Raw genomic sequence first — 144,179 nt, forward strand, 5'->3', positions numbered from 1 at the left:
TTCACTGTATCCAATAATCACTTCTGTATTCAATAATCCAAAGGTGGAGAAAAAGTTAGATAAATTACATAAGTATATACTGGTCTCTGCTGATAAAGCAGCGAACAACATTGTCCTCCTTTGTAAGGCTTATAAAATGAATTGTTTTTAGACTAATATATTTGATTCTACATGTGGTAATCCAACTTATACTCATAGTTCCTTTTCTAAGGAAGAAATTCTTCAAAATCATATGTCAGTTTTAAAGATGTATTTTAATTACATATCTCTATTGTATTCAGAAATATAAATATCCTTACAAACAAAGATACATAACGGATTCAAGAGAATGTTCAACCAAGCCTCTTTCTCTACTCCTCACTTAGATTTTAACAGTAGTGAAGGAAAAAATATTAAGAGTACTGTGCAACAACATTTTCGAGTAGTGCTGTAAATCAGATGTTAATACTTTTGAAAAATTAAAGATCTCGAGATTTTACAAAAATCAACAGCTTAAAAACTTATGACTTTTGAACTTTATACACAACCATTCCCCACGATAAATTAAAGTCCATGTTTTCTTATGTCATTGACAGCTGCTTTTTCAAAAAAACTTGTTAATTTACTTACCTTGCCATTGGTCATTTGCAAAATTATTTCGTTAAAAAAAATCTGATTGTACACACAAGTACTCGTACATGTAAGTTGAAATCAATGTTTATATTTTAGTTTATTTAACTTCAAGGTTATTCTTTCGGAGACCTTGACAATGTTTTATTTTATACATAGTAGTTAAACGATATTAGCGAGATCTGATTTAAGAAATTCCACACTTGTTATCAAAATCAATAAGAAAACACATGAAGAAACGGAAACTCATTATTCTGATAAAGGCATGGACGTTGAGAGAGGCATCTTATTTTGATACCATTACTACATGTATTCCGTCAGCTACCGACAAAGAGCCTAAACACACAAAGAGTATGATCTGTTCATTTCATGAATTTTATTATCTCTGATTACATGTCCATAAAAAACATTGAAAGAAATAACGGAAATTACTCATTGAAATTTAATTAGCTAAATCTATCAATTATATATAGCATTTACTTTTCAATGTAAATAATAGGGTTTTTATGCCTACTCTTGTACATATTGATGTTCACTTTTTCTTTTATTTAAACGTTTTTCCAAGATATTTCCAATAATAGATTACTCCTTTGAAAGTATTTTAAGAATATGCTAGATGATGGGAAAAGGATTAGCTTAAAGGATATGGAGAAAACGAACGGTATTCAAGGTCAAAAATCCATCAAACAAAACAAAATTGGAGCAAAGCAAACACGATCCTCTAAAAAATCGTAGGTGCCATGGAGGAGCGAGCATTCTCTGCCGACCGGTCACGCCTGCCGTGTGCTTTTTGTAATGAACTTGAAATAATGGAAAATCCACCGTCAATTCAGTGTTTAAATAATGGACTATCTATTAGTATGAAAAAAGTCAGTCAGTATTTGACTCAATGATAATTTGTATTTGCTGACAAGGACGTCATTGTATCGACCATATAACTAAGAAATGAGAAATGATGACTTTAAACGAGACAGCTGGAAATTCTGGTTTCAACAACTTGTTTATCAAAAATTTACCTCGTTTAAGAAATTGTTCAGACTTTGACTATGCTCTTGCGTATCAAATCAACTGAGCTATATAAACTTCGTATGCAGGCGATGAAGGTATATTACTGCAGAAGTAGGTGAAGTTGATGGTAGAAGGGTGCAGATTCATAAAGGTTATCCAAGAGCTTGGTTGTTAGATAATCACTGACGTCTCCATGGTATCTTTTATCTCATGCTCACCAAGGTACATTGAATAGTCATAAGAATGGAAATAACCAGTGTAAATTGACAATATGTCGTCGATATATCTGAATGTCGAGGTAAAGTGAGTGTTTTCGTTTTTTCATCTGTAGATTTTGGACAAATTCTGCTTCATATGAATACAAAAATATGACTGCTTATAAGGGGTTTTAGATGAGTTTTCCCATTTTCAACCGTTGCTAGAAAAATAAAAAGTAATTATATACATGTAAAAAATGAGTGGAAAGTTGATCAATCATTTATATTAAATTATATCATTTGTAAGCCCTAGTATGTTGATGCATGCATGTTAAGTAAACTACAAAGTATAAATTATATAATTGTCCAAATTAAAATAAGCAGGAAATAAATAATGTGGGTTTTTGGACATCTTTTTGACCCAAATCTTAACCAGTTAATAGGTTGAACATTCTAGTTCAAACATCTAATGTAGATAACCTTATTTTTTGCTTTTTTCTATTCGTTGATTAAAATGGTATTTATCTATAATCAATGATAAATGTACTCCGAGCACGAATAGTTTTGGTTGGTAAAAAATTATTTATCAAAGGGTTCACAGTACTTTTAATTTGCAGAGACACTTGTTATTGACACAAACATCCACATGCCTAATTTGTTTATGAAGAGTTATCAGATATAAATTGGTCCTATAAATTGATAAAATATTTTTTAATTGATAGCTACTTCCCTGTTCATAATATGAACAACTCTTTTTTAAATGCATATCTGAATGTACATATACTGTAGAAAACTAATTTAATCTTCATTTGCGAAAGTAATTTTTCAGAACTGTTGCTACTGTTCAATATAATTTTGGTGAAAACTAATATACGAGAAAATGATATTTTTGCAAGCACTCTGTCTTGCGTAATAGCACAAAAAATTGCAAATAAAAAGTGATTTAAAATAAAGTGATGATAAGAATCAGTCATCGATATATATAAAAAATAGATAATGCAACTTTGAGAAATGGGAAAAATAAACGAGCCTCTGAGATGGATTCAGGTGCTTAGGAGGGGAACATATTCCCTGTTGACCCTCCACACCAACCACGAGCCTAATGTATTGCTCACAAAGACAACTTCAGCTGTTAATTCAGCTAAAAAATAAAGGCCTAGTAACATATTTGAAAAAAGGCAGCAAAATTATGATCCAATAATTCATCATAAGGACCACAAAATTTTCCAAATGCCGACTTTAAAATTTAAAGTCTATGATATCCTTGTAACATGTATCAGTGCTAGCCTTCCTTTGCTTGCTTATTACAAGTGATCGTAATAAGAGAAAACTCTAAAGTAGCTAATTAGTTAGAGGGCATAAACACTAAGGTGGATTTATTGAAGCAAGCCCAAATGTTAGATAACATAAAGAGGCAAAATGTCATTTCTCTCCCTTTTGACATTTTGCTTGAACTTGCGAAGGGACACAACTTTTGCAATGTGTGGATGCGACTTACGTGGTTACGTAATTTAGTATTGAATTGACTTTTTTTCCAGAAGTATTTCAAAACTAAATAAAAAAAAAATATTTTACAGATAAGTAAGCATAGATATTAGATGCATCATTACTTATTCAAAAGTATTCTGTGCGACTCGTTGACGATTTTATATCATATTGAATTATCATTAATTAATGCTGAATCTCAGTTACATGTAATTGTGTCAAAAAGGGAACATGTGAATGCAGTAACATTCGATCAGTCTTTATAAATTCTCTGGCTTGTATGCTGGATAAATTCTATGTAAATTTAAGCAATAAATACAGATTTTGCATTATTTAGACTGTTTTGCACATCATATTACGTACAAAAATCACAAATCTTTCACAGTTTCAACATGGTGAAATATAGGGTTGTTTTTTAAGGCAAATCGAATCTTATGTAACAAGCCTAATGAAGTAAGGAGGATTTATGCCAATGATGATTTTTCCCTTAGGAATTTAAGATCGAAACTCCAATTATACCTAAATATATATGTTAAATATACTTATCAACTATATCTTTCTGATAACATCAATGGACTTGATAAAATATTTAAAATCAGACATACGTGTTTAATAACAGAAGTACATACATTTAGATACCCATCTAGGTCAAAAAGACCGTGGCATTTCAGTCTATTTCAGAAAGGTAATTTTTAAAAAATATTTTTGTCATGGTTTTAACAAGAAAAGATCAATTTAAAGATTATCGAAAGAGATGTATAAAATGTTCTTACCATTTTGTTTAATATCTACATGTATAATTATTAGTTTTTTGATATTTAAAAAAAAATATCGTTGTAAATTTGAGAGGGGAACAAGATAAATCCCTTACTGCCTCAGGTTATATTTTGCCAGGTCTAATAACATTATTTTGTGCATAATAAATGTAATGAATTATTTGAAACAAAAATATAGAACAACATTGGAATTTAGTCTAAAATCAGTAAAATAATGCTCATCCATTTTCTTGTAATAATTTACCTGACGAAGACAAAAAGGTCATTTCAAAAGATTTACTTACAAAAATCAATATAAATGATATCATCATATGCTATATTGAACCCCAAGAGAGCCAGGAAAATTTCACATACCGGTAACTGAATTTGATCAAATTTTGAACTTCATCTAACAGAGGATGAAAAACTTACAATGAAAACTTGAATTAAAAAAAAAATAGCAGACAGGCTATTCAACAATTTTAGGGAAAAAAAATATTTTTTTCACTATGAAAATAAAGGAAAAGAGGGGATTACCCCCCCCCCCCCCCTTGAAAAAAACAAATCCTTTGTACAGGTTTATAGAGTGTTATATTATGCACGTTAAATAGAATTTGATTGATTTTGAGGGACCGACTTGGGTTTCCATTGCGCAATACTTCGCACATCATAGTAAAATGAAGCGCATTTTCTGTTTAAAGTAACTTTTTTCACTAAATTGTCAATATAAAACAACATTAAGAAATTTCATATCTAAACAAGAGGCCCATGGGCCACATCGCTCAAATGAGTGACCATTCTGTCAATTAACAGATTCCCCCCTTTGTAATACCTATCTTGACCTCGACAATCCTATTCCCTATTGCGGCTCCGCCATTCCCCCGGGGTTCATGATTTGAACAATTTAAAATCTACACTACCCCAAGATGCTTCCACATAAGTTTTAGTTTTTCTAGCCCTGTGGTTCTTGAAAAGATTTTTAAAGTTTTTTTCCTTTACATTTCTTTGTAAAAATTGGATTCCCTATTGTGGCCCCGCCACATCCCCGTGGGTTATTATTTGAACAATTTAGAATCTACACTACCTCAGGATGATTCCACAGAAGTTTCAGCTTTTCTGGCCTTGTGGTTCATGAGAAGATTTTGAAAGTTTTTTTCCTACACTGTATATATTTCTAAGTAAAATTCGGATTCCCTTTCCCTTTCCGGATTTTAAACTGATAGGTAGATTGACTTCGTAATAGTGTGTTATTGAAGATTGATAAACGTAATCTCTTTAAGAAGGGGTAATAAAAATGTTATAAAATAAAAAGTATTTTCTTGAAATTTGAAATATAGAAATTTGAAAATCTCTTGATCATTTGTATTTATTTAAGAATTTACTATACTCACCGTCAATAGAAACGCAACACCCTAATTTTAGGAGTGAAAATTATATACGGGATATAACTATGTACCAAAAAAGTTAGGCCATCTTTTACTTTGCCAAATCAGTTATTTAACGGTTGAATGATTTTCATTCCATTACCGGAAGTTGATTTTTAGCCCCCTGAACAGAAATCAAAAATTAGCATTTTAAATAAAATTATTGACAATATTTTGGGTTTTCAAGGTTTTGTACCTGTTAATTATAAGTCTTGTACTAAAAGTCCGGAAAAAATATCCTTCTTTCACTTCCGGATGTGATGCCTGTATTTCCTCAAAGTAACTGAAAGCACGCATTTTCATTGCTTATGTTGGAAATTTTCAAAATAAAGAAAAAGGAGAGCTACAGATGCAAATATACACTACATAACGACTTTTCGGGCTCATTTGTTTCAAAAGCATGAATGACAGTTCCTTGACCGGAAGTCCAAGGGTTACTACACTACGCCAAGTTAGAGAAAATTCGACCTCAGTATCTGAAAAACAGGCATTAAAAAAAGGACAAGAATATTTATTTCGCTCAGATTAAGACATTGATAAACTTAATGCATGGTAGAATTCGGGCTACTTATGTTGTACATGGCGGACTAGCACGTTTTAATTGAATGGTCGGAAGGGGGGATGTTTTAGAGTTATGTGTTACTTTATAAGGTTTAAAGATAAGATTAAGAATGAATACATCAATGTAAAAAGTAAATTTACAAAACAATGATACTTCATTTAAACTTTAAATGTTATCTTTAGACCTTATAAAGTAACACATAACTTTAAAAACATCCCCCCTTCCAACCATTCAATTAAAACGTGCTAGTCCGCCAGGTACAACATAAGTAGCCCGAATTCTACCATGCATTAAGTTTATCAATGTCTTAATCTGAGCGAAATAAATATTCTTGTCCTTTTTTTAATGCCTGTTTTTCAGATACTGAGGTCGAATTTTCTCTAACTTGGCGTAGTGTAGTAACCCTTGGACTTCCGGTCAAGGAACTGTCATTCATGCTTTTGAAACACATGAGCCCGAAAAGTCGTTATGTAGTGTATATTTGCATCTGTAGCTCTCCCTTTTCTTTATTTTGAAAATTTCCAACATAAGCAATGAAAATGCGTGCTTTCAGTTACTTTGAGGAAATACAGGCATCACATCCGGAAGTGAAAGAAGGATATTTTTTCCGGACTTTTAGTACAAGACTTATAATTAACAGGTACAAAACCTTGAAAACCCAAAATATTGTCAATAATTTTATTTAAAATGCTAATTTTTTATTTCTGTTCAGGGGGCTAAAAATCAACTTCCGGTAATGGAATGAAAATCATTCAACCGTTAAATAACTGATTTGGCAAAGTAAAAGATGGCCTAACTTTTTTGGTACATAGTTATATCCCGTATATAATTTTCACTCCTAAAATTAGGGTGTTGCGTTTCTATTGACGGTGAGTATATTTGTAGCCGTCATATTTTGACGTACTCCATAAGAACAGGAAAAATCGTTAATTTTCCGCATTTTGAGATGTCCCCTCTGGAAACCAGAAAGTAGAATTTTGTTATTCTAACATTATAATGTACAATATTGTAATACTCATCATATGACATAAGTTGAGCAAAACATCTATTGTAGTATGCGTATACTTTGCTTTAAAGTATGAAACATTGGTACTTTCTTATATACATGTAATCCTATTGTAAATGTACTTGTATTTTGAGACAATCCCTTAACAATTTCTGGACGGTAGATTTCCCCCCAAACTCGACATGTAAAATGAAGCAAATGTACTAAGTAACATATGTTATTAACTTTAAGAGTTTCTCTATCATAGTTTTTGCACAATGAAACCCCAGTTGGCTTCATTAAATGTAGTCGGAAATCGAAATTTAGCGTTCGTGGTCCTATATGTCGTTATGCTAAATTACTAAGTAATGTTTTTCATGCCAGATATTGGGATATTACTTTCAAAATAAATTATTTACAGATTTTCCTTTTCTACTAATCATGACAAGAAGCACAACCGGGATTCTCTTTCGCTATATTGTTTATTACTTCATGTTACCTTTCCCAAACTTTTGTGCTTTAAGGGGTACTTCCGTGTTTCCTTTGTATTGCTTTATGGATCTTTGAGCTTCCTTTCTTGTTATATCAATAACCCATTCAGCTCTTTCTTATAATTATTATGCTCTAATTTCAAAGTCTGCTTGTTTTTATTATTTTTATTATTTTATTGCATTTGTCAATATTAACAATATTTAAATCAGGTTCTTTTTTATGCTTTGCTTTGGTGAACAAAAAATATTAAACAGAAAAATAGAATCATAAAAAAATAACTACTTGAAAATAAATATTTTTCCTTTGCTATGTTTAGGGATCAACTATTTTGAGTTTTAAGATCGAACCTGACTAACATAAATAAACATGAAGAATGTTCCAAAAAACAGTTTCACAGTTGCTGATTGGGTTGTGTTTTCTGGGATGCTCATCATCCCGGCATGCATCGGAATTTATTATGCTTTGGCTGGAGGAAAGCAGAAAACTACTAAGGAGTTTCTTATGGGAAATCGCAGTCTAAAAATGGTTCCTGTGGCCATTTCTATTCTTGTTTCTTTTCTGTCGGCAATTCTGATTTTGGGAGCGCCTGCAGAGATGTATACAAAAGGAACCCAGTATTACTTATATGTGTTTGGACAAATGGCGGCCGCAGCACTGGCTGCTTTCTTGTTTGTGCCGCTATTTTACCCGCTGAAATTAACGAGTATGTACGAGGTTAGTATAAAATTTTAAAGAAAGTTCAAATTTGCATATTTATTTACATTGGAAAAAAGGTTGGACAAATTAACCTCCCTGTTTAAAAGTTATTTAACAAATCTCTGAGTGCTCCAATTTTGATCATTTTTTGCTTCTGTCATTTTCATAATATTGCATATACATGTATTATTTGAAACTATTATCCCTTAAAACTGAATCCTGTTTGGAAAACATTCAGTTTTTAATCATGTTAGGACTCACTTGGACTTTTTTTCATTAAACTTCAAGTACAAATTTGTTAGCAGAAGGCACTTGTTACTTTTTAATATGTAAAGAATGACAAGAAGTGAGGTCGACGGACTAAAGGTGAGGTCTGGCGTCCCTTTTACTCCACTTATTCAAATGGATGACAATACCTACCAATATTAACCTCTTTTACTGTGATATTGTTCGAGTTATAACGACTGAGATAGGAAATTATGGATTACTTAAAGGCAGAGATTTTTAACCGTACGGTTTTCTCAGGTAAGGGGAGGGACTTAATTTTACACGCGTGGCATCCCGAGGCATTGTCGGTCGCTCCATATGTTTAATTATAGAGAATATGTTACCAGCTATTTCTTGTTATTTTGAACAAGTTTGCTATAATTCAGGTAATGTCTACAGATTTCAAGTTATTGAATTATCGAAAAGAAACTTTCAGTCCCTGTTTTATAATTCTCGACTAGGTAAAGGAAGATATGAATTCACATTCATGGTGCTATTTCTGAGAACTTGTAATGATATCAAAATCCGTAAAAGCGACCAAAATTAGTTATATCACATGGTGATGTGACAATAATAAAGTGCATTTTTTATTTCATCAATTATTCATCAAATCCAGTTTTAGATCTAATTTGTTAAATTAATAAAAAGAAAAGGTATTATATAATTATTATCATTTATTCTTATTTTTCTAGAAAATAAAGGATATCTCTAATACGATAAGCATATTCGTAATGTATGTCAAGGGGTGTAGAATTTGAAAAGTGCCGGGAGCTATTTTGGACTGCATAGTGTTTTGCTTTTAATTAAAGCAGAATTAAAGCAAAAACGATTTTTTTTAGATTTTATACAAATTTGAGTGAAAAATTATCAATGTTTCCTCAGCAGCACAAACTTCATTCCAGCACCTTTCTCATAAATTTTATGAGCCTTTCTTAAAATCAGGTTTTTTCTGTTCAAAATCTCACGTATGCCACGCCTGATGCATGAGATTATCAGAAAATGAATACAGCACATTATTTACATTACGTATTTAAAAAAATATTTGGGGGGTAGTAATATCTAGGCATTTTCAGAGTCGGTCCTTAACATAAATGAGTTCCTTTGTGAGCCAGAACTTTTTTGTAGATATCATCTAAGACTTTATTTTACATAAATTTTGTTCTTTATGTTTTCACATACTATGCAAGTAAAATATAAAGCACAATATTTCCATTTCTAATTTTTTTTCTCTGTGATAACTGTTTGAAAGTTGGGGGAATTTATTTCTTGATAATTCTGCCGGAATGTAAATTAGGCAGGTCGATAGGTCAGCAGCTAAGGAGGTCTAATACGCATGCAAATCTCGTGCGCATCTGTCTCTGTGTCTGATGCTAAGGAGGCCAAATATGCATGTAAATCTCGTGCGGCTGCCTTTGTGTTTGACGTCAGTGTGCGAGGACTATTGAAATTGGCATGGAAGTCCTCGTGTAATTTAAATCTATTAGTCTACATTTTTAATGTCTAAGTCTACAATTTTATTTCACAATGAAATGGAAATATAAGGAATCACTATCTAATTTTGAGAGTATGCCAGGGACATCAACAATAGTGGGAAACATGGGATAATTTTAGCATAACGGGCTTGGCCCGTTATGCAAATTATCCCATGTTTCCCACTATTGTTGATGCCCTGGCATACTCTCAAAAATAGACAGTGATTCCTTAAATAAAAACTTCCCTCTAGAAATGCTTTATTTGCAGGGCCTTGACCTTTAACTAAATGTTGTACTAAATTTCAAAGTTTAATGCATCTATTCTGCATGCGCCGTTATAAGTAAATTTGGAAACAAACATTTCCTTATAAAGAAATATTTTTTGACTATAAATTTGGACCATCAAAACGTATAAAAACACATAAGGTTCAAAATATGTAACAAGAAAAGATTGATCGAAGTGCATGAAGTCGCTTTATATAAAAATTGCAGGTACAAAATCGGTCAAAAAAGATTATATTAATTATAATAAAGGTGACGAGAAATGTACGAATAACAAGGAGGTATCTCGTAGAAGAAATAAAGAGATGCTTTCAAAAATCGTTTAAATAAGTTGAGAATTGTTTTCTTTTTTTCTGAACAGTATATTGAACTAAGATTCAAGTCCAGAGCAGCAAGATTAACAGCAACAGTTATAAATATACTGTCATCGGTGAGTATAATTTACTTTCATGCATATTAAAGGTACATGTAAATCGGCGAAAGAACTCTGTACATTATGTATAACAAGGCGGCCCTGTAAAATCGGCAAAAATTAAACGCACGATAATTTTTTTTAACTTTCTTTATTTCTTGTTTAGGTTCCCCTTTGTGAAAAATTGCTATCAATTTTCCGCAACTCGCGTGACCTTTTGTGTATATAACGTTCAAAACCGGTTTAATATTCCGGGATTCACCTATTTTGGACGTTTTCTTCCTCTTCAAGTCTAGATTTTGTTATGGCCGCATCCGAGTACGTATGCGAAACTTCGCAAAAAGAACAAGTATACTTTGGTTACTAATATGCAAGAGAAAAAATAACTGTACAAAAGTGCGGCCACGTCCGTTTTTACGAAAAATTGCAGTTGAAAATATTTCGTTTTTGGATAGATGTGACTTTTCCTCCATCATAAAATCTATACTTTTAAGGAAATTTATTGTTTAAGTTTGAATCTAGAAGTTTTATTACCTGATCTATACTTTTACAGAAATTTATTGTTTACATCTGTATCTGAATGTTATGAAAACCACATAAACTTTTCTCCGTAAAATTTATCAAGGGACATTACATGCAATTTAATGACGCAATACATTGAAAAACATGACGTTATAATGAGCCATCATAGCTATATTGAACAACCAAATTCTTCAGTCTTCCATAATAAAATAATAAGTATGAAACATTTTCAATCCATATATACAGTGAAAAACAGTAATAGCGACATAAGTTTGTATGGTTCAATGGATTAATTTACATTTATACATGTACCTCTAATATCAAAATGAGCGTCTCCTTCATAATGGACGTGATATTGACTTTACTGTTCAAGAAAAAACCCTTTTATAACGTTGTATTGAAAATTATCATGCACCTTTCTTAAGTATGAATTAGGTTATACATGTGTACATTTATCATGCTGATCAGAATGTTGACATCAGTGTTTTCAAGACAGGTTTAAATCATAAACATGCAATTCAAAGGCCACGGATCCAGGGCCAGTTCGCCGGGCGTCCCCCTACCCCCGTTTGATTTTTTAAGATGTTTGTATTTTGTAAAACAAGCATTTAACTTCAGTTTTGTACAGTTTAGTATACATGTTGAAAAAGAAATAATTACATCTAAGTCCTTTAATCATTTTTTGTCACTTGCATTAAACACAAACATGTAGATCTAGGAATAACATAAAATTGCAGATCAATAAACAAACTACCTAATGTACAATTAAATTGCCCTTTGCTGTCTTTGTTCATTCTGAGATGGGAGACTACATGTATGGTACGAGATATTCCGAAATATTCATTTACCGCCATACATGTACCTATGTATTCTAAAATTCCTGCAAGGTCACGATTGGTTTTCTAAAATATAGGGGGATACAACAAATTATACAAGGTATTCGTTCCCGGACCTTACCAAGAATGTGTACTCAACGCCTGCGGGGTTTCATCGCAGCTCCAGACACCCTGCTTTCAATACCACCCCTCCCCCGGTATTAAATTCCTGGATCCGCAACTGTAGTTTACAAGGACTTTAAATAATGAAATAATATTATTTTGACAAAATTTGTAAGGCTGCACTTTTGAGCGTTTTCGGCAATTACTACGAAATAAAGATTAACTGTTCTCATTTGTAATTAGCTTTTTTCTTTATAAAGAAAAGTGATATTTTTAAAACATTATATTTAGGAGGTATTGTAAAGCAAAGTAATTGTCTATGCTTTTTCAGATTTTGTCTAAGTATAGTCCTATAGTCACGTAATACATGTCATCTGTTACGTATACTAGTATTTTAAAAGAATTTTTTATTAAATCAACTTTTAAAAAAAACTTATCTAGTTAGAAACACAATCTCGCCTTAAATGGTAATCCGGGAATGGCAAATCTAACTCTGTAAAAATAAAAAAAGGCAGGCCATAGTGACGGTGCCCACAAGTCACAAATAACATCAGTTTTCGTATATTAATAACAGAACTGCAAAGGTGTCTCAATACGTAGCTTATAAAAAGGTTAATAAAAATAGGGATGTGAAGTGAATTTTGATATTTTTTAAATGTAAGTGTTTTGTAATTCTGCATTACGGTTATTTGCGTTTTGTCTTCATTTAAATAAGTAAATATATAGAAGTGGGGGGGCTTACTGATTATCAGCATGTATTTTAATGACTACAAATGAACAAGTTTTATCAGAAATTTGATTTCAAACTAGCGACAGTCCTTTTTCTGTTGATCTCCACTCGACTCTGATCGTTGATCGATCGTTTACAGCCAAAATCAATGCTTTGAAAACAAAACACACAGACTTCCATAGCTTAAATTACGTTGATAAACCATCTAAATCATACACTAAAGTTACATAATATTTCAATGTAGCATATTCATTTCTACAAGTTTTAATGAAAATTATGCCCATTAGACAGTACTACTAAATTTTGGGATCCATTCCCGAAAATTCGTGATTTTTTTTTGTCTTTATGCCCCCGCTTGAAAATCAGGAAGGGTATATAGTAATCGTTATGTCTGTCCGTCCGTCTACAGCTGAACGTGTGTCTGTCTGTTACGCTTTGGGGTACTCATCTCTTATCTTTAACTCCTCACATACCACTGAGTGAAATTCAATGAAACTTTCACTATCCTACTAACATATTGCCATTGTGCACCTTCTATTTAACTTTTTGATCCGACACATATTTTGGGTTTCCAAAGGCAAAACACAAAAGAGAGGCACCCCAAAGCGTAACAGACGGACGGACACACCGATCACTATATACCCTCCCACTTTTCAAGAAAATTGAAAAAAGGCATATCATATAACCCCGAAATAGGAAGTAATTAATATGTTTTAAAAAAAGACCCAACATTTACAGCGCCGCCATTTTTTGGAATGGAAAGGGGGGAGTTCTGTTGATAGCTTTTTCATTGCCAAAAAAAAAAAAAAAAAAAAGAAAATCTAACTTCATAAATAATACATTCAATTTTAAAAGTTCTCACCTCATTTCATCTTGATGAATCAAGTTTCGTAGCTTGTCTGGTACAATAGTTTGTTAAAAAATTATATATTTTTGAAAATTTTTAAACTATTTCTAACTATCAACGATATATATTATGGATTGAAAGAAAGTTCAAAATGGTTTACTGGAATATTAGCAGTAACGTTAAAATCAGTTACGTCGTGATGACGTCGTTACGTCAAAGGTTGTAACTATTGAAGAAAATGAACCATTTTTCTAAACCTCTGGCGAAAAAAACGGTATGAGATAATTCTAAAAAATAAAATGATTTTGAAAAAACACATTGTTGGCATGTTTGTAAAAATCTTCAACCAAATTTAAAGACAGGGCCGCCTCGTTATATATACCGTACTCAGTTCTTTGGCTAACTTTGTTTAAGTTTGTTTTATTTTTATATTAAAAACTGTAGTTATAAATGTCTTTGCATAAAATTAATCTTAGATATATCAAATGTCATTATTTTTTTGGTATTTCCTTTTCATTAGGACATAATCTCAATATACTAGTTATAGCTGGTTAAAAAAAAAGATATATAACACCAGTGCAAACTATCAATTATAAACGCTATTATGACAAAAAGTTGATGCACAGGATGCAATGAAACATGGATAAAACGAACTGTATTCGAGTTCAAAAGTTGATAAAACAATACAAAATAGGGACAAAACAAACACAGACCTCAAAAGCATCAGAGGTTGAATCAGGTGCCACTGAGGAGTAAGCATCCCCTGTCGACCGGTAACACCTGTCGTGTGATCCTTGTAATGATCTGGAAATGACAGAAAAATCCATCGTCAATTCAGTGTATAAATGATGGACTAATTCATACACGTTTTCTTTTAAATCCCTTGATATTACCTCAGTACCTTAATTAATGTTCTAAAACTAATTTCTTCAAATATGATTCTAAGTAAAAAGATTTTTAAAAATCAACTCAGATATTATTTAGATAAGCTGCTTGCATTTATTTAAGAGGTTTTGTTATTAAGAACATTAAGATACTATTATGTCGTTTGTTAGAAATAAAGAAAGGAACTGCAGTAAAAAACTATTCAGGATATAAAAATATGGCATTAATTCCTTTACCATGCTTCTCATTCTAGTACAAATAAGTAAAATAATAAGGTATATATCTTTATATATATATTTTTGAATGCAAAAGTGTTAAATACAAGTCTTTTATAATATTGACCTTATTTCTTTTCTCTCAGGATACCCTATATGTCGTATTGTTTTGTTTTTTTTTTAAATATGTATTTCAGCTAATATACACTGGAATTGCATCATTTGCTCCTGCAACAGCCTTGCAAGCAGGTCAGTTTCAGAGTAGTTATGTATTGTATTGTTGAATTGAAGTAGCAGGGACTTCCATGTACAAAATTTATGCAAGAAATTCCATTTAGGAAGCTATAAACACTGCACTCTTAAGAGATCTAATTGTAGACTAGTTTTATACTATTAAAGTGACCTGCCCTTATAAGTCAGATACATAAAATGATAATGTACAGTTAATAACACAACTTCTTATAGACTAAAATACGTCTAGCTATATAATAGAGCAAGCATTAGAAATTAAATTAATTTTTCCCATTACTTTTTCCAATGAAAAGTAAACAACGGTATTTTTGTTCACTCAAAGTCCATAGTCCTTGACCATTTTTTTCGGAATACAAGCAGGTTTTCTTTGTTGAAAATGAATTAAATAGTCACAAAATACATACCTATATATAAATTGTTTTTCTTCAAATCAAAAAAAAAGTTATTGGTGTTTAGAGCTTCTTTAAACAGAACAAATTTCGGAGCAAAGCAAACACGAACCCATAAAAACATCAGGGGTGAAATCAGGTACAACGGAGAAGTGAGCATCCCCTACCGACAGGTCACTCACGCTTTCTGCCCTTGTCACGATCGCATAATAAAGAAAAACACATGGTTAATTCAGTTTTGTTTATATTGGTCTCATATGTAATTAGTTTGAAAAACGTCGGTCAGCATTTGACTTCATGATGAATTGTATTTGCTGCTTTTTCTAACTCAAGTGTTTTCTTCTTATCACTTATCTTTATCTGCTTCACATAAATTAAACAAATAGAAATGTAATAACAGGAAAATAAAATGTTACATGTATAACAGAAAGCATGTGATGTCCACGTGAATTCTTATAGATTGTTGAAAGAGCTGGTCTCCAAAAACCACATAGATATTGTCAATAAGAAACTTAAGAATCTTTAAGAATCTTTGTGATATCAGTTTAAGAGTACTTGTGTTTTCAAGCAGATTTGTTTAAGAAATAATTTTGCAAATGTGCATTGCCAAAATAAGTAAATTTACAAATTAGGATACATGTATTAAAAAAAGTAAAAAAAAAAGTTAATTTGAATCATTTTTTTCATTACAGTAACTGGTTTTCCTGAGTGGGCTTCGATTCTTCTGATAGGTGTAGTTGTTACATTTTACACTTTTATGGTAAGTTTAATGCAATGAACCTGTAAAAAATAAATTTCAAATGTGTCTTTTGTTCTTGAGATTCTTTTGGTTTGGTTTGAACATATTTTATTGTTAAGATGTTACAACAAAAGCATTGGACACAAGTACTTATTACTTAGAACGTCCTCTCGTTTATAAAAATTAATTACACAAAGTATTAATTGTTCAAAAATTAATTTACACTGGAACCAAAGGTCAAGATTATCTAACATAGGTAATGCATGTACAAAATTTAAAATTGATGTAGTATGTACAAACGAATCTAAATACATTCAAAAACGACCAGATCTACTGATCAACACTTGCAGATTTAAAAATAAACTTTCATTTCCAAAAATACTAATCGAATTATCTCCCCATAACAGAATATGTGTGTCTACAATACGATTCTAAAAATAGCATTGAACAGTTCGTTTCTTGGGCCAGTGTATTTCGCACAAGAGAAAAGGAAATGATACGCGTCTTCTATTTTTCCACAAGTTCACAATGGACTGTCAATAATATTACACCTAAATAAGTCTTTATTTAGAACACAATTGTGTCTTAATCTAGTGTGGATTACACTCCACTAACGATCACCAAAAGTAAAAAAGGACGGTGTTCTCGGTGAGATTCTTTTAACCCTTTCAATATTAAAGGAAATGATTAAAGTTTGAAGAAAAAAGTTATTTTTTAAAAATCAATTTCGTACCTACCTGGAACTGAAAAATATGAGAGAAAATTGCGTCCTGAAAAGCATTAATCACGATATATAAACCCTGTGAGTTTCATACTGATATCTGTACTCCTTCTTGAGATTCTCCCCTGAAGAAATCATTTTGAAAAAGAGAGTTGTTTTCCAAAAATATTTACTCGTATAAAATGCATCAGAAGCGAGTTTTCATTTTTTTGAGTTATAACTATAGACCATATTTATGTCACATTATGTCTTCCCATATAAATCCATCCAATATTGATCGAGGCATCCAGAGCATAAAGTAAAAAAAAAAAAAACAAGCTAATTCAGAGAATCCGTGTCCCCCACTTAGGGAAAAAGTCGGATCCCCCGACTGAATTTGTAGAATTATTAAATGTATACATGTATACTGAAGCAAATAAAATACATGTATGTCAATATGCATATAAAGATTTGATTGCTTATTTTTTTATTAATTGTATAGAAGATTCTTTTTATATGGAATATTTATCACCCTGCAATGATGATTTTATGACTTTGTACAAGCCAGACCTCATAAATGTATTTTTCATTTCACATGCTGAATACTATCATTTAGTAATAAAAGCATTTCGAAAAAAAAAAGAAAGTTGATCGTCCGGGATTCGAACCCGGGACCTGTGACATGTGAAGCGAGAGACATACCACTACACCACGGACCTACTTTACAACGGAGAAAATTATAAGCAAAGATGAAGTCACATACATGTATTTATATATTCACGTTCGATATTGTCAAAATTTAACACAATGCATAGTGTCTAATTTAACCTTTATTAAATAGTTTTAATGTAATAATATAGAGTCCGCCGAGAACCGGTTTTATACGTAATAACTCTCCTCATGCCCCTGTGCTAAAATAGCGATATGTAATACAATAAATACTAATAAAACAAACGGGGCGGGATACTTTGAGAGGGGTGAGAGAGGTCCTAAGTAGTTTTGGTATAAAATTACATAGCAAAAGCTCAAAATCCTCTTGAAATATTGCCCGGAAAGGATAGTGTTACACAAGATATAATGTGTAAATTTACGACCTTGAACTTTGACTTTTTGACCTCTAAATACATAGGGGTCTTCCTTAGGCCAAAGGGAGTTGTTTTGAAAAATTTCATTGCAAAAGCTCAAAGGGTTCTCGATATATCGCTCGGAAACGAAAGTGTTATAACAGACAGAATTTGCGAATTTTGACCTTGACCTTTGACCTTTTGACCTCAAAATCAATAGGGTTCTTTTTTAGTCCATAGAGAGTTGAAATGCAAAATTTCATTGTGAAAGCTCAAAGGGTTCTCGAGATATCGTATGGAAACGAAAGCATTACAGACAGACAGAATGACGGACAGACGGACGGACAGAGAGACCCAAATTAATATCCCTCACTTTTCAAGCGGGGGACAAAAAAGAAGGCTTGTTGTTCTCGAATAACTTTTTCTTTTGATTTTTTTTTATTTTACCCCCTTTAAATTAATTTCGCATACAAAAAAAAAAAAAAAGAAATGGCTTAAAAGTTTGCAAAAACAACAACAACAACAAAAATAAGTTACATTGATCTTTGATTATGAATAAACAAGATGTGTTTGTGAAACACCATGCACCCGGCGGCAACAAAGTTCGAAAAAGCTATTTTTAGCAAGTAGTTTAATTGCATGGTCACAAGGTCATTGACCTAGGTGTCATTTAAATGAATTTGATTAGTGGAATACGCATACCAAACATGAGCTAGCTATCTCTTATGGTTCAAAAGTTATGATTAAGGTTCAAAAAAGCTGTTTTTAGCATATAGGTCACATACAAGGTCACCAAGGTCACCAGATACTTAATGACTGCTCTGTCATTGCGACGTCAAGATTGAAGTAAAATATAAACACAAATGCTCAATTATTTTTTGGCCATTACAGGGAGGATTGAAAGCTCTAGTGTGGGTGGATGCATTTCAAGCCATCATCATGTTCGGAAGTCTGTTATCAATTGTGACAAAGGTAGAGTTTTTTTTTTAATTTTAGCTAGGAAGGCTCGGTGGAACATTAACTGATATACCAACTTAAAGGTATATCCTGTTAGGTCATTACAGACTTTAATTAGCAGTCATAGGGGAGGAGTGTCATTCTTCCATGCCGATTAGGTTTTATTTGATTATATATAGGAGCTGCAGCACATATATTCTCTTATTTTTGCTAATCTCTTTATGTGCATGTCATCGTGAAACCAATGAGGACTTAACATTTTAAATAAGTATATCATCTGTTTAGAAATACCGACCTCATTAGGGGAAAAGAAGTACAGTATGTTAAAATTAATAATTTTATTAACTTATAAAGCTGTACACTCAAAATTATAAGGAAATTTTGTTTAACTGCAGCTAATGGATTACAAAATAGTCTTGCAAAGTATTCCAAGGAAGAAATGCTACATTTCTTATTTGTTGGCTTAGAGAACTACAGCCTGTATGCTTTGAATACTGTTATTGTTGAAAAAAAGTTTCGATTTTATTCATCACAAACTTTAATCTGATCCTTGTGAAGACGGTAGCCTGCAGGTTTTTATAAAACATTTTAATACATTCAGTTTAAATTCTTAAAAAGACCTGTCGTTTTTAAAGTACAAGGAAAGAACTATGCATTAAACACCTGAAAAAATATGGGGTTTTTTCTTGGACACATATCCATGTACATGTATGCACATTCCAAATTTTTTAATGACAGATAGATACGGATATTTCAAATACGTCATTGGCTGATAGATTTTAAACACCTAACAATTGGAAGACTGTCAAATATGACCAAATGGATTTTACATAACACTTATAAACATGATTTTTTTTTCTTTTTGGAAACATATTTTTTTTCATTCATCTAACTTACATCTATGTAAGAATACATATAAAAATCATACAAAACAAACCCCCCCCCCAAAAAAAAAAAAGAAAACAAGAACAAAAATATTTCGTGATCGGAAGTTAGAACTACTTTCATGTACTTAAGTCGACAAAAATAGGTAGCATTTGATTCTTTGACAGAATTTCGGCCTTTTGATTTATAATTTGATAGAGTTTTGAATAGGGACGTTGCTTGACTAAAATATAAATTACTAAAAACATGAAATATTCATGAGAATTAAAGATACATGCATCCATGTAGTAAAATCGACACTATCACAAAAATAAAAATCGATGAATGATTCTTAGTTAAGCAAAGAATTATTATTTTTTGAAAGATACTGTCATAACTGTAACGGTGTCTGCAGAGCGAGCGTCAGTGATTTAAAAAAATGTTTGAATATACCATTGCAGTAAAGAGACTATATCTAAAAAAAAACCAACATATTCATTGTTTATATTTACACTTTTTAAGTATCTGCCTTGAATGCAAATTTGATTTATAAACTAAAACCAATGTCTTACCGTTTGTGTAAGCTACAGTTCATGGAAGCGCCAACGTATCAGCATTTGGTCAATGTGAACGTGATTTTGACTTTTGCTAATTACTTTGTACTTCCTCGGCGTTCAACAATTGTGACGTCAAAATAAAATGCATGCTTTAATCTTGAATGCAAAAATGTGTCATTTAATATATATTGATATCAATATGCTAGTCTTTCATGGGAAAAGTTTGAAAATATTAATAGCTGATTGTCTTCGAAAGAAAATATAATCGATGAAAATAAATTTGCATACCTGTTTATATCTTTTTAAGGCTGCTTTAGAAGTAGGAGGGTTTTCAAAAGTGTGGGAACTGAATGAACAATGGAGTCGAATCAATTTTTGGAAGTAAGTTATTGCAATTAAAAAAAGATGCCTGTGTTTTGCAAAGTTAAGTTAGTTAAATGATTAAAAATCAACTAAATTTCAGATCTTATACAACTCAACGCACTTTTTACGCTCACATGGTTTTTCGCACAAATTAAGTTCACATTGTTATGATGTAATATTGTGTATCGAGACAACAAAATACATTTTACAAATATTTGTTTACATAATTTGAGTTTTATTTCATTTACTGAAACATAATTCACGCAGATCATTTGGTAGAACTTTGATATATTCATGGCTGAAAAATGACAACTATTCTCCTTTGAGTTTTTGTTGTTTCTTGCCAATTGCAACTGTCTTTTTATCCGTTCTTTAGAAAGCAATAGCTCTTGGCAGAAACGTAGACAAGGGCACTGTACAGCTACTGTAACTTGTAAATGCAGAAGAATTTTCATTTTCAGAGAAGGAATTAACTATTCAAAAAAAAAAATTACAACATTATCCTACTCTTTATTGTGGTTTCCTTCTGCAATGTTATCCCTCTTCGGTGCTACATTTCAACAAAACCAAGAGGACTATGGTAAATCGGCAATTTTTTTTTTAAAATACTCACCTTGATGAAGAACATTTAAAATTTTCAACTATATACATGGTATCAAGGAAAGCTCGTTTTATACAATTTGTAAAAACCTATGGTAGAATCGTATAGTCGTAACATCCTACCATTTATTCATAAACTTAAGATAATAATTTTAAAAGACATTCATGCTTGACATTATACATGTACATGTAATATAACGAAGGGTTATGCCATTGTACTGCAGTTCGAAAATGGTATTATTTTTATTACAACAATGTGACCTTAATTTGTGCGAAAAACCATTTGAGCTTAAAAAGTGCACTGAGCTGTAATGAAGGGGAAATTAATGGAGCTATCTGTATTTCATTTTGTGGGAAAAAAATGAAAATATAGTATTAGTTTCATAGTTTATTAGTGACGGTGTTCCCAAAACCTTTCACTAAAAACTATGTAACGAATTAACCCACCGATGAGAAATTTTTGTATTATCTGTGGTTTATAAGCTTTTTTGTTCTGCTTCATACTGTGCTTTTTATGACGTCACGTTGTGTTAGTTACGTAATGTCGCTTTCGTGCTATACTAAGGTACTAAACAGTGTGAAAGACTTTCAATAAAGGGAGATAAATGTTACTTTTATTACTTACGCTACTCTTTCATTGTCAACTGTAGAAACTCTGCAAATTTAGCCTTTCGTATTTTTTCGCTTTGTTCGAAGTAATTTTAAAAGAACATCAACTATGTATTGATTTTCAAATGACAAGTTATAAGAAATGAGTGTTCCACCCACTTAAGTGACAGACTTCAACCAGTCGTTGGCCAGGAGTTAATCGTCGAAAATCATCAGAAGTGGGGAAATATTTAATTTTTGAACGCTAACAGAAAAAGATCGATTATGTGTATATATATTGAGATAACGAACAGTATTCAATATCAAAGTCAATAAAACAATACAAATTAGGAGCAGAGCAAACACAGACCTCTAAAATATCAGAAGTGGGATCTGTGCCATGGAGGATTAGCATTCCCTCCTGAATGCACACGCGATGTGTGCCCCTTGTCATGATCGGAAAAATCTGTAGTAAATCCAGAGTATTAATAATGGACTAACAATTCGTTTGAAAATCTTCGTAAGCATATGACTCAATGATAAATTGTATTCGCCGACAAGGTCATTGTATCGACCAAATAATTTACGAATTGATTACTTTAATCGAGACTGCTGATATCCTTGTTTCATCAACTTGTTTGTCAATAATTTTCCTCGTTTAAGAAATTGTTCATACGTAGAACATGCTCTTGCGTATCGAATCAACTGAGATATAGAAACGCCGTATGCAGGTGATGGAGGTATATTGCTGCATGAGTAAGGGAAGTTGACGATCGAAAAATTAAAGTCATCACGTTTATCATAGTGCTTGGGTGTTAGTTTACCATTAACTTCTTTTTCTAGTAAAAACTTCAAGTATGAAACAGATGTTTTAGACTGTGATATGTTTTTATCTCCAGCTCATTAGGATATATCGTATCGACACAGGAATGGAAATTACCATTGCTATGCGTAAATGAGTTGAAGGCCACGGCAAATGTTTTCTTCTTTTAATGCATAAGATTTTGCACAAATTCTGCTTTATATCAATACAAAAATAGGTCTGCTAATAACGAAGCGCAATTGGTACCCGTAGGAATTCCAATAGATTGTTGGGATACCTGTTCTCCAAATACCACATAGATGTTGTCTTCAGAAACTCAAGCATCTTTTTGATGTAAACTTCAGAGTACTTGTGTGTGCAATTAGAATGTGTTTTGACAAAATAATTTTGCAATTGACCAATGTCAAGGTAAGTAAATTTACGAGTTTCATTTTCATTGAAAAAGCAGCTGTCAATGATAAACAAAAAAAAAATGCCTCGACTTTAATTCATCGTGGGTAATGCTTGTTTATTAAGTTGAATTGTCAAAAGTTTTTAAGCTGTTGATTTTGTTAAATCTGGAGATTTCCAATTGTCCAAAAGTTCCTTTGAATTTTTGAGTATCCACATCTGATTCACACTACTTCTTAAATATATTGTTGCCAGTTCTCTTGAAGTATTTCCTTCACTACTATCAATATATTATTGTACTATTATTAAATTATAGAAAGAGTCTTGGTTGAGCAATTGCTGGAACCCACAATCAATCTTTAGTTTTAAGGATTCCTATGAAGTTTCGGAATCCTATATACATGTATATGGTAGTTCAAATTCATATTGATTCTTCGGGATATTAAAAATATTCAAAAGGGAATATGATTTTAAAGAATTTCTGCCTTAGAAAGGGAACCAGTATATGTTGGATTACCACTCGTAGAATTAAATCCAAGTTATTCTAAAATACAATTTAGATAATGAGCCTTACATGCGAAGACAATGTTGTTCCCTGCTTTGTCAGCAGGAATCAGTATGTACTGATCATATTATCTATCTAATTTTTTTTCACTTCCGGATTAGTGAATAAAGAAGGATAAATGGTTGTCATATTGCCCCTCAATCCTTTAATACGCGATTTTAACATGGATCTGATACATTTAATTCATTCTAACAAACTGTTAACGTCTTTTTTCATATCTGGCCCATCATCTGGCGTAATCTTCAATAGAATCAATAATATTTATGAAATTCCGACGCCAGTTGAAGGATCGATGTTCCCTATATTTAGGACCTTTTAAAAGTAAGTGATCTAAGGTCCTCAACATTAACTATATTTACATCACCTGTAATAACGTGTTCAGCAGGACTATAAATATAGGGCGAAGAAGAACATTGAAACGATGGAAGATTATGATTAAGGTACTCGATATCCAGGCCATGTAAAGCTTTTTTGTAATTGAAAATTTTGGAAGCAATGGTCGAAGTCTATAACTTGAAATATGGTGGAATACAAGACTGGACCCTTTTGTGATTAAGAATATTACTTATGATAATTGCGTCAATTCCTTTATTGGAATATTAAAGTTTATGGAAAGGACGAACTGTTTTAGCTGCATTTTCTTCACTTAAACGTGCGGGTTTAAAAAGACTATAATTGGCAATATCAATTATCACAGATTTGAGCCTATATTCTGGTGTCGAGGATTCAAAATTGGACTTTCCTTGGCTTTTTCAAAAAGACTTGTCAAAAGTTGTTGTGTTGATTTACATAAGATAGCAATGAATCAAAAGAGACAATGTGTATTAAAGGTTTATTGTAAGACAGATGTCCATGAAAACACAAACGTCCCTGTGTATGGTTTAAAAATCCCATCACATTTACATTGTTACACTGTGGACTGGAAAGAAGTATATCGACATTGTCATCACATTCATAGGGAAAGGTTGTCTCTAGTTTTCTGATCCTAAATTTTTCACGTTGTCGGAATAGTACTTGATTTGTATATTACGTTTAAATGACATAAGTTCATAAGTTAATTATTTTTTTCCAATCTTAAAAAAATTGTTTACTGATATGCTTCAATGTGATCTTTTGTTGGATATTATATCATTATGATATAAAGGAATTGTTTTGCCTGTCAAACAAATACCCATTTTTGCTTATGATAAGGATTTCTACGTTTTTAGATAATATGTAATAAAAAACAACGTTTGATATATGCCTTGTTCATTGACTTATCGTATCACAGATAATATTTAATTTTAGTTTTTCTTTTGTTACTTCAATGGGTATTTCATTAATCATTATATATGCTTTTCTCTGTCGTCTTAAAATTTAAGACAATTTTAAATCAAATGCATATTATAGTTACTTATTAACTTTCTTCAAAACTGAAAAAATTTACAAACAATATTCATCGATTAAATCTTGAAAAAAAGGACAAAAAATCTTTTGGTCGGGTCCTCTCTGGCAATCTGTCATACTTTATTTTGGCTAAATAAAGTATTTTTTTCTGAAAAAAGACATATCAGGATCTACAGACACAGTAATAGTTTTTTTCTGCTATCAATATTGTTTTGATTCCTTTGTACTACATGTACATGCAATGCTACATTGTAAATATGTTTTCAACACATCTAGGAGCTGGTATTTGTTTCCTTTTTGAATGCAAAATTTTACAGATATAGGAACATCAAAAATAAACTTCAAAAACTGAAAAAGAACAGAAGTTATCTGATCTATAGACTCTAAAAATAGGTGACATTATCGATGTAACAGCCCAATATTTGAAATGCTGAAAAAGTGACAAAGAAAACGTTGAAAATCCTTTAATTGTTCTGTAGGTTTCTCTGCACATATAAGATATTTAATGTCTCTCAGCAACAACAACGTCAATATACTGCAGGATAAGATGACTAATGGTAGCAGGACGCCTTAATCAACTATGAAATGCAGCCCTAAATCCAGCTTTCTAAAATTACTGTTACATCAACTTATTTTTCAAGAGCATGTCTTATTTTAAAGATCGACTCACTCAGAGCTAGCTTTTAAGCATCAAGTATTTTTTATCAAAAGAAACCTGTTGATGTTGATTATCCCCAGTGAAATTCATGTCCATGTTTGATCTGCTGCTGTTTGTATAGCTAAATTGACTTATAAGCTTGAATACTGTTCATTGTATATTTTATTCAAATTATTTGACTAATTCTATTTTACGTTAACATATAGCATAAATACAGACTGTATCTCATTGTTGTTGCTATTACACTTGTAGTTTATGGCAAATAATTGATTAGGTTGAAAAAAAGATATAAATTTTGAAAATGATTAAATTTCTACATATAACTTTCCTCATAAAATGTTAAATATCAACTGATGCATTCAAAAAGTAGCAGCCATTAACGACCAAACGTCTTTTAACATAAAATACTGAATTATTGCATTTAAAAGTTAGAGAAGTATAAAATGTTCTTTTTTCTCTCGTTTAAGGAAAAAAAAAAGTGTTCTTTTATAGAAAATATTTTTGAATAGTTCCCATTATCAAATCAAGGAAGAAAATAAAAATAAATTGTGTTAATATATTTAAAATTATTATTACATATATTTTTTTTTGAAATCTAAATTTTGAAGAATAACATCGAGACAAAACTGTTAAGGGGGGGGGGGGATTGTCAGAATGGTCTTAATTTTAGAAAAAAGAAACATCGTAATATTTTTAATTGACTTAGGTTACATTAATTTAGGGCGTATTGTGAATAGATAAAAATGGCTGTCACTTTTTTGTAGCTTTGATTTCGATCCAACAGTTCGGCACACCTTTTGGGCATTAACAATCGGAGGCATGATAAACTGGGTTGGAACCTTTGGAGCAAGTCAACAGAGCATACAAAGGTTCAGTGCCTTACCCTCTCTCAGGGAGGCAAAAATGTAAGTGTCGTACCTATAATTTAATGTACAATTTTTGTAACATCAAGAAAATAGCTCTTACCCGTTTTAAGAAAAATGCAATAAATCCCTAAATAGATATATGTTTTACTTTCTGTAAATTCGGAAAAAAATTTGAGTCTTCAAATATCTTACACTAAATGAGATTGCAATGCTTTAATGAACTTATGTGCAATATCCTTGGACTAAATACTTATTTTCTGTTTTTTTTTTCTAAAAAAAAAACTATACAAATATTTCAGAGCAGTCTTGCTGAACTGCTTGGGACTCTTTCTGATGGTAACAACAGCTTGTCTGGCAGGCATTGCTGTGTTTGCTTTCTATGCAATGAAAGGGTGCGATCCATTAACAAACAAAGAAATCAATAATTCAAACCAGGTGAGATTCATATAAAAAAATACGATTCGTAATATAAATCCATCTATTTGATCCTAAAAATGTTGTACGAATGTATTTAAAATGTACATATAATTAACGTACTAATCAGTTCTTGTATTTATGATTTATCGATGTTCATTCATATGCGAAGAATAATTATTGTTTGAACAAATAAAAAAAGCAACCACAAACATTTACAACTTCAAAATGAAAACACAACAAGCATTTATTCTGGAGGCATAATGTAATTTTAAAGCGTCAAATTGTTTTAAACAAACACGTCCCCACGCCCCACCCCCCCCCACACACATACATACATACCCTAGCTAACTTTTGTCGTGAGATAATAATTGAAAATACTTCAAATATTTCTAGAAATCACTTAGTTTTTGAACGAAAATCAAACTGTCATAGAAACATGTTAATCATAAATCCGGGTATTATTGATACATGTAATGCACAATATTAATATCTAATTGTGTTCATTTTACGATGTGCTCATATCAAATTTTCTTTATTTATATTAGATCATTCCGTTCTTTGTGGTTCAAATGCTGCATCTACCCGGAGTGCCTGGTTTGTTCATTGCTGGTCTTTTTAGTGGTGCTTTAAGGTAAAGAATTACTATTGTTAAAAAAATTGTTTGCTTTTAAACTTATCACACAAAATGAATAGTCCTTTTGCAATGAAAAAAAAACTGTTAAACTACGTTAAATAATCGTTTTTGCTCATATTTACAACATTGATTACTTCATGTGCTTGAATTTTTCATCTGAAAAGCATCAAAGGATTTGAAAAAAGGAGTTTTGATTGAAAATCCCTGATCCTTCAATATGAGCAGTTAAAAATTATAAAATAATTTAATCAAGGTGCATGGGCTTTGAGTGATTTGCAAAACCATTTAAATGTGTTTTTGTTCTTATGCCAGCGCTATATCATCCAATCTGAGCTCACAAGTCGCAACGTCATGGGAGGATTTCATAAAACCTCACGTACAAAATAGATCAGAAAAAGTCCATGTATGGATAACCCGAACGTTAGGTAACTTTTAAGTCGGTAAAATTAAATTAGTACCGCTGTTGTTTTAATTATTTGAATAATAGAAAAATAGACCTCCTCTTATCATCTAAATGGTAGCAATTTACATTGTAGATATCAATTATTTTTCTGTTTTTTATCTATTCATTTATTGTATTTTAAATATGAACTAGCTTGGTATAGGAGCCTTGTTTATCTTTCAGTGATTTTCTTTGGTATTCTCGGATTAGCAGTTTCATTCGCGGTAAAGGAAATAGGTGGGACTGTTTTGCAGGTATACAGTTTAAAGTTTTTTTTACAAGCTGAAGAGTACATTATGAACCAGTATTTTACATTTTGAAGCGCTTTCTCCATGTATGATTTTAATTATCCACTAATTCAAAATAATACTAATTGATGAGATGCTCTTTTTGCAATGATTTTTCTTTAGATTGACTGTGTTTTTTTAACTGTATGAAACATGAATAAGATATCAAGAACTTGTAGTTCTGAAAAAAACAAGGTCAACTTTCGCTTTGGCCTATAATAGCTTACTGCTTTAAGATCTAAAAGCCCGGGAAAATGAAAAACAAATGATTCTTTAATAAATTGTTACATGTTTGATATAGACTTTTTTTATTTATATCAATCAAAATGAAATGCATTGTGTATACACTTATATAATATAAATTATTTTTTGTTTTGTTGTAGGTCTCTCTCAGCTTTATGGGGGCTGCTAGCGGTGCCTTAAATGGATTTGTTGTACTAGGGACATTTTTCACGTCATGCAATTGGATTGTAAGTTACGTTAAAGAGCATACAACAGGTTTAAAAGAGACTAATTTTGGTTCAGGTGCTTTGAAACGTTGTTATTATGATGTTTGAAAAAAACACATTTGATCTCTTATGAAAAAACATTACTGAAAGGGTTGTCGTTCTTGAGTCCTTTTCTAGCTTTGAAATGATCGACGGATTTTAACCTTTCCCCTTAAATTTATTAACATCAAACTATTTTTCTATTTGCAATTTGTTACAATTGCTTTTCAAAATCACACACAAAAAGTAGGAATGCCATACCAGTTTTTTTTTTATTTTCTAGATCTCTAAGCCATCCTTCTTAAACAATAGTCTCAGCATTGAAAGACCAATGTTAACTCTTTATTAATTTATATGATTTTTTAAATATAATTTTTCAAAGAAAATGAAAAAATACTTATATCCAAAATAGATTTTCAAGAGTTAAAATTTTGATCTAAACGAATGCATCATATAAATAATTAATAAAATGTTGAAATAAAGGCTGGGTGTACTTTTTAATTAAAAAAAAATTAATTATTTATGAAAAGGAAAAAACACAGTATTTTTGAATATTATTTTTAACTTGTGGTTAAAATCTTCAGAAAGCTAGTCACTTCTGTGTATAACATGTTTGTCATTCATATTAAAAAAGGATAGAATAAAACACTTGCTGTGGCATCCATCTCAATATTAAGATATATCGACGACGTATTGTCAATTAACAATGGTAATTTCTATTCCAATGTCGATACGATACATCCTGGTGAGCTTAAGATAAAATATACCACAGAGTCTGAAACATATCTTTCATACCTGAATATTTTTTTTTGAAGAACTCGTTAATTGTAAACTAACAATCAGGTTTTATGATAAACAAGATAACTTTAACTTTTCTATCGTTTTCGTCCCTTACTTATGCAGCAATATACCTATATCTATATCTCAGTTGATTCGATACGCAAGAGTATGTTCTACGTATGAACAATTTCTTAAAAGAAGTTAATAATTGACAAACAAGTTGATGAAACAAAGATATCAGCAGTCTCTTTTAAAGTCATCATTTCGTAAATTCTTTGGTCGATACAATGACCTTGTAGGCAAATACAATTTATTTTTTAGTCAAATGCTGACTGACGTTTTTCATACAAATTGTTAGTTTATCATTGAAACACTGAGTTGATTACGGATTTTCCGTAATTTCCCGATTATGACAAGGTGCACACGGCGGGTGTGACCGATCAGCAGGGAATGCTTACTCTTCCATGGCATCTGATCCCACTTCTGATATTTTAGAGGCCTGTGTTTGCTCTGCTCCTAATTTGTATTGTTTTATTGACTTTGATATTGAATACTGTTCGTTATCTCCATATCCTTTATTGAAATGAAATTGCGACATTTTTGAAAAAAAAAAATTAATTTTGGCCAATCTCGATCAAAATAAAATCGATTCTAACCAGAATTGTACAATCATTAGAAATAAATAACATTTTCCCAGAATTACTAGTTTTATTAGGTGTTATTAGGGTTGAAAATATTTGAACTTGACAATCAAATACATTTCCTAATTGTTAAACATTTACATGAAGGAGACATCAAATTACTATTTTATTCATTTTTTGTTATTTTGATCGGGATCAGTTTAATTTTGATCGGGTTAGGTCCAAGTATAAAAATAGAAAAAATTCTCGTTTGACATGTAATATGCAGTGTAGAGTTTTCTTTGAGGGTTTTAAATTAGCTCTAACTGGTTGGCGTACGGTGTTTTTTTACTCTGTTTGAATACTATGTAAATTTCAGAATTTACTTATGGGTAAAACAACCTTTTAGTCATGTTTTTGTTCACATTTCTTTTACTTTCGTTTTAAATACATGTTTTCTGGTCGGAAGTTATCTTCAGCTCGACCAAAAATTTTAGGTAAGAAGTCCACACAATGCAGTTCCTTATTAACTAAATAAGGTATACACAAGATGAAACACATCCTTTAAGCCTGGTTTAATGGTGGCTTATAGGCCTTATTGATGGTTTAATGGTTGTCTTTAAGTCACCATTAAGCACCTTTAAGTAACATTTACACCATCATTAAGATACTGTACCATTGAGCCATCTCAAAGTTCTTAATGGATGCTTAAATGTAGCTTATTGGTAGCTTAATGGTGGCTTACAGGTCCTTAATGGTAGCTTTCATAGCTTTTAAACCACCATTAAGTCACCAGTAAGATACCATTAAGCCAAACTTATAGGTGCTTAATGTGAAAACTCCACTAAGCTACCATTAAATCACTATTACGCAGTCAATAATACTGTTTTTATTGGAGTAGAAATATTTTTATAGTTATTTTTTATCCCAAATTATAAATGTAAAGTTCACACATATCTTGATTTAGAAAATATAAGGAAAAATAACGAAATTCAAAATAAAAAAAAAAACCTCTCCCTAATCGGGGCGCAAACCCATGACGTTTAGCGTAGATGGCAAACGCATTAACCATTAGGCTATTACCGCTTATGATTAAACGTGAAATTATTAAACCTTTATTTTTTACAAAATTTGTTTTGACTTGTAAAAGTATTTATTTTGTTGAACGTTTCCAAAGTGTTGAATTGATTTTTTAATCAAAATATAAATAATTATATTTATAGATCTTTTCAAAAGGCTTTTATACATGTATCACATTAATATTTCTGAACCGTTGAGTTCGGCTTTTAGATTTATATAATGAATTCTTCGAAGAATTATAAGCATTAAACCATGATTGAAATTAAATTGATTATAGATAAAACACAAAAATCTATCGTCGAAAAAAAGAAAGAGGAAAAAAAAGATTCTACTGTTTTCAAATATGCAGGGGATATTAACGGTTTCTGTGTCTTAAATTTAGTGACAATCTCTGCGTTAGAGTTACGTTTACAAAAACTTTTTTTAGAATAACATATTCAGTTTAAATTCCTTTTGTATCAAAATGAGAAAGACAAAGAATCATAATTTCTAATTTGTTTTATGTTTGCTCTAAGTTTTGTAAAAATAATTTATCATCAGAATCTGTCAGTGTACGTTGTGTATCTACAGTTTCCTGTTAGTTGACTAGGGACTGGAGGATACACTTAATTAAGGTCTTTTGTCTGACCAGTCGATATACTGTACACTGTTAATCTTAGCCCGCTTCCCAATGTGTATAAATCTGGTCGGATGTCATGTTTAATCTGATCGACTGTTCTTCTGAAAATCGATTTTGAATAACAATTATTGAAGACCGACTAGATTTTGACAGATACTTATCTCTGCATTATTAAAAAAAATACTGACATTTAACACCACAAATAATTCAAATTCTTCAGGATGTTAATGTCAATCTTCGAAAACTTTTTATACCGGTAGCACCCCCCTCCCCCCCCCCCTCCAAAAAAAAAAGACAGTTTTTTTTTTCATGAGAACATGACTTTATATTCCTGTGAAATCTGTAGCGGAATGTTGCTTTCAACACATGAAATAATAATACCATCTGTTTTTTAAAGTAATATATATTTTGTGTTCATGGATGAAGATAAATTTAAGAACAAGTGATTAAACTATTTGATTTTCGGTAGTGAAAAAATAAGTTATTTCACAGAGGCTAACTCCCGGCGTGTAATGATTATTCATTTTTCAAAAATCATATACACTTTTAATAAAACATCGCATGTGATAATTTTTTTTATTTTAAGAAATCATATACGGTAATAATAAAACATGTCTTTATTTATAATAACTGTAAATTATTTAAAAAAAAAAAATTATTAGAAACCGGGAACAAGCCCCTGTTGTTATTAGCTAAATTTATTCTCAGGCCCGAGTTTATGCATGTTGACAAGAATGTTATATAGCAATCACAATCGAGTCAAAATTATGAATTCAAATAGATTTTGTGTAAATGATATTGAAATAATTTATTAAGTTAGTTCAAAGATTTGATATAAGATGCGTAAAAGTGGTTTAATGAGCTCAGCTTAAAGGTGGCTTAATGGTAGCTTAATGAAGTTTGGACATTAAGCACCTATAAGTTGCAGGTTAGTGGTGGCTTAATGGTGGATTAAAGGAATTAACTTCTGTATGCCACCATTATGTCACCATAAGCTACCATTAAGCGATTGCTTACAGGTGGTCTTTCGTCCTGTGATTGAAGCATTGACTGTAAAATAGTTATCCAAATCACGCAAAAATAAGAGAGAAATATTATGTTTTTATTATTATTTAGTTTTTTGCTACATGTATTAACAAGAAAATCTTGTTTAAACAGAAAACTGAAATTCAAATGCATTTCACGCTGATTGTTTAATGCTGCCTTACGAAATTATCGATATTCAATATATTTTTTACTTGTTACATGGATTTGAATTTTAACACAAATGGTGGCAGATTTAATTGGTTTAAGTTATGTGAATAAAAATTCTTATGAAAGGGCAAAATTCTTTTGTATATCAATATTTCAAGAGTTTTAAGTGTCACATATATACTGTCACGTGTAGAAGTATTTCAACGCCACATTATAAAAACGAATACCATTTATGAATTTAAACAAATAATGTAATTCAAACCCGCCTTCTTGGAAAATATATTTGTAATAGTTTAGGTCTTAAACAGCAACTAGTGATACGTGTAAAAGTATAAGGATAATTTCATTAAAGAATCGAGAAATCAGGTCCACGCATCATTATGATAAAAAAAATAATTCATTGCAGGGAGCTATGGTGGGACCATTTGTTTCCTATGTTGTCATGATGTGGATAGGTATAGCTAAGTACAGTGTGATAGGAGTTGAGGGAGATCTTAAGTTTCCTACAGAAACCTGTTCTGCCGATTTTAACCTGACGACTCCAATGACACTTATGACCCTCATGCCCCAGGAAAATCTTCACCTTCTTGCTGATTCCTTCCATTATTTAGATCGCACTGTGATACTGACCAATATCACAGCTGGTATCACAACAGATGCAACTCAGGTAGTTAAACACAGGTGAGATTTTTCTTTACAAAATTTATACTTTTCCAAGAATATTTCTATTCAATATATTTTTAATGCAAGATTCCAAATGCAGAATATTTCAGAGTATTATGAAACACATAAATCCATTAAAAATACTTGACTGATGAAAATTTTTAACATAACACTTCTTAAGCAAGTGCTGATATGTATACTTTAACGAAACTCTCGGCCACAGAAGCATTTTCTTATCGTTGGATTTTTTCTTACTTCCAAAATGCTTTCAATAACACACATTTATACAACCCCTTTTCGCAGCGAAAATGCATTTGAATACCATATCTATCTCTGATTTTGAAACTGTATAAACATCCTTAAAATCAAAGGTACATAGCGGGTTCCGGTTAATGTTCGACCTAGCCTCAAACTTTATTCCTCACTAAGATATTAACAGTCGTGAAGGAGAAAATTCAGGGGTACTGTTTAAGGGTGTACGTTTATTTGAGAAGTAATGTAACAGATTTGAATACATAGAAATTCTAAATAATTATCTAGATACTTTGAAATTACCAGATTTTACATACGTTTACTACCACATTTCTAGGTCAGGTTTTTTATAACACAATTGACATTTGCTTTCCCCTGAACTTTATTTGAAATTTATTTTCCTTTTAAAAAATTTGATCGTGGTTCAAGTACACTGAAGTTGATAATAAAAACATGCTTGGGGTCTTATTTAACAGTTTCTAAATAGTTTGTGGCATATAGTACAAAACTTACATGTCAATTCATACCTTTTTAAGGAAAATGATACCAGTTAGAGTTGTTATTAGTAAACTTTCTCTAAAATGTTTGGGATTTTTCCAAATATCTTTTCAGGCTCCTGGCAATAATACTTGGATGAGATCATTTTTTTTTCCCAATCTCACTTCATTCACAGGAATAACTATTGGGAAAGTGAGATTTGGAAAGTGAGATTGATATCAATAGAAAGAAAGTCTCAGTTGTATGGCAATGGGGTCTGTTGTTTTCGCAAAGTGTTAGCAAAGTCTATGACTTCTTATGTTTGGTCGTAACTATATGGTGTATGCACAATTTCCAGTTGACCTGTTTTAGTAATTCGTCCGTATATTTTTAAATTTGTACCGTTTTTGCTTATTGTATCGTATAAGTAGAATTTTTAGCGAGGATTTAATTTTGGCATTACAAGCCAGGGTGCTGACATCGCTAAAATTGAATATCGCTAAAAATTAATTGCGTATTATTTGTAATAACTTCTTTAGTTAGCATTTCTGAAATCGCTAAAATTACTTCTCGCTAAATATAAAATACCAGCTTTTAGGTAGAAATCGCCAAATTTGCGTCTCGCTAAAATTTCATTTATACGGTATTATGGCTTTTCTAAAACAGCTTTTTTCTTTATTTTTCCTCATATTCTTTATATCAGTATTTTGTTGTAAAATACAAAAAAGATCTTTGTAAGAGTTATTTTATTTCAATCTGTCTAATTTTTATTTCTTCAAGTTGCTCAGTACTTTATAGTCTTATTTACTATTTCTTATCTGTTCTAAAGGTCGGCGCTTGATGCTCTTTACTCTTTGTCCTATTTGTGGTACTCCACTCTTGGATTACTCATAGCTGTCATTGTGGGTCTATGTGTCAGTTTAGCAACATGTAAATTCTTCAACAATTTATTTGAAATCATATGTCATGTATGAAGAACGTTAATTCTTACAACGTTTAATGCCTATATTACCTTACTTATAGTGGACATAAATTAGTACAGTGTTTGCAGCAAGAGTAACTCATTTTTTTTTTTATTTTATCAATGCTCGACAAAGAAAAACCCCTAATACGTTACTTCTATATCTCTTTAAGGTCCAATGAAAGCGGATGAAGTAGACCCGAAATACCAAGTACGTTTTTGTGACTGGTTATGCTGTTGTCTACCACAGTCATTGAGGAAGAAATTAAATTGTTGTACAGGGTATAACGAGGTAATGTAAGACACTGATGCCAAAAGGTGTCCTAAAATTATCGCTGTCTATCCATCATTTTGCCCGTCTGTCTGTCTGTCTCAAGATATCTGCCTTTCTGTCGGGCGACATTATCAAATGTATCTATGTGACTGTATTTTTGTAAATCTGGAGTTAACTTTGAGTTCAAATATGTACAGTAGTAAGACATCTTAGCACAAATGTGATTCTGATTGCTATGTGGTAGAATCTTAGATATAAAATATATCATTAGTTCCATTCCAGAATGAACAGAGAGCTTATGTGAAATTAGAAATTTTATTGAGGATATTTTTTTTAAATACTCTTTTTGTGAATACATGTAAAAGGGTTCAATTTATGTTATATATTTATACGCATTTCGTCCCTGCTATTGTCTGTCTATCTCTTATAGATCTCAGCTTTAACTCCGTATTTGAATACATCCAAGATATACATCTACATTTTTTTTTTAAATTTTAAATTAAGAAATAAGAATATATTTAAATAAAACGTTTAGATGTTAAGGATAAATAACACAAACAAACTTTTTTCAGAAATCAGCATTATTTCTCATAGATTTACATTTAAATTGACAACCTGAATAATGTTTACCAAGTAGAGTGGGAGAATTTTATAAGATTTTGTCATAAAGTTCAAAAATTGTGCAAAACTTTGTATGGAATTATATAAAAGGCAAAATAAAATCTCAAATCTAAACACCAAGGAAAACCTACGATTTCTTTATATTTTAGGGATTTATTATTTATATCAATACAAATCAAAATCAGTCAAAAATTTTATATCAACCCGCGCATCCATTTTTTGTTTGTGGTAAGTACCCTTAAATACACATATTTATTTGCTAAAGCAAAATTGTATCGACATTTTAAAGTAAATCATCTCCAAACAAATTTAAATGCTACCAATAAGACATTTGTAATTAAAAACTTATTCGTTTGAAGTTGTAAAAATATATACGTTTTCGACTTACATAAATATTTTGATTCTCTTTAAACTCATAGTATTCTTATATATTCTTTGCTTCAACATTGTAGGACCAAACCAGAGACTTGTTTTCCGACATCAATGTGCTCCTTGACGGGAATAAAGATAATGATAACAGAAATGGAATTCAGACAAGGCAGAGTCAGGTTTTGTCTGCGGAAGGTTTGTGGAGGTCTGAAATCAGTGATTAAGTCCACTCCCAGTTAGACCAGAGGAAATACAATGACTTGGCAGTAAAGATGCAATATTTTCTATTATATAATTTATAGGTGAAACTGAACATTTTCAAACTGTAAGAATCATATTGAATGTTTGTTGTTACAATACATGTAACGTATGTTTAAGACTGCACAGCTAGTGAATTGAGATTTTTAATTGTTATTTTCAAATGATTAATTTTGTGTTTTTTAAAATGTTAAGTCTTGTTTGAACTATAGGGGCGCCGTCGTCTTTTAATAAGTGTTTTCAATATGTATTGCAAAGTAAAAAGTTAAAACTTGTTAGAATTATTGCAGCACATGCCTAAATCTTCCAAAGTTTGGATTTGATATGCCATCAGTTATAAAAGTACTGAAATACTGTAAAACACTTTACGTAGCAAGTAGAATATTTTAAAGTTCAGGACCTTTTAAATCTTTGTTATCTCATCTGCTTCGAAATGAAATGTTTCAAAACACCAGGACTATTCTTTTTAATGACCAGACCAGAAAATCTTTCTCTATTTGTATATTCACCGTCAAGCAACATCTTCAGGAACATCGAAATAAAGAAAGATAACTCTAATTTTCTTTCGACAAAATCATATAAACTTTTTGATCTAAAAATATTTGTTCTTTTATTTGATTTTAGATATATGATATAAACAACATCACACCACTGTTTTGATCTCGACCCTGGTATCAGCCCTTGGATGGTCTCGGCCCGCGCCCTCCGGGCTTGGGCCGATACCAACCGCTCGGGCTGATACCAGGGTCGAGATCAAAACAGCAGTGTGATATTCTATATATCTCCCCTTGTAAGAGTGTTTAGCCCTTCGTTTGGTCTGGCTTTATTCTATATTAATTATGGATACTATGGGCCTAGTCTCGCGGCTAGGATAAGGCTTTCCGTAAAATATCAAACGCTTCTAACTGTACTAACTTATCTAAAACTACTTAAATATGGCGTCATCATAGAATATATATGGCGTCAAGTCACTGTATACTTGAACTGACATGACGGGGTAAGTGTCATAAGTTTAATATTCTTTACACATGCTGCTTATTTTCGCGTTGCTGTTGAATTCAAGTGTCGGAATTGTTTTGTAGTCTCCAGTGTGCTGTTATGACGTTGAACATTTGAAATTTAAATATCCCTATTCTTTTTGCTTGTTCGATCTGCACATATTCAAACAATTACGAAAAATTTTATGTGAAACGCTTCACTTATACGGCCGTACACAGAGTAAGAATTTATGAACCGTTTATATTTGACTGGCTCAAGTAATTAACAAGGATAAATTGAAGATATTATGTGTAATTCTACCAGAAAAGTATCTATGTATATGTCCTCTAACGGAATTTTACATGAGGATTGTATATTGTTTATCCATTTTTGTATAAATCGTGATTAAAAAAGGAAAATACCCCTTCTTATGTTGGTGAGTTGAGTTTTTCGTAAACATTTAAGAATATCATAAATGGCCGTTATGTGATCAACAAAGTCATGTGCTATCACAAATTTGCTTTATAACAATACCTGATTAAACTTTAATCACAAGTTGACTGCCAATTCAAACAAGGATTACTAATTGAAATTAAAATCAAGCTCAGAATAAAATGTTTTTTTAATGCATTTTAAGCCTTCGGACATCCCTGTCATTACTGCACTGGTTACATGTGTAAAAATGGTCAGGTGGTATTTGTGAAATAGATGAAAATATAAAATGTTAACGTTAACGACCACAGCAAAGGAAGACAACGTAAAAATTATAAATCAGAAAAAAAATCACTCGAGTCATCGGCTCCAGTGAATTAAAATGGGGCAATTGAGTGCTAATAGAAATAAGGCCGTTTCAAAAGGAAACTCTAAATTTGTCATATAACCTTAAGAAAAATTAATATAGACGTATTAATAAATAATTATATACTATTTCGTTAAAAGAAATTAACTGATGATATAATGTTCCTTTTTGGAATGTATTTTTTTAAACCATCTCTCATAACAGAGAAAGTGTAAAAATAAAAATATACACATCATATTAAATATATACTATAAAAAATGTCGCCGTTTAAATGGCTTTATAGTAAAAATTCATATCTTAAAAGTTGAATAATTATCAATTATGTTGAAGATATGTCCATTTAAATTGTCCTTGCAATCTGTACTGATGTACGAGACTTAACTTCAAATAAAGGTGTCAATAACTTTATAAACAATCTGGTAAAACTCTGCTATACAGCAGACGAGATTTCTAGTTGTCTAGGCACAAGCAATTCCCTTACCGTCTCGTCTACAAAACATAACCCTAAAAAAAAAATACGGAAAAAAACACGCATTCATGTGAGTGTTTGTGTGTGTGTGTAGGGGTGGGTTGGGGTGGACCCTCCTTTTTGTTTTCAGAATTATAATATTTATAGTGAAGCGGATAAAAAAATGCGAAATTGAATATGTAGATTTTATGTTTTTTATTCCTTAAAATGTGTCATTACAGATGATTCTTCATATGTGAAATATTCATCACTCTATGATAATGATTTGAAAAAGTCCCTCATTTGACCTTTTCGAGAAGTGTAATCCACGCATGTGAATTTATTTAGAGTGATTAGAAGAAAAGAAGAAGGTACGGTTTCTTACAAATCCAGCCCTGTACTTTTGTCTTCCTTTCTGAATTATTTAATTTTATGCAGTAAAAACATACAAATATGTTTGCCAACATGACCTCATAAATGCTAATTATGACGTCATTAACCTTGCATTTCTTCGCAATTCTTAGCGGAATTTTTATTCAGAAATCATTCACTTCATGCATTGCAAATTAAGATTTCGAGATATATGTGATGTTGTAAAGCATTTGACATGATATGCGCTGAAAGTGAAATGGGCGTCGGCTGCAGACACCTTTTGCTGAAGGAAAACAGAAACAGAAATGAGTCCTTTTGTGACTTTTCTGCACAAAACAAAGAAATGTACCTAATTAATGACGTAATATTTCCAAAATAGTTCTCATCCATGCCATATTCCTTAATTACTTATCAAACCAATCTACTCAAGCCATCTAAAAATAATTTCTTTACTTGTCACAAGGTAAAAATCTCAAGCATCTTACATAACTGTTTGTATTTCTGAAGTGTTTATTGAAATTTAGATATTGATAAACTTATTAAGATAACAGACATATTTTCAATGGTATTACTTGTATATATTTAAAACAACATTTATCACAAGGCTCAATGCACATCTAGTGTACATAATAAAGATAACGGCTACTAGTTTTAGATATCGAAAATTGATTGATCATGCACCTTGATAACCCTTTTTGATAAAAAGAATAAACTAGGTATTCCACTTTTAAAGGACATTATTAAGTTAACAAATAGAAACAAGACCAAATACCAAGAAACACACCTTTAATGTGTGTTACATGTATCCTTAAACATATCTGTGGATCGATTTTCAATTAGAAAATGCACAGTAGGTCCTTTTATTCTTTCCTAGATATTTATATCAAAAAATGTTTTCTTTCGACAACGTATGGAGTTTTATCAATTAGCAATAGATAATTACATCCATTTGTCGAAACGAAAATTATGTATCTTAGTGAATTTGAAATAAAACATACCACAAAGTCTGACACATCTGTATAACATTTGGATATTTTACTTAAAAAAGACGTTAATCGAAACCTAACATACAGGCTTCTTAAACGTGGTGACCCCAACTTATAAATCGTCAACTTATACCCTGTTCACACGAAGAGTTTAATTCGCATTAAATTAATGCGAAGCAAACTTATACAAATTTTAAAAATCTAATTAAATTTCGTTCACGTGACAGCTAATGCGAAGTAAACCAATGCAAATTATTTTTAATATCTAATTCTATTTGGTAAAAACTATTATGATGTCATTTGTAAATAACGTCATTTGTGGAGAGGGCTTATATAGGCTATGCCTGTTGCCCAATCCATTTATGTATTTGTTACATAATAAAATATGTTCAAATCAAATCACCTCATTTATGCAAAACGGATAGATTTGACAAAATTTTCAAAGTGAATATAGATAATTTTGTAGTTTACATAATTTTCCTTTATTTTTCAAAAAAAAATACACAGAAACCTCAATCTAACCATCTGGCCTGTGACTTAATTCTGGCCGTACGCATGCATCAAAACTGAATTCAAATTAGCTTCGCTTAGCGTTCACATGGAGCTTATGCGAAGTAATTAATGCGCAGTAAATTAATAAGAATTAAACTATTTCGCATTAAATTCTACTTGTGAATGCAGTTAAATTTTAATTCGCAGTGACTTATGTTTAATTCAATATAACTCTCCCTGTGAACAGGGCATTAGCTTACTTGTCGGCAATATGCCTCTTTCACCTACATTATTATGCTTCCTGTCAGTTTGTCTCTATATAACCCATACCCTACTATTCTCGCATAGTGGTCTAAGGATTTATATAGCGTAAACATACTATGCCGAAATAGTGCACGGCTTTACTTACTGAATAAAATTCTTCAGTGCACACGCTGAGGATCGAACTCACGACCATGCCATTGTCAGTCCGATGCCTTATCGATTACGCCACAGAGACAATCACTGATTAAGTGAATTTTATAAAATATATAAACTTAATTTATACAATTGACACAAGAAGGAGAAAATAGACAAATTTTATTTGAAAACAGTTATATTATTCTAAGGAACATTAGATTAATATGTACAACAAAGTTTCAAACTAATTACATACAGATCGTTAGATGAACTGATTTCGTAGGGTCATTAAAACGCTTTTTTATATGACGCTTGATTGAAGGGTGTTAAAGACAATTATCAATGAGAATCGACGTCTGCAAACAAATAAGTCTTACTAACAAAACAGAAAATAAAGATGAGTTGCTTTGGGACAGAAAATCCTGACTTGTTTAGAGAAAATACTAGTAACCAATTAAAATAACTAAGCATGCAACCAATTTTAGCATGAAAATTTTGAATGAGTTCTTGCAAGTGCGCTGTGTTAGCACCGATATTTTCAGGAAAAATTCAAATGGATTGCTGCATAAATAATTACAACAGTCAGCATAATAATAACAATAGTGTTGCATTATGCATGTACTATCCCTAAATAGTTGGCTGGGTTTGACACATAGTGCACTCGCCTCCGGCTCGTGCACCATGTGTCAAACCCTGCCTACTATTTAGGCATAGTACATGCATAATGCAACACTATTATATAATTAGAGGGTTTGTATCTCTCAGTTGTTTCCATATAAGAGAGCATGCTTTGTTGCATCCACTATTGAAATAACGACCACTATTGAAATAATTACATCAATAGTGGTTGAAAGTGCATTTCAATAGCAAACATGGTAAGTAACCATTATTGAAATACAACCCCTATTGAAATAATTATATCAATAGTGGTTGAGAGTGCATTTCAATAACAAACATTGGTAATAACCACTATTGAAATACGACCACTATTGAAATATTTATATCAATAGTGGCTGAGATTAATTTCAATAACAAACATATTGCAATGTTGCAATCACTATTGAAATAATGTTCACTTTTGAAATAAAGTTTTCAATATGGATAAAATTCTTGATTTTAATAGAACTTTGAACAATGAATCCAACATATATTGAAATAAACATTTCAAAAGTTGCTGACGCGGTGAAACTTTTCTTTCAATACTGGAAGTATTTCAATAGTGGTTGAAACCTATGATTACCATATTGAAATGCACTTTCTCCCACTATTAAATAATCATTTTAGTTGTGCTCGTATTTCAGTAGTGGTTGAAACCTATGGTAATTATACAGAAATGCACTTTCACCCACTATTGAAAAATTATACCAGTGGTGCTCGTATTTCAATAGTGGTTTAAACCTTTGGTTATTATATAGAAATGCACTCTCACCAACTATTGAGATAATTATTTTAATAGTGGTCGTATTTCAATAGTGGTTACTATTTATGTTTGTTATTGAAATGCACTCTCACCCACTATTGAAATAATTATTTCAATAGCGGTCGTATTTTAATAGTGGTTACTAACCATGTCTGTTATTGAAATGCACTCTCAACCACTATTGATATAATTATTTCAATAGTGGTCGTATTTCAATAGTGGTTACTTACTATGTTTGCTATTGAAATGCACTCTCAACCACTATTGATATAATTATTTCAATAGTGGTCGTTATTTCAATAGTGGTTGCAACAATGCTTTACGTAGGAATAATTTTCTTTAAAAAAGGGGGAGCAATTGAAGAAATAATATGATAAAACAAAAATATCATAAGTCTTGTAAAAATGATCATAACGTATGCTTAATGTCGATCATACAATGGCCTCGGAACACATGGCCTTGGGATACTAGTATTATTTACCCGACCGAATCATCGGTGGATTTTTGGACTATATCATTTTATTTAACTATAAGCTTTTCAACTCATTGTTTTTTGGATATTGTATTTTATAGTTGTTCCTATACTATATGGTAAACTATAATGATGACCTGTAAAGAAATGTCCTTGGAAAATACACATTACTTTGAGAATTAAGATACTTGTTGTAAACATTTTCAGTTGGCTAACTCCTTATATTTAGAACCTGGGGATTCAATTCTGAAATCAGGATCATAGCCATCAGTATCTCTATTTAAAAATTAACTTGGAATTCTCATATTATTTGACTGGTTATTACGAAACATACGACCTTCCGATTAAAAGCAAGCGCTCAACATATCGTGCACCAGTGACTGGCGATATTGATATTCCTTTCAAAACTTAAAACCTAGGTCCCATTGTTAATGAAAAAATTTAATGCTTATAGTTTATTTATCGAAATAAATGCGCATCGATAAACTTGTTCAAATAAAAGATAAAGCAAAATGTACATGTGCTGATTAACGTACATGTAAGAACATGGTTTTACAAACAATAAGCAGTGGCGTATAGGTCTACAGAGGTAAATACAAGATTGACATGTTTCTCCTTTCTTCCTAGTATTTATAAGGTAGATTAGAAGTATATCTGTTATTTATGATGTTATTTATTATTATTTGATGAAAGTTCTCTGTTTCTGAATGAACTTGTATGATTGTGTAGGTAGACACTTAGTTTGGTAATTTTACGTTATTAGGTAGGAGACAAGGTAGAAGATAAAACATGACATGGAAGCTTTTCTGATTATGGTTATCCTTCATACTTACAAAATTTACATTTTTTAAATCATGAAGAACATGCATTCAAAAAATCGCATTTTTCAGTTGCAAATTTAAAATTCTAGAAAAAGAAATACATGTGTAATAATTCATATTCTCAAACCTTCAATATAATTTTTTAACATTTAAATTCAAGTATTCTCATCAACTTTATAACATTTTTATTTAAGGAAGGTCCATAGTTTTACGAATCCAGTTTTTATTTTACACACCAATATAAAATTCTGATTATCACTTGTTTATAGAAATAAAATCTTTCTTGATGATTGATAATAATACAGCAAGTATATATTTATTATACCCCAAGCTTGAAAAGTGGGGAAGTATATAGTATTCGGAATGTTTGTCTGTCCGTCCGTCTGTTCGTCCGTCTGTCCGTCTTTAGGGTACCCATCTCTTATCCGCAATTACTCTTATACCACTGAATGCAATTTGATGAAACTTTCACAGAATTTTTATTACATATTGTCATTGTGCGTCTCCTAATTTATGTTTTGATCCGACACACATTTTGGGTTTGCCGGCCACAGCAAAACATGGGCTTTGCCATTATAACCATATTGGAGGCGAGTGTATCATTTAGTAAGCTTATTGCTCACAATACCTCTAGTTTATTATAGTGTCATTGTGCATAAAAAAAGGAATTTTATTACATTTTTTATGGAAATTGACACTTAGCACTCTATTCATAGGATCTTTGTGTCATTAAGTACATACAAAGACACGTAATTTTTATTTGCCCTTGTGGACCCAAAGATTTTATTTTTGTTAACAAACTTACTAGAAATCTACTGTTATTGGTTTTTAGCATATATAACATTTTTAAATTTTACTTTTCTTTTTAATTTTGCAAAGAATGATCAAAAAACTTGACATTCCGAAATAGGGGGTATACGTGTTCAAAAGGCTCTTCTGTTTCATTTTTGTGGTCAACAATAATAAAATATATGTTTTTGATAACCGTAGAGATAATTCAAAATATTCTTAAATAAAAAATGGCACATAAACAGTTTAGATTCTGAGAATTTTAAAAAAAGATTTTTTGAGATTTTTTTTTATAGACGTGGACAGATTCAACATCAATGTTTTAATATTTCCAGTGAAAAATTCCAATTCTTTTTCCTGGAAAATTAATTTTTTGATTTCCACAAGTTTTAACATAAATTTGATGTGATTTGGTGCATAGCAAAATAAAATATAAAATCGGACTTCTTTATGTTCAATTTTGACTATTCAATTTTAAGAGGTAGGTCATATGAGACATGTCGTATGAAAATTAACCAGCAAAGATGTGTCTTTTATGGGTGTTTAAGTTAGTTTATGAGTGACTCAAGGTATTCAAATAAAAATATAGTTTGACATAAATTTTTGAAAGTACGGACCTACCTTAAGTATTCTCATCAACGTAAATTCTGCAACATTAAATCCAATAGTAAGAACAACAATTCAAGAACATCTTTATCAATTTTACTGGCGTGCGGTTATCGATCAAATTAAGGATTGTTTTTAAGTTTAGTGTGTGTTTTTGTGTAGAAAGCTAGCGCTTCATGAAAAAATATTCCTACGTGTAAGTCTGTGTGTTTACACACCAATATTTCACACTAAACCTAGAAACATTCTTTATATTAAATTTTTACCTGTCTGAAAGCACCAAAAATATACCCAATGTTTGAATTTATTGCTGCTCTTTCCGATACATTTTTGCTAACGTCTGTTTTGCCTCATTGTGACGTCATAAGGTAATATGGTATTAACGATTTTGACATGTTGAAACTGACCATGGAGTGATTTGCATTAAAAAAAATCTTCAATCCTAGCTGTAAGTCGTACCTGGGCATCAGCGTTACACATAAACATCTTTTTTCTCTACATCTCAGTGAAATATGAAATTAGTCTAATCTTTCAAGTGTAACTTCTGCTATCTTTGATTTAGGTAATTCTCTTGAGATTATGCATCTGCGGTTGTTAAGTATTTAAGTTTTTTTCTACGTTTATTTTCGGATGTTACTTTATTTTAAGACATAAAGTCCGCATTTTCGTGAATGTTGCAGGATAACCTCCTCAGTCTCGGAATGTTGTTTGAAAGATAAAAGCCGAGGCGTTAGCCCAGACTTTTATATTTCAAGCAACATCTCGAGACTGAGGAGGTTATCCTGCATCATTTACGACAACAAGGACTTTATTTCCATTCTACTAAGATCGCTAAAAATCGACTGATCGTTCCCTCTATAGAGAAACTAATGAGGTCATCATGCCTTGATTAGGCTTTTCCATTTAACACCAGAGGGAAAATTTGTTTGCTTACCTGTGTATGGAATGCAGACGATTTGAGTTTCGTTGCATTAAAAATAACATTTTTAAATTACAAAGTTGTTCGCAATATGCATTGATCAATTTTAATGAATATACAATAATAAAACCATTTTCCCGTTTTACTGCTTTATTGGGACTAAAATGACGTTGTTTAAATGAGTAGGGAGGTCCGTGGAATAGCCCCGCTTAGCTATAAAAACCGACAGTCATCAGCAACTTAATGCAATTTACAGTGTTTATACTGCAAAAGACGACACATCGATGTGGTCTAAAGAAGTACTTCATTCTACAGCCAAAATGCATTTGAATTGTTCAGGTTTGATAAGTGTTTCTGATCTGATAATTTTTTTTTTATGACGTTCGTTATTTATTGCAGAATAATGTCCGCAGCATTTCTTTTATCTCGGCAATAATCGTGGTAGAATTCCTGTTCATCATGTTCTTGTTATTTATAGACCAACATACCGAAAATTATAGCGTTACCATAAATAAAAAAATAATATCAAGACTTCTTATTTGAAATATTTGGTATGGAACGCGTAATGGACTAGCCTGGATTGCTTTTAAATCAAATCTCACAGCCAGGTCAATTTATTTTAAAGTATATGGAGTAGTCGGTCATATATTACATTTCAACACAGCGAAAAATCAAAGAAATGTTGAAGTAATTACAATGTATCAATGAATCACATACATAAATATTTGCAATCTATAAGTATTCTGTTTCGAAATATACATTACTTAATTTAAATCTTTCCGTTTTCAATTGAGGTCCTAATTGTTTTGATTCGTTTCGTTTTCCCTATTACTAGTGTCATTTTTACCAAAATTCTGCAAGCGAGACCTCGTTAACGACACGGTCTTTACCTTTTCATGAAACTTTTAGATCATAGTGGTATGGAAACTTTTTTCCATTGACATTTAGGGTTTTTTAATTCTCAGAGGATCGGCTTTTCCAGGAAACAACACCTATTTAATAAAGATTTTCATTGAAGGAATTGGGGGTATAGATGTGGATTTGGGTGTCCAAAACTTTTCAGCGAAAAAGGTTTCGATGTTCGGTAGGGCAAAAAAAAAAACTTCACTTTTAAATATTTGAATATTTTTGTAAAAAAAATATATAGCAAATATATTACAATATGATTAAGGCACCACATAGCGAGAGATTGCTGAATCTTTGACGTTTTATGTCTCGATAAAAAAAAAATTTAAAAGCGTCAAACTTATCATTATGGTACATCAAATTAATAATAGACCACTATAGAACATAAAAAGGTTTCGTTGTGTCAAAGTTTACATTAAAGTAAATTAAAAATTCCAATATAGTATTAAAATCAGTTTTCAGTTATCACTATAGTTCACATCTATATATACATTATTCAAAATTATATAGTGCCAAAGGTAGTTTGTAGTGCCAAAAAACTAGTATCACATTATTAACATAAAGTTTTCATAGTGATCAATATAATATTTCAAAATTTTCCTAGTTTCACTGTTTTCACTTTAGTGTTTGAAGATTTTATAGTGAAGAATATAGTTCATCATCACACGAGTGGCGCAGTGATACAGCGTCTGCTATAGAGTCGCACAAAAGTGGAACATCTGCTCTGGAGTTGCGAAGTAAGAAATAAATCCTGACGTTGAAGGTTTAAATCCCTCTGTGGGGCATGGAGATTAGTTCTTCAGATGAGACCGTATAAACTGAGGTCCAGTGTCACAGTAGGTACTGACACGAAAAAAAATTTCCTCACTGCCCAGTGAGCCTGAATGTCGAGGAAGTGATTGTCAAAATATGCAGCCCTCCACCCGCAATTGGTAGCGTCTCCATATGATTGTCGAGACGCGCATGGAACATTATTCATCAGTCTCGCAGATTATCTTGATATACGAAATATATCTGTTGAGGTCTTCTATTACCAATGAAATGATTCCACGCACTTTGCTTGCAATTCACTCTTTGCATTCAGTTCTTTTTAATATTGTATTTTTGAAAGACTTCTACTACATGTAGGTAACTTAAATATGTATTATTTAGTTTAACTGGCCTTTTTTAATGGTTAATAACAGCAATCAATGTTATATAAACAAGACGTACGTGTATAAAGTATCTATATAAAGTACAAGGCCCTCGTATATCTGAATAGTTACTTTATGAAAATTATCACTGTAGTGAATCAAATTCATCTTTATAGTAAAGAAAAGTATTAAAGTTATCCCCATTTTTCACTTTAGTTTTCTTAGTGTCAAAGTTATCAATACACTTCACTGTGGGTTTTTTTAAACTGTTGTTAATTCATAAAATATATATATGTGTAAAAAAAGAGTAAATTTTACTACGTATTTTAAACCTTAAATCTATCATCTATCTTATTTTTCAAGGTTGATTAAGAGTTTGATCTGCACACTTGATGACGAGAACCAATCATGGGTGGTATGCTTTTTTTTACTTACACAAGATCAATCATCATGATGGTAGTTGTGTTTTATTTCGATTCGAATATATTTTAATTCATCACAAAAAGCCGATTGAAACTACTATTGATAAACAATTATTAGCAGGTAATAATAATCTTCGATACCTCAGCAAAATAATTTTAAAAATCAGATATAAAAGTAAAGCTGCTAATTTTGGAACCTTACAGAAACTAATACATGTATACGAATAAAATCAGTGCAAACCAATAGATTTAAAAGAAAATAAACGTTAGGATTATTTGTGTATGAGTAAAATTGTTGAGAGCTTCGGATAAATTTACATTCGATTGCGAAATTTATTCTAAAAGCAACGACTTTTTTAATTTGATAAAAATGAATCTACTGATCGGTATTATTATAGTGTATGTATTTTAAAATATTATTTAGAACATAGATTACCCGGTTTGATTTGTTCCTTTAATTAAGTATCTTGCAATTAGTAGAACAGTTACAAGTGTAGTCATGCATTTATTCATGTTACGTATTTTGCTATGTATTGTGACAAACACTTTATATTTTTAAATCGTCATACAAAAAAATTTAAATACATCTGAACAGAAATTGTAAAATCTGAAACTTCTTTCTGAACGATAATATGCTGAATATTCGCAATGCAATAAATACAAATCAATACAAAGGAAAAAAAATTGACAAACAGGGCGTGTGTTGATTTCTTGACTGAATTTCAATTGCATATTTCATTGCTTTCCATAGTTCAAATAATCGAATAAACTTCGCCCTAAGAGAAAATGTACTTCCGAATAGAGTCCGTACGTATGAAACGAAAAATGAAAGTTTATCTACCATTTAACTCCGTAAATGTTTGCGTCGTAAAGTCTATTCATCAAAATAATGCCCCTTAGTTTTTTAACAGAATAAGAATGACTAAATGACTAATTACAAAGTTGTGTAGGGCATGATGTGTACACGGATAGTGAATTCAACCAGCTGCCTCAAAATGAGCAATAAAACAAAACTTTTTGAGCGTAAATGAAAAAAAATGCCATACCACGCAATTTTTACATTTAACTTTAATAATTTTGACATCTGAACGCAAAAACATCTTTTTTCTTTTTCTTTACTGGTCTTAAAGAGCCTTTGTAATTTTTATATATGTAAAATCATTATAGTTTCCTTTAAAATGATTTTTATCTTTTATTGTGATTAAAATACTGAATTTTTTTTTTCAGAATCAGAACTGAAGAGAGATCTCATGATAATATGCTGTGTTTGTATATACCTTATTGCTGTGCCTGTAATCTGTGTTTTCCTCCAAAAATACATTTATGGATAATACTCGGAGTCGTGCCGTAGGTATACGCAAATATTTTATCCAATATTTTATCCTCTCGGATAAGGGAGGAATAAAGTAAGTGCTATTGTATGGATGATAACATTGGCACTCAAGTGAAGCAATTTAAATTATGATAGATGTTAAATGCTGCCTTGATTTATGCATATCTTCTTACGTGCTCTGCTATGCGATTGACTAATTAACTTTGTTTTTATGTATTTATTTATTTATATATTTATTTTATTATAAATTTGTTTATCCATATGGTCATACCTTTACAATGTCTTTATCCAAGTGAAAACGAAAGTCATGCTATCATTTTTGTTTTTGAATTATTTATATGAATTTTATTTCTAATAGCATACATTACAAGATTTACTATATGATACAAAGCATCACAATATTTACTGTCGGAACTATATTTAATACACCGGTCATTTACATTCTATAGTTTTTCATTCTTGAATTGCCCTGTTTTGGAGTTTCCCTGATGCAAACAAATTATATATAATTACAATATTTTAAGAAAAAAGCCTAAATTATTAAGGGCGGGTAAATTTAGAAAACAACAAACATCAGGAAACATCAATGAAAACTCTTTGCTGTTAGAGCAATGCATTCAAGTTTTTTTTAAAAAGGCAGAATTTTGAACATAGATTAAAAGCTGATTATTTATATGTTGAAGCTTGTTCTATTAGGGGCATTCCTACTTTAATCACATATGCACGTTTGATCTCTAAATTATCTATATAATCTGTACGGTACTTATCTATCTCCCCAATAACCCTTTATCATTTCGCCTTGAAATATGCAAGATCCTGCTTAAGACAGTGTCTACCTAAGTAGAAAGTACTTATTAATATTCAGCATAAGAATTTTGCACTTGAACCAGTTTTTACATAATTTTTATATTATCAGTTATAAAAAATGTACAATTTTCTTATTTTAACATATACCTCTGTTTATTTATGTCTCTCATCTTACCTGTGTATAATATGTCAACCTATACATTTTTTTGCAATAACTGGTAAATTTATACTTTATTAGAAGAAAATAAATGGAATATTTGTACTATCGAAATTGTGAGAGTGGAACATCCTTAAAAATTAAGAACAGCACACAATGAATATGTTATAACCCTATTTTCTTTTTACGACTGGCAGTAATATCCTAACGGAAATGAAGTGATTATTTTTTAACATTACTTACAGTGTTACTTACTTACAGCAGAATTCGAACCACAAAAAAAAAAAAACTCACTATGTGTTTTGAAGAGAAATAAAATGGCAGAAAAAGTCATAACATTGAAAAAACTTTCAAATTCATTTGAAATTCATCTTTTTCTTTTTTTTATACTACGTAACAACATAAATTGGCCACAATTTGCAAAAATAATAAAATGGACTGGTAATTACATGTCTTGTATGTATTTTTATTTATTTTTGGAGCTACTTATATCTAACATTCGTATATGAAAAGTGAAGAAGAGTTTGATTAATCAAAAAATATTTAGCGTCAATATTTTTACCGGAACAATTGTATTTAATGTAATGCATACATATATTTTATTTTTTCTTGCCGCTTGTGTAATCGTGAATACTGTTCTTTATCTCCATATGTTTCATTATACATGTATGTTCCAGAAGAAATTGAAAGGTCAATTAAAATGTATCAGACAGTATAACTTTTGTTGATTTACCAATGCAATTGTTACGTACATTAACATCGAGGAAAGAAACATATGTTAAGATTATCAAGATTATTAAGCAGTTTTCAATGTCTCAAATCTATGTGTACATTGTAAAGGGTACCATTTTTGCGGTTATAGCTAGAATACAAATAAGATTTTCTTCCCAATTTTGATTTTTTTTTTGAAATGAAAAAAAAATTATTTTTATATGTTTCTGTATTCTAATTGTGAATGATCTGTTTCAAGTCGTAGGTGACAACAAATAAAAGAAAACAAAATGTTTGTATCACGAAATATGTTCAACACCTTAAGGCATGGGAGAGGATACTTATGCTCTAGACCTTGTATTAGGATTATAATTTTTCTTAATGAAAAACATTGACTGATTTAAAACCTTGACAATTCAAGTATTTGTCAGTTATGTTAAGGAAGGTCAGAGTTCAAATTCCTTGTACACCGTATTGGAAGTTTAATTGTGACGTCATTGAAATTTAACAAGCCACAAAAATTAATTAACGACTTGATCATGCGAAAATAACAACTTGAATTCATTTATTTTATCAATTATTTATAAAGTCTTGTAAGATTACAATACTTGATAGCAATACAGTCGAGTAATAGAAGAAAGTCTTTCGTCAAATATGACGTCATCGGCCTTGACACGACGCAGCACAGATAACCCAGATGACTAGATTCACTGTTTTAATAATTACAAAAATGCTCAAATTAATATGATATCATCGCTAATTTTTAAACCTAATCATTAAGACTAAAAGAAAATAATTTATTAAATACAATTTGTGAAGTATATGAATGTATCTAGTAGCATTGGAGCTGCACAGGTAGAAGGAATGTAGAGAATATCGCCAAAACGATAAGCATATTTGTGATTTACATCAAAAGTGCAAGGGCATAGACTATTTTGTTTGACCTGAAATTTGGAATGTTTATTGCTTATATAGTGTATATTTTGAAAAGTTGTGGGAGCTGATCCTGGTCTGCATAACATTATTTTTATTCATAACAGAATTTAAGCGAACTGGAAATTTTCAGCTATTATAAGCATTTTCGGCAAAATGTTCAGTACTTCGCAAACAGCACAGGCTAGCTCCCAGCACTTTTTGGGTAGAGGAAATAAATATCTTTTAATGGGTATCAAATTCTTGAAAAACAAGCGTATGCCTTTGCACTATCCTCATTTCCTACACTCAGCTCAATAATTCTATTTTATACAAGTCACCAGACAAACAGCTGATACATGCGATATAACTGGTAATAACTACGACCCAGTCCTATTCATTATTGATAGCTATATTAAATTTTCTTCAAGTACACATTGTATTCCGTTGCTTTGTTACAATTTTTTAAAAGAAGTAATACATATTAAAACGGTGCAAATGTCACATTTTCCATATCGGTCCTTAACATAGCTGAGTGATAGCATTAAGTAAAATGATGGTAACCGTTATAATTTTACACTGTACCTTGATACATATTACAGGCAAAATAATACCAGGTAGACGTGTAAGGGATTTGAGAATAAGAATTAGATAAGAAACCTGGTCATCTTAACTCATCGCATCAAAAGTTAGCTTGAAACGTATATTCAGAGACATATTGTCAGTGTACGATTAGTGCAAGTATACCTTACGGCTATTCATAAATATATAAATAGGTTTTATATATGTAAATATTTTGATTTAAAGAAGCAAAAATGACACCGAATGAAAATAAATGTATGAAATTATTTTGGTTTCATTTGTATGTCAAAAAGTCATTACATAGCCGAGGAAAATCATCGGTCGACATCTGTCGACAGCGAAAACGTCTCTGTGTCTTTATCTACGTCAGTATTTAACAACACTGATTTTCTGCATGTGCCCCCCAAAAATGATGCAAAAGTCAAATTTGATAAAACAGGAGACATGTAAGTATATATTCACTTGCCTATGAGAAAATAAAAGATGAAAACTTCACCTATTGAACAAAGTACGAATATTTATGGAAATTAATTTTTAAACAACTCTTTAAGGTGGAATTGTCAGAAACAATCTCTTAACTAAATATGCCCCTTTTCTGTAAAAAGCATCGTCTAAAGCCACAATTCGGAATCCTTATAATGCTTTCTTCTAACCGCTGCTACTTGATAACATAAATTGTCGTAATCTTGATATGTACGCCTCTATGCTGTGACGTCATGTTTAGCCAATGTTAATTTCATTGCAATGGAAAATCCACATGAACATCATCTTTCTTTTTTAAAAAATTGAGGTTGGGTATTGAAAATTCGCGACAATGTTCATTTTCCGACTTTTCTTAATCGTATAGGTTAATAATTTATTGAGGAAAAAAGTTTCTTTTCTAATTTAACCTTAACTAGAATGGGAGAGGATCGTATATTTTTGTCTAAAATATCGTATTGCTTTGAGACAAACGCGCTAACCACTACGCTACACGACTCATGATGAATGTGGGCATATAAATCGTGTTTGTGATATGACCTTTGACTTAATGGGCATGACGTTTTTCTAGGAAAGATGCCAATCTTTTTTCCTAAAAGTGTACTTTTAAAGTAATCATAATGGGTCTTTGCTCCACATTTAAAAAAAAACAAAACAGAGTTTATATTATTTTATTGTAAATTTTTTAGGATTATCTTTCATAAAAGTGATGAGAAGACCCACTCACAACGAAAAATTCTGTTAAAGTCCCTTTCATATGTGATTTTGCTCAAAATAAATCTGTGTATCTCTACAGGGGATTACTCAAAATCACTCTGATAAACGTTTACCTAATATGCCTCTCTAACTGTGAAAAATATTGGGAATATACTGATTTATTTATTACGGGTTCACATTCTCCCTGCCAATTTTTATTAGCCAGAATGATCCAGTTGACAAAGGCCATCAGTGTTATTTAATAAGGAATCGAGTCTGTCACCCTTAGCACATTAAGAACAACACTGAAGCGGTATCTTTGATGTTTCAAGATCTTTTAATGCAGCAGACAACAGTTTTTTCACATTATTATGAACATTTGGTATGTTCGAGGTCCTGTCTATAATAACGAATTAAGCACTCTCTTTGCTTAAAATCTGTGAGAAAATAAAAAAACAACATATTTGCTTAATAATGCTACTCTAATTTTTTTCAAAAAAATATGTATTTTTAATTATTCTAAAAACTGACAATTGAAAAATATATATATATATTGTAGAAGCCCATTCAAATATTTACTAGGATGCAACCGATTCATTTCAAAACTAAACGAATTGTCTAGAAGTCTGAACATGTCACCATAACCTCTTAAAAATAAAAACAATTCAGTTGTACTTGAATATTTACATTTCAATTAAACCTTGAAAACTGTCTAGATCATCCCTTGTTAGATTGAATTCCTCTTTTGAATAAATAAAAAGAGCTGAGGACAGCTCGAAACCTTTTTTTCCCATTGTGCGGTTGGCATTTAATGCTTGAACATAAAGATTAAAGGTTTGATCTCTCAACTTCCGATCAAGGAGCAAGTGATCATCCGATTGAGCAGTCGTGACGGTAAATTCTCTTTGTCAAAAAAAAAAAATACTTTTTTCCTCCAGTAAACATATCAATTTTTCAACACGACAAAATACAATATCTCCCTGTTTAAAATGTGAAAAAAATGTAGATAACATCAATTGAAATGTACAAAAATCAATTTAGTTTTAATAAAATGCATTCATGGGTCATTTTTGAATGAAAATCCTTTTAACATTCAAATATCAAAAATGTATTCATGGGTCATTTTTGAATGAAAATCCTTTTAACATTCAAATATCAAAAATGTATTAATGGGTATGGAATGCCATATACGACCGCCAACTGCCTACTGCCAACTGCTGACTGCTTACTGCCAGCTGTCAGCTGCTTACTGCCAACTGCTACACATATTTGAATAAATTTTATAATTGTATTGATATTTATATGAATTTTCACAAAAAAGGGGAAAAAAGACACGGATCCAGGACACTTTTGCCAAGGGGGTCACTCTGGTAAAATTGAATTGAATAAAATGACCAATATATGTTTTATCTTATGTAATATTCAATATATGCGGTTGATAAAGTACATTGTTTATTTTTTTAATTTGTTAAAATGACTATTTTCTGCTTTTAATCTCTAAAATTTTACAACAAAACCTTTGAAAAAAGAATAATGATAAAAAATATTTGTCATTTCGCAGAGAAAGATGTTTTGAAAATAAATTTCCGTTTTATATATAGTTAAAAATTTCCTCAAATTAAAGATGTATATCTCTGTGTGTTATAATGTTTCACATGCATAGATCGGGGGGGGGGGGGGGCACTTAAACACAGTCATACGTTAAATAAACTAAACGAACTACCGATATAACTGACCTTGGACCCTCCACTTAGAAAACGGGATCAAACATTTATATCTCTCTCTTGTAAAATAAAATATGTTTTACATGCATAGAGAGAATTTCGGAACACCCCTCTCAAATTTGTAAAGTTATTTAATGCACAAACTAAACCAACTGAAAGTTATTTAATGTATAAAAATAAATCAACTAAAAGGGACCTTAGAAACCCCACCCCCTCCCCAACCGAAAATGTGGATTTGTATTAAGTTGGTATGAAAAATGTCATACACATGAAGGTATGACGCATAATAAAATATGGATTTGTATTAAGTTGGTATGAAAAATGTCATACACATGAAGGTATCCAATAACAATATTTTTCCAGGGTTAAATAAATTTTCACATTTGGGAAAGGACTTTACAACTTTTTTTCATATATGAGAAACATTTTTTTTGACATTTTAAAAAAGATGATCATTTTTTTTTAAATTTACATCAATATCAATATAAACACACAAATTTATTCAAAATGTGTGGCAGTTGGCATTTCTTAAACATTACTCTATTACACAATACATGGGTTATTTTTGAATGAAAATCCTTTTAACTTTTAAATATCAAAATTGCATTAGAAAAGTATATGCAGGTTTTGTACCATTTGCTTTGATTATTTTTTGATTCATATATAGCATTTCCTTAACAGTTTTTATGCTTTCAAATGAATTTTCCATAAAAAAATGTTGAAGGAATCGTTATATAAACCATTGGTTTAAAAAATTGAAGTCAATTTCATGCAGGATGAAAATCAGCTGTATTTTTAAAACTTGTACATTGTTTAATTTGATTAAATTTTTGATAAAATAGATTTTACATTCTATACATTGAAATAACTTTGCTAAATAATAATTGTTACATTTTTTTGATTGGTTTTGCTTTGAAGCTGATAAATTTTCGGTGACATATGATTGTTTTTGGCTTGACAAATAAAAATAATGAAATTGTTCAAGCAAAAAAAAAAAAGTTAATTTGCCCAAACTCGAAAATCCTATTTCGTGGAGGGGGGGGGGGTGAGGGAGGAGGTGGGTGATGTTAGAGAAAAATGAAAAATTTTAAAACTTTAATTCAGAAAAATAAAAATTTAGAGTAAAAATGTTCAAAATAAGAACCATTTCACATGTATTGTCATTCCGCGCTTAATGTTAGGTACAGAGTTTAGCAAATTGAACACACCTTGTCAAAAGTACACAATTTTTGCTAACACGGCACGATCTTTGTTATTTTTACTGTTTAGATTTACCTGGTGCGTTCAATTGTTAAAGTCTGCTAACCACAACTACACAGACCGACAATATACTGAGTGTGTGTTTTGCTTTCCAACCCTTTATACTCTGAATTTTCTGGATTATAGTTTTAATATATTTGTTTCAAAATACAGTAAAACTTGGTTATAACTAAAATCGGTGAATGTATGAATGCTTACATGTTTATATCCGTCCAAAAATTTAAAGTTTCAAATCAACTTTTTTCTTTTACAGAATTTATAAAGAATTTGTTAACATATTATATAGTTTCAAATATTTCCAATTCAAAATAACTTCGTTATATCCGTGAATTCGCTATATCCGAGTTCGTACTGGACGAGTTTTCCTGTACACAGAAAGATTGTCATATTTTCTAAGTATTAAGAGTAAAATTAAAATATGTGAATGTCGAGGATGCTGTGTCAATCAAACCCGTCCAAAAATTTAAAGTTTCAATTACTTTTAGATGAAATAAGATTTTTTTTACATATTTACGTGTGAAATGCTATTACAAAAAAACATTTTCGAATATTTTATTACTGCTTTTGCTCTTCTGATTTATTTTTCTATCCTCTTATTGAATTGGCATTTACAAAAACTATTTTATTTTAAGGTTACTAAAATTCAACATTTTTCAATGATTTTTCTCTTAAAAATCTTACTGTTTTAAGTAAGTTTATTTTTACATATCATTTGATGAATATTCTAATTTATGTTGGGCCAGGATTTTATACGCAAATATTCTTTTAAAATTATGGAAAATTTTCAAAATTGATTAATAATTGTGTTTATTAACGTTGTATTTATAATGTTTTTTCAATAATTTCATTTTTCGATTAAAGTGTTCAAATTAAAACATTTGGCTTCGGTTCTTGAAATCAACCTTTTCTTTTTCAGAATCTATTTATGCCTACATGCATGCTTGCTCTTTACATACAACGTGCTTCACTAAGTTGTTTCAAATATTTATCAAAAATCGCGGCTGATGAGAAACGTTGCCACACCCCTGTAAACCAATTATCATCTGGAAGGGAGTAACAGGTCACAGAAAAAAAGCTTTAAGGCTGTCTTTAAAATATATTCCTTCGGCAAGGATTTTGATGCAGCAGGGAAGGTAATTTTTTTCCAAGATAGATATCTGTAAATAATCAATTATTTTCTGTGTGTATTGACTGTAATCCAGCGTCATATATGTCAAGAGAGAAAAAAAGTTGTCAGCTAAATTATACAAATTGTTTGCTTAACTGTCAATCACAGAACAGATAAAAATAGTTTAAAAATATAGATATAAAGAAAGAGTAAATGAAGGTAAAAACATTTTCGAATAATTTATTACTTCTTTTGCTCTTCTGATATATTTTTCTATCCTCTTATTGAATTGGTTTCGGTCTAAAAGAAACTCTGTAAAAATTTCAATGTGTATAACATTGTTATTGCTTAAAATCAGAATCACAAACTACAGTTAGTTTTTGACTTAAAAATGTATTTGATAAAAATTCTCTTAAAATTGAGAAAACTTTTTTTTAAACAAGGTTTATTTTTTACATTTGTTTCATGAAACTTATTTATTAATCTTTTCTAAATGTAAGGCCATGGAATTTGAAAAAAGACAACGTGATTAAAATATTACTTAAATGAAGGAAGTATTGAAATTACAAAATTGATTAATGTATTGTGTTATGTTTAACGTTCAATTGATAATTTCCTATCAAAAGGGATGTCACGTTATAGCAGTAAAAGAGCATTAACGAGCGTGAAAGCTTTTTCATTGTGACGTTTTTAATAGTCAACGCAAAAAAAACAATGCCCCATGACGTATTTCATGTAATAAAACTCAACAAAATAAGACGTAAACAACAAACAAAATACATGGATTGCATTAGAATGGGAATAACTATCTTCTAATTTGATATTTGCGACCGTTAAATGCTGATTTAACGGTTGAGTTCGTATCTCGGCCGCGACTGACCCAGTCGATAAAATGGGTAGCAACTGTTCCTTCGCCATGCGCTCGGCACTTTGAAGTGAATTATTCCCTAATTTGTAAAAGTAAACTCTTAATTCTCATTGCCTAATGTTAACATGTTCCCATGATTTTTATTACTTTCCTTATTTCTCAAGGTTTGTGATGGCTCCAAATTCAAGTTGTATTTTGTTTTTTAATAATTGAACATAATTTTATCTCTTTTCAAATTCATAATTCATTTTCACTGACTCCCTGTGACTAGATAACGTATATCATTTGTAAAATAACATTAAAGTCATATACGCTATATGAACGCCGAATTTTGTGTGAAACAAAATGATTAATGATTTAAAACACATGAAGTGTAATGAAAAATAATACTTTCAACAAAATTGTACTACAGATGTCGTTGTAATAACAAAACAATTAAACAATATCTAGAACTCAGTCTTTTCATGAATATTGATGAAGGAAGTGCGTAAACAGTAGGCCTATATATAGAAACACATGTCCACCAAATCAGAGAAAAAGGTATGTTGCATTTTGACAAAATTATTAATGTAAGGTTAATATGCGTCATAACAGAGAAGATGGTTGATACTGAATACATTAAAAGATAAATTTTTTTGCCATCCACGTCAAAAGTGAGTAGTATCTCAAACGGCCTATATTGTTTTCTTTACGCCACGTCTTTTTCAATGGTTAAAAGTGCGACCGTCACGTGATGGATTTTTTAAAAATAGCTATTTTTCTTTCCTTGCAGGATAATAAAAAATTATAATTTGATAACTTTGTAACGCGTTTTTTTAATGGTGTAATTTACATATATTTGAAATTTTATTGATAAACAAATTATATCAATTTCCAATCGTATTTTAACTGGTGCAAGTTATAGCGTGTATACTTTTAAATGTATCAATAAAATCACATTTGGTTTTATATTTCAATTGGTATTTAATAAAACATCAGGGTGTAGTAACAGAAAAGACAGTTCAAGCTTTAAAAAAATATAAAACGAGACTTGGAGTAAATATACAAGCTTATTCCGCTTCAGACAAATTTGTAGATTGCTGATTGGATAAAGGCTGATCAGGAAAATCTGTAAAAATTTCAATGTGTATAACAGTATTATTGCTTAAAATCAGAATCACAAACTACATGTACAGTTAGTTTTTTTTTACTTAAAAATGTATTTCATCTGTTTTGAACTTCATATTTCATTTAAATTTCTTGTTACCGATAACGATATTTTATTTTTGTTAAATTAAAATTACATATTTTCATAATACATTTGTATGCACAAATATTTTTTTAATTAATATAAAGTCTTCAGATAAAAAAAATATAACACAGGAAGCGTAGCAATTGATTTCCATTTCACACCCTGTAAAATATATAACTGACTGTGTAACTAATAATATTATATATTTTATTTACGTTGAAAATTTAAAATTTTCACAGATTTTGAACCTGAACAACCTGCTACATTCCCGTAATTTAATTTAGTTGATTTTAAACTTTGTGATTTTTGTGAAGTTTGTAAATGAATTGCTATTGCTTTAAATTTTTGACCTGTGTATATTCTTGTTCAAGTATGTAGCAATCGTGATTTTTTTTCAAGTTTTTTCTTCAATTTTGTATTAATATTTGCAAATATTGAACCGCTCCTCTACTTTTATTTATTTATTCTTCTGTGCTTTTAACCCTATTCTGTCGTTTTTTCCCTCTTCCATATTGTACAATTGTACATATTATACAAAAATTGATTTAAAAAAAAGGTTTTTTTGATTAGAAAACAACCACTTGATAAAATTATTTGAAATTTTATCATTATAAAATAAATCATGAAATTAATGTTATTAAGTTAACCAAAACATTGACCGTAAGTTAACTGTATAGCAGAGCTCCGCCGTTCCAGACCATTTAGTAACCATTCTGTACCCATTCAGTTTACTGACCGGTGCGGTAACATCGTGTGAATGTCAACAAGATAAAGAGGCATAGACGACTAATTTTAATTTAAAAAGATAAGCCATTGCTAGACAACAGTTGTTTTTTGGTCTTTGTAGTTCAATAGATGAAACTATACAAATAAGTTTTTGATATTGAAAAGCATTTCTTCCTCTGAAGTCATAAACCTCAGATCAGAGTAATAAGATTAATTTCCAGTCATTTTGAACAATGTCAATATATGCACGATTTTGAATACAGTCTTGGTAATTTTGTTTGTGTTTATCATCTCTCCAACTGTAAATAATTATATAAATCATATATTTACTCAACTTTGTTTTCAAACATAAAATCCGGGTGACACAAAATTAGAATTTTAACAAAGCCATGCACTCTAAAGGTGCACAAAAATAAGCAGTTAAACTGCACTGACTAAGAAAAGGAATTGGAGCCAAAACAGATTAAAACATGGAATGAGCTCAATAGGAAACGGGTAGGGGAAAGCCCTCATTATTTCCATATGAAGGTTTACCAGTTGCAAAACGATTTGAAATTAAAAGAAAAAAAAGAGTTCATAAACTGTTATCGTACACAAAAATTCATCATGATAAAGAAAAGAATGAAATGATGGATTTCAAACAAAAATAAAAACAGCGTGTGAAAAACCTTCCTATAAAATATTAATGATGCATCAAAAGAAAGAAAAATAGGACTTGGTTATAGTAGTACATGTTAACTCGACATTTGAAAAAAAAAACTTCAGTGGCATTGTACAAAAAAATTAAATTGTTCCTATTTAAGTGCATGTAACTTGCAAAAACGTTAGAAAAAAGCAATTTATTTAAGAAAATAGTCCTTTATTTAATTTTAGATTTACTTTCAAAAAGTAAATCTTTGAAAAAATTTTTATCCTTAAGAAAAATTCATAACTGATTATTTATATAAAAGCTTGAATTAAAAGCAAATAAAATTATTTGAAATAAACCTTTACTTATCCAATTACTATTATTATTTTAATCATAATCATTTATAACATGAGTAGAGGGTGTTTTGGAATTTTGTTTGTTTGTTTTTTCTAAATAATGCATAAAATATACATGGGACATATGTATTTTTTTCATAAATATTTATAAATTTAAGAAATGGACGCAGGAGTTGTGTCGGAAGGACTCGGACGGGGACGGTAAAACCAATGGAGAAGAACTTGGCGACCCGAACTGCGTGTGGCGGGAAAACGCTATTCCGGATAAAAATGCAATTTCTCATCCAGGTATGAAGCTCTTTAAATTACTGGCAATATTCCAAAATAATTGCTCTCATTTTGCTATAAACATTTATTTTTCATATCTTTAAGAAATGTTTTTTTAAGTAATTTTTTTCATTCTTTGAAAGGCGTATACATTTCGGCGAATATAAAAGGAACAAGGACATTTAAGAAATTATTGATACTTAGGACGATATCAGTGTATTAATAAAATTTTTAACAAAGAAAATTTGGGGAAAATTCTTGTTTAAGATAAGAGGTATATCATTGTTGGTCTTTTAAATATTTTGATAAGTACATATACATAATCTTTCACGAAGTCCTCGTATCAGATATCGTTATATTTCTAAAAGACTTTATTGCATTGAAATTGTTACACGTACATTAAGGTGTTTGCAAGCCATTCAACGGCAGCTTCTGTGGGCCAAAGAACACGTGGGTGACGTGCGAGTTAGAAAGTTTCAAATGTGACGCAATCAACCAACCTGGTACATATACAAATACTCCATCCATTTTGCAACTGAAGGCACAGGAAAATATATCTTTAGAATTAAACTGTAACAATGTATTACAAATAAGTGTGCGTTTGAAATAAATGTATTTGATGTAATTATAAATATTTCCAATTCTCACTAGGTGTTAAGAACATAACATTGAGGTATAACGAAACCAGAGTACCCAGCAAAGAAACCAACTATTTCTGTAAGACCTTTGAACTTCCAAATGATGGCGACTATCACCTGATTGCAACAACGCCGTATATAGATAACGAATACGTTATGCATCATATTCTACTCTTTGGATGCAACGGATCTGGTAAGATGGGGTTTCTTTGTTTTTTAACGTCCGTGCGTGAATTTTTCGTTATAACGGGACATCATTAATTTCTGTTGAAAAGTAGAAAATAAAGACCAAGGATCCGTTTTCAAAAGAACTTATGACTAAAGCGGAAATTTAATTTTAACCATTCGTAGTAGGTTATGATTTTAAAAGCAATTAAAATTTAAATGATTTTAAAAGCAATTAAAAAGAAAATTACTTATTTTTCCAAATTTCACAGTCAACGAAAGTTTTCGGTCCTTGTCAAAAGTTCTTTTGCAAAATCAACCCTTAAACCCAGGTCACATTTTGAAGCAAAAATGGGATTCTTCGGGTGACAGTCGGCAGTTCATCGCCCGTTGTCTTGGCTGATTTTGACCTCTTTTTTTCTCGGCCGACCATTTTTTTGTGTCCATCATGATCAGTCCAAGATATAATTTATCTGCGTCGGTGGCCGATTTCTTCGATTGAAGTTATCCGTCGACCAACCTTCGATCATCGTCCGACCATCTGTGGTCAGTTTATTAAGTCGGTCGTCCGTCTTTGGACAAAAAGGGTGTTTTAAATTTCGGCAGACGGTTAAAACCAAACTGTATCCCAGAGCTCGATGATCGGGCGACGGTTGGCTGACTTGTGAATATTTAACCTATTTAGGATACACAACAGAATGTTGATGCATGGATTGACAAATATTTTTGAACGGAAATACCATAAATAATCAATCTGTAAGACATAAAAAAATCTTAAGTATTCTTTGCTGCTTAGTGGAAACCATTTGTCGTTTTTATGCAATTCCATACAAAATTTTGCTCATATTTTCAACATTTAATCACCATTTTATAAGATTCTGCCACTTTCCCTTTCACACATTACTCACGTCACCTATCTGAATATAGATCTATGAAAAAGTTTTGCTGATTTCTAAAGAGAAAAAAAGATTTTTGTGTTATTTATCTAAGTCATCGGTGTCCCTAGGAAATAATGTGACTGCTCTGTATCACCCGATACTGTGTCGGCCGATCATGTTCTTTCAGCCCACAAAACCAGAAAACTTTAGTCGCCCGACCATCGGCTTAAATGTGACCTAGGCATTATACTTGACACTCAGGGCCATGAGCAGTGAGGGATCTAGTAACCGACACATGTTATCTCGGTTTATAAGGCCGTACCGTAAAAACTAAAGAACAAAAAAAAAACTGTATAGATGTGTGAAGAAATGATAAAGTTTTTTTGCTTCAAATTACTTTTCGAAAATCTTATGCGGGACAGAAAGTGAAAGAGAGATAGTCTATTAAAGATTAGAAGTGATGTCATGTTAAATGTACCATGAATAAATCTATTCCCTTATTTTTTTGGAAAGTCAACCCTGGGAAGCCTTTTCCTGTTCGTTGTGGAATGACACCAAGTTCATGTTTGGCCATTATCGGAGGCTGGACTGTTGGATCCAACGGGGAATGTGCCCACAAGGACGTAGGATTCCGTATTGGACAAAACGGATTTAAATTTGCAACTTTGCAGGTAAAATGATTTAATAATTATTTTGTCATTTATTTACTAAAATTATGTGATTTATGTAAAACTAGGATTATGGTAGGGGAAAATACTCACTTTGTTTGCATATAAAAATTAAATTTTTGACCATAATTCTTTCAAATTTCAATCAGGCACTTCACTTGCCCAAGGGATGTGGGGTTCCCCACTTATGGTTGTGGTATTTTTCTAGGTTACTTTTTTTTTTTTGGGGGGGGGGGGTCCTCTATTTTTAATTTAGTTGCTAGTGGCCTGCCAAATCAGTCATTAACATAACGCACAGTGTCTGTGTGCATGAAATCTTCTCTGTAAGGATAGGCAAGTCAAAAGAAGTTGCAAACTGATTTGAGGGTCAATGATACAATGGTACGATAAACGTGATAATTATAACTTTTCTATCTTCAACTTCCCTTATTTATGCAGCAATATGCATGAACCCTCATCACCTGAATACGGAGTTTATATATCTTAGTTGATTTGATGCGCAAGAGCAATTTCTACGTTTGAAAACTTTCCAAAACGAGGTAAATTATTGAAAAATAATTTGATGAAACAAGATTATAAACAGTCTCGTTTAAAGTCATCATTTCGAAAGTTCTATTGTCGATACAATTACCTTGTCCGCAAATACATTAATCATTGAGTGAAATGCTGATTGACGTTTTTTAATTATTGTTAGTCCATTATTTATACACTGAATTGACGACGGATTTTTCCGTTAGTTATCGATCATGACAAGAAGCACACGGCGGATGTGACCGGTCGGCAGGGGATGCCCACTCCTCCATGGCACCTGATTCCATCTCTTATGTTTTGGTGGTCCGTGTTTGCTCTGCTCCTTTTTGTATTGTTTTATGGACTTTTGATTTTGAATACTGTTCGTTATCTCCATATTATGTTTCACAAATATTATACATGATTAATTTTCCAAACGATATCTTTTGTTCTTTCTTATTTTTTCGCATTTGAATTTATACAGTAATAAAACATTTATTTACACTGTTTGTTTCAAAGACATATTTCTTCACTTTAAAATCAAGGGATTAAAACCCCAAAACAGAAACTTATACTGAAAACACTGATTTTCCTAAAGTAACTTGCAATGTGTACGTCCTCTTTGAATTTTCCCCTAAATCATAATTATATGAAAGGACAAAGTATTTCTTAATTAAAATACTACTTTTCTACAATTTTAATTGTAATTCTAAACATATCAAGATTTTTCAATTTGTATTTTTCTCCTTTGCGGGTTGGTAATTGAAATTCTTGAAAAGTCAAGCGTATGTTTTATTTAGTTTCATTGGAATAATCCCGAACGGCGCTCTGACTACAATGACAGTTCCGGTATGACGTTATACTACACACCTAACAGACGACCAAACGACGCCGCCATTTTGGTGGTAGGTCAGGATTATCTGGAAATTCCACCCGGGAAAGATCGCGTGGAAGTGGACGCCATATGTTCCGCAGACATCACCAGTCGCCTTCTCTCTGGTCCTGTCTATATCACTAGAGCATTTAACCATATGCACTACTTAGGTAATATCTGAAGAACTTGAACGTTAACAGCTACATGTTTGAATTTTCTGTGAAAGAAAAAACCTTTGTTGAATACTATTTGAAAAAAATAACTATGAATTGACAGTTATCGGAGAAAACTAGAAAAAAAATGTCAATTTTACTATTTCTAAAGGCTTCATGAATAAAAACCATAAAAGTCAACTCAATAAAATATCTGAATAGTATTTTGCGATGAACAAATAATTAAAATGAATATTTTTACATGAATTGTGCTCCATTTAATTGACCTCGATTATTTTCCTTTGAATCTGATTTAAAAAAAAAGAATATGCTCACCTTTGCTCTCAATTGCACATTCAGATATATCGACTACTTTTTTAAAGTCAACTCAATAAAAGAAGTGTGATGGAATACCTGAATAGTATTTCGCGATAAAGAAATAATTAAAATGAATATATTTAGACATGAATTGTGAATTGTGCTTCTTTTAATTGACCTCGATTATTATCCTTTGGATGATTAAAAAAGAATATGCTCACCTTGGCCTTCAATTGCACATTCAGATATATCGACTATTTTGTTTATAATTTGAATTGCAGGCCGAGAAGAATACATTGAGCAGTATAGGAATGGTGTCAAGATAAATACCTTGACAAACAACCGCCAGTATAGCTACGATAGACCCCGAATGTCAGAGTAAGATGATTTTTTTTTTAAATATTTTAGATACAGAGCTTATTATAACCTATGTTGCACGATAGAAAGTATCTTGTGACAGTTCACATTCTGTAAACCGCTTCATATTATGATTAGCGTTAATAGAACCATATCATGTTATATCAATTAAAATTAGCTTCATTCCAAATATTTAATGTTAGGGTAGACAATGAAACATTTTTTCCTCCAAAAATGGCCTTCAAATTATGCATATTTTTCAATTTAAAATCAAGTGTAACTCATTGTGACGTAGGCAACTTATATCATACAATAAAAAATAAATCTTTTATCTAACAAAATGACGTGTTTCAACTAAAATTAAAAAATATGGAATGAAATACAATTCTAGGGAAGCTGGTAGGTGCAAGGTAGAAAAAATATTATATCTGGCAGCAGTGTTACAACGCACTTTGAAAAATTACGCACTTTGAAAAATTTTTTCAAAGTGCGTTAAGTTTTGGGACCAGGTTAACGCACTTTGAAAAATTTTTTCAAAGTGCGTTGAATTTGGGACCAAATCAACGCACTTTGAAAAATTTTTTCAAAGTGCGTTAAAACTGTACATCATAATTTTACACGATGTAAACATTTAACGCACTTTGAAAAAAATTTCATGAAACAAAAGGAATTAGACTTATATTTTAGAAGTAGACAACAGTATTATCCCCTTGCAACGTATGATGGGATATAGTGATGCGATTATGTGTGTTATTACTTTATGTGTATGTTAGTTTTTTCTGTGTGGAATTGACGTAATTTGTATCGGGATCTTTTTTGGGAAGGAATGCTCCTCTTTGCGGTGCCCTTACTTTGATGTTTTTTTTTTCTAAAAACTGATGGATTGAAGAAAACCAAGAAACGGAAAACGAAGAAAAGACTGGCTGAATTAAGGTCTATCAGCTCAACTCTTTATCATTCCCACCCAGATATATCTATTTCTATAACTCGTAACCTTAAGTGTCAATGATATTTGAAAAAAAAGAGCATTCTAAATACAGTATAAGAACTGTACAAGGAAGTCTGTAGTAAATCGAAATTTTGTTCTTTTAAATCTCAAAGTCTATTTATGTTCATTTTCAGGAAAATCAGAATATTAATTACTAGCTGTATATTCCTTATTTTTCGCGAGTGTTTTTTTTATCGCAAACTAGCTCTCAAACGTCAAATCGCTAGAATTATAATTCGCGAATGAACGGTTTATTAACAGATTTTACATAGATTTAAGCACCAGAAAAATAAAAGCGAGAAATATTTTTTTCGCGAGTGATACTTCTCGCGAAATAACGCAGAAATTAATTCCTCGCTTATATTAAGGAATCTATAGTACCTGTCTGCTTTTTGATGTTAATTTGATACCATATCTGATAATCTCTCTGTTAAACTCCAGGTGTTTAAAAACACAAGTTTTGCCAAAATTATAGAGTTATATCTCTTTGGTATCCCAAATAAGTAAGGTTTTATGAAAATTCATATAAATATCTATAATTTTTTTTAGAATCATTCCAATATGTTAACATTTGAGAATTGACTAAGAGATAGGCGGAAGAACAAAACTATCGTTCGTAGTTCTTTACGACATTGAATGTTGACCTTTTGACCCCAAATTCAAAAGGGGTCTTCCTAAGGCCACAGGGATTCTGTTATGTTAAATTTCATTGCAAATGTTCAAAGGGTTGGCGAGATATCGTGTGGAAACGAAAGCGTTACAGAAAGACGGATGGACGGACAGCTAGACGGACGGACTGACAGATAGACGCAAATTAATATCTCCCACTTTTCAAGCGGGGGACAAAAAGTATCAAATCAGGTTCAATTTGTAGGATTATTGACTAAGCCATGCAGAATTTTTTTTTCAAAGTGCGTTAATATGGTCGATATTAACGCACTTTGAAAAAAAAATTATTTTTTCAAAGTGCGTTAACCTGGTCCCAAAATTTAACGCACTTTGAAAAAATTTTTCAAAGTGCGTAATTTTTTCAAAGTGCGTTGCCACACAGCAGCCAAGTAAATTGATCTCGCGACCACTAAAATTATTCTTTATTTGACAAACTGCCTAAAATTATCTGGCCACATAAAAGCTGTCAGCTTCCAAAAATGAACATGGTAATCATCACCTAAGTACCCGTATGTGTAGTTCGCAGATAAACTGTATTTCCTACCTGAAACCTTTTGGTTTTCATACCATTCACTACCTTAAACCAAAAAATAATGTGTATGTGTGTATCTGTGTAATTTTTCAGAATATACTTTCATAATATGTTTCTACAGTAAGTAGACTTTGTTACATCACTTAAGGCTAATTATTCGACAGTTTTATTTGCAGACGAAAAGTTTTCGCACACATTTATCTTTCTATGAATTATTTCAGTATTTTATCTCATATACCTTAAATCGTCATATATAATATAAATATAGCCCTTTGATGAGGTTGATCCATAGATATATCTATGAATTGACCGAATTAAAGGGCTACACTTGTTATATTATTTTTTACATAGGTTGACAAAACACAATTAGAAAATAATGTGAACAAGGCACAAGTTTCCTCTCTTTAACACTTACAGACTAAATACTATGAGTAAAAGAAGCAGTTTTATGTAATTGTGTTTCCTTAATCGATGGAGTAATTTAGATGATTTTCTTGTTCAAAGTACTACATTTATTTGATTATGTTTTGTATCAATTTTTGACAATATGTTCAAGTATAAAGTAGATCCTTATTCAAGGCATTGTTATGTCTCATCAATTATAGAAAATTAAAAAATAAGATGAAGTATATTTTTTTCAGAAACATTTAGTTCATACACTGTATTAGCTAAAATCAGTAATTTTTTTTGTTTTACAGAAAATTATCTCCATTTTAAGAAACATCAAGTTGATATGTTTTTCAAATTCTATAAATAGTAACTCAAGTCTTTATGCTGTTATATACTTAATCATGTGATCAAGTTTGAGCCATTCAGAGAGCTTGGATTAAATGATAAAAATAATATACATGTATAGCATATAGAGTTTTTTTCGCCCTAATATTTTAGGAAACAATGTTTGATTATATTGGTTTTATATCAATAGGTACGATACATCAATAGAAGTTTTGCCTGGTGATGAAATCAGAACAAAATGCGTGTATAAATCTTCATCGAAATCTGTCACTACATTTAAAGGCGATGCGACTTCCGATGAGATGTGCTACGGTTTTCTTGCAATTCACCCATTATCAAACTTACGATTTCAATCTCAATCTCTATACTGCACAAGTTGGAAAAGTCTCTCTACAATACAATTACATGTATATGACGTCACCAATGGCTGCAATAGAAAAACTTTCTTGAATTTCTGGCATCCAGATATGGCGAATATTTCTCGTAGAGTTTTCCAGAGTTGTCGACCCTTATCAATGTGTTTAGAAGAGTGTAAAGATGTCGTCAAAGAAATCAGACGTCACCCTTGCATGCAAGGTGATGTTAGGGAATATCTTAAAATGGAGGCCCTACAATCGCACAACATAGAAAACCTTCAATTTTACTCCATGATTGAATCCTGCGATCTTGAAATGCTGCAGGAAACCATGAAAAATCAGACAAAGGGGAACACGAATGATGGTTCACGACTATCTCTTCATCTCTTTATGTTGGTTACACTCTTGCTTTTTTGTATTTTTAAAGTCCGTTATAGGTGAGACACAAGTTGTCTTTCGTCATGAATAAGTACACTTGTATGTTCGAAACCTTTCTGAAGATTAAAATATTTCACCATAATATCCTCAATATATTTCAATTTACGTTTCTTTAGCCTCATTATGAAGACACTTTAGTGCCATTTTTTTCGTGTTTATTTTTACGCTTGAGTATACTAGGAAAAGGCATTCAGATCAATTCCAAAGCCAGCTTTGTAAAATAACACATCAAATGTAAATATTCAATATAATACGCTTTAATCAGACATTTAATACATGTATTTTGGTGATTAAATTAAGTGTTCTCTGAATCATTGTTAAATTTTGTTAAATGATTTCACTACATTTGCCTATCTTACAATAACGATTAGGAGGATTATAGCTTACTTTTAATTATTATTTTTGTTAGGGAAAAAAGACAAGCCCTGCTAAGAATTTACCAATTTGGTGACGCAAACAACACATTTCAAAAGCTTTACAGCTCCGGAAACTTTCGTAAAAGTCCGGTTTCCGATTTTGTAAATAATGTCGAACAAAGCATAAAGTCCGTCAAAATTAATTATTCTGTCCAGTTTTTATCTATATGTTCTATTTTTTTTTAAGAGCAGACAAAGTATTTGTAGTAGACGTATGTATAAGTCCACATATAAAGCAGGTTCAAGTTTATAAATATGTATCTGTTGGAAGACTATACTCATCAGATTTCGAAATCTGTCTTCAGAGGATTTGATTCGATTATCTGATGAAGGAGATGAGGAAAACGACGTATTTATAGATGATTTTGCATGTTTTGCGTTTTCTTTGTCATCCATAGCATTCCAAGAGAATTTTCCCTTTCATGAGCTGCCCTTTTCTTCCATTGTATCTCCTTTTCTCTAGAAAAAAATTGTTTGTTTATACGTCAAGTTTGTTTTGTCTTTTCGCAGCCTCCATATTACAATTGAAAAAAAATTCTCATGGCCTGAATTGAAGGTTCACTACTTAAAAACTATCTTCCTTATGAATTTACTCAAACTGTATATAAGTCGCTAAGTTTGCATCATGCTGGATATCCGCTTAATTACAAAGGTATGGATAAACATCTAAAATATGTCCTTGTTGCAGGAATCGAAGGCTGCATTTGTATTATCAATTAATTATGTTCTATTTTAAAGGATTTTTTCTTTCTTTTTTATTTCAATGAAGACAAAATTACCAGAATTTAATGAAGTAAACCACTGTCGGTTTTAACAGTACAGATTCAAGTATGATTTCGCACATTGGAAATGTTACCTTGATTCAGTTGTCATTTTATTGATTCTATCGTATGCTTTCGGTTTTCTGAAAATTCGCCTTACAAGTGCTTAAATCTGTATTACGAAGACATATTTAAAACAAACTGTGAAACTGCATAAAAGGATCAGTAAACAACGAGTGATTTTACATAACCGAATCAATTCATATAAGATGATAACGAAGAAAATAAGATTCTATATATAGATAAATAGCCTAATCATTTGAAAGAATACAAAATTTTGCAATGTGGGAATAAAAGCAAACCCGAAAACCTAAAATGTATCTACTCTTACATAATATCTATTTTTTTGTTATAGAAATTGTACCGCATTAGGAAATTAAAGAAAAAAATGTCTTATTTCCGTATCTTTTCTGTCGAAATACTCTTTATTTTTTCATAATATAATATCGTCAAGTTTTTATTTTAAACTACTGAGAACATACATCTCTTCATTTCAAAACAAAGGGAGAGAGAATTATGAGATTTTTAAAAAATATCAGCTTTACTCTAGAGAGCTGAATTTCAAGGGCCTTCATCTTTATACTGAATTTTTATACAAAATCTTCCAACTTTTTTATGAATACTGTATAGAGGTCTCATGGTGATCAACAGATATTGATTCCCTCTACGCACGTTATCCCACCTCGAGGGCCAGCTTTATGTCCCGCTATAAACATTTCCTTTGTTTGTATATTTCTTAGAACTTTAGAGCAATCACTGTTTCATATCCCCTTTATCAATATAATTACCCTGGAAATCGACAGCAAAGCTAATACTGATACAAATATAAAATTCATCTGCGCATTTTCTTTTGAATTAATATACATCGCAGTTTTTTTTTCTTATGATGGAAAACAAAACACAACATACGTATATGGAAAACCTAAAAAAAAAGTACTTATATTTTAGTCACACAATCATTATAATGTGTATACGTAGAGACTGTGACACTGTAATGTTAAAAGTAAAACACTGGTACTTGAGATTACTTCAGGATGTGTTTTTGTTTTTCATATTATGTGAGCCTTGAGTAATTGTTTTTTTTATTTCAGTTTAAAACTTTTCAATATAAAATTGTTCGTAAAGGCAACTTCTTATAAGTCACGTAAAAAAAAATATGGGTATTTAAAAATGAGATCATGCTTGCCATACAAGGACCTGACAGCTTTAAACAAAACATTCACGTCGAATATTTTCAATGAGAAAGAGGGAGATAACGAGAAGAATTCAAGCTTTAAAATCCATAACGCGTAAGCAATACAAAAGATGAGCAGAGCAAACACGGACCTCTGAAACATCAGTTGTGGGTTCGATCAGGTGCCATGGAGTGAACATCTCCTGCCGACCGGTTACACCTACCGCGTGTTTTTTTTTTTTTTTTTATTGTTTTTTGGTCATGGTCGGGATATGCAATTAACAGGAAAATCCGTAAACAAAACAGGGTGTTATTAATAGCTTAAACAATACAATCGAAAGAACGTCAGTAAGCATGTTCCCACACTGAATTATTACAATCATTACTGTAAACTAGATATGAGCTCGTTGCGAGCAACGAGAGGTCTTCCGTCCGATTCCGTTAAGAAAAAAACGTTAAATCAAGATGAAGAAGTAAAAAAAAATTATTGCACTCAAGGGGGATTGAATCCAAGTCGCCAGCATGAAAATCGAACGCGCTAAATATTACGTTATTGGGACCTCTGCTCTTAATCATCTTGTATATACCTCTGTATAACATGCTTTTTTTTTTTAGAATTATAAAAGGCTAGTTACTATTCATAATTTCTCGCAAACGCCACGAGTTAATCTTGGCGCGTTTCTTTGAAATGTTCTATTTAATACGTGTGATAGCTTCAATGAAAAAAAAAAAAAAACATTCATGTAGTTTAAAATTCGACGATTAGAAAGTATATTTAACACATTTTACAAATTCCATATAGTACGTAAGCAAGGAACACTTTTTCTACTTTGAAAACCAGCCAAAACCGATTATAGAACACGTTTAAGAAGAACGTAGTTTGACACAGAATTGCAACGTAACTATGACGTGAAAATCCAAGTATTCATTTACATTTCATTTGTCCCTATGTAACTTTCGTTCAAGCAAACGTTCGGCTGCCTCAGTAAACCCCTATATTGAAATGTCGGAGTTGACAGAGACAGCCGCCATTTTGGACTCGCTTCAGATTGTTAATTGTTAATATCTAGAGTTTGGATTTATCAATATTCAAACAAGTCATACAGTAAGCATTATAAGAAGGGTCTCTATTACCATTCCAAAAATAAATGAAAAATATTGAAAAACAAAAAAGTTAGAAAATACGGACTTTTTATTTTCGCTTCTGACTGCAACCGGAAGTACCGACGACACACGAAAAGGTGATTCGTCATATCTTAAAGTCATCATCTTTAATCTTTAACAAGTCTCCAGTTAATATCTTAAACCATTTTCGAGAAAAAGGGGGGACAAAATTGCATTTTAAAATCAGAAAAGTGTCAATAACTTGGAACCAAAGGTGAGTATTCCAAATTTTACTTGTCATACCACAACTTCATATAATGACGCATAATTCCTGAAAGTTTCATTGAAAACCACTGAATAGTTTTCGAGAAATCGCGTGCACAAAATTTTGGGGAAAAAAATAAGAATAATAATAATAAGAAACAGTAGAATCACTAGAAGGTCTTCCGTGAAAACGGAAGACCTTAACTAGATATCCCCAGAAATATAAATCAACAATGATATATTTTATTTAGATAAAAAAGAGTCTTTTGAAAATACTTAAAAAGGATACATGTACATGATTGTACGGAATAAACATAACTTTAAAATTCACTTTGACACTACATGTATAGTGAAAACTTTGACACTTTGATCTACTATAGTGAACTATAGTTAATTATTATACCTCTACTGTAATTACTCTATACAAAATTAATACCATAAAACTGTCTATTTCCCCGAGAAGACACTACTGCCCTCAACTGAAGACTACTCCCTGGAAAATCAGAGCTACTCCCTGGGACTACTCCCTCATGAATATTTATTAGTAATTTTAACCAATCAAAGTGTTCAGTGGGTGGAGCGTTCAAAGAATCTCGAGTCTGTGACGTCATGTTTTTAGCAATGTAACTATGACGTCAAAACATTTCGACATGCATGCCAAAATCATACTTGAATTCTAGCAAAATGAAGACAACGATAATTCTTCGAAATGTCAGTGGAAATACTTTTAAAAAATAATATAATTGTTTAAGGACACGATGCATTACTTATCATACAATGTGTTAAACCGCATGTATTTGTTATTATGCCTCTACAGTGTTTTTTTTTTTCAATGTCGGAATATCTGGTAAAAAAATTTAATCGCCTATGATTGTTTCGATAAAATAAAACAGTCATAGAATGGGAACTCGGGAAATAGCATATTCATGGTTCCCCTCGGCAGGAATCTATTTCCCTCGGCGGCTTCGCCGCCTTGGGAAATAGTTTCCACCCTCGGGGAACCATAAATTTGCAATTTCCCTCGTATCCATTCCATAACTGTATACTATAGTATTTTTTGCAAAGGTAAATTGACCAAGAATCAGGTTACATGTTCAAAGTTACTCAATAAAGAAAACCGAAGAAAAAATTTAAAATAATTTTTATTAAAACTGTTTATTTAACTATGAATTATACACAGAATTTTTAACATCCGTTTAACATTTTTGCATAACATGTGTAATATTTCTCAATTAACAAAAATCGAAAAAGGGAGTGAAAAATGATATTTATTTATATTGTGATCAACAAATAATCCGTTAAACGGGCTTTGCATTACATTAATGTCTGTCTTGCAGATTTATAAAACACATTAGTAACGCAATTATCCAGTTATTTTTGTCATTTATAAAGCCTTTTTACAAATATATGATAGCAGAGAGTAACAAGGAGCATCGATCCACTTCCCTGTAGAGCGAAATATTGCAATGCAGTTTTCATCGCCAAATCCACTGTTCGGTTCATGTGGAGCCCATGTGGATACCAATTCAACAGTCGAGTTATTTCCCCTCCACATAAAATTGCCATCTTTGTCAAGCTTATGCCCTCCACTCCAAACATAACAGTTCGAAAATCCTCCGCACTCCTCTGACTCTGTTTTTATTGAGAAGGAGAAAATTGTTGACACGCGAAATAAAATCTAAGCTATCTGAATACCTATACGAGGGTTGTCCAAAAAGTTCGTGGATAATGGCGTTTTTATTACAATGAATGGTTCAACAAATGCTTACTGTATACCCAAAATATAAGTTTTGAAAAATACAAGTCAGAATAGTTTGGTTATTCTTGTTTGAACTTAATATTTTTGTAAAAATATCGGTCATTAACGATTGCCAATAGTGCGCACAGACCAAGGTTAAAATGTCCTAAACTTTAAGATAAAGTGATCGGATTGAAATGATTATTTTCTTCATAATACGAGTCAAAGTTGATTCAAAATTAAATATATCACAAATAAATCTGTTATCACCATTTTCTGATATATTTGCTATCGCTCACTATGTAGACAATGAAAATATTAAGCGAAAAACCACCAAAAGTTTGTTTAAAAAATTGATAGAAAAAGCGACGTCGGTCATCGGAACGGGACAACGTTTAATCATACACTTATGGTTTAATATGGTTGAAACGTCGTCAAAAACAAAATATTTTATTGGAATACATTAAATCTAGTAATTTATTTTTGATGTTTACAATTTTTCAATAGTGTGTAAAATTTCAGAAGCACTACAAAAAGTCGAAAACTACTATTATTTGATGAAATTAGGATATTCCTATGCATGACTTTGTTATAAATCTAGCACCGTCGGATTGGGCTATGCAGCCTGTGTATAAGATCTCACTGGAAGAAGTGAGACCTTTCAGTCATCTAAAAGATGTCTTTCAGCAACATTTTAGTGACGTTTCAGTCACTGAATGGCAGGTACATTTCAGTGGCCATTCCTTCAACCTTTCAGTTGCCCTTCAGTTGTCTTTAAGCAACCATTCAGCCATCATTCAGTGACCTTTCCGTGACCATTCAGCCAACATTCAATGACCTTTCAGCCAACACTCAGTGACCTTTCAGCCAACATTCCGTTACCTTTCAGCCAACATTCAGTGACCTTTTAGCCAACCTTCAGTGACATTAAATTATAATATCTATAAACTAAACAAAGATACAAACCGAATAGATTTTCAAAAATCCATGTATTTTCTTCTAAGGAATTTACATCCGTTAAATATGCATTATGTCTTTCACACTGAACCTAAAAAGAATAATAAGTATATCAATTATTATTTTAACATTAAAACCACAAATGTAATCAATATTATCCACTACAAAAGTTACATGATTGTTTCACTGTTAGTTAATCTAACTCATTATTATATTCCCTAAGTAAAGTTTTATAATCACTCACCGCAGCATCAAACCATGACATCGTCGTTTGATTGTAGTAATTATAACAATATCCTGAATAATACGTCCACCCAGGATCACAGCCTGAAAGAGATTAAAAAGTCTGATTTCAAAGCACTAGATAGTTATGGTTTGCGTTGAAAGATGGATTTTTTTTAGCTTTTTAAAGAAGAAATTGTTTCTATACAATTGTAACCTACATTATAAATTTCATAAAAACAGAAAAAATAAACTATGCTTGAATTCTTCTTCGAAACTGTCTAGTCGCCCGTGTGGCTCAGTAGTTATAGCGTCTGCTCTAGAGTCGCAAAGATGATCCTTATGTCTCGGGTTCGAATCCAACTGTTGGACGTGGAGACCGGTCCTTCGAACGAGACTGTCTAAACTGAGGTCCCGTGTCGCTGTAGGTGCTGGGACGAAAAAGATCCCTCAATGGCCCTCAGGTGCGAGTATAGGACAAAATTTGTAGCTCTACACCGACAACTGATGGAGTCTCCATATGAGTGAAAAATTACTTGAGGGAACGTTAAACAATATACAATTAATCAGTTAATCAGTTAAAACTGCCTATGAAATTTATTGATAAAACATCATTGTTCTTTATACATATATTTATAGTAAATTTTTTATACTACATTCAGCGAATACAAACCAACAATCCAGTACCCCCATCCGTCCTCTTGATAATTGAGCGATGTTTCATTTAAATAAGTGTTCAGTAGCTTACAAGATTTTGCAAAATCGTTGTACATGACTCCAGTGCAAAGATATTTATCCTCAATACACTTCGTAGCACAAGTAATGCAACTTATTCCTTCGAACTGAGAAAATACGACGATAGAATCTGATGGAAATAAGTTATCAAAATAAGAAAATCTCTCAAGATTTTTTTCCAGACTGCTTGCGAAGCATTGCCCACAAATTTTCATAAATTGATAAAATAAAAATGCCTTTAAATAGAATTGCTGGACGCCAGTTTTCAGCTTCATCTTTTACCTTTAAAACGTTGAGTGGCAGTTTGCAATATATATGAAATTGGTAATATTAGATTTAAACTTATAAAGGGAACAATTACACCGATTGATCAATACAAAATATTCCCGGAATAACAGAAGGATAATATATTCCTTTAATTTTTCAATATTTAATGAAGTTTTTTTTTATTTAACCAGATCAACGATCTATAATTTTTGGAAAATATTATTTGAATTTCATAGGGAATGTCATCAAAATGATAAATAACATACAATGAATAATGTTTATTCTCGAAAATTTAATTACTGTAGATTATTGTCGAAAACAATCCAATTTCAATAAGCTCTAATTGATGTTTGCAGATAGATCAAGTTTCTGAGTTGACACTTTCATTAAAGAAGAAGGTACAGTTTGGGTTATAATGCGCCTTAAAATTCAATGTTCTTAAAAAGTAATGAAATTGGATTTAACAAGTGTTGAGTAGATGCATATGATTAATTATTTAAGAATATGGCATGAAAAAGGACCAATTATGAATATGACGTCATTAATTTGGTACATTTCTAAGTTTCATGCAGAAAAGCCTTAAAATGACTCATTTTCTGTGCTTATTTTCCTTTAGAAAATAGTGTCTGGCACAGTCGCCAATTTGAAGTTTTTGATATATTATGTAAAGTACTTTGAAAAATCACATATCTCAAAATCTTTGTGGGCAACGGAGGCAGAGTATGTTTTCTGGAAGAAAATTTACTTAAAAATTGATGACTTTTGCAAATGTTTAAGAAAATACGGGAAAATGCACAAGTTAATGACGTCACAATTAGCATTGAGGAAGTCATCTGAGAAAAACCAATAATTTTGTGCATTCTTACTGCATGGAATTTCTATGATTCAGAAATAATGAATTTTGATTTCTTATATCACTTTCAAATTCAAGAAAAATACATGGCATACTTTGCATTGAAACTGTACCTTGTTCTTAGCGTGTTTGAGTGAATTGAAATTAATGCAATAATTTAACAAAGAGGTCGTATTTTATCAATGCAAATTCAAATATTCAAACAATTTCTCTGTATTTAATTCACAGTCTAGGGCATTTAAATCAAAGAAACAGGATACAGATATATAATCATACAGATATATAAGTTACACGTATCTGTATTCCTATTTTTTAACTCTGTGATAACGCCTTGAAAGCTACAGTGTAGCTGTGTTGATTTCATGATCGTTCTACCGGAATGTAAATTTCACCAAGCGAAAGGTCAGGAAGTAAGGAAACCTAATTATGCATGTAACTCTTGGGCGTCGTCTGTCTCAGCGTCCGACGCTAAGGACAAGGGAGGCCTAATATGCCTGTAAATCAAATTGAGGAGTATTTTATTTGATTAATCTATCACTCTACATTCTACATGTATAAAAATCAACATTCAATCTGTATTTGATAAATCCACAATCCCTTAATTTTAAGATTTTACCATCACGTGTGTATTTTTTAGATTAATATAGACAGATTAAAGATAGAGTAACAATTTTATTTAGCATAGTATTTAGGAGATAAAAGTTTATATCAAATAACACGTAATTGAAGTTAGATAAGATTTGTACATCCAGTGTATGGCATTTTCTGTCAATAATTATATAAATAATTGATTTATACTAACATGGTAAATAAAAGCAATTGTTAGAACAAAAGATTTGTAAATGATATTCATTTATTTTGAATGGCTTACTTATTATTAAAATGATGTTTATTTTGCATTATTGAAAAAGACCTGTCTAACGAAAAATAAATAGTTATGTAATTTACAAACATTGAAATAAGAAATCAATACTTTAATGTCCAATTCTAATGGAATGTTAGAAGATTGATTTTTTTTCTTTACGCAATTAAATTCCTGCAAATATATTGCTTGTAGATGTTTAAACAAAATAATACACACTTCTACGCAAATGAACTTAAACAAGTGTTTTGTAATGTCGCTGATGTAGCGACAGGCCTCGTCCCAATGGATTGTTTTCAAAAATAGTTATTTGCTGGAATGAACAGTACTTAATTGGTTTTCTTTAATATGTAATGGACAACTTGCATTCTTTTTTCAAGGAGATATATTTAATAAAGAATTAAATAGCCCTGTCCTGAAACCAATTCATTGACTGAAACCACCTGTCCCATTTTATATTATTAAAATAGAGATCTGGTGTTCTCACTTACTATAACAAAATTTCTTTAGAGAATTCGGGTATTTTAAACTTATTTTGTGAGAATGCAATGTTCTTGAATTTTGCAGCACACAGGTACAATTGATTCCCTTCATCATACAATTTCAAATTTGAGTACATGTATAACCCTTGATTAAAAAAAAAAGATTTATCATCTTCTGCATCCAGTATTTGAAAAGAGTATTTCTGAAAAAATGCAAAGTTCTTGAAATTTGCAGAAAACATGTGTATTTGACTACCTTCAGTACATGTAAATAATAAGAACATGCTGCATGAAGTTTTAAAACTGATATTTCATTGTGTAATTGATAATTTTAGATCAGAGGTTGTGCTCCATATGAGATATTGGAAAAAGACTTTAAATTTTGGCCAATTTTCATGAAATTAACAGGATATGGTTTATACGTATTTCATGACGTCATAACATAATGACTAGGGAGAAAATGGCGTCATTTTAAGTGTAACACGGTTACCAACGGTGCAAGTGATAAATAGAGGATATTCGATGTTTTGTAGTTGAATATGGAATTTATTTCACGAGTGGGACAGGATTTTTGATATTTTCACGAGTGCGAAGCACGAGTGAAAATATAAAAAAATCCTGCGAGTGAAATAAATTCCATATTCAACTACAAAACATTGAATTTTCTGTTTATTACATTTTTAAACAAAAATCTTTGAATTTTCCTTTGCCTCCGCCTTTTTGTAATACAATGATAGGCTACATGACGTCATAGTTGAGCGGTTGAGATGTCATAGCTAAGTGAGGTGAAAACACTGTAAACATGGATTTAGCAAAATATTTTAGTAATTTTTGACAGCTTTTATTTGCAGTCAGAATGGTTTATTTATTTCCATCTATCTTATTTTATGTCAAGGAAGTTTTTTTTACAACAATCTTCGTTATGGGAAGGGAAATCTCGAGTTTTCCCGCACTTCTGATATTCGTCACACTGTGACAGGATATCATTTTGATATCCTTTCATACTGTGACAGGATATCATTTGTATTCAATAAATAAATTACAGTATATCACGGGTAAAAATGTAATAAAAACTTACTGTCAACCAAAACGGAACTTTTGTTTAATTATTCATAACTTCACTAAAACCAAATGTCGTAAGGATCCCTAGCTTTCTAAATGGATTTTATTTATTTATTCATTTTACATCTGTCTTACAGTGTATATAAAATATAATAATATAATTTTAAAAATCAAATCACTCCTAAATTTTATCTTATTTCAAAATGTATAGGGTGAGTTAACCATGCATCGGACACATACCTTGCTTCGGACAACTTTAGGCAATAAACTGTCTTTCAACTTTAGAGTTCTGTGTATTTATTTGTTTTAATTTTGAAGCTGAAGATTTAAATTTTTAAATGATACCGATTGTTTTCATCATGTTGTGATAAAAATACTCCGAGAATGGCCTTGAAGTTACATAATATTTTACATCATCAAAGGGGATTAACCATAAATTTATGGTTACCCAATTTTTAAAGTTATCGTTCTTTTAAATTCGACTTCAACGGATCGAGTCGGACTTACAAAGATTGGTAATTTTACATAAATTTTAAAGAAATTTCACTTCATTGTTTGTATAATTATTTTTAGAGCTGGGTTTTACTAGCATATTTATTTCTCCGTACATCGGACACAAATTAACCATGCATAGGACACTTTCCGATGCAAAGGTAATCACTACCATTTTCATACAGAACCCAACTGACAGCTGTTTTTTGCGGAAATAGAAAATAAAATCTCTAAATTTTCAGTCAAAATACAAGTTATCGATATATGACGTCTAAAATGACTCAATTTATTTCCCCAAACCAGACTATCTTAACCCATGAGAAAAGGGAGTGAATTACAGCATTACAGACATTTTAAAGCATTTCGAAGGCAAAGTCAGGCATCTTGAATCGTTCTACATTTGTGCAACTATATTGTCAATTAAATTTAAGTTGAGGGTTATTTCTTAGATAAAATATAAAAGTATTTCCATATCAAGGATTTTAACGCACTGTGATAAAGGTACATTTATGATATTTTTTCGGTCGAAATGTCCGATGCTTGGTGAATAATGTCCGATCCATGGTGAATTTTGAGTTTTTCAAAAAAAAAAAATCGATTTTTGGTAATTTTTTCTCAATAAAAGGCATATAATTGTGTCCCAAATTTATATTTTAATCACAAACTAAGTGTAAAGCTCCATTTTGATAATTTTCCGTCGCTAGCGATATCGCTACAACTTGTTAAAGTTCAAGGATGTCCAATGCATGGTGAATTCACCCTAAGGTGAAATAAAAAAAAATTAGAGGCGATATTTGGCTTTACGTATTTTTTATCATTAATAATTGAAGGAAATCGTAAAATACAATGCCTTTCATTTAGTGTGAAGATTGATTGGCTCGACTGTTTGTTCGTTCTTTAAAAATAATTTTTCCTCATGCCTTGACTGACTATTTAGTCACGTGCGATAAAGCTGCATACTGACAAAATGTGACGATAAGGCACATCGACTAATATGAATCTCGTGAAGATCTTACGTGTCGAGTACAGATCAGAAAACCCCCAAAGGGCAAGCATTTTGAAAATATTCAAAAGTGGGATAAACAAACTAACAAACAAACAAATCTATTTTGAAATTCCACATTCTACTTAATTAATCATGCGTAACATACATGTATTGTATATGCATGTTTTTTCATATATATCGAATGATAATTTTTTTAAAGACTACTGAGAGCCTTTTGTGGTCTTTTCTTTCTCTTCAGTTATCGGATACATAAACAAAAACAGCTTCTCAAATGCTAAAACATTTATTTTTTAAAATGTGAAGTTTTATTCCATTTGATTAAATGAAACTCGTTTTATATTTTAATAATTGAAATATACACGTATCATCACTCTAAAGCATATCTAGCAACATTTAAACCTCCAAAGAAACCTTTAAAGTTCCTTAAAATAGTTCTTTTTCTTCTTATATCGTATTCTTTAATTCCTTTTTAATTCATTAAAAGCACTTCATTGTCACTATATAATTAGGTTAATGTCAAATGTTTGAGTTGTATTAATAAAGTTAATTCTTGACTACATAATAAGTTTTGCAATGTTCAGTGATGCGTACAACACCGCTTAGTCACGAGTGTCTATCTCATTCGAAAGTTAAAAGAGTTTTATCCAGCTGCTGTTTTATCGCCATTTTTATTTCCATGTATCTACCGCTCAAAATCTTTTTGCCATTAAGACTCAAATTCAAGGCGCCCTCTTGATATTCTTTGTTTTCTGGAACATGTTCGGATTTTTTTTTAGACGTTTCCCGAAAATTCTACGATTTTTCTTATTATCAGAAAGCAGTGAATTTCATCATAACTTGTGAGAACTGGTTGAAGAGATGACCATCTCCATTTTTTTTTCTTCTAGTTCGAACGAAATTTCCAAAGGTTTCCCGAAAAGCCAGCTTATTGTTAACTTATTGCTCATCAGAAGGCAGCGTATTTCACCATCACTGGTGAGAACTGTGTATAAAGCTGACCAAGTCTGTTATTCTCGATTTCTCCTTGGAACGACATCCACATACGCCTCGTTATGGATTTTAATGTGCAGAAATTATTAATACTAAATATGATAATTTCTGCAAAGTTTCCAAAACGCTCTCTGAATTCTTCTACCTCTCTGGAGTCCTTTTTACCAGTCATGACGTATGACACCATATATTTACAGTACCACTTTTCTGGTGACGTCAAACTGTACTCTACGTTATCAACTCCACACATTAATTCTCTCTTTTATGGCTTCCAAATCTGTTTCTTTTGAAAGGTCAATGACGTCTTTTCTGCAGACCAAATTAAAAGGAATGAGTCTGTCGTCATGTGGAGAATGCTTATGCCTTCATTTTAAGCAACCATTACTAGATAATGATGGTGATATTAACAACACAGAATCCGACATCGTCTCTTAAAAACGGAGTTAAGACAAATATTTGACATGCTTTTGTCGAATTAAGAGTCATTCTCTGTAAAAATCAAAGAATTTAGAAAAAGGTTGGAAATGGTACATCACAGATTTTGCAGATTTTTTGCATGCAATGTAGAAACACCATGTATAGAACGTTTTGGGGGTTAATTTTTTATTTTGAGTCCCGGTTGCCATGGTAACCAAAACCACCATTTTGAGGCCAAAAATACAGAGCAACCGACTGAAAGTATACCATCTTCATCATAAATTTCTATTTTCTGCATATTATTTACAGATTTAATTGTTGTCTACTCTGATAGACTATTTGTTGGAGTAACTACCACAACTGATGAAATTATTCAGTAGTTGGTCATAAAAGAGTTGTGTTCCAGTGAAAAGTGTGAATTTTTCAAAATTTTACAAATTTGAAAAAATGCCAATTTTTGGCATTTTCTAAGCATAGTAGCAAGAAAACGCGGGCAACCCATAACAAACAACTACCATCACTGAAAAGGTCATTCCTAACTCAACAAAATATAAAATTTCTAGAGAGGTATTATTTCTTGAAATAAAATAAAACGAAAACGAAAATGGTTGCTGTGGAGATTTTGGATTTATTTGTAGATTCAATATTTGGCTCATTTTTGTGCATCATAACTTTAAAAAGGTCAAAAGTAAAGCAAATCACACTGCTAAACATCATAATTTTAAAATATTATGATAAATATGTAAGTTCATAAATTAAACAAAAATAATTTGTTACTATAGCAACCAAAAAGTCAGGAAAAATCACTATAGCTAATGACGTTATCATTATGCTGAATCTGTGGCCTCGGTGCATGATTGAATTTCTTCAATTTTAAATAGATAACTTTTATTATATGTGTTATTTCACTTATGTACATTTTAAAGAAAAATAAAAATTCAAGCGTCTAAAATCACGTTGCTATGGTAACCAAATAGTTTTTGAACACTTCCTTATATTGGTTGCCATCACAAATTTTGTTATACTGACAAGTATACAACAAATAATATCATAGCTTCATTCATTTTTTTTCTCTTTTTCAGTAAAATAAATTGAATTTAATTGTATTTCACTAAATATCAAAATAGTAATTCATAATTTATTTTTAAAAATGGTTGCTATGGCAGCCAATAGTTCAGGAAAATCCTTTTCATTGATATGTTTTATATACAAAATCTACTGCTTTATTGCACGATTATGTGTCTTCTTCAATAAAATAAATTTCATAAACCTTGTCATTTCACTAACATGAAAAAAGACTATAAATTCATAATTTAAAAAAAAACAGTTGCTATGGTAACCAAATAATTCAGGAATGATCCAAATGAGTATTGATGTACAAGTGTACAAAACTCATAGCACTAAAACCAATGTTTGATTATACTTCTACTTAATTTATTTACCGGGACAAAAACAGATGAACTCAAACTTAATCTGACATATATCTGAATTACTGCAGCAGGATTTGTTTCCATCGAAACGATAAATACCGACATAAAATCATGACCAATCTTTTGGAAGCAACTTGTTTTCTTAATTGAAACATATATAACATGTTTTAACGTGTACATGCACTTCTTAGTTTAAGTAGGACAAGCACATAGTCAAGAGTGCCCCCCCCCCCTCCTCGATTCAACTTGTTTTTGCTGTTATTGAAATGATCTTTCGCTGTTCCTTTCGTAAGGAATTATTATACCACCGCTACGAAGAAGAGGGGGGTTTACTGATTTACCTTTTTGTGTCAGTCCGTCCGTCTGTCTGTCTCGCTGCCTGTATGTCTGAACGTAGCAAATGTTTGGTTGCAGTTTTCTCAGCAATTACACATGTATCACTATTCACTGAAAATGCTTGAAATTTTAGCACAGTATTTGCTAAGACATGAATTGTGGCATTGGTGGGTAACATTTGAGTTTCTTAAATCTGATGTCAATTTCCTGTTTATCCGTGTGTCTGTCCGTACCGTACATAAAAAAATGTTTTCCCAGCCGAGATAAGCGTGATTCATACACATTAAGAATGACAATCAAAATTCAGTATGTAATTCAAAGATTTTGTGATTTTGTTCTTCCTCATTAAGGCACAGACGGTAAAATAAGTATTAGGAAAAGTGCAATTAGATTGAAAGTATATAATTATACAAACCACCGCCACTCTTATTAGTTCCAAAACACTATTCGTAGGGGCTATGCCCCTGGGAGTGAACTCCCTATAAGCTTTTGAAATTCAGTCTACAGAGAACCTCATCGATATATGGCAGGAAAAATATAATGATCTGAAAGAGTTTTCTGGGGGTTAAAGTGAGGGGGGATAAAATGTTACCACCCCTCCTCCAATATGTTACAAAAAAGGGGGGGGGGTGATTTATTTGTATTAGTATTTTTTTTCAAGTTAAATAACTTATTTTTATCTAAAACTATTTGGAAAGCTTCTTAAAAACATTTTCCAGAACATAAAGTCTGTGATAAATGGAATACTGAGATGTCCTTATAAAATATGGCAAAATCAAATATAATTATTTTTTCTCTGCTATAATTTTGATACATAAATCCATTATTTCAAACACGACCATTTTACATATCCCCAATTTCTGCATGCACGTACAATGAACTCCTCTCCATTGAAAATTGCCGTATTTCCCTATAAACTAACTTTAATGTATTCCTTCATTATATATTGTTTCAGTAAAGTGTACACATTTTATTATGAATTTGGCTTAAATTCAACTGTTGTAGTGTTTGCTATGACAAAAAATCTTAATATAAATAATAAATTAAATTATTTTTTCTTTGTTGCATAAAATAATCTGATGTTAAAGAAATGAATTCCTATGTTCTTTCATTTTTTTGCAATTACTTCAAGTTCTTAAATGAAAGGGCACATTCACTCACAATCATCGACCCATTCAAAAAAAAAAAAATTGCATCAAGAAATTTCAACCCTGCAAAAATTGAAATCTAAAAGAAAATCGCAGTTTTGTTACGTGTTCAGTTTAGCGATGTGATTTCATAAGGTCAACATGTAAAATAAAAAATTTAATTAATTCAAAAAATGATTAATAAATGAAATTAATTCTTTTAAAAATTGATGAAATACCTTACATGGCAATAACTTTTTACCCCCCCCCCCCCTTTTTTTTTCAAGCACACAATTAAAAAGCTGTTGTGAGGTATTTAGCTTTGATCATATATACCGAATTGCTTTATATAATTTAGTTTAATTTGGTTAACATGTATAATTTTTATCAACAGATGGTTTATAAAATTTTCATCAACATCTGATTTTAAATAAGACTGATAATATGTCTATACTATAAATTATTGATATAATTAATTAGAATCATGTCATTATTTATACTTTGGGTACTTTAATGTTTTTTTAAACATAAATAGGCATACCCTATTATTAATAAACTCATACAAAATATGTGCAACTTTCAATGTACGTGGTAAATATTTCATTGGTACTTGCCTAGTGATCTTCTTATTGCCATATATACTTCTTCATCACAACCTTATTATCCCACCTTTGGCACTGAAGTCTATTTAACTGATGTTACTTTGTTTTTAAACACTTTTTTTTCAATGATGCAGCACTTGTTGTCACAGAGGCAGGAATTTCATAGGATGCAATCCATTTTTAAGTTTATCACATCTATACACAAACATGTATTTAACTGATGTTACTTTGTTTTAAATACTTTTTTTTCAATGATGCAGCACTTGTTGTCACAGAGGCAGGAATTTCACAGGATGCAATCCATTTTGAAGTTTATCACATCTATACACAAACATGTATATCTCTCAGTCACAGTAGAGCCTGAACAATCATTTAACAGTTTAACTATGGGTAATGTTAAATACTTCACAAGTTGGATTAAAACCCCTAAAAATATCCAAAAACAGACAGTATTTACTCCTCAAAGTCGTTTTCTGCTGTGTACTTTCACTTTCATTTTCATTGATTTAAGTAAAAGATTTCCGAAAAGGGAAATAACTCTTGTCAAAAATGTATGTAAATTTAGAGATTTTTACAAACTTTACAATCAATTTATTTTCTTAAAGTAAATAATACCTCTCCAGTTTTTTCATATGTTCTTCATAAATGTATAAGGTGAAATTCAGAGCATCAGAATATTCCACCAGTGCCTGCGTTTTTTGTACACATTGTTATGTTTAACCCCCCTTTTTTAAAGCAATTTTTTTTATGTTTTTTGGCATTTAACAGCAGGTCCAAAAAAATTTTCAACTTTTTTTAATAGAAAATACAAATAACAAATTATCTCAAAGGAAAAAATAAGAATAATCACCTTTATTTAATTAGATGTACATGAATGGGAGGAAATACCATTTTAGGTATTAACCACTATGTGAAAAAAGAGATAACCTGGTTGCCATGGAAACAAGACCAATTGATCACTTTTAAAAACATTTTTGTAAATTGGGCTTATAATGTAACTATTTCACAAAGTTTCAGCAAAATCCGTGAAAATCAGTTTCTAGCCCATTTTGATGCTTACAGAGAATGACTCTTAAGTCCTCAAATGTTTCAAGTCACTGATCTTCACAATAATGTATAAAACATTATCTAAGTTACAGTGTAGCTATTCAAGCTTAATAACATGAGTACAATATTTCTTTTTAAAAAAGTAAGAACAAAGGAAAAGAATACAACGAAGGAAAGGAACAAAGGTACAGTGTAACACCTAGCTAGCAAGAATTCCGGTTAAAATTACAGTATTCGTAATGAACATATTTTTTTTAACATTAAAGTAGATAGTAGAAGTGCCAATTTAACTACTATAGATGATTGTAAAATCACAGTTATATTCTTTCCAGGGAACTTATATCTAGTTTTCCTTTCACGTGTGGCCTTATTGTTCTTCTAACTCGTCAGCAATAAGCAGATCGTTTACATGAGATTCGCAAAAATGGTTTTAAAATAAATAAAAATCAATTTCATGCTTTGGAAAAAATCAATACAATAATAATCCTCAAATGTATTAAATACGAAAACTAAAGCAGCAGGGAATGATAGCAACTTGAGACGCCTTTATTGCATTTTTGACCTCGCTTTTTTGTCATTTCTGAATATATTTTACGGAGAAAATTTTACGACAAAAAACAATAAAGATAAAATACTAAGCAGACTTAAGAAAAATATATACACGTTAATTTGTAATTATGCTAGATGTCACCGAAAAAAATCATTCATAAAAATTATATGAAATTCACACCAATAATAAATACCAAAACTGTTGTTGATTCTGGTCCCTTATTTGCTGAGTTTTGAATTTTCTCTTTTTCTTGTATATTCTTGAAATCTATAACAAAATGCAAATTGTAAAATTCAAATGAAGCACAAGAAGGGAATGACAATGAAACAAACTAAAAATTAGCATAAACATTGGACGTATATGATGAAAGTCTAGAATATTTTTTTTCTTAATCTTTGGAGCTCATCATACCTTTAAGTACCATTTGGAAGAAAATGTACTATACCACAATTCATAGCTTACCTCAGACCAATCAAATCGAAAGGTTATTATGGCTTATCATAAGAATTTTGATATTTGACGAATAAATGACTAAAAATTATCAAATTTCATTTAAGTACCTGTATGTGCAACTTCTGTCAAGAAAATGAATGGCAACTTCAAATAATTAGCATTTTTTTTAAATCGCAGGGGCATAACTCTGTCAAAAACAACGTTATTGTACCCAAACAGAACTTGACCTAGAGCTAGATATTCATTTGATGATTCCGTGTATCAACTTTATTTCAGTATGTGCAACCTCTGCGATTGTTTAATTGATATGAATGTTTTAAAGTCCCTCTCGAGAATTTTTACTCATATGGAGACGCCACCACTTGTCGGTGGAAAGCTGTAAATTTGGTCCTATACACTACATTCGGCACTTAGAATGTGCAACCTTTGTCAAGAACATAAACACAAATTGCAAATAATTGGAATTTTTCTAAGTCTAAGGGGCAGAACTTTGTCAAAAATGACACAAATGTACCCAACACAGAACTTGACCTGGATATTCATCTGAATAATCTGTATATCAATTTTCATTTCAGTATGTGAAACCCCTGCGAAGAAAATGAACATCCAAGTGGCATTACTCTGTCAAAGATATAACGCCATCGTACTCAAAACAGAACATGTCTTAGATATTTATCTGTTAAATCTGTATACCAAAATTCATTTTAGATTGTGCAACGGTTGTGAAGAAAAAAATGAACGCAAACAAACTGGACTGACAGTCCGGCCGACCGAAAGACAGCAGTACAGCAATCTCCATCTCTTCTTCTGAAGGGGGCATAACTACATGTATCAATAAGATTGTTATTTTTACTTCCAAAAAATATCTTTGGATAAAAAACGAGAATTTATAGGTGGGATGTAAACTGTACAAATAATTACATTCTTTTGAAAATTACAATATTTCCATAATAATTTTATCCACAGTACGTGTTCACGTTCATTTTCCACGATAGAAACGTATCTAAAATAAATATCCCTTACATAAAATACAATCCCACCAGATCTTATTTTTTAGAGGAAAACGAAAATCAATGTTAACTAAAGGCGTATATAACTTCTATATTGTCAGCATTATCTGGTTTTGTTTCTGTTTAGTTTTTGTTTATAAATTCGAAAAATTCCGGATTTGGTAATTTTCATTTTCCAGTTCTTCGGAGAAAAAATTTTAAGAACTTTAAGAACATCCACTTTTCTAAACTTGTGACATGATATTAAATCTTTTTCAAAGAAAAAAATTTATTTGTATCATCTGTCCTTAAACTAATAATTTTCAATATGTTTACGCATTATACAGGTGTGTTCTGTTTTGCCAAATTTTCCTTGGTTCCCTACTGTGTTTCCGAATTTCTTAATTTTCCGTGCGCTGTCTCAGTTAATAGGAAATCTATATTAAATCTGCAAAATTTATTAACAATATCTTAAGCCATAAATTACATGGACATTTTAAACTGCATTTTGAAGCTTAAACTCCAACTGTGATTTTGATAAAAGTTTGAAAACATTTTTGCAAATATGTTTCTTTCATTATAACCTTTTTCTTTGTAAAATTTTAATCAAGTCTGTTCTTTGAAAATGCTTATATACGGTACATTCGACAAGAGCCTTTCTATTCCTGAACCTCTTTTTATCAGCAATTCCCGACAAATACAAGGTCGAAAATTCAAAAGACGATATCAGTCTTCGTTATATTACTCACTATATCTTTTTTTTAAAAAAATAAGCACAATATGTGAATATATTTGGCTTGCTGATGTGTTAAGTTTCATTCCATTCGATTCAACAGAAATCAATTTACTACACACTGCTACAGTTGAAAATCAACATGATTGCATCCGTGGAGTACACTCAACGGCAATGTAACGTCAATACACAGCATTAGAAATTTCAGGGAAACAATTATATCCCTATACAGTTCACACAGTATAATCAAATGCCTACAAATTAAATCTTTTTTCTAATATTGGTATTTATTCTTTTAAAACTTGCATTAGTTGTATAATTTACTTTGTTAAAGTTTTAATTTATTTTGCTACTTAACTCTGCTTTACAGTATAAATAATTATACAACTCTTAAGCGCCTATGTCTTTCCTTGACGATCTAACTTTTTAAAGTTTTTGTTCAGATTTTTTAAAGACATAAACAACAATGTTAAAATCGCCTTTAAATTGGTAGAACGATTCGGCCGCGCTATGACCTCTGACCCCCAAATAAAGTTCACAAGGAATTGAATATATCTATTCTTCAATAGGTTCATCTAAGAAAGAATAATGCAAATGTAAATATTTACACTTAAACTGTTTCTTTACAAATTGTACCCATCTGAATTCTGATACAGGGTCGCTGTCACTTACATACTGCCTGTACTATTTGTACACACATGCACAACTCGTTTGTGACATATCTTTTTGATTCAACCAAAATTGTTACAGTTTATTTAGGATATTTTCTGAGTAAAACATAAAACTGTATCGTTATATGCTGCTCCGTAACGTTCTTTTTTTTTCAATGAGGACTACCTACGCAGGTATGTTAAGGTAACAACCAAATATTCTACTTGCCTATATGATATGACGTCAAAGTGAGCTATATGACGTGAATTTAAGAGATAACAAATTCTAGAATTCGAAATCTAAGATTGATTTGAGTCCCACAATAGAATACATAATGATAGCAAAATTTTTCCATGACTTTTCCGATTTAAAAGTGTTACATAACATTAAAAACAAATGTTAATTCCCCAAATTCTGATAAGCGTGCTGCCTAAACAAACCCGCGTATCTTCTCAGGTTGATTTCTTTTCAACAAAACCCACTATTAAGCCCCAATTTGGAACGTTAATAAATTTAACAATACTTAATTTTAATTTCTACGTTTTTTTTTTTTTTTTTTTTTTTTTTTGCTCCATTTTACAGAGAATATGACTAGCGACATTATTTAGTGTTTTGTTTATTATTTACTAAATTTTGATCTGTTCCGTGATACGATTTTCGCATTTTTAAAATCTGGATATATGTATTATGATATAAAAAAAAAATCATAATCGTATAATGTGGTTTTTATTACAATTAACCTACTTCATGCTGTTGACTGATTTTTACACTTAAATGCAGATGAAAAAAAAAATAAATGCATTGTAAAAATTCGTTTCTACATTTCTAAACATCCAGAAAATAAAACTTAATATTCCTTTAATTTTAATTTCACACGATGAACAAATTCCAATAAAAAGGTACATGTGTAAATATTTTTTGATATGTCTGGAAAATAACTAAAAAAAAGAGATAAAATATTTCCTTAATTCCTCCACGTAAAATGTGTATGTGTATACATATGGCCATACGTCATGTGTGTACATCAAGTCACTTTGGAATTGATCATGTCGTATAAAGAGAATTTGGCTAATAAGGCATGTAAAAATTGCCACTAAAAACGGAGTTTTAAATCAAATATCGTGAATAATATTAAAAATTCATATGGACTTCAGCTAATTAACTCTGCAATTTACTCAATTCTTATGCAACATCCACTTAATGTTCACGTCATGGAAACATGACGTTATTATTACCCCGCAAGCACTATATATCAGAGTATGTTTCTTTAAGGTCAAGATCTAGTAAATGAAAGGTGCCTACAGATTTATCAAATTTGAGAAATAAATTTCTTTATTGATGCTTTACAATTTTAGCTTGGTCAACAAAGTGTTTCGGGGCATAATTTGTAGATAAACAAAATTAAAAACTGTATTTTGAACTGTCATTTTAAGATGAAAATTTAAGAAAACCAGTCATTAATATGGGAGTTTTTTTCATATTCGACAGAGGAAATGTATCCAGGTTGCCTACAGTCTCTCAGAACAAAAGTAATTAGTATTTTCGTGGCCTCTTCTTTAAATCAATATCAAATTTAATATAGATAACCGGTTTACACTTCATTTGATTTCAAATTGAATGTCATGAAAATACCCTATTTTCTGCATAATTTTGCTAAAGCCGTAAAGTACGGGAAAAAGGAAGTTAAAATTGATTATGACGTCATAACGGATCTAGCACCGAAAAATTAGTCTTAAGTTATTCACTAGATCTTGACCTTAAAGTTTAGCGTAAATAATATTACGACGTAATATTTCAATATGAGATTAACAATTCATTTTATGAGATTTAAGAGAATATAAAGAGTTTGGTAATAAAAAAAAGAAGACTTAATTAACTTTTTAAAGTGCGTGAAAATGAATGATTGTGGGGAAACGGTATATGCGTGATTTTGCGTTAGAAATAGGAAATGGTATATGCGTTAAAATGCGTGATTGCGAGGAAGGGGGTTAAACAGGTGTGTTAATTTATTTTCCTAGATTTTATTCTCGTTTGAAGACAGTCAGCTATGTACGTATTCCGGTTGGCCTTTCCTCGGTCATTAGTTACAAAAATAATGAAACAGAACAACAAAAAGCTGGATATTTCAAAACATAAGATTTGTACAGATGGGAAGTTTGCCATCAAAAGTACCTGGAAAGTGCTGTAAGACTCGTGCGTTAAGCATGGGTTTACGAATAATTCTGGTTAATATGTATTAATTCAAAACAACGGGTAAGGTTTCGTGCGAATGTATGGAATAATTATTACTGACAGGACAGTGGGATTCAAGCAGCATTTAAAGGGTAAAATGTACGTTTTTCATCTATATCATTTACTCAAAGAAATGATTAAACTCTGGGGTATTGCTGTTCTGTTAGCTTTTTGTAAGGCATATTTCACTACAAAGTCATGTGATGCCAAGGTGGCTGAGTGCGCCTTTCACCTTTATGAAATAGATAATAATAGTTTATGTTTATCATCGGTTTTTTTGTTAATTATTAAGCTTATTTTTCTTATAGATACGAAAGATCTATAGATATATTTATCTATTTATAGATAATCTCATTTTTTATCATTAAACAAAACAGTAGATATGCGTATATATAGAATATTATATGGTCTTATCGTTGAATTGCGAATAAAGTAGGTCTATCGACATTTTTTGTAAAAATTATTCAGTGATGCGGGAGAAAATTATTATTAATATGAAATATTAAGGATCATCTTTACATTGCACAGGAAGTCAGGGTATATTGTATTTCATTAGATTTATAAACAATTGTACATTTGTGCAGTGCGACTTGATTGCTTAACCTTTGCTTTATATGATTTTACTAGTATATTCTAGTCTTTGTGCATAACGCTATGGTAAGAGACTAAATATAAAGCCATAATGCTACATTTCTGCAGCTAATTTAGACTCATTTACTATTTGATATGCAACAGAATGAATTCCAGTACGTATGTAAATGTATATATAATTTTTAATCAATTCAAGAAATCAAAGCCTTAGACCAAGATAAGTAATTGAAAACTTCTTTATTATGTCTTTCCTCTATTTGGAGAGCGAACGCGATCTTTCCTTATCAATAATATCGTTGCCTTTCAAGTTTTTATTGGGTACACTAAAATCATTTTCAAGCATAAAAGATACTAATTATAGTAAACATACTTACATCGGAACATTATGCTTGTGTCTATTGCAAAATAACGTCCATTAGCCAAGTTAAAAAGCCTGTTTTTTTACGGGATGGGGAGGGGGCTTTACAATGATTTTTAAAAAGTTATTATTTCCTATGTGCCTGAAGTGTCCTGAACAAAGAGAAATCATTATCTTTACGTATTTAAGGGGCTAGGTGTATCTTGGTTTCACAAATTTTGTCACTGGCCACTTTCAAATACCAGGTTACAAACTCTATCCACTGTGCAACTCGCATTACTAATACTCACAGAGACGTAGCATCACAGCCAAAGAAAAATTTTATTTCAAGTCTGAAAAAAATCACAAAATACTGTCCAAACCCGAAAATCCTATTTCGAGGCGTGGAAGGGGAGAGGGAGATCGAACTTTATTCAGTACCTAATTTCTTTTCATACACTACCACTAACCCTTCTTTGACTATACTGCACCAAAAAATGGATGGCAACCAACCTTTCAACGTACATTCTCATTAATAAAAAATTATATTTGAAAAAATGGGCGGGGTGGGTGTGGGGTATTGTTAATCTTTAGACACTTGTAAGATTTAACCCTTTCATCTAAGTAGACAATACAAAACATATAAACTTCTAATATATAATTTTTTTGATATTCAAAAAATTGCAAGAAACTACAATAAACATTGAAGTATACATGTATCTGGAAAACCAAAAAATTAATATTTTTTTTTTGAATTTCATTCTGATATATATAACACTCTTTCTTGCATTGTAATTGAATCAAATGAACTCTTCAGTATAAATGTATCCAACTTTTTTTGATGGTTAAAACTTAACAAAGGGGAATAATTGAAGCTTAAACCGCCTTTTGATTGGTTAGTTTGTGTCTTGAATCTCAAAACTCGAATTTCGAATCTCGAATTTCGAATCTCGTATTTCGAAACTTGAATCTCAAATGAGCCTTCTGGACTTTCGAATATAGACGTCCTTTCTCTAGAAATAATGTATAAGCTTCCTTTACATGCCCGCGTTGTAGGACGAATTAAGCAGTGTGCGATTCTGAACCATTGCGACGCAGAACAGTTAAGGTTACAAATGGAAATATCGGCAATTTTTTAAGGTAAAAAATACATACTTCATTTGGATGGGCGATTCTTTTTAGGACTTCACTAATTTCAAAAAATTGTGATCTGGCTTAAATCTACATGTTTGGGACATTCAGATTTCCTATTTAGACTTGTCGCGTGATGTCGACGTCACATAATCAAGCAATAATTCTTGCAGTTTAGAGCTCATCTATAAATTTTAATATTGCAAGGGCATAACCAAGTTTAAAATCTTAGTTTAATTTATAATCCTTTTCAACACTATACGAAGTTTAATTTGTTGGGCAACAGGTTGAATATTTTGCTGGTTAACTACATTAGATATACCTATAATTAATTTATGTGCAAGATTTCATGAGGTTTGCAACACTTTTCAAATATCTTAATTCTTATTGAGTTTATGTGTAAAAACTTGACAAGATACATTGAAGGTATGTCCTTGCAATAAATCGATTTATTAACGTCCTTCCATTACTTTATCAATGAATCTGCATACAAACACACGACAGTATCACTTGTCAGGAGAATGAACGGAAAGCTTATAAATAAAATACTAAAAAAGACATCTCATCCAAGTTATTTACTTGCAAATAATATTTTCTTTGAGAACAAAAGAAATTTTTCATTGTACAAAATGTGACTTGATCAGCCTCTCACTGTATATAAAGTGCGTCATTTTTGCGAGATGACGTCACATTGACAATTGCATTGCGATCGATGCATCGTTTACATACTGTTGTGTGGGATTTATCAAACGAGAAAACTGCATGTAATAGGAAGTTTGTATGTAGTATACATCCATCCAGCTGTTTGAAATAGCAAATAATTTCATTTTGTGGTATTTTGAAGACCTTATAGTATGTGTTACGTCATAGTAAACATTTCCCGTACAAATAAGGCCCCGCCTCCTTACTTTAACCTTAACTGTGCTGCGGAGTATAATTTTTGAAAAACTGGATTTAATACTGGAACAGACGATTTATACATAGAGAAGGGTTTTGTTCCGAAATAAGACACATAAAACAAAATGGAGGGAAATGAACACAATTTCAGCTAAATCATTCAAATCTATTTTCTTCTTTATCTATATTATTTATTTTTAACTGAAGTATGGTATTTGAGATAATTATCACAAAAACTTGAATTTCAGTTGTCGAAATACAATAGAGATTAAGAACTCTAAGCTTCTATTATGTTAACAAGGCCCATACCATGATTTTGTCTACAAATGTTCAATACGAGAATACTTACAAAAATGTATCTTTGTTTGAAGCATTTCTTTTTTCAGCAAGGAATCTAATACTTGATTTTTTTAAGATAAATTCTGGTGATTTATTGAATATCTTTTCCTCAATAATGTGTTTATTTTTCTCATGTGTACAAAATCAAGACACAAGCCTTTTTATATTATGGAGAAGTCTTAGTTACATGTATGTATTTTCTTTTTTAAATTAAAAAATGAGCTGTTCCGAGCAAAACCCCCATTATTTAGTCTGACAGAATTGTTTTGCAACAAAAACGGCAATAAAAATATATCGAGTACTGACTGAGTTTCAACTTAGTCCTCTGTTCTACGTCTCGGAACTTTCTCCTTTGTGCTTTTTGCATAAATTATAAAATTTACACGCAATGATGATATAAAGTGTAAAAATATTTTTAGAAAAATGAAAAGAAAAAAAAAAAACCAAACTAAAAAATAATTTTAATTGGAAGGAATGATTATGAGAGTAGTCTAGAATTTTTTTTCTATCCGAAGTCCTGGCGAAAATTGATTGGACTTAATCACATGTCAAGAAATCTGCACAGGCATTTACACCAATCAAAACTGAAGGACAGAAGCGTTGAAATCACACAAATGCCAGATCTAGATTTGGAGTATTGTTTTGCTATTTCAAACAGCTGGATAGCTGTAAACTACATACAAATTTACTAATACATGCAGTTTTGTCGTTTGTTAAATCCTACACAACAATATATAAACGATGCATTGATCTCAATGCACCTGTCAATGTGACGTCATCTCGCAAATGTGACGCATTTTGTACACAGTGAGAGGTTATCAAGTCACATCTTGTACAATGAAAACTGTCATTTGTTTTTAAATAAAATATTTTTGCCGTTAAATAAAAGACCGTTAACTTGGATGCAATGTCTATTTTAGTATTTTATTAACTGTTCGTACATTCTCCAGACAAGTGATACTGTCGTGTGTTTTTATGCGGATTCATTGAAAAAGTAATAAAAGGGCCCTAAGAAATCGATTTATTTCAAGGGCATACCCTCAATGTATCTTGTCAAATTTGTACACATAAACTCAAGAAGCATTAAGATATTTGAAAAGTGCTGCGAACCTCATGAAATCTTGCAAATAAATTAATCATAACTATATTGAATATAGTTGACCAGCAAAATATTCAACCTGCCGTCCAACAAATTAAATTTTAGCAATTGAAAAGTGAATCTATGTAGGTTCGTAGTACCTTTCACAAACTACATATAGTGTTGAAAAGGATAACAAATTAAACTAAGATTTTTAACTTGGTGATGCGTTTGCAATATTGAAATTTATAGATGACATCTAAACTGTATAATTCCTAAAATCATGTGACGTCGACATAACGTGACAAGTCTAAATAAAAAATCTAAACGTCCCCAACATGTAGATTTAAACCACATTTAATTTCATTGATATCAGTGAAGTATGAAATAGAATCGTCCATCCTAATAAAGTATGTATTTTTTTTATTTTTAAAAATCGCCGATATTTCCATTTGTAACCTTAATTGTACTGTGTATATAGGTCCATGGCTTGTACGGTTTTCTTTGTCTGTAAAATGATTTTACGCTTTTGACTCACTGGTAAATTTTCGGACAAGCTTTATGATATTTAAGTGCTGGCCTGTGAAACTTGCCTCATAAAAACCTGTCAAGCTGTGATATGTATGCTTTTTTTTTTACCTCAGATGGGATTGCATAACTCTTAAGCATGGCATAAATATTTAGAGAGTATAGGGTCAACTTTCACATATCTATGCAAAAAGCACAAAAAGATCAAATACATGTACTAGTATTGGCTGTCGTCATTTTGTTGTTAGTAATAGATGGGATTGTATGTTTGTCAATCTTCTTTATATGTGAGTGTACTGTATGAAATATACGTTTTTTGTTTAAAACTGAATCATATGCCTTACCCATGTTCTCAGTTTCTTAGGTTATGCTTTAATAAGTAATTTCATAATTTGAAATCTTAAAAAAAGTATTGTTTAACTATTCGAATATAACAGATTTAACATGTATGCATCTAGTCAAAATTGCATTTATACTAATGCTTTTGAGATTGTATACCGGTAAAACAATCTCTGAGATATTTTCTAACGTTATAAAATCTTCCTCAGGCTATTTTTAACTGTTACCACCAATGTCTTAACCAATGAAATTAAAGCATTTTCACAATCACTTGGGTAAACTATAAAGTGACAACATTTTTGGAGGCACTTGGAGGTGTGCGTTTAGATCATGGAGGACCTTTGTCAGAGGAATTAAGCAGTGCGCGGCACTGAACCATTTCGAGTACAATATTTCGGAAAATCGGATTTAACACCGAAACATACGATTCAAACATAGAGTAGGTTCCTGTTTCGTAATAAGACACATAAACCAAATACAGGGAAATGTACACAGTTTCAGCTGAAATATTCAATACCCCACACAACCCCCATTTACGTTTTCAAATAGTATGCGTATTTATTATCAGAGATTTGAATTTCAATATTTGAAATACAATACAGATTAAGATCTCTAAATCTTTGTTATGCTAACAAGGCCCAAACCATGTTTTGTCTACAAATGTTAAATATACCAATTAAAATGTATCTTTGTTCGAAGTAGTTTATTGTTCACTTAGAAAGTTAATACTTAATTCTTTTAGACATATTCTAGTTATTCACTAAATGATTTTTGATGTGAACATGTTATCTTCTATATGTAAAGAAAAACAAGACACGGGCCTTATTTATATTATAAAGAAATGTAAGTTATGTATTTAACTTTGTAAAAGATTCAAGTTTGTTCAAATCGTGACCCCCGGGGATAGGGCGGGGATGTTCAAATTTTTGAAATGATCATTTGAATTGCTTATATTAGAAAAAGTAATCATTAAAAAGTGTTGTTTTATTTTTTTTTAAAAATGGATTGAACTATATCTATGTCTCTTTGACTTAATATTAGAATTTTTTATTGCGTTTCAGGTCACATACATCTAGGGTATAGAACAATTATGACAAAAGATGAAATAAATGCAATGCAATCATTTTTTATTTTAAGATAATTATGTTCATTTACAATCAATACTAAGTCATATTTGTACATTTCTAGTAGTAATCCATGATGTAGAGCCACTTTACAAAATATTGTTTATTTCGACCAGAAACCCTGGCATTCAGAATATTTTCAATTTTCAATACATCATCCTGTTTGATTTCGATCTTTTGAAGTTCAGCTTGGTACAATTTTCCCTGTATTTCATATAAACACTTACACAAAAGTTAAGGACCACTCACTTTGATGTGACAATTGAAAGTAAGAAAAAATATTTTGATTGAATAAATTCAGAATTACAGGTCAATCAAACGCTTATTTATCATTTGTTTTTATGTTACCTGGATATCTCTGTTTAAATACTTGTAAAACCGGTTTCTCCAAGGCTATCAATGCGTGTTCGAACAATCCAGTTTTCAATTGTATTCAGATCAATGTTCGCATGAGCTTCACCGACAGAGAAAAAAGTTTCAAGTTTTGTGCAACCATGCCTCGTCGGAAACTATCGGATGCTGAACGTTGGCAGGCTATTGGAATGATAAGAACTGGAATGACGTATAGGAGGGTTGGTGATCACTTAAATGTCAGTCACACTGTTATTTTGCACCTGGTGCAGCGCTGGAGAAGAACTGGGTGGGTGGATGAAGCTATAAGATCTGAAAGATCCCGAAAGACTACAGAAAGGGAAGATAGACTTCTTAAACGGCTTGCTAAACGGAGTTCTTTTGATACAGAAAACACGCTGAGAAGCAAGTGGAACACCCAAGTTCGAATCAGTAGAAGCACAATTAACAGTAGGCTAAACAAAGAACGGATGCGATCATGTCGGCCAATAAAATGTCCACTCTTATCCCAGAGACACAAAGAAGCAAGATTACATTGGGCAAGACAGCATAGGACATGAAACATTTTGTCATGGCAGAGAATACATTGGTTAGATGAAAGCCGATTTTTGCTTCACCCGGTAGACGGCAGGGTTGGGGTATGGAGACATTCAAATTCTGCATACAAACAACAGCATGTATTGGGAACGAAGGCCTTTGGTGGAAGCGATGTAACAGTATGGGGATGCTTCTCTTTGCAATGTAAACTAGAGCTACACATTCTTGATGGCACCTTAACTGCCCAAAAGTACATAGACAGCATACTAAGCCCATTAATTGTGCCTCATTCCGATGATCATTCATTAGCAAGAAGACCTGTACTAATGGAAGACAACGCTAGACCTCATCGGGCCCGAATAGTTCAAGACTATCTTCGCCAGGAAGCCATTGAAACCATACCTTGGCCTGCCATGTCCCCAGATATGAATCCAGTTGAACATGTGTTGGATTATTTTGGTCGTGAAATTAATCAGAGGACCCGAAGATGTAAAAGCAGACAAGAATTGAAAGACGCTTTAATTCAGGAATGGAGACAGCTCCTCCAAAAGCGCCTACGACGACTTGCCCACAGTATGAGAAGGCGTGTGAAAGATCTGAATAAAAGTCGTGGTGGATATACACATTATTGAATATAAATGCTTATAAAATGTTGAAAATTGATGACTCTTTAAATGCCAATAAAGTTAAACATGCTTATTGTTAGCAACTTTTGTCAACAACAAATTAAAGTGAAACATTAAATTTTACATTTTTTGACTTGAATTCCTTTCTTTGGAAATTTATCAATTGCATAAAACTAATTAATTATCAGATGATTTCGAAACATGCATTGAAAATTATAATATTTAAGGAAATTTTCACAAAAAAGATCTACTTTTGAGTAAGTGTTTATATTACAATCCTTGCGTTTGATTTTAAAACGAAAATTATAATATTTAATTAGATAGGTTTTTGTTGTATGAACCGTTTAAAGATTTTCACAGCAAAAAAGTGATGGTCCTTAACTTTTGATTATTTTGTTTTGTTAGCAAAGCTTAATCTAAATTATAAAGTGTTTATAGGGTGTGGATTTACAGGTTGAACCATGACTCCTTTAATCATGGATATTTTAACAAACATGTAATTGTTGCACAAAAATCCCTTACATAATTATGTGCCGTTTTTTCACCGTTACTATTATAAATTGATGAAACTCTATAGATAGAATTTTTATTTATGAAAAAATATACATTTGTACCTAATAAATTTATCTACGAATACTAAGTTATTTCACGGAAGAAATTTACGCAATAAATTAAAAATGTATTTGATGTCTATAAGGCTGACAATCTGCGGTGTATCCGAAAATCGCAATTAAAGATTAAAATCTTAGGGAAAATACTGCATGTAGAAGACCGGCCGAAAGAAAGGTCCAAAGAAATCGGCTTTAAAGAACTATATAGTTCAAGAAAATTATTTCCCTGAGTAGAAATTTTAAAAAATGTTAATATAATGGCGCTGTGCATTAATACATATAAACTGTGTAAACAGAATATGAATCTGCTACAACTGCACATGTACATTTACGCTAAGCTCTCACTTATGTACATGTAAACATTAATATATCAGATACTCTAAACCTCGTATCAATTAACGGGATAAAATACTTTTTTTTCTTTACAATACAAAACACAAAAATTTATAAACAAATATTAAAATGAAATGTTGACTACATAACAATAAATCATTGCTGTTAAAATGTAGGCATATTCTGAAAGTCCGTAACCAATTTAAAATTAGATAAACATTTATCAAATAGCCAAAAATAATATTGATCTTGAATTTGTTAGGTTGTTTACTAGTTTTTCTAGCAACAGGAATTTTGACATCAAAGAAATTGTTTCTAGAATTAATTCTGTCTGTAACCCTCTTCGATGATATTTTTCAATTATCAAATGCCAGATGAAATTAATGAAAAACTTCTATTTTATAGTAACTACCATGGTGTGATAAATTTTCATTTTATGCATTACATTTTATAATTTTGATTTCTTTTTTAAGTTAGGCGTTTGATCGGGAGAAAATGAATATTGCATGATACATATCAATACCCTGCTAATTTTTATTATAACTTTCGGAAGGGGGGATACGTTTACACCGTGACTTACCGAAAATCATCTTATAGGGACTCCGACTACTTGAAAATCTTATTAATATTTAAGCAAAAATCAAACAATACGATGAATTAAAAAAAAAACAGGGAATCGATTATTTCATTTTCAAATACAGTTTGGTGACTATGATATGATTTTTTTTTCTTAATTTAATTTATGATTAATTATTTAATTTATTAATTGTATTATTTATATATTTATTCTTTTCCTCCTACTAATATTCCTTTAAATGATGAAAAACTAAGGCTTTGGTTCCCGGTAGTTTCTTCTGTAGTAAAGATAAAAAATTATGTAAACGCAAAACACGATACACGATAGAACCTGGATACCGATGCAAAAATAGAAAACGCAAAACACGATAAACGGAAAACAGTTAAACAGGATACACACACATACATGTACTAAAATTTAGGAAATTCCGTTCCGATGAAAAATCGTTCGGATACTGAACAATCCGGATATCTGGCGTCGGGATATCTGAAGGTGCACTGTAAATCTTTAAGCGTTTTTGTAAGTGAAATATCGGTACATTTTGCTTTTTAATTGATTTCTTAACTCGTTGAGCGTAGTTTGCCTTGATCTCCGTGTTTTGATTAAGTTTATGTTTGATATGTTTTTTCCGTCAAAATTGATCCCACTTGTTTACATAGAAATTCTTGGCTTGGTACTTTTGGCACAAGCTGATATCGATAATATAATCCTTTTATATCAATAAGTTGTTAGTATTTGAGCATATTACATTGTACATTTTAATTTTATTCGTTTTTCCATTTCGTCTTTATTCCTATGTTGTCCTATTCTTGTAAATTCCTTCTTAAATTCAGTCACGCAAACAATGACTCGTTCAAAAAAGACGATTATGACTCTGATTGAGTCATGACGACAATTTACCTTTATAATACATATATATATATATATATATATATATATATATATATAATAACAATAATTAAAAAGGGGATTTTAAAGAAATTCAACATATGTAGGTAGAAAATAAGGGGGAAACGGTTAAATCCAATACCTCCAGGTAAATATTTTGTTACAGTTTTCAGGGTCACTGAAGAATTTGATATCCCAAGGAAATGCTGGAGGGTGCACACCCGTTGATTTCATTTTTCGTACGGTTTTAAATAACCCTGGGAAATTCATTTACACGTAGGTTGAACAATGTTCCGCCATTTACCCATACAGTATTATTTCGGGTATTTTTTGTGAGCGCGAAATAGATAGTGTACTTTTGTGACAACATGAATTTTTGATGCCATTGAGATTATTCACTTTTGATCATGTACATTGCATGAGAAAACTTTTACCCTAAGAAATAAATTAGATTTTAGGCACCAGAGAAGAAGAGGGAATATCAGATTCTTAAATTTTAAAGATTTAATAAACCTAGTCCTTATCCTCCATATTTTCAAGAATTTAACAATATGCTAGATTCAGGGGAGTGATGTGTGATAACATTATTACAGTAGCGTTCATAATTCTGTTCATTAAGGAATATGAGTTGCATTTTTGAAAATTTATCCTGCTGTTAAAATGTGAGTTTCTTATAATTTTCTATGTAATTTAAACTTTTTTTTATCAATAAGACTCTAAAATAAAGCATAAGATTGTTTCAGAAGAAAGACTTCAATACAATCGTATAAACTGCATTACATAATAAATCATTATTGTACAAGACGACAAAATGTGGTTTTGATTTAATCAAAGCTTATGAATAGTTCTTACTTACATTAATAAATAAAGAATAACCTATACTTTAAGAAATGGGGTAATTTTGCTAATCACGTGATATTTCAAAACCAATGAAGTTAAACCATTTTTACAGTAACTTGAGTAAGCTATAAAAAGACAAGTTTTTGGAGGCACTTGAAAGTGTACATTCAGAAATAGATCAGGGAGGACTTTTGTCAGACGACTTAAACAGTGCGCGCTTCTGAACCATTGCAAGTACAAATTTTGGAAGACTGGATATACCACCATAACAGACAATTCAAACAAAGAGTAGGTTCTTGTTCCGTAATAAGACACATAAACCAAATACTGTAAACCAACTTTTATTTGCGACGACTTTATTTCGCGATTAACCGGGAATAAACTACTTCGCGACGATTAATTTTCGCGATCAAGCCTTTCTGGAACTGACTTTATTGACCAGTTTGCGGCGAGAAATATTCGCGATGATAATTAAGGCTCTCGCGAACCTCGCGAAAATTTCTCTCACGCAAATAAAAGTTGGTTAACAGTAAAGGTAAATGGACGCAGTTTAAACTAAAAATATTCAACTTCTTTCCATTTTTTAATGTTTTCATATAGTTTCCTAAGGTACTTGTAATAATTATCAGAGATTTGAATTTCAGTTGTCGAGATACAAGACTAATTAAGAGCTCTAAACCTTTGTTATGTTGACAAGGCCTGTACCATGATATGTCTACAAAAATTAAATATAGTAATTAAAATGTGTGTTTGGTCGAGTAGTTTGTTGTTCAGTAAGGTTAATACAATTTTTAGACACATTTTGGAATGTTATAAATAATTTTTGGTATGCATAAGATATGTTCTATATGTAAAGAAAAACAAGATACGAGTCTTGTTTATATTGCAAAGGAGTTTGTTATGTATCTCCTTTCGCTGATCATTAAAATTGCTTTAATTAGAAACTGTAAACATTAAAAATTGTTTTAAAAACTAGTTGAAACTGTATCCATGTCCTTTTTAATTATTTATAGAATTTTTTATTTGCTTTTCAGGTCAAAATATGATATAAGATAAAATAAAATCCGATATTTTTTTTACAGATGTGTTCATTTAAAATCAAAATTGAGTCAAATGTGTACATCACTTGTATTTATCCATAGATCTATAGATACACTTTACAAAATATTGTATATTTCGAATGGAAATCCTGGCCTTGAAAACCATTTCAATTTTTAATAAATTAGTTTTGATCAATTCAGCTTGATAAAATGTTCCCTGTATTTTGTAACCATTACAATCCTTGAGTTTGTTAACCAGTAAATCCCTGAGATTTTTTTTATCCACTAAGAAAACTTCCCCAAACTATTTTAGTTGTATCCACGGATGAATAAGTTTGATATGTAGGTCTCGCGTACTTTTTACAGATCTTAAATTTGTAACACTGTTAACTAACAGAGAGGAGTTTTCCCTATATTTTTCTAGTGACAGCTCGGGTTTCCTTTTCATTCTTATGGGTAACTTTAATAGGTTCCGTATCAATAGTACTGTGAAAAAACTAGTTATAACTATTAGGAAATCCTTGAAAAGATTTTATCTATCTATATTTGTTTTTGTAAGTGAAATAGCGGTGCATTTTGTATTTCATTGTTTTAGTGTACTTTGCCTTTATTTCTGTGTTTTGAGGAAGTTTATGTTTGATATGTTTTTGCTGTCAAAAAAGACCCAACTTGTTTAGAACGAAATTCCTTGCCTTTGTAAGTACGAATTTATTTGCTATACGTTGATCACTCAAAATATCTGCTGGTGCTTTTTCCACCAAAGATCATTTTAGCTCACCTAAGCTGAAAACTCAAGTTCATGTTTTCTGATCACATTTTGTCCGGTGTCCGTCCGTCTGTCTGTAAACTTTTCACATTTTCGACTTATTCTCTAAAACTCTTGGGCCAATTTCAACTAAGCTTGGCACGAAGTATCCTTGAGTGAAGGGGGTTAAAGTTTGTTCAAATGAAGGGCCACCCCTTATTCAAAGGGAGATAATTCAGAAATAATGAAAATTTGGTGGTATGTTTTAAAGTTTTTCTTCTGAAGAACCACTGTGCCGGGAAAGATAAAACTTATAGGAAAGCATCCTCAAGTAGTGTGGATTCAATTTTGTTCAAATCATGATCCCGAGGGAAGGGCGAGGCCACAATGGTCGATCAAAGTTTAACATATAAATATATACGAAAATTCTTCTTCTCAAGAACCATGTGCCAGAAAAGATGAAACGTATGGGAACCATCCTCAAATAGTATAGATTTAAGTTTGTTTAAATCATGTCCCCAGTGATAAGGCTGGGCTTCAATAGCCGATCAAAGTTCTATATAGAAATTTATTGGGAAATTCTTTAAAAATCTTCTTCTCAAGAATAGCATAGGCAGGAATGATCATATTTATATGGAAGCATCCTCAGGAAGTGTTGTTTGTTCAAATCATGAACCTTTGGGTTAGGACGAAGCCACAACAGGGAATCCATTTTTCACATAGAGATATGTAGAAAATTAGTTTAAAATCTTCTTTTCAGGAATGGCAAAGCCACAATTAGTCATACGGAAGCCTTTACTTCAAATGTAAAGGGGAATTTAGCCACATGTAGTCAAATAAATATACAAGCATTCATGAATAGTGTAGATTCAAGTTTGTTTAACTCATTCTTTCTCCCCTTAAAGAATTGGTTGGGACCACATTTGGATTTAAACTGCCTTTTTTCCTAGCCACAGAGTTCAGATGAGTGATGTGGCCCATGGGCCTCTTGTTTATTTTCTTTTGGTCTTAACCATAAGTGCTTTGAAAGAAAATCAATATTAACTCTTATGTACATGTATTTTACAAAGAAATATATAGAACAAATCTTCAAAAATCTTCTTCTCAAGAACCACAGTGCCAGGAAAGCTGAATATTTTGTGGAAGCGTCCTTAGGTAATGTAGATCTTAAATTGTTATAATCATGACCCACGGGGTAGGGCGGTCCAAGAATAAGGAATCCAAGTTTTACACAGAAATACATAGAACAAATCTTCTTCTCAAGAACCATGAGCCAGGAAAGTTGAAAATCATGTGGAAATATCCTTGGGTTGTGTAGATTTTTAAGAGTTAGAACCTTTATCCCTTGGGTTAGGGCGGGGTCCTAATAGTGAATCCTAGTTTTTACATAGAAATATATATACATGTAGGAAAAATCTTTAAAAATCTTCTATAGAACCACTTGTCCAGGAAAGCTGAAACTTATCTGGAAGCAGCGCAACTAGATTAAGGCCACCTATAGGATATAAATCCTAAAATATTCCGTGAATATCAATACAATGTTGATATTAATTTTATTACCATGAGTTTTTATTTAATGGGGATTCCACTATTGCATATGCATGTATGGGGTCTCTGCCAGGTTCGGCCAATGCAACTTCACTTACATCAGCTATTTGCCGCGTGACACGTTTAGAATTAGAAAAAAAAATGTACGACTGCAAAGATCATGAAAGTTCATATAAGAATAGTTGTTTTCTATGAGATTTATTGTGTTTTGTTTAGGACAAACTTCTTAACCCGAAAAGTGCTGGGAGCAACTTCTTCATGCCCGGGAATAATACAAAATTTAGCCGTTATTTGATAAACTTCGTACATTAAGATTATACGCATTGAAATAATTTAAAATTATGGAAAAATAAAACAATTGCGTACAACTTGCTCCCAGCACTTTTCAAAATAATAGGGACAATAGCTACAACTGTATAATCAAAGTAATCAGAAGTACAGAAAGCCGGGCTCATTTACAGAGTAGAATGAATTTCTTACATGAATCACGTTTATATTCTGATTAAAAAATTATTTTAAAATTCAATATAAATGATAAGACACTGACAGTGAGTTTTTCAATCCTATACCACGGTCCGATTTTGTCAGAATCAGAATTAATCTGGTACCGCAGCTGAATGTAAACAAACAGGCCAGTCTGGTTCCCTCTCCTGCTTTACCTCGTATGTGTAGAGAACTACGATAACACTGATTATCAAAAATCCTTACGCTAATGAACTATGTTTTTTGACTTAGGACTGAAGTTTTCAAAGTCATTACTACTAATGTTTATTTATATAGATAAAACTTCGTTTTATTTTTGTTGCTTTATTTAGCGTTTGTATTATCTCAAAAGCGGTTGAGAGTAAGAATTATATTTTTGCACGTAACTTTAAAATGGCGACTATGGGGTTGACTTCATGCCTTGAATAGGATGACATAAGCCGGCAATTGCTCTTTGAGCAATTAGCCCGGCTAAAAATCATTATTTATAGTTTAGCGGATATTGTTGAACTTTTGAGATACATGTATACAAGGGGTTGTGCCTGTGATTTTTGTACAATTACAGTCCCTGAAACTTTCTACTTTCCCACTGTTTGGTGAACGAACGCCGAACGAACGGTGGGTAAATGATGTGCGAACGCTGAACGCCACTTGGTGAACGATGTGTGAACGGGTGAACGGTGTGAACGCAGAACCGAACGGAGAGCAAACGCGAGCACATATTGAACGGTTAACGATCGGTGAACGCAAGATGAACGATTTATTCGAAGTGCCTTCGATCTCTCCCTTGCATTGAAATTATTCCATTATTCGATTTTAATTTAAGGTGCGTAAATATGAAGAAACAATGAATAAATCAATTAATAATAAAAACTATTTTTTTCTGCACATAAGTATAAAGTTTTAAAATGATATTCTGATAGCATGTTTTTTACTGCCGTAAAATATGCGTATTTGTTACCAAACGCGTGTAGTATAAATATAAAATAAATCTACTTGTAAATTATTATGTTAGATTTTTAACTAATAAATAATGTGGAATTTAGAAGATGAAATAACTACTTGTAGAATGAATTATTTTCATTGTACCAGGGTTGTAACAACCATATTTTCGTGCCATGGCGATTTTGAGTAAAATAACGGATTTTTAAAAAATTTACAACTGTCTGTTAACATATTGCATACATACATTTCCATTTTAAAATTTCAATGCAAAATATTATATATTTATGTGTCATTTTAATTGTTAATGATAATTATTTCAGCAAACTTCTACTTACACATATATGTAGACATTTCCCGGCCGTGATTATTCTCGAAAACGATGATGGATATAGGCATTTAAATTATTTATAATAGATTAGATTTTCAAAATTAAATAAGTAATATGCTGTCATTGTTTTTATTGAACAGACAACTGTACGAGAGAGAGAGAGAGAGAGAGAGAGAGAGAGAGAGAGATATGTACCCCCCTCCATTTTCAGATTCATGTGTCTGTTGTATCAAATAAAAATTCTTATTATTTTCTCCTAAATATTCCCCACAGTTAAAGTAATCATTTTTATAAGATAAACAAATCCATTTGACATTAATCATCGGTTTTTATTTTCCTTCTTCAAGTTCACACAGTTCACACGAAGTTCATGTGCTTGTCCTGTTAATCAAATTCATTCGACACAGTGGAGGTGTGGAAATCTCGTTTCACCAATCATGCCGAAGGGAAAAATTCACTTAGACTTAGTATTTCAAAGAATTTTTAAAAATTTTTCCTTTCATTTCTAGATTTGATTACCACATTTCTAAAGAAAAAAATAATTTAAAAAAAAGTAGTGGGAATATATATTTGGAAGGATTAAGTTTGAAATTGAATTTGAAACACATACTCCCTGCAAATTTAAAATAACACCGTCGGCACGTGTATATTCTGAAATACTATAGTTTAATGACTGTTTTGATGTTTGTTTTAAGACTGAATATTTTGTGTTACAATACGTATTAAATGTTAAATAAGGTATACTGAAAATACTTACTTTGAATCGATTTTGGGAGAAAAGGAGGGAGGGGGGGCTTTTAATCATGCCGAATGGCAAACATATATTTAGTAACGGTGAAGGAAGGAATTTTCCCTCTATAATAAAAGAGTACAATTTTTAATGTATTAGATTGTAAACAATTGATTGGTCTTTTTTAAAAACACACTATCAATTTAGTTCGCTTTGAAACATTTTTAACTGAATATTTGCAGTACTGTTCATAACTCTCAGAACTAGTTCTAGCATGTTTTCGAGCATTTCTTTTTAAAAATACGTGTTAGAAATATTTTTTGTATAATTGCGGCTATTGGTAAATTAAGAGACCTCGATTATTATCCATCCATTACCGACTTGTCGTCTTTTACATAACAACAAAATGTTGCCGTGCTTGAAGTATTTGTACATTGCCTTAATTTAAATTCAATATTTTAGCTTCATTCTACATACATGTAGGTACTTATAACAACATTTATTTTCCAGAGAAATTTCATGTATAAAGTAACAGTTAAGTTATAATAACAAAGATATAAATATCGTAGATAATTTTTGCCATGAAATAATTAATTCTTAAAATACGATATCTGACCTATTAAATTTTTTTTAAAAAAGTGTAAATCCCTACAATCAAAAAGATAAGTCTTCACACTTCGGAGTTCCGAATGACAAAAAAGACTGAACGGTAACCGAACGCTGAAAGCAAGGTGAACGCAAAGTAAACGGAACGAAGAGCGAACGGTGAACGTTTTGTGAACGGTGAACGCGAGCGCGCACGGTGAACGGCAAACGCAAAACTGTGAACAGAGAGCGAACGGTGTACGCACACTGATCGAACGGTGAGCAAACGGAAAAATTGGAAAGTAGAACGATTCAGGCAATGTATTTATAAATTTGCATTACTGCGGCTTCATATGAGACCTAATCTTTTCCAATTTAACAAGACTAGAAAATATTGATTAATACATTTTAAAACATCACTAAATTTTAGTCAGATCACACTTATCTAATTCTTATTTTCATATTTACAAGCTTCAGTAACAGCTTGATATACGTTTCAAGTACAGAGAAACCTTGTGTCAAACTAGTCTTTTACGTCATCTCAGTACAGCTCAAGATGGCTTTAATTCTACATTCAAATAGTGTTATAATGACAAAATAAGTTACACATTGATTCATATTTCAATATTTACGAGAAATGACTGAATGTACATGTAAGAGTGTATGAAAAAGAAAATTAACATCTATTCACCGAGATTCATTTGCACTTCTTTAACGTGGCGTCATAATAGAATTCTCGAAGCTCTGCATAAGCTGAATTAAGTACCTAAGGTAGTCCTTAACCTAGCTGCGAGCCTTGGGTAGTGTAAATTTTAAACTGTTAGAATCTTGACCCCTGCGGGGTATGGCGAGCCATAATAGGGAATTCAAGATTTTACATAGAAGTATAAATAGGAAAAATCTTTAAAAAATCTTCTCCAGAAGCATTGGGTCAGGAAAGCTAACTGTAACTTATATGGAAGCATTCTGGGGCAGTGTAAATTTTAAATTGTTAGAATCTTAACTCCTGTGGAGTATGGTATCTTTTTGTTAAGGGCAGTTTAAATTGCCAAGTCACATTGCAAGGGGAGATATTCAAGAAAAGACAAAAATAGGGAGTTGTCATTAAAATATTTCTCAAGAACAACTGGGCCAGGAAAACTTAAACTTAAACTTTTGTGGAAGCATCCTGGGGAATAAGCATACACTCTTGAAAAAATCATGGAAGTGATGAGAAAATCTCTCAGTGCAGAAAATGAGGATTTATATTGAATTACGCTTATCTACAGAAAAATAAATATTGAAACTATCAAAGAAATAGTTAAAAACATGAACGAGGACAAAAATGACACTAACATTACTTTTACCAAATTACACAAAATCGCCACTAACATTACTTTTACCAAATTAATTAAATTTTACAAGCTTCAGTAACAGCTTGATATACAGGAATTTTATTTTCAGCACTATATTCATTAAGAGAAACCTTGTGTCAAACTTTTAGTCTTTTACGTCTGTAATTCTCAGATTTTTCATTATATATACAGCTCAAGATGACGTTAATTTAATGTATGTTTTCCTTATTTACAAGTTAGTTGAAGTAAGTAAGTCTAAAACAAAATAGAAACCGAGATCGGGTGTTAATAATCTTTAATACATTGAAGCTGGCAAATGTTTCCAGATGATGGACAGAAATAGGCAGTACTTAATGACCACTTAAAAAGCCCTTTTACCTTTATTGAATTTGAGAAATTTAATGATCTCAAGCTTTAATGCACCGATTCGTTCATTAAAACATTCATACAACGGAACTTAATGCCACATTAAAATTGTCTTAAAAAGATACTGTTGTAAACTATAGTTAACTATACTTTACTATAGTTTAATATAGTACAAAAGTTAAAACTTTTATTTACTTTGGCGAAAATTTTGGAACTTTGATTTACGATAGTATAATCCTTGGAACTTTGATTTACTATGATGAAACTTTGGAACTTTGATTCAGTAAAATAAAACCTTTAAAATTATGCTTTTATTTGCCATACTGTACATTTGTTTGAAATTTCAAGGTTTCAATTCATTAAAGCTTTAAAGAAGGTTCAAACACACGACCTATCTCATCAAAGAATAATGTAAACCAAATGAATTTCAATTTAAAAATTGTTTGTTGTGCCGATACATAAGCAATGTGTATTTAAATATATTTTAACTGCAGATTGAAAGGAAATCTTATCATGCAATGGATAATAAGATAATATACTTTAAAATTAAATTTGCGTCATTTAGAATCAAAATATTTGTTTCTATAATTTCAGTAAACATGTCTTTTTTTCAACCGTTTAATGTACGGATGGCATTTGAATTGATGTTTTAGTTTACATAAATTAAAATGAACACAAAAACCAGCCAAGCCAACCAAAGATCAATCCCCTTAAAACAATTTGATGAACAAAAAAATCTAAATTGAATAGTTTTTTAAGGTAATAAAAAACTTTGAAATTTTAACTAACTTTAGCAGAAACATTGGAACTTTGATTTACAATGGTGAAAACTTTTGAACTTTGATTTACTATAGTGATAACTTTGAAACTTTGATTTACTATAGTAAACATTAGTAAACTGTAGTTAACTAAAGTTAAGTATATTTTACTGTTGTTTACATTAGTATTTTTGCTAGGGTGATTACCGGTAGTGTAAACAAGATTAAATCATTCAACAAATATTAATATAACCAGGTCCTGATAGTGTAATGTGTTTAATATTTTTTTCTTTTTCAATTTCAGGAAACTTACAGTCAAAGTATATTTTTGACACAGTGATTTGGGTAGAATACCCGCACTATGGCTAGAACAGATGAAGAGTTCCAGGCTAAAGTGGACACAACACTACAAAATGTATATATTGTCATTGTAATTATTTCGAATTCATCATTCAATGATATATCACATTTCTAATCCATGATTTATATTGACATTGTAATCATTTCAAATTCATTATTATGTATCACATTTCTAATCCATGATTTAAAACATTTGTAGACATTTGTACATGGGGATTTGTATGAGAAAACTATTTTTTACTTTAGGGTAGACAATAGTCGAAGTAGAGATGTTTCTGAATATGAATCGAATATGAATCTGAAACGAATCTGAATCGCAGGGCTCTCAATCCAGATCTGAGAACAGAGAAAAATGTCAGCATAAGTTTTAATTAAAATTTTCCATTTAAAATGATGTATGAAATTTATATCATTGATATATTTGTGTATGTTATTTTTCACCCATATGATGACAGATCAGGACTTCACGGATTTTAAATTTGGTATGTGTTTGATCCTTCACTTCATTGAATTTAACAAGTTAATTATCAATTATGCAAAAGTACAGTGCATCTAGGTTTATTATGAACACCAATGAATACCAATAAAGAAAAACAGTGAATGGTGGTTTTTTGTGACTTGGGTGTTACAATGTATGAGGTGGACTAGTCAAATTCTAGACTAAATGTACCCATTCCATTCAAGAGAACAAAATTAACCTGCTCGTTACGTATCACTGTTGTATTATTAAGCTATTATCTTTATCGTTCATCGCGAGACTTGCATTCTATGAACTATCAAGAAAAGTTTAAATGTCTATATACGAGGGTTTTTTCAAACAGTTCATACCGCTATGTCTTAACGCTTCTTTTATGGTAAAGTCAAAAATTAGATTTTGATTTTTTTTTCATGTCCATGGACAAACGTTCTTTTTCTTAATAATGGCACATTGCCAAGTGTGTACAATAATTTTTAATGCATATGTTACAAATATTACAATTAATTAAAATTTTGAGATTCAATATTATACACTTCATAATGTTTTAGCGTCATCAATATAACAACTTTGTATGCACCGGTTGCACAGATTTAAAGCAAGGTAATGAATAGGCGTATCCTTTTTTTGTTGAAAAATATATCAGTAATTTCCCATTTCTTGTAGTATCTCCGAAATTTAATTCACCGTTGAAAAACCGTTAAAAGTAAATACAAATAAATGGACTTCATGTAAATATATTCCAATTAAGTCTAGTTGTTTGAGAGAAAAAAAAACTATGTCTGACAACGTTTAAACAATATTAGACCATAATTGATCTCTATATTTGTGAAACACTTGATTTTTAGTCATCTTTGGCTCGTTTTAAAAAGAAAATAATCACGTCAATCAGAATACTTTATGCAAATGTTTATGGCATTTTATCCCTGGTTAGTGTGTACGATGTGCGACCTATAATGACCGGAATATTAACAAAAAAGTTGTTTTCAAATAAACACCAATGCATTCTTTTTTGGATTTTCATAAACAATATTTTTTGTATTCAATAATTATGTTTTGAACCATCAATTTTAAAAAAAAAATTGTGCCTCGTTTGATGAAGTAATGGAATCAGTCTAGCTGTGTTCGTGCCCAGTCGGGGGTGGGGGGCAAAGACACTGTTAACCCCTCATGAAAGTTACACATTGATAAACCATATTGGAAAATCAGTTATCATATTCTCAGTGTGTATGATTTAATCTGAAACCGAAAAAAGATCCCTTTTACTCAGACTCGAATTTGTTCAATATTCAGTAACATCTCTAGTAGCCGTATGAGTGGTTATCAGAATGTTTGCGAACTATCATTATATCTTTAAAGCCACTATTCAGATTAGAGTTAAATTTGGCACATTTATAGCGAAATTCATGTTTTAATAAGATCGTAATTGTGTTGAGTAATGTTTTGCTATTTGTTTGTTACATAACAATGTGACCGTCAATATGTTAATTTAATGACAAAGAAATGATTTGCTCAATTGTACTATAGAAACAAACGGCTGAAAGTTTTAGCTATTCCGGAAACTATTGTGCAGTAGCGTATTATTTTGTACACAAATAATTTAGATAAAAGACTGTTTAAAACTGTTTAATAAATATGAATATGAAACCAAATATTGTCTGCTTTATGCCAAATAATGATATAGTCCGTGATCTTTTTGATAACCACTAGTATGTAAGTTTGTTGTAAAAAAAATATAATGATGGTAAGATACTTTGTTCCATGTAGTATACTGTGCACCTAGATCGAGCGAGTCATGTAATTTATTAACAAAGAATCATCCTGTCACGAAAAATCACTAAAACATTTACACTGCTTATGAAATATTTATATATTAAGGGGTCTAGGATTTATAGAATTGTTTCTACCTTGTATCTTAAATCATGCTTCAGAAAGTGTAAGGGTCTCTCAGTTGTTGTGTTGCATTGTTGTAAAGTAATATACTTTTTTATTTTCTTATCAAGATATACTCTGTTATGACTTCTTCTTTCATTTATATTCTGTTTTTATGAAGCTTGTTTCACATAATATGCATAATTCAAAGCGTCTTTTCTGTATGATGTATTTTATTGCCATTTTTTTTTTATTTTAAAAAAAAGTATTTCTAGGGGAAATGTTTTAAAAGAATTGCTCGTCAACTTCGCGGTCGCAGGAATTCTGATGAACTGTCTTTAAAGAATTCATTAAGGAGAATGCATTAGACATGTACGAAATACCACTGATCCTGAAATATTACATGCAACACCTAATGACTTCTAGATGCACTTTTCAAAGTGAGGTTACTCTACTTCGGAAATTGATCCTACTATCAAAGAAACGATCAACATAAACCAATCAAAACTCATCCTCAAAAATAAAAAGGAACAATCGTTACGTAATCCTACTGTACTGGTTACTAAATTAACCCCTTGTATTAAATGACTGAACAAACGGATTCTGAAATATTGGAATATCATTCTAAGAAATCCAGGAAACACAATTTTATTCAATTCTTTAGCAATCATAGCTAACAGCAAATACGAGAACATAGATTATCTGGTCACACCTTAAATGAACATCATGATTTATATCTTTGACCCCTTTTGAGTCCACTTAACAGCTGAAGCACTTTACAACTACTTAACTACTTGCATAATTCAAATTTATCTGCTCTGTGCAAAAAAGTATATATCTACTATAAGTGTGGTTTGGAGAGTCGGGCCCTAATAAATCTCATACACGTTTGGTTAATTGATGCTGCTACACAAAGTATGCATATTAAAAGTTGTGAAAAAAATAAATGACAGCCACTAGCGCTACATGGAAAATATACCTACGTTAGCGCGCTTAATCAAATATGCCTATGTGGCAAGTCTGTGTGATTTACACACCAATGATTCTTTTTCAGCTTAAAACATTTCTTATATTTACATTTTACATGTTTTGAAGAACCAACAATATATACTTAAAATTTTAATTTTCGCTGCCCTATATTGTTATAGTTTTACTAACGTCGCTATAGACTTGTTGTAACGCCACGTTCACGCACGTTTCTGCGCATATGTTTCTACGCGTGAGGATACAAAAATTGGTTTTTAAATTAATTTCACAGTTGGCTTAGTTGGAAAACACAGCGAATGTTAATATTTACAGGTACATGTATCAGTGCATCATAACTTCTTATCACTTAAAATACTGTAAAATAATTGTGCTGAATTTCAGTTCAGCTGTATAAGCGTTAAAATGGTGTAAATGCAGAGTCAACCAAATAACATGTACGACAGGGAAAAAAACGAGATATTTAATTGTCCATTTGTGGGTATTCTTCTTTTTTTAGATATAAAAGCGGATCACTACTATGCTTAGGACAAACACTGCATGAAGGACAAAAATATACTCTTGTCTCTACCACTTTTCAAAAGTTATCTTAATAAGAATATCAACAGTCTCGTTTTAAGTCATCATTTTGTAAGTTCTATGGTCGATACAATAACCCTGTCAGCAAATACAATTTATCATTGAGTCAAATGCTGACTGCATGACGTTTTCTTACTTATTTTTACTATTATTTTTATGCTGAATTGTGGATGGGTTTTTCCATTATTTCCCGATCATGACAAGGAACACACGGAAAATGTTTCCTGTCAGCAGGGGATGCTCACTCCTCTATAGTACCCGATCCCGCCTTTGATGTTTTAGAGGTCCGAGTTTGATCTGCTCCTATTTTGTTTGGTTTTATAGACTTTCCATATTGAATACTGATTTTTATCTTCATATGTATCATTTACGAAAGGGAAAACTTTAAAACATTAATTTATAATAATAGTCAAACTTTGAAAGATTGACATGGTAATGTAAAAGCTTTAAAATTTTCATGACGTATATTTAAGACCCTTGAATGTTTAGATTCTCATTATTTACATTTAATATCATTTCAAGATTAAGATTGATGAAATCCTCGGAGAACTTTTTATATTGCACTGATAAATAAGCAATATCTACTTGATTTGATATCATATATGTTATAAAGACGTAGCATGCGTCTTATTTATGGAGGAAAAATAATAATAGTATACAAAGAAATAAATTTGCGTCAGTTGTTAATTAGTAATCTAACAACCAAGCTGTATGAAAAACATGATGACTTTGACTTTTCTATCGTCAACTTCCTTTACCTATGCAGCAATATACCTTCATCACCTGCAGACGGAGTTGATGTATCTCAGTTGATTCGATACACAAGAGCATTCTCTACGTAGGAGCCATTTCTGAAACAAGATAAATTATTTACAAACAAGTTGACGAAACACTATCAGCAGTCTCGTTTAGAGTCATCATTTCGTAAGTTCTATGGTCGATACAATGACCTTGTCAGCAAAAACAATTTATCATTTAGTCAAATGCTGACCTGATCCGATTTCTGATGTTTTGGAGGTCCGTGTTTGCTTTGCTCCTATTTGAATTGTGTTGTGGACGTTTGATCTTGAATACTGTTTGTTATCTCCATATGTTTCATAAGAATCAAAATATCTGATTCATGAACTTCAGTCAATGTGTTCGTATTGCATTTAAGTAAATGTCTCTCTATATTTGAATTTACGAATTAAGACACCCTACTAATGTGTTTGGAACCTTTTACATTTTGGTGTTCTGCAAATTTCAAAACCCGATGAATTCACAGTGGCTCTGGCAGTGGGTCTTGCGAGAGTTAGCGAGACTACAGCAAGATATGATAAATTATTCACGGAAATGTGGCTAAGAAGTGACTAGCAGGTGGAGACATGGTAAACATGAAAGAACGTTGCATTTCAGTTCTCATCACCCTATAGTATTTGTAGTAATGTACTTCAATCGATCTCTCTTGAATTTATTCAAACTCATATTAGTATTTCTCTTATGATACAATTTTTTGCAGTCGAGAATTCAAATTTCTTTTTGGAAAAATCTATTTTGTCATGGAACCGGGGCTATATTTGTTTTGGCGTCAGATTAGCAAATGAGGCACAAACATGACTTTAACTTATATATCAGCTGAATGAGAATGGCATTATGGGTTACTACAGGAAAACAGGAAAAACTTCTGGAGATCGGAAAGCACAACAACCATTTTCCCATCCATTTGGTAAATGAAAAGTATTTTTAAAATTCTTTATCTTCAGGCATACAGTTACAAACAAGTCATTAGTTAAATAAAAGTTGGAAGTCTATTTCTATTTTTTTCAAAGTCATACTGCAATTAGCGATTTGCGTCTGTATTAATTCCTTTGTTGTACTATCGGTAAATACAATTGTCAGATGGATTCCCTGGCCATTTGAAACACGTGATCATGAGTATATTTATAAAAAAATGTTTTTTCCTTAAAAACGCATAAGAGATGCTGCTCGTTTCCCTTACCCCTGAAGCGCTGGTGTTCTGAACTTGACACAAACAACATTTTATTAAACTTTTTTTTCAGTTAAAAATAAATTTAATGTACCCGTGACATCTTTCCTTTCATAGTTTTTAACCTTTGTATTTTGTTCATAAGAACATTTGTTTTTAATTTTGCACTCCATTGACATGATCGTAGATGTATAAAATTTCATTTCAAATGCTCAAAGGCTTATCAAAATATTGAGCGCATACAAAGTTTAACATCAGACAGAATTTTGAAATTATTACCTTGACCTCAAAATCAAGAGGAATCTTCTATGGGCCATAGTGAGTTGTGTAAAATTTCACTGCAAAATCTCAAAGGCTTCTAGAGATATTGCATGGAAATGAAAGTGTTGCAGACAGACAGAGCTACAGACAGACGGATTGAAATTATTATCCTCCACTTTAAGGGAGGGACAACAAACGAGCAAGATCAGCTAGCTTTGTCTCTTCCCGAACTATCCGTGTTGTGCTATAACAAATCAGTTCTCTAATTTGCATCGGGATCGAAATGATTTAATGAAAACGATACTAAAACAGGTAAAAACTGAATGGATAACTTCATAATCTGTAATTAACCATTATTTATGCTGTAGATTTAATTACGTAAGTAAAATACATTTAACATACTTTACACTAGACCTTCAACTGTCTGACGCCTCAAACTCTTCGTGAAATGAATTCATACATTTGTATGCTACGCTGTGTAGGACAGATTTCTTGATCCGACGTGAACCAGTCAAATTTCTGCGAACCAAGTTCTTTAAAGAATAATTTGGAACCCTGAACTACAACTTATAAATAAATAAGCATTTATAGATTACCGTGATGTTAAATAGGAATTTCTTTGTTTAATCTGAGCAGATTTTACTGAAATAAAGTTAGTAAGAGTGATTTACTGCAGAACTACCTCCCAGAATTCCAACACACGCAAGCGCATTTGAAGTTCTTCGTATTATACCTAGTCAGCCCCTGGGTGACTCGAATATTTAGTCTTCAATACCAAAAAATCTGAAGAGTACTGTATTTTGTTTTATAAACTGTACACATAATTGGCATTTGAAGATTATCACTTTGTTTTTGTTCTTTCTCAATTCATCTTGGCTAGTTGATAATAACGGAATTTCCTTTAAAAATTCCGGAAATTATCAGGATTCCACACTCTTGCGCGTGCTCATTAGATTGAGAATGTGTCTAAAACGAGTAGTATACACGGACCAGGAAATCTATCAAGACTAAATCTTTCAGATACCTTTTGTTTTTCTCATAGTCAATAGTATGTAGCTTTGTCAAGCGTTCATTCGTTTCAGCTGCAGGCTGTCAAATTAAATAGTTTTTTTAAAAGGATATCGTCTCAAAATGGACAAAACACAAATGAAAACATTATTTACAAAGACGTTTGGAACTGAAATATGCTAATTTTTTATTCCCCCGTAAACGAAATTTAGGGGGTAAATATTTTTTGTTGTGTCTGTACGTCTGTCTGTCTCTCTGTCCGTTTCTCTGTTTGTTTGTCCGCAAAAACTTTAACCTTGCCAATAACTTTTGATTTAGAGGAGTTATGACTTTCATACTCACATGTGTATTCCTTGTGACAAGATCTTTCTTTGGATACCACAAAATTTAACCTTTTTACCTGATCTTGGAATTTAACCAACTTTTACACAAAAATTCCAAACTTTTACTTTGGCTATATCTTTTGAACAGTATATACCAGGACATTTATACTTCACACATATCTGTATCTTTTTTGTAAATGTCCGATAGGCACGCACATGGGTGTATTCATAATAATGTCACTCCGTGCATGTATTGGTCAAAGTCTAGTGTACACTAAAAATGTTAAAACTATATAGAAATTACTTTGTCAGCTTTGAATCACAATTGTCATAAATATTGTACATTACAGACGTAATAATTATTGTACCATTACAGACGTATTTTTTTTTCAAAAAAATGGATTTAGTTTAAATATCGAAGATTATGTTTACAGACTCAAAATTAAAAGCTACAGCCATGTAAGACCATGAAACCATTAAATCACGTTAGGCCATCTTTAATCGGTGTCACAATTTATTGTGGTATAAATCTTTAGCCAACCACCCCAACTTTTGTTGCAGTAAACATGTTTGGTTGCCCTCTCCCGAACAATTGACTTAATTGGTTCGACTCAAAACTTGTTTTTACATTCCAGGACACTGTATTTTTTCACACCTCTTTTCCCGTCAACAAGGATATTTAAATTTTCTGGGGAAAAAAATTCCACCTACAATGTACCTACCGGCCCCATTTATTTTATCCTGAGTCGGGAGACGGCAAGTAAACGTTATTTTAAGATGGCATTAGATCAAGGTTTATGTCTAATCGGCGTCACAATTTATTGTGGTATAAATCTTTAACAAATTGTACAAGTTAATGTCTCTAACATTCTGTGAAAAACATTGGATTAATGAAAATTTCAGTCGTGGTAATTTTTTTGACCAATATATGATGATTATACTCAATGCAAAAGGTTACAAGGGATATAATACAGGCACGTAGCTACGGGGGAGGTGTCCCCTACTTCATTGGAAACATAACCTTTTTACTAATGAAAATCCTCATTGAAGGGTCGGTAGCCAACCACCCCATCCCCCACTTTTGTTGCAGTAAATTCAAGAAAGGGTGATTTTGAGTAGTTGTGTATGAATAAGATTTGACACTGAAAGAGGTGGAACCTACACCTAACACCCCTCCAACGATATACGATTTTTATGCCCCCGTAAATGAAGTCTTTGGGGTATATATTTTTTGTCATGTCCGTCCGTCTGTCTGTCTGTCTCTCTATCTACATGTGTATCTGTCTAATTGTCCACAAAAACTTTAACCTTGCCCAAAACTTTTGATTTAGTAGAGCTATGACTTTCGCATTTCACATTTGAAATTCCTTTTGAGAAGACCTCTCTTTAGGTACCACCAAGTTTGGCATTTTGACCTTTAAGGGACAGCAAAATAAAAAGGTACTGTGCTTCACCGTACCTTTTCCGGGTTTCAGTTCAGAGTTTGATATGATTTAATACAACCTCTGTAATACGAATAAGAAGAAACAAATCAGAGATATCTTCTAAAAAAATTCATTCATATTTAGAACAGTCTTTCTACAAAACACTGAAGTATGGAGTAACATTCCTCTATAAATATACGCACATGTACAATTCGAGTGTGACAAAAACTTCACCCATTACCCCCGGAGTAATAATCCTCCGTAAGACCAATGCAAAGCTTCTGAAGTCTGAAAATTCACTACAGAGTAATATTCTTCTAAGGTTATTTACAACTCTTAAACTAAAACAAGAATGTTGTAAGGTTCAAGTAAGACAAAATCTCGTATACAGGGTAATATTCCTCTAGAAGATTTTGTACGATGATTATAAGAGAAAATCTGAACTATGTAGTAATATTCCTCTAAGTGCAGCTCTACTACGACGAAACTTATCTACAGAGTAATATTCCTCCAGAACGCTAAGTATGCAAAGTTCTATTGAAGCAATATCTGTATTACGGAGTAATATTTCTCTCTGTCGACGAAAACTTAATTACGGAGTAATATTCCTCCAGAAGGCTATACCTATGTATGCACAGCTCTATTGAGCCGAAATCTAACTACGGAGTAAAGTCTATTAAGACAAAATATAAACTACGGGGTAAAAGTTTTCTATGTACAGATCTGCTACGACAAACACTTATCTAGGGAGTAATATTCCCCCAGAAGGCTTATATTACACAGTTCTATTAAGTCTTAATCTGAGCCACAGAGTAATATTCCTCTATGTAATGCTATACATGTACTACGACGAAAGTTTATCGACGGAGTAATAATCCTCTAGATATTTACAACACTTAGAGGTAAAAACATATCTTTGAAATACTAGTAATATTTTTCTGGAGGATTGCAATTCTGACTGAACAAAAAAATAAACTACGTGATAATATTCAATTGAAAGACTTTGAGGAGCTCTAAAAAGACAAAATTTCATCCAAAAAGTAATATTTCTCTTAAAGACTGCAATTCCAATAAAACAAAATATATACGGGGTTCCTCAAAAAGGTTATTATGACACAAATGAAACAAAATCTTATTTACATCCTCTACAAAACGAAAATTAACTACAGAGTAAATAATATATCTGATAGAATTTGTGTAGTTGTAAAAAGACATCTAGAATGCGAGGTGAAAACTCAGCATAAGTGGAGGTAAACAAAGTCTTTTCTACATAGTAATATTCCTCCAGGAGGTTATGTATGCACAGTTCTATGAAGGACAAATTGCACTATCGTAGGAGTTTGTACAGTTCTAAATAAGAAAATTACGGAGTATTATTCCTTTATGAGACTATATGTACTTCATTCTCAAAAAAGACAATATCTGAATTACAGAGTAATATTCCTCTAGGAGGCTATGTTAATCTCTATTAAGACAAAATATGAACTACGGAGGAATATTCCTCTAGAGGTCTATGTGCATTTCTAATAGCCATTAGGGCAAAATCTGAACTACGGGGGAATATTCCTCCATGATGCTATGTACATTTCTGATAGGGCAAAATCTGAACTACGGAGTTATATTCCTCTAGAAAGCTATGTTCATTTCTTATAAGACAAAATCAGAACTACGAAGGTGTGTTCCTCTCGAAATTTACATACATTTCTAATACAACACCACTAGGAGACTTTGTACATTCCTAATTAGATGAAATATGAACAAATGAGTAATATTCTTTTGAATTCTACGTAGAGTTCTTGTAATACAAAATGTGAACTATGCTGTTATAATATTCCTCTAGACGGCTTAGTACAATTATCATTTGAAAAACTGTGGAGTAATATTTCTCTAGAGGGCTTTATTCAGTTCTACTAAGAAAAGAATACTAGCTCCAGAGTGAAACTTTTCTTCTTGGAGGCTAAGCTATTCTATGTACATTCTTTTAGTAGGTTCCTTACAGTTTTTTGTGAGAAAAATAAAATACTCCACGTATTTTGTTCTAAAAAGATATACGCAGCTCTTGTGAGACAAGATCAATATCCGAAGGCACTGGAAGGCTAAATACAGTTCTATATACATATAGTTTTTACATAAATAGCTACGTTGAAATTGATGTGAATAAGGTTTGATGAGATGGTTTCGAGTGCACAGGTATTGCCCTCGCCTTCATTTTGAACGTGTGGATGAATTGAATAGTGGTATATTAGACTAAACACGCAGGGACAGATCCTATGGTATCCTTGCACAGTTACTGCAGCATTCAAAACTTTGGTATGTAGTGGAGCATCTTTGTTGTCATATATTTTTCCAATCACAGAAAACGCTGCATCTAGAAGCTTCGTGCGTATCCAATAGAGAGAAATCACTGATGCACTCTTATGTACCTAAAATGAGTTATTTTACATGTAAAATTCAGCATGAATAAGTTTTACATACATGTATATAATACGTAATGTTCTGAGCACGCCTATTAATTCAAAAAGATACTAGGTCAATCTCTTCCGTGCATGCTTTTTTTCAGAAATGATAAATCTGCATATCATTTACATATCGGTCATGATAAAAAGGGTTTTGAGGATGCTCCTTTAATAACTACGGAATGTGCAAAGTCAAATTAATTCTTTATTTTAAAACGCATATCAAATTATTAACATAGCTACGTTCAAAACCTGATTTTAATGAAATAGTTTACATGTACTTACACGATGAATAAATTTCACAAACATAACGTTAACGTTGTATGAAAATATATTTTTTAAAGACTAATTCGTTTTTTCAGCAGATAATCTACAAAGATAATAAACTGGTAAGCATTTTCTTTGATGGACACATGATATAGAGATTCATGTACATTAAGTTTAATTCTACTTACAATGTAAATAAAGCCTTGTTTATTCCTAACATCATCAACATATTAAGCGATTATTTGTGTTGAATAAAAGATATTTTAAGAAGGTAATTTTCTCAAGTAAAATCGACCGAACTGATTAAAAAGAAAAGTTCAAAGAATGGGCAAATTGCTTGGAGTCCTACTTTAAGGACAGATGATACAAACTTTTGTCAAAGATTTTGAAAAAAGCAAGTTGGGTCATGTGTAATTTGAATGTGTAAATTGAATAACTTTCACCGCGTAGTTTTTAACTTTTTATTCAAATTTGCACAAAAATGGAATTGATTAGATTAATAAGGATGGTTTCAGAAGGGCATACTTTTGAACATTAGAGAAGGTTTAAAATTTCTTTATTTTCTAGAAATTTATTATTTGCATCATTTGCAATGAAATTAGACCAAAAAATATATACCAATCCAGACATCCATTTTTGGTTTGTATCATCTGTCCTTAAACCAAAATATGTTTAGAAATATATTATCCTAGAAGAAATATAAAGTCTTATCAATATCTTTTATCGAATATGTAGATAGACACAGTAATTACTGTTTCAGTCTTAAAAGATGAGGGGATCCAGAATTGTTAATTGACCCTGCAAAACATATACCATTATGGACCAGCGGGTTAAATTTCCAATGTGGGTAAAAACGCCATTTCTCGGTGCAAAGAATGTATTTTTTCCCTTTAAGTGAAAACCCCTCTGAGCCATAACTCTCATTCCCACTGACATTTAAAACAAAAAATTCATCTGTAAGAACATAAATTTTACTCCACTTATTAGATGCTTTAGTTTTTTTCCTGAAAGTTTAAGGAAACAGAAGTTAATGGTATTAAAAAATTATATCAGTAAAGGGTTAAGTAAACTTATCTGCTTATTGTTGTAGATGAAAAAAAATGTTCCTGTTTTTATTTATATATTCATTTTGTATTTTTTTTTAAATATTATCTATTTTTTGTCTCGCTAAAAGCTTGTATAGTAGAGCTTTGAATCGTTTATTTTAAATAGATAAAATATTTATATAGATAAAATAAAGGCACACATTGCTACATGTAGTAATATATAACCCTATCCTACAAAAAATAATAAATTATTTTTAGAGAAAAAGTTATGTTATATTTCTTTTTAATTTTTGCCAAAAGATCTCTCTCTCTCAGTTCAGAAGTGTTTTAGTAATATTTTGAAAACGTATAGTTAGTAACGGGTATTTAAAGTCTTGTTATAAAACAACATGGCATATTAAACAGACATTAACTACAAATCAAACTTTTCTCCGCCACCACCCACTGCGAGTATCTTGTAATACTCAAGGATGCAGATTATATTTTATGCGTGCTGGTCATAGAACGATCAAGGGAAGCTGTTCGCTAATCAATAATGGCAATTTAACCATGACAAATAGTCTGCAATTGATCATACAAAGACCTTTCTTAGCTTTGAAACTATTTTGGAAATCATCTGGGTTGGCTAATTTAGTGTTAATATTCTCACAGATTGAACGGGCATGAAAAACAAATTTTTCCTTGAACATAAAGTTTATAGCTAACTTCAAATTTTAGAATTGAAATTATGTCACTCTTTGATAAACTGTAACGTATACGTGGCTTTTGTAAAAGGCTTCCTCGTTTTTTTTTTAATGTGCTTGTTTTAATTGTGTTGCAGTTTTAAAAATTTGGTATTCATATTTATTTTAACACAAAAAAATTAATTGAAATCAAGTGTGGAAGTATGACTTGAACCTTAAATTGGTCTGAGGAGTATCGATAATTGCATGAACCAAAGATGCACAAGTTCGATTAATTTAATTGAAACTTGACAATACTTAAAATGCAAATTGTAGTCTTCTAGTAAACGAAAATGTGTATAATACATGTAATGTCTTGTAACATCCGTCACAAATACATGTAGATATTAGATCTTTATATGAACAAGACATTAACATGAAAGGGCTTTCAACTTACAATGTATCTGAATGTTGAAAATGGTAGACATGTAAAGAAACTGTGTTTACGGAGAAAGATTTAAGACAGACTTCTGTTTACACCGTCCTTTTTTGAAACCTGTACCAACTGCAAGTAGGTGTACATTTAATGTATATTTAGGTGCTACGTACTAATATTTATTATTCTGTCTGTCCTAGTTTCGGTTAACTATAGAAACCAAAAAGTCTTACCTGATTGCAAGAAATCCAAAACGGAAAGCTTTTCTACCTAAACTTCTAGACTGTAGTGGAATTTTTTCCTAAGGAAAAGATCCAGATTTCCAGACAAAAAACAAACTCAGGCCAGTTTTCTTTCCCTAAAACTTTGCAGGAAAAATAAGAGGTTAAGATACATGGTGCACCCAGATTGTATACAGCTTAAAATAAGTCGTGCAGAGCACCTGAAAAAAGTGTTTTTACGTGTAAACATACGTATTATATACTCAGTGTATATCTACATGATCTAGCTATTGTAAAAATAAGTACCTGTTCTTGTAGTAAGACTGGAACTAATTTGTAACAATTTTAAATCTTTATTCTTCAATCGTTATTTTATTTGTTTTTTAATAAATCCATTATCTATTTTTTTGAAATATAGGAATGAAATACTTAACTTCAGACTTACCAAGTTATCCAAGACTATTGTTGCTTCAATGTTGAGAAAAATATTTAGATTCGTCACAAGGGTGTTTCAAACTCCTTTTCAGTAACTAATGCTGCGTAATATCATGGATAGATTGACTTCTTTGTAAATGTACTGAGAAGTCCAAGGTTTGTAATATACGTCCTCAATATCCCGCATACTCTGTATCACAAAACAAACCGTTCATATGTATGAACCTTAACGAACTACAATTAGTTAAATTATATAACACTTTTGCTGCAACCCAAAGGAGATTTGAATAAAAGTTTGATTTTTGTTCCATTTTCTCTTATAATGATTCAGCTCATTTCTCATGTCTGTTTATTATTGGTGGTTCACTGTAAGAATGCACACGTGTATTCCTAACACCACCAGGAAGTACTACCGGTAATTATTTTGATATGTGATCTAAGGCTGTAACTCGATTCCTGCATGTATGTATTTCGTAATATCATGAATATCTGACTCAGCGTAGTAAATCCCCCATCACAGACACCCTCCCTCACACACACCCTCTCAGGAATAGGATTTTCTTTTGAATTTTGATATTAAAAAATTTCTAGCTATTCCTGCATGTATGTATTTCATAATATCATGAATATCAGACTCAGCGTAGTAAATCCCCCATTACAGACACCGTCCCTCACACACACACACCCTCGCCTACCCCCCCCCCCCCCCCCCCACACACACACACTTTCAAAAAAACGATGCTACGTCCCTGCGATAAAAGTACAGAAAATCACTTTTGGTGCGTATTGTCCCTCCACAAATTTCATGTACAATAAAGTGCAATTTAACAAATCAGCAGTTACTAACGTAAAAGCATACTACTGAAAATAAAAAATATCTTTTGATTGCCGATTGATAGGAGAAGGAAGAGAAATGCTGCTTATTAACAAATCAGTAGAAATTTAAGATTAAAATTACCTTAAAAAACATAATTTTAAATATCTTGTCAAAAGTTATTCCTCCAATCCACTGGCATTAGTCTTGGGAAATGTAAAAACAGAATGATCGAATGTTGTCTAGTCGTATTAAAATTAAATACGAAAAATATATTCTAAGTCCAAATATCAAAATATTTTATTTACGTGACTATAGTTTTTTGTTGCCTTGCTCTTCCAATAAAAGAAAAGTTTTGTGCTTCCTGATGCTTCTCTGATCCGCGTGATTTGACCTTGTCGTAATGAGTTTTGATCAAAATGCCACATCAAATGATCAATTTTTATCTCCAGGGCACTCTTACCTTGGTTAATTTCATATTTTATTATAAAGATATGAGACAACAATTTTACACATCAAACCAGTGATCTTGTCTATGTCCATATGACCATTGCGCCTCTAGTTCTATGATTAGTATTATCTTTAAATGTTTTCTATATCAAAATTATGGATATTTCTCAAACCAAATTGCTGCATTTCATTTCCTGAAACCTGCATAGCATTTCAAACATTTTTTTTTTTCATTTCCGACATTTTTTCTTTTCATTTCCGACATATTGTTTTTTTTTTTCAATTTCGGAATTTACCTGTCCGGCAACTTAATGTTTGCCAAGTAAGTGAAAATGGAATTTAAAAGTATTTATTGCAAAATATTAAAAAAAAATTATAACTCGTATTTATTGTAAACTACGTGATAGAAAAATGTAAAACTCAATCTTCTATTTTTCAGGGAGAGGGCTAAAATAGGCTGCGCCTGCTGTTCAATCCTATTCACAATAACACCAGTGAATAAAATATTGTTTAAATTAAATTAATCTTCTATTTAGGTTCCCGTTCTTTAAAATATTCTTCTACCGATAAAGTATCCCCTCTACGATGACTTTTTTTTTTTTACCTCGACTTGGTTCTGTATGTCTGTATGATACAAACAAACAAAATATGCCAGAATTGATATACAATAAATTGACTAATTTTGGTCGAAGGCGTGGCAGAATAAACCCCAGAGTCCTATAAAAAAGAAGTTGAGACTAATTAGATATACATTACCTGTTAAAAAAAATAAAATGTTTTTTTTTTTGGTTGCATTTCATTTCCGGAACTTTTTTAAACTTTCAACTTTTCATTTCCGACAATTTTTAGTCCCCCCCCCAACATTTTAAAGTTTTCATCTTCGACATCTTTAAGGTATTGCTTTTCGGTAATGAAAGTAGGATTGAATAATTCACTGATGAAAATTTTTAAAGAATAAATTATAGTATATCATATTCTTGGACATAAGTTCGGTACAGTCGTTGACAATTTTATGAACACTGAATGTTATTCTTACAAATGCATGCTCATTTAGACTTGGTGCTTCATGACAGATCTATATTTACAACAGATTTTTTATTTGTTTTTAATCTGTTAATATTTTGAGAAAATTATTTTGAAATACAGAAATAAATTAATTTTAAAATTTGATTTCCTCCTACTTTATTAACATTAAGTTGCTCAAGAGGTACCTTGCAAAAATTTCGGAAATGAAAAGTGAAATAAATATATATCAGAAATGAAAAGAAAAATTGTCGAAAATGAAAAGAAAAATTGTCGGAAATGCTATATTCAGATTTCCAGAAATAAAATGCACCAGCGCTTTTTTTTCGGATATTTTTCGGAAATACATGTAGTTATATGGAAGTTATGTCTTTGAAGAAATAAGACATTTTGATAGGACAATTTTAAATAGTTTTAGGACAAATTAAGTTAGCTTTCGTTCAGACAAAAAAAACGTTTTTCTTGAGACAATTTGATTTTTGATTGAAATGAGCTTTATTTTTCTGCGCAAAGTAACCATGATTGCTCTGATAATCGATCAAGGATGCGTTGTAGAATATCAAGAATGTTACAATAAATCACGAATTAATGCACACTGGTGATAAAACTATGATTTAATTAAATATTATATCATACATGTGGTCAATGTGGTTTTCCCCCTCTCTATTCTTACCCGCTGTTGCAGTTTCATAGAAGTTTTGTGGCAGGTTAAGGATACAATACGCAAGTTTCGAGATTGCACTTCTCCTACGATAGAAGCGCGAAAAGTATCCATTTCAGCATGGAGGTGGGACAGGTTGTTTCTCTATAGATACAAGCGTGCATAAATAAATGAACGATATTTATTGTTAAAATTTACGAATACGTAATATCGCGAGTACCTCGCAGTTGTCTTAACTTACCGCCGCTCTTTTGCGGGAGAGTCGAGAAAGCTCTAGATTTTGGGGACACATCGATCATTTTAATGCCGAAGGTGCAATGTATTGCCAAGAATTGGACTCCAAATACAGGTGTAGTAGATTGTCAACTAAGGAAAGTTTAGAATATTGAATGGCTTTAAAATGTGACGATTATCAATAAAAATTTAATGAGAAAAGCCCGCTGAGTTAAAAATATCGTTAAAAATGTCACATTTTGGGATTAGCTGGTCTCAAAAATTAATTAAGCTTGTTCAGCGACTTTTAAGCAAGGTATTCCAAAAGGATTTTTTTACTTATCTATCCTTATTTATAAACTCTACAATAACCGATCTTGCATTGTATTCAATAGCACATTTGACCCCATCCAACAGACGTTTCCTACCTCCATCGCGAAAGAGTTCCGCTAAGTTGAGTAATCGCGATATAAAGTATTGTTATAGAAAGATAATAATGTTGAGCAGTGATGCATTTGATGATTTTATCAAGCTCAACTATGCATATTATTCACAAATCTACTCTTACTAATACTTATAGGTACTTGAAAACGAGAGAAACGTCATATCTTTATAAAAAGTACATGTACATGTTACTGATTTTCTTCATTGTACAATCATTTCCTTTAAAAGTTTGTGGGTTTCTTGAAGTTATAATAAGGAATCATTTAGATTCCGACGTGTAATGATCAGATGCAGTTGTATCGTACTTATAAGAGGTCCATATGTGTTTCCTCGTCTGAAAATTGTATTTTTTCTTAAAATCTTATCATCTACGGGATTCGTCTTATTTATGTCTAAAAAAGGATAATTTACAAAATACATGTAAGTTAATAATACGCGTCGTGGTGAAACCGGGAAGATGAATTTCGCTGGATGTCAGTCAGGCGCGGATCCATAATTTTTTTCCAGGGGGGGGGGGGGGCCACCACAGTCAAAACAAAAACCTATTTCGTGGGGGGTGGGGGGGATATAGTGGTGACTTTTGTTGTTGCCTCAAATCTTTCACCTTACATACCCATTTCAAATATATTACCAGAGGGGTCTGCGTTTTCCAAGGGGGGTGCATGGTAACTTTTTTCTTGTTTTAGTATATACATTTTTTTAACCTGATAAATTCCAGGGGGGTCCTGACCCCGCCGACCCCCCCCCCCCCTATAGATCCGCGCATGTCAGTTGAGTGTGTTACACACTTGAACTTACACCTGACCATAAGAATGTTTCAAATCGACTTTCATGCTAATTTGATGAGGGTTTCGTGCGTACTGCATGCTCAGAGAACGAACGTGTAAATGGGTTGAACAGATGAATATAAACCAAAGTTGTGGAAATTAAAAATCATTAGAATTATTAATTGTGAATTCAATATAATTTAAAAACATAACACTTTACGAAAAGAATGCTTTCCGTATGGACGTGAAATACGCTCAGATATTATTATATCAATTTCGTGTTTCTGCTGTCAATTCTCTGATCTAAAACAAAATTTTAAGTCAATTATACTCAGGAATATACTTTCACTTAGATCCTGCACTAAAACTTTGATTAAATACAGCTCAAATTTTATTCGACATATTTAACACGAATTCAGTTCAGTTCCGTTCAGCTATTTCAATTGGTCTGAGATTAAATTACTCATTTGGAATTCCATTCAAAGTTTTAATACGAAAAATTGAATAAATTATTTTACAAATATAAATTTCTAGAAACACCATTAATTCATATGAAATAGGCCTTTAATTGTCACCAAAAATGTTCTTCTAAGTAAACTATGTTATGACATATAATCGAGCAAAAACGCAGTTTCTTGATATCGGTCGCGCAAGATGAACTATACTGCTGTATATGCAGCAGTTTCAGAGGTAAAACTGTAGATGGACATGTCATCCATCGTCGCAAACCACGGCCAAAATATACGATCCTCTCCCATATGCGGACTCCGGACCGTTGCTTGAGACGATGCATGTCATCAGTCTCCAAAACATTCCTAGAGATGCGGAGAAGAAAATATTGCTGCAGAGGGCTAGATTAATTCGTAAAACAAAAAATCTTATATTTGTTCTGCACATTTTGTAAACAATGACTATCCGTCTGCAGAACATCCACTACCGAAAATGAAATTTAGCTTTTATTTAACCCCCCCCCCCCAAAAAAAAATAGGCCTATTCGAATATGTATCAGCATTTTATCAGTAATCTGGTTCGATTTTTCTTTTGTAAGAAGGGGGGGGGGGGGGTCACACAACGCCTTATTATACTAGTATACAGATTAATACAAATCCAGAAAGATTCTTTGACTGAGCAATTCAAAAAATTACGAAATAGTTAGATTTCTTTTTATTCACAAACACAATTACAGTTTGTCGTATGACAGAGGCATTACACCATGAACATACACTTTCTTTATAGCGCATGCGTATTAGACACAGTAAAGGAGTTTCCTTCAGGGGAAATAACTCACCTTTTTGAAATGGAGAATAGAAGTCTTGTACAGGATATAGATATTGCATATTATGGATATTGCATCTTATGTCGGTATGAATAAAGATTATCTTTGCAAAGGCTTAAAAACATTTAATATATCCATTAAATCCTCTTTTAAATGTATATTCAGATTTTAGAAATTTGCGGATGAAAGTGCCATGTGAACATGTTTGGATTTTACAAGAAATTCGAACTCACGCGACATGAAAAATAAGATGACCCTTGCGGCTGACAAAGCTCACAACATCCGTCGTGGTCTAAGCTTGTTTAGACCCAGCTGATGAGCACCAACAAAATTTACCCTAGATGCGGGTGATTTAATGGGGATATTTAAAAATGTTTAAAAATTGGGGACAAAAATAAAAAAAAATGTATATAAGGAAGAAGATTGTGTAAGAAATTTAGAGATGTAAGCGTAATTGCTTTTTTCATGTTCCTTATGCTTTCGATAAAAAAAAAAAAACAAAACGAAATTCAAGCAAGGAAAGGCGGGTGAATCATCGAAATTCCGCAAACGTTTGTAGACCTCTAGTTCTTCCCTTAAATCATTAACATATCGGAACATTCCAGTAATAATTACATGTATCTCTTTGTTTTCGTTTTACTTTCGTAGCTTTGTCATTTCCAAAATTTTGTAGCATATTTCGAGTTTGATGATGGATATTGAGAGTATACAGAAATCACGATTTTTTAAAAACGAAAATGTCTACCAAAACAAGCTATTGAAAAATCGTGTGCCATATAAGTACAATTATTTTTTCAAATTTTCTGAAAAAGGGTGATCGTCTTAATGTAAACTATAGGAATACAAAACATTTTGCAAACTGTTGAGCGTAATTTGAAACAAGTTACATCTGTATTTGCAAGCATTTGGTAACAACCAGTGTTTTCGAAAATTTCTGACCGATCCGATCGTCAGAGTACATAAGACAGTGCATTAAAAATTTAATTTCGTTTTGAGCAAATTCAGATTTAAAAAGGTTCGCCGTGATATTTTTTCAGTCTGTATTTATTATGTCGTAATAAAAAATTACAAGATTTGAAATTTTCACATTCATAATACCGTACCCGCTTGAAATGTGGGAGGGTATACATGTATAGTGAACATAATGTCCGTCTATCTGTTCGTCCATTCGTCTGTTACGTGTAAAGGTACCCATCTCTTATCCGCAACTCTTTTTAAACCACTAATTGAATTTAATGAGACTTTCACTGAATCTGCGTTAGACAGATATTAGCCTTTGAAAGTTTTAGGCATATCTAGGATTTTCACTACAAAAATATTTTGAAATATACATAGGTACGCACCTTTAAAACACTGAAAATCTTATTGCCCTACGTATGTACGAATATGTGCCTTTCATGAGTGCTTAAAGAAGAGTTTGTGTTTTATTATGAACCCAGGGTGTATATATTGGAGGGGGGATTCTGTCGACAAGTCAAAGATGAGAGAATTATTTCAGATTTCATATATCCAATACACATAACACAAAAACTCAGTAAATTTAAAAAAAAGTTGTACATGTACTCCTTATGTACTCAATAAAACAAACATTTTCATCTCAACATTAAAGTAGAACTTATAATAATAAGTATTCAATATATTCAAAAAAACAAAGAGCGAGGTGAGTACTAAATATACGTGTATATGTACTCAGGGTGGTTAAATCAACGTAAGTATTGACCAAAGATACATGTAATCAAGTTACGTTTTTCCCCCAAAACTGCAGTATGATTTTTTTTTATAAACTCAGTAAGCACGTTTGTTTTGAAAGTCCTACATGTAGCTAAACGCAGAGAAGGAAGCAAGAAATAAATCGGAATTTTCTTTTGGCGTGATGTAAAAAAAATATCTTTGAAAGAACTATCAAAAGCAATTCATACTGAGTGTATCAGATAGAAAGCTCTCGATCTATTTTAGGCTAAATGGAGGTAAAAATTTAAAATATGGGGAAAGATGAAATAAAATTTCATATCTTAGTGTATCAATCGGAAAGTTATGGAGCTCCACCTAATTCAATATATCAACTTATAACCAAAGGGCAAAAGACAACTCTTTACAAACACTCTGGTTTCGCAAAATTACTACATGTATTAGTTTTGGGGGGTATAGAAGTCAATTCGTTGACATGTAAAAATACGTGATCGTTAATTTATTTATGTCTCAGCAATCGAAGATTCGGAGATATATACAGCAGTTTTGCCCCGTCCGCCTGTCTGTCTGTTTGTATATATAGCTTTCTGTTTCCTTATTTTGTCCATAGAAAACTTATGCCCAAAACTTTTGATTGGCTGGAACTTTGGCTTTCATATTTAATACATTTGCATTTCTTGCAGTGGCGTAGCATCGTTTTTGAAAGTGGGGGGGGGGGGGGGGCACCCAGAGAAAAAAAATTTTACTTACCTGAAAAAGTTGACAAGCAAAAAAAAAAAGGAAAAAGTTGCCGAAAGTTGAAAATCCTATTTCGTTCGGGGGGGGGGGGGGGGGGGGGGGGCAACCAGGCTTTCAATTAACATTTCCTATAATACAAGTAAGGTTGCTACGCCCCTGTCTTGTGACAAGGCCTTTCTTTCGTTAACTATTGTATAAAGACATTCATTTTTTGTGTGACATGGTCTTTTCTTTCGGTACCAAAATATTTAAACTCCTGACCTTGGACTTTGACCCAATTTACAAACAACATCTGCATCACTAAACTTTAACCTTGTCCATAATTATTGAACAGCTCGTATCAAGCCTCTGTACTTCACATGTGTATTCTTTGTGATAAGATCTTTTACGGATTTAAATATTTTTTACCTTTATCTTTGAGTTTGAGCTTCTTCTAAAAACCTTTAATCGTGCTAGATGTAACTGTTGAACAATTAGTACAGGAATCTTTATACTTCACAATACATTCAATGCGACAAGGCTTCATTTGAATACCAACAGTTTTTACCTATTGAGCTTGACCTTGAACTTTGACCTACTTTTAAAAAACTTTAATCTTGATTGTAAAATTGATGATTTGTGCTAGGGCTTTTTAAATATTTCACGTGTGTTTTCCTTTTGACAAACTCTTCCCCTGGGTACCTTAAATTTGACCATTTGACGTACGTTAACTTGCATTTGAGTAACTTCAACCTTCGACAAAAGTTGGCGAAGGGGGACATAAGTGTTTGAGAAATCTTGTTTCTGTATGATTTCTCAAAAAGTACAATTTTTAAAGTATCATAACAAGGTGTCTTATTGTATACAAATAGTTCCTGTTTGAATTTAAAAATAACGGTACATTTTTTACGTAGATGGGTTAGCAAATTTTGTGAAATATTATATACTTATACTGTACAACTGATTGGTTCTTTGTAATAAACAATACAATACAATCATTGTTTTAAAATTAGACCTAATCAAGAATATTGATATCAAGACTACAGGAGTGGAATCGAGGCAGTGTCAGGTCCATGTATTTCTTTCCTGATTAAAAATATTTTAAGAGCTGATAAACATGATTATCGTAAATAAGAGACCATTACGTTTCTTTTCAATATTGAGTTCAATCATACACCTAAGCTTAAGGTTGGTAATTCATTTTTATTGACAACATTAATTGTTTAAATAGCTAGAAAGTGTCGTAAAGGAAACAACATTCTGTTGTATATATGAAGTTTTAAAATGGGTCCAAATCACCGCGTTTAAAACTTCATTTGCTGAAATACATCATGTATCATTTTAGCATGATTAAATACAGATCTTAGAGGTTCTACTTTTAACATTTTTTAATAATTTTAAAAGATCAGAAATTTTGGAATAGATATTTTCCCCCATTTGTAGAAACAAGTGTTGCACCGCGTATATGCTCAATTAAACAGATTTTCAATGTGTGCGTTTTATGTTTTAGTTGATTTGGAGAATGGGATTAAAATCTGTCTATAAACGATCAATTTGTGTTGATGCTTTACGTACCACAATATCTACAAGCACATTATTACTGAGGAAATTAATATGCATGGAACATGTTGGAAAAAAAGAACAAAAATTTAGAATTTCTCAACAGTGCTAAAATCGCATGGTGTAGATTACATTGTAAGTAGTCCTACATGTAACATGTGTTTTTCCTTCATTCATATATGAACTTCTAGTGTATGATAATTTTTCAAATAATTGTTTGGTCACTTAATTTTAAAACCAATCCCCTTCCCTCTGAAATCCCTTACTTTTGTCTATAATAATAACACAGCTGAAATTTATAGGAATACGTGCAAATGCAAAAGGCGCGCCCTGCATTTTTTAATCTTGATTCATATTTTTTTTGAAAAATTCATTCTTTGCATCATATTTTTTAGAGTCATTCTATGACACAAGAAATAAAGAATTCGTGAATTTAATTGATAAGCAGCATCAAATTATAATAAAATGTGTGTATGGTTCAAAGTTTTCAGTTTCAAAGCAAAAAATTCTAATTTATTCATAGGCGTCGAAACCGGGGAGGAGGGTTGCAGAGGGTGTCTTTACCCCCTTTTCCCAAATATACACATGATATAAGCATTGATAATTGGACTTAACCCCCAAAACATTTTTGTTATTACATTTTCCAGTCCTTCCGTCGCTTATGTCATTCATTTCTTTTACTCCGCTCCAAGTTACTCTCACAAGGTCCTAGCAAGGTCATTGTGTTCTTTCTTCACATGAATAGACAAAAGCGTTTGACAAAATTGACCTAACTGGCAGAATTTCGGTAATTTATTGCAGGCAATGTTAATTTCTGAACTGGCTGCAGCTCTTTACTTTGTAATTAAGGCCAGACTACCAATTACCCTACTTTACAAGGTGTGACCGATCCTGACACTCCTACGTGAAAATGACACCTGCATCACATTAGATAGGGGTTAGCAAATTATACAATGTACAATGTACGTTGTAACAATAAAGCTGGCTATACTTATAAATAAAACATCAACATTTCATGGGTGTCAAATTTACAATTTGATTAAGATTTTGACCATGCTTGTCATCAGTGTATATAAAATTGTATTATATAGTATTAAAGTAAATTACAGAAAAACCCTCAACCTGTCGTATTCTACTCTGATTTTTTTTTATTTTTATAAGGACGTGTATTTACGGTACCTGGGTTATTTTAATTAATAATCATAATTTTTACCACTTTGCTTCTCATATTTCATGAAAAGTTGCATTTTATGTAAGTATACATGAAATATGAGATATGTTATTTGTTATTGTTAATTATTATTTCCTTACTAGACTTATCAAGCGTGAAGGAGTTTACAAATATTACTATTTCTATTAATAAACATGTATCTAATTATATAATGATGACGATTAATGTTCGGATCCCCCGGAATTTCAAGGTTTTTCAATGTATATACTTAAGGAAGTTAACCAAGTAAAATCATGAAAATATGAATAACCTTGGACCTCCCCTAGAAAACGGGGACCCCTCGGACTCCTCCTTGAAAACAAGGATCTATTTTAAGTTGATATAAAAATTTCTATAGGTATGATGTTTCAAATGTAATCGAGTACCCCCTCCCCGAAATAGGTTTTGCATGTTTGCCCCCCCCCCCCCCCTTTTTTATATAAAATTTCTGGATCCGCGCCTGCTTTTGTATTGAAATACTTAACTTATATCGAAGCTTTGTTGGCACGAATATTATTTTTACAAATTTAACTAGATGAATCCTAATTTAGAAAAAAAACAGTCATCTGTGTTTACAAATAATTGTTGTACTTAATCTATTATGTTTTTATCCAAAAATTTTTTTTTTATTTATAGTTTTAAATAAATATTCTTTATTAATTTTTTACATTATACATGTAAAAAAAAAATCAAAGATTTTGTAGATCAATGTGCCAGTGATATTTTTATTTATTCTCTTGAATATATCTGTCTAAATGCTCAACAGCACTGCCATGTCGGGGTTTCGGGGAGATCATTTATCTTTCTAATGAACATGATGAACCCCATCGGTAATTTCGTTTATCATGTGTTCATTCCACTGTTGGCTGCAACCGGAAGAGGAATTATTTTTAAAAACCTACAAAATATAGATGAAAAGTTCGGACATTTGCCCGATTCAGCATATTGGAAATATTTTGAACGAAATGTGAAGCCAGGATGGTTTATAAATCACACACGTGTGAGTATATTCTTTATTGCGAACATATTATAAACAATTATGCTCCACTTTTTACGGATGGCGTTTTACAACCACTGTTTGTCAATCGTCGTAAACATTTATCGTAATATTCTTGAACCCTACTCTCAGCAGCATTTATCTGTTTAACAATTGCAAATTATGAGAGCAATTTAAAATTTTAATGCACTCTTCATGATCTTCTTAAAAGAATCGCATTAAAAAAACATGTTTTTATCTTCAGATAGGGTAAGGAAGGGAAGCTTCTACAAAAAAAAATCCTGTAAATTTCTGGACCATAAAATGCTAAGACAATAGATCTTATGGACAGAGTCTATATTTTTATTTATAATAAAGTACGCTGATTCTACCAAAAGTTTGAATATCATAACAGCAAAACTAGAGTATACAAGAATTGAGTTTATTTTTTCTGTTTAGATATATTTTTATTTTTTTCCTCGACATCAAAATCTGTTTATCTAGCATACAAACACATTGAGTACATTACGAAGAGATCGACCTGTAAAAAATGTAACTTTCAAGATCCCAGGATCAGATGCTAGGATAAAGTTTGATAAGTTTTGTACTGAAAACAATTTTTATGAGCACCAGACAAGTCAACTTTTAGTGTAAGTAATAATGATAAGCCGTCCCAATATATGTGCAATATAAAAAGGAATGGGGGGGATTATCAAAGAAAAGATCTAATTCACTGTAGCTTATAGACATTTCCTACTGCTATTTCAAGATATAATCAGTGAAACGTGTTGTCCCAGGATCACATCATTCCTTATTTTCTCCGGTAATATGTTTCCATTTTTTTACAGATAGATTTTTGACTCTTGCCTTTAGAGCGGTGTAAAGGCGATATAGGGAATATTACTCCGTATATACTTTTTTGAACATGTTGAATACGAGTAAATATAGCCGTCCAGGGGAAATTTTTACTAAGATTTTTTAGAGCTGTACATCCATGTAGCCGTCCAGAGGAATATGAGGCAATACAAACACTGAATCAAATTTTCAAAGTTATCTGACATTGTCAAAAAATAATTATAATTTACTCTCTACCGTCTTCTTCGATTAAGTATTTGTTTAAAATATGCAGGTTTTCATTAGGTATCCGTATTTGCGTCATATTCTATAAATAATGGTTGTACTATTCTGTCACGTAGCAACAGGGGGGTGGGTGGGCAAGGGGGACTGTCCCCTTTGTTCCCAACATTACTTTTAATTCTGGAAATGTTCACTGAAAGGCTCCGGCGTCCCCCCCCCCCCCCCCCCCACACACACACTTTAAAAGTTGCCCCCACCCCCCATGAAATAGGATTTTCGTGTTTGCTTGACAACTTTTTCAAGTTATTTTTTTTCTCTGGCTGCCCCCTTTCAAAAACGATGCTTCGTGGCTGCTATTAGGCTAACACAAATGATGGAAATATCATTGAAGCCCGGAGGACCGGGCTGCTTTATACATATAAGTTTAAGTGTTGGTGTATGGGGATTGGGGTGGGAGTAATTATTTAGAATTAAAGGTTTTCTAAATATTGAAAAGATTGTTAATCAGAATGTTCTTTCCGTTTATAAATTAGGAGATATACATAATATACATCGAATTTCACTTATCGCATAAAAAACGTTCATATTTTATATTCTAAAATTGAAAAATAATACATTTTTAAATATAGGTGATGCATGTGTCTTACTTCAATTTACATTTTATGCAGCCATCATTTACTTCAGGAATTGATCAAGTTTAAAATGGTATCGTTTTTGATTTATTTTTATCCGACTACAAGTTTTCAAAATATTCGCGACTATCGTCTCCATCAGTTACACTGTATAGACGCATGACTTTTCGCACATATCGAAGCGGTTTTTTGATCAAGACTCATTTTCATTCCTACCTATATATTTCCCGGGCGACAATTGATGGTTACATTGAATGTTTTCTTATTAAGGTCTTGATGTACGCTTTGATGCAAAACCCCGCTGAGGACACATAATCGCTTGACCATAATTGATCTTACTGCATCAGTGTTTATTTACTTCTGTTGTCATATAAAACCCCGAAACGATACATGTGACAAGTAACAGCTTTTCAAAAAGCTTGCCTGACTTAATCAATCAATATCTGTAAGAGAAGTGATAAACCTTTTTAACAATACTTTTTTGTGTTTGAAATATGTCTTTTTATTTGAGAACCTTGTAAAAATATTTAATCATTTAACTTGTAAAAGAACGATGCCTTTGCTGCATTTTGAAGAGTTGTTAACAGAATGGTTAATGTATGTGGGTTCTCTGCCAATCGCAACTCCTCGGTCCCACTCCTCGGGCCTTATCTAGGGAAGAAGACCACATACCAAATGTATTGTTAATTTATACGTCATGATACCCCCCCCCCCCTTTCACAAACTTTGAAATAAAAGCATGGATGATGTATATAGACCTATTTTCTGTGGAATATGGAGTTAACTTTATTCAATGTAATGATTTTATCTAAATATACTATAGAAGGG

At 31.4% G+C, this 144,179-nt stretch overlaps 3 protein-coding genes and 1 long non-coding RNA gene across 4 annotated transcripts; 2 read left to right on the top strand and 2 right to left on the bottom strand.

The window, feature by feature from the left end:
* Positions 1–7,883: 7,883 nt before the first annotated feature.
* LOC134229154 (sodium-coupled monocarboxylate transporter 1-like) lies at positions 7,884–36,946 on the top strand. Its single transcript, XM_062710862.1, has 16 exons — positions 7,884–8,231; positions 10,596–10,664; positions 14,981–15,032; positions 16,117–16,184; positions 18,819–18,899; positions 20,613–20,686; positions 26,443–26,583; positions 26,844–26,979; positions 27,507–27,592; positions 27,908–28,020; positions 28,221–28,291; positions 28,708–28,794; positions 33,512–33,786; positions 35,327–35,427; positions 35,632–35,750; positions 36,806–36,946. Exons 1-16 carry the CDS (start codon positions 7,884–7,886, stop codon positions 36,944–36,946), a joined length of 1,962 nt encoding a protein of 653 aa, XP_062566846.1.
* A 17,398-nt stretch (positions 36,947–54,344) lies between these two features.
* LOC134229112 (tyramine beta-hydroxylase-like) lies at positions 54,345–71,377 on the top strand. Its single transcript, XM_062710832.1, has 9 exons — positions 54,345–54,357; positions 58,655–58,737; positions 62,680–62,809; positions 63,193–63,291; positions 63,440–63,619; positions 64,983–65,140; positions 66,448–66,691; positions 67,273–67,369; positions 70,463–71,377. Exons 1-9 carry the CDS (start codon positions 54,345–54,347, stop codon positions 71,067–71,069), a joined length of 1,611 nt encoding a protein of 536 aa, XP_062566816.1. The 3' UTR covers positions 71,070–71,377.
* Positions 71,378–76,193: 4,816 nt separating this feature from the next.
* On the bottom strand, positions 76,194–77,875 carry LOC134229133 (brevican core protein-like). The gene is made up of 3 exons (XM_062710849.1): positions 77,785–77,875; positions 77,550–77,631; positions 76,194–76,477 (listed from the first exon to the last, which is right to left on the bottom strand). The coding sequence occupies exons 1-3, from the start codon at positions 77,803–77,805 to the stop codon at positions 76,230–76,232; spliced, it is 351 nt and encodes a 116-aa protein (XP_062566833.1). The 5' UTR covers positions 77,806–77,875; the 3' UTR covers positions 76,194–76,229.
* A 48,488-nt stretch (positions 77,876–126,363) lies between these two features.
* Positions 126,364–130,052, bottom strand: LOC134229145 (uncharacterized). The gene is made up of 3 exons (XR_009984137.1): positions 129,853–130,052; positions 129,420–129,550; positions 126,364–126,742 (listed from the first exon to the last, which is right to left on the bottom strand). It is a non-coding gene; the product is annotated as an uncharacterized LOC134229145 (long non-coding RNA).
* Positions 130,053–144,179: the final 14,127 nt, after the last annotated feature.

The sequence above is a fragment of the Saccostrea cucullata genome, unplaced genomic scaffold (assembly GCF_032062105.1).
Source record: "Saccostrea cucullata isolate Sc308-1 unplaced genomic scaffold, CSIRO_AGI_Scuc_v1 ctg3286, whole genome shotgun sequence".
In the NCBI taxonomy this organism is placed as follows: Eukaryota; Metazoa; Mollusca; class Bivalvia; order Ostreida; family Ostreidae; genus Saccostrea; species Saccostrea cuccullata.

What these genes read in the sequence shown, in the direction of transcription:
- LOC134229112 (XM_062710832.1), top strand. An exon ending in TGACGCAATCAACCAACCTG is followed by an intron (nt 63,292 to 63,439) that starts GTACATATACAA and finishes AATTCTCACTAG; the next exon opens with GTGTTAAGAACATAACATTG. An exon ending in TAACCATATGCACTACTTAG is followed by an intron (nt 66,692 to 67,272) that starts GTAATATCTGAA and finishes TTTGAATTGCAG; the next exon opens with GCCGAGAAGAATACATTGAG.
- LOC134229154 (XM_062710862.1), top strand. Translation starts at nt 7,884, where the DNA reads ATGAAGAATGTTCCAAAAAACAGTTTCACAGTTGCTGATTGGGTTGTG. An exon ending in TTACATTTTACACTTTTATG is followed by an intron (nt 16,185 to 18,818) that starts GTAAGTTTAATG and finishes TGGCCATTACAG; the next exon opens with GGAGGATTGAAAGCTCTAGT. An exon ending in AGTCGAATCAATTTTTGGAA is followed by an intron (nt 20,687 to 26,442) that starts GTAAGTTATTGC and finishes ACTTTTTTGTAG; the next exon opens with CTTTGATTTCGATCCAACAG.
- LOC134229133 (XM_062710849.1), bottom strand. Translation starts at nt 77,805, where the DNA reads ATGTCATGGTTTGATGCTGCG. An exon ending in TGTCATGGTTTGATGCTGCG is followed by an intron (nt 77,632 to 77,784) that starts GTGAGTGATTAT and finishes TATTCTTTTTAG; the next exon opens with GTTCAGTGTGAAAGACATAA. An exon ending in GATTTTTGAAAATCTATTCG is followed by an intron (nt 76,478 to 77,549) that starts GTTTGTATCTTT and finishes CAATAAAAACAG; the next exon opens with AGTCAGAGGAGTGCGGAGGA.